The sequence below is a fragment of the Microcaecilia unicolor genome, chromosome 3 (genome assembly GCF_901765095.1).
Source record: "Microcaecilia unicolor chromosome 3, aMicUni1.1, whole genome shotgun sequence".
Lineage (NCBI taxonomy): Eukaryota > Metazoa > Chordata > Amphibia > Gymnophiona > Siphonopidae > Microcaecilia > Microcaecilia unicolor.
In genome coordinates, this window is record NC_044033.1 from 134,498,792 (window position 1) to 134,642,970 (window position 144,179).

Consider the following 144,179-nt stretch of genomic DNA (forward strand, 5'->3'; position numbering starts at 1 on the left):
ACGTTATGTTTTAAGTTGTTATAAAGAACTACTACTACTACTACTACTTAACATTTCTAGAGCGCTACTAGGGTTACGCAGCGCTGTACAGTTTAACAAAGAAGGACAGTCCCTGCTCAAAGGAGCTTACAATCTAAAGGACAAAATGTCAAGTTGGGGCAGTCAAGATTTCCTGAATAGAGGTGTAGTGGTTAGGTGCCGAAGGCGACATTGAAGAGGTGGGCTTTAAGCAAGGATTTGAAGATGGGCAGGGAGGGGGCCTGGCGTATGGGCTCAGGGAGTTTATTCCAAGCATGGGGTGAGGCGAGGCAGAAAGGGCGGAGCCTGAGTTGGCGGTGGTGGAGAAGGGTACTGAGAGGAGGGATTTGTTTTGAGAGCGGAGGTTACGGGTAGGAATGTAAGGGGAGATGAGGGTAGAGAGGTAAGGCGGGGCTGCAGATCGAGTGCATTTGTAGGTTAGTAGGAGAAGCTTGAACTGTATGCGGTACCTGATCGGAAGCCAGTGAAGTGACTTGAGGAGAGGGGTGATATGAGTATATCGGTCCAGGAGGAAGATAAGACGTGCAGCCGAGTTCTGAACGGACTGGGGGAATAGATGGCTAAGTGGGAGGCCAGTGAGGAGTAGGTTGCAGTAGTCAAGGCGAGAGGTAATGAGAGAGTGGACGAGAGTTCGGGTGGTGTGCTCAGAGAGGAAAGGGCGAATTTTGCTAATGTTATAGAGGAAGAAGCGACAGGTCTTGGCTATCTGCTGGATATGCGCAGAGAAGGAGAGGGAGGAGTCGAAGATGACTCCGAGGTTGCGGGCAGATGAGAAGGGGACGATGAGGGTGTTATCAACTGAGATAGAGAGTGGAGGGAGAGGGGAAGTGGGTTTGGGTGGGAAGACAATAAGCTCGGTCTTGGCCATGTTCAGTTTCAGGTGGCAGTTGGACATCCAGGCAGCAATGTCGGATAAGCAAGCCGATACTTTGGCCTGGGTTTCAGCAGTGATGTCTGGTGTGGAGAGATAAAGCTGGGTGTCGTCAGCATAAAGATGATATTGGAAACCATGAGATGAGATCAGGGAGCCCAGGGAAGAGGTGTAGATTGAAAAAAAAGAAGGGGTCCAAGGACAGATCCCTGAGGAACTCCAACAGAGAGTGGGATGGGGGTGGAGGAAGAACCATGAGAGTGTACTCTGAAGGTATGGTGGGAGAGATAAGAGGAGAACCAGGAGAGGACAGAGCCCTGGAACCCAAATGAGGACAGTGTGGCAAGAAGTAAATTGTGATTGACAGTGTCAAAAGCGGCGGATAGGTCGAGGATGAGGAGGATGGAGTAGTGACCTTTGGATTTGGCAAGGAACAGGTCATTACAGACTTTAGATAGTGCCATTTCTGTCGAGTGTAGGGGGCGAAAGCCGGATTGAAGCGGATCGAGCATGGCATGAGAGGAGAGAAAATCAAGGCAACGGCTGTGAACAGCGCGTTCAAGTATCTTGGAGAGGAAGGGTAGGAGGGAAATGGGGCGGTAGTTGGAGGGACAGGTAGGGTCAAGTGATGATTTGAGGAGTGGTGTGACTACAGCATGCTTGAATGTGTCAGGGACAGTTGCAGTGGAGAGAGAAAGATTGAGGATATGACAGATGGGGGGGGGGGGGGTGACGGTAGGAGAGATGGTGTTAAGTAAGTTGGTGGGGATGGGGTCAGAGGCACAGATGGTGCATTTCGAGGAGGAAAGAAGATGGGCGGTTTCCTCTTCGGTGATATCAGGAAAAGAGGAGGAGGAGGCCTGGGTTGGTTGGTTGAGGGAGTGGGTTATAGGGTGAGGAGGAGGAGATGGTTTGGTGGTGAATTTGAGGTTGTTCTTCTGCACCTTGTCGCGGAAGTAGTCAGCCAGTGATTGAGGAGAGTGGGGGGTGGGAGTGGAGGGCACTTTGAGGAGGGAAGGGTGGCGAAGAGACGACGAGGATTAGAGCTGAGGGAATTAGTCAATTGGGTGTAATAGTCCTGTTTGGCGAGGAATAGGGAGGACTGGAAGGAGGATAGCATGAATTTGTAATGGATGAAATCAGTATGGGTGCGAGATTTCCTCCAGAGGCGTTCAGCCAATCGGGCACAGGAGCGAAGGTATCGGGTGCAAGGGGTCAGCCAGGGCTGGGGATTAGTACGCCTTGTGGGACGGGAGATGGATGGTGCAAGGGTGTCCAGAGCAGAGGAGAGAGTGGCATTGTAAGTGGAGCCAGCCTTGTCGACAGACTCGGAGGACATGATGGAAGGGAGGAGATACTAGGGGATAAGGTGGGAGGGTCGACAGCCTGGAGATTCCTGGAAGTAGTGGTTAGTGTTGGGCGGGACTGCGGGGGAGGGTGATGAAGTGTGAAGGTGAACAGGTGATGGTCAGAGAGAGGAAGAGCTGAAAGAACTGACCTTTCTTTCCCTAGTTAACACAGATAAGGAAATGCCCAAGTGATGTAACCAGCTGTTTTCAAATGTTGTTGTTGACTGGGCTCTGATTGGTCCAGGAGCTTTTTTTTTTCATTTTAATTGTACTGGCTATTGCTTCAGTTTGAGAGAGAGAGAGAGAGATCTTTGCTGATGCCCTGTAAAAAAAAAAAAAAAAAAAAAAAAAGTTATATTTGATAACTGGTGAACAGCTATGTGTGTACTGATCTCCCCAGGTACTTTCTAGGAAGTAAACAAATGTTTAGTTCCTGGTGTTTGTGTATTGGGTCTGTGATTGCTTTCTGGGAACTGTGGGACCACTGGGAGTGTGGTCATAGTAACCTAGAAATCACTGGGGATAATTTGAGAGCGGGAGACTTGCCCAGAGGTGGTTGGGACCCAGTCGGTGGGAGAAAGGTGCTAGTGTAGAGCACAAGCAGCAGGTGCAGGCGGACCTGAGCTGTGCTGGGGATAGACCCTCTAAGTGGCTGCGGGGTAATTCAAGACAACAGTAAAGGGGAAGCAAGAGGCAAACCCCTGAAGGCTGTAATGCCGGTACTTAATAGAGTAGTGCCAGAGAGAAGCAAAAAGGAGCCAGATATGTGACAAAGGCTAAAAGAGGCAGGCTGGGAGAAAAGTCTGGCCAATACTGGAGAAAGTGATTAATTTGGTACCTCAGAATTCTGGAAGGATTTAAGGCAGGAATATAATGCTGCCACTGAGAGGCTGGTGAAGAGCAGCACAGTGGAGTTCTCAAGGAGTGGCTGTCCGCTGAGTTTTGTGGTTCAGTTTTACCCTGTGCATAGGAGCCAGGATACAAGTGCACTGTATCCAGTCCATGTCTAGAGATTGGGAAAGTAATTCCTGGCCAGAAGAAAGTGGAGTCTCCACAGGGAAAGTGAGAAGCCTGAAGACAGTAGAAGGAATGGGGTACAGAGATGAGGAAATGGAAACCCATCCCTCAACTCTACAAAGCCGCTATCCAGTACACTCTCTGCCTCAAGGGGATTATAACTTGAGTGAAAGTTGACCCACCAAATCCTTTCCCTTAGGGATATGGACCGTGCCTTGAGTAAGGGTGACCCAGTGTATAGGAAGGTCACTCAGGATGAAGCTTAAAACCAGGAGTGGAGTGCCACAGATATGGAAGAATACCAGCCTATTACAAAGAAGGAAGACTCAAGGAATGCTAAATGGTCCAATAGCAACACGGATAAGGCAGACGCCTGTGCTTGGAGAAATACAGTCTTCTGGTGCTAACAACCAGTGTAAAGAGGATGAACCTTGTTGGCCGCTGAATGAGATGGTGGTGCAGCCTACGGATGGAGATCCAGCCCAGCAGTCTCCTACCGGACTGTGTCCCTGTGATAGGGATTTGTGACCACTGGCGTGACGGCAATGGTTGCAGTGTTTACTTTTCCTTTTACATGTGTGGGTGCAGAACGCATGGTGAGACTGGGCTGGTGGCGTGATTGTGGCCCTGAGGTGGTCCCAGGGATTTCTAGTGGGTGCCCTAGTACATGTGAGCTCAACCCCTAGGTAAGGTGACCCTGGTGGTAGCAGGCGCTCAAGCCCAGTATGGCTAAGGTGAGAGGGAGGGTATGTGAGCGAGGGCCATAGGGCTAGACATCCCCAGAAACTGTCTCACTCTGAGGTTGCAGTTCAACTGCTGCATGGCAGGGGGTACTAAGCCTGCCATGCCAGAGATTGAACTGCAGAGGCAATTGAGCAGAATGTTGGTCTGGCTGGTGAGGAGGGCGGGGCTTGACAGGGATCAAAAGGTAAAAGCCCTCCTGCAGCTGAGAACAGACAGGCCCCAACACAGAGTAGCAGAGACAAGCCCCGATACAGAGAGAGGACCTTGATATAAAGGCCCAGGGAAGGTAGTGTGGTCCAGCAAATGTGTTGTTTGAATGCTTCTAGTTGCTGTGACCTGGCAAGTTATTGAGGATTTTGAGCTGTGTGTTGAAGTCTGGCTAGGACCAGACCTGGAATACTGAGAGAGAATAAGAGACTTTAATTTGCCTGTGAAGCAACATATCCAAATGTAAATAAATAAAACACTTATTTGCTGATTGATATCCCTCGTCTGGTGGACATATTCCCAGAGACCCCTATATCGCTTGTCCGGGGTCTCACACGCGCCTTAGTAAAAGGATCTAAATTTGCTTTTGACACAAAGTTATTCAAAGTTGTTAAATTGAAAGAGGATTGTGAGTGGAGGAGTGGCCTAATAGTTAGGGTGGTGGACTCCAGTCCTGGGGAACTGAGTTCGATTCCCACTTCAGGCACAGGCAGCTCCCTTGTGACTCTGGGCAAGTCACTTAACCCTCCATTGCCCCAGGTACAAATAAGTACCTGTATATGTAAGCCACATTGAGCCTGCCATGAGTGGGAAAGCGCGGGGTACAAATGTAACAAAAAAAAAAAAAATTGCAAGAGGACCTTATGAGACTGGGGATCCAAATGGCAAATGATGTTTAATGTGAGCAAGTGGATTTTGTTTGTTCACTTTCACCGTGGATTGTGGACTGCACCACATAGCTCATTGCACCTCATTTTGAGAGCCTCAGATGCTTAATCTATGCATGTCAATTTGTTGACCCCTGAGGAAGGCTTTATAGCCGAAACATGGACCGTGTAGGGTCCCAATAAGCTGTGATTTTGGTGCTCTTACCGCCGTGGTTTCAGTACTGTTTTTTTGGACTTGGTTTTCTTCCAACCTTGCGTACTTTGCTTCTTTTGGCTTGTTTGTGGAAGACGTGGACCTCCTTTTCTTTGTGCAACAAGAATTGCAACCAGTTTCAGCTTTATCTGCACTGGTCTCAACATCCAGAGGTGCCCGGTTCAAATCCCACTGCTGCTCCTTGTGATCTTGGGTAAGTTAATTAACCCTTCATTGCCTCAGGTACAAACTTAGATTATGCGCCCTCCAAAGACAGGGAACTATCCAGTGTACCTAAATGTAACTCACCTTGAGCTACTACTGAAAAAGATGCAAGCAAAATCCAAATAAATAAAAGGGCTGTGATAATGAATTTTGGAATGGAAATAAAGACACAAGCCATATCTGCTTTTTATGCCTTAGCTTAGCTTACCCTAAAGAACACACAGAGAAAAATCAAACTAAAATCAACACGATAGACCAGGCCAGAAGCCCTAGGCAAACATTAGCCCCCCCCCCCCTTCATAATATAAATACATTTTAGGATCCCACAAATTGGGTCCCATGGGTTCTGACTGCAGAGAAAAATTAATAAAATGCAGGAAGCAGCAGATAAAGAAACTGTGCTGACTGGAGAATGCACAGGGGATAGAGAGACCAACTAGACTTCTGCAGATAGTAGTGGCTTTGGTCCCTACATCTATCAGCAACTGAATTACCAAGGCACAATATGACTTAGGAAAGACTGTACTAGCATATTTGAGAGGCCTTACTAAATATTTACTATCGTAATTTAAAAAGTTACTAAAAATGCATTTATTTATATGGGCCTTTATGGGTATTTAAGGCATCTTAGTAGTTACTTCTAAATCTATTTTATAGATACTAGTGTAACCATCTCTCGGCACCGCCCTCGCGCCTCTGATAGGTCCGCTGCCCTCGACGTCATCACGTTTTGACGTCGAGGGCGGCGGACCTATCAGACGCACGAGGGCGGAGCCGAGATGGTTACAGAGCGACGAACCTAACGGTCCCTTATGAACCCTTCACTTCATTGAAGCCACAGTCAGCTTCACAACGTTGCAGGTGGGTGTGGCTGGAGGGGAGGGAAAGAGAGGGGGCAACTACCCTGGAACTGGGTGGGTGGGAGGGCGGACCCTGGAACTTGGAGGGGGGCCAGGCGGACCCAGAAACTGGGATGGAGGGAGGGGGTGACCCTGAAACTGGGAGGGAGGGGGAGGGGGGGAATGACCCTGGAACTGGGTGGGAGGGCGGGCCCTGGAACTTGGAGGGGGGGGGGGGGGGTGGGCGGACCCTGAAACTGGGAGGGAGGGAGGGAGGGGGCCCCTGGCACAAACTCTCATTCTCACACACACACTCTCTCACTCTGTCACACACACATTCACTCTGTTACACACACTCACACACTCAATCTCTCTGTATCACACACTCACTCTCACACACATTCTGTAAAACACACACACTCTGAGGAAAACCTTGCTAGCGCCCGTTTCATTCGTGTCAGAAACGGGCCTTTTTTCCTAGTAAATAAATAAATTTAGGCCCTAAACACATCTTAGTATGCGCTTATGTATTAATACTTAGACTAGTGGTAACCAAACTTGTCCAGCAGACCCTGAGACAGCTAGATGTTTTCCATATCCATGATGAAATTGAGTTAATAACTTCACACATTCACTGTGGGTATCTTGAAAACTAATTGGCCTAGGCTCTCGCAGGATAGGCTTGCAAACCACTGCAGGGGATCAGTGTTTAGACTCTGACTTATTTGATATTGAGAGTTCTAGCTTTATCACTGTATAAACTCTTGCTAAACAAATGAAAGAATTGTTTAAGAAAACCAAAGTGTTATAGATGGAGAGATATACATTTTAAAGGAAGGCTTGAGAAGCACTCTTTGGCACAGTCTTTTCCTCTATTTACCAAAGAGAAAGGAGCCCACCACAGTGTAATACCCAATAAAAATAAATTCCAAAATAGTGATCTTATTTCAAATCAATTCGACAACCTTTATTAATGAAAAAAATACATTTAAAATATGCCTTTAAAGAAAAATGGAGTTTAAAAAATCTGCTTCTAGACACTGGTATCAGAAACCCATCTCCTGCATTATACAACTTGCCATTTCAAAAAGTTTAAATTAGCATCCTCAATTTAACAGTAATTTCAAAGACAGTTTTACATCTATTAGTTTACATTTAGAATGTATTGTAAATCTTTTGTACTTGCATCCCTTGCCCAGAATCTTACAAATGTGAAAGTTAAATTAAAAAAAATAAGTCACAATTGTGGACCTTGCAATTCATACCTTCCTACAGACTTGCACCCTTACACTTTCACAGTTGCCAATATTAAGTCTTTCCAAAAGAGAACAGAAAAGAATAAACTGCTTTATAAACTCCTGATAATGTACAGGTATTATTGCTACTATAACATACCACAAAGCAGAGGTCTACATACACTATGTTAACTAAAATGCCAAAGGATTTAAGATTTGTGCCAAACCTCACAATTACCATTTAGCGTAACATATTTTTCAACAATTTGCATCTGCCCACAGATAGATACCCTACTCTTCACTGATTAAATATATTTATGTCATGTCACGTAAATACACTCCTCTGTTGTGTTAGCATCCAAAGGGGGGGGGGGGGGGGGGTCGTCAGTTTTTGCGCAACTACAAAGGATAATTGAATATGCTGGAAGAAGACTGAAGTTATCTGAAAGCTCTTCTATACCTAAATATGGGCAGCAACTTGTCTATTGCTTAATTAAAAATGTTGCCTCATATGTCCTTTAAGGAAAAACAAATGCTGAATAGTTCTAGCCCCTTAGGGATATTTAAGAATAATTCAGGATTATCCAAGAGACCGTGCTACATACTTAAAAAAAAAACCCCTTACTTTTCCAATATTAGATTTCATTCTTTACAACTGTGTGCAAGACATTCTTGGCATAGACTCAAACAGAAAAATCGTGCAGCTAAAATGATTTCTAAATGTCTAACTCGTGTTGTGCTAATTATATTATATCCTAGAGCTGGGTGACCAAATAATAGCCAACAGCATGAGAGCTCCACTGTAAAATTCAGTGAAGTGCTATCTCACACACAGTCTAGAAAGTTATATTTTGTAGGGTGCAAAGTTTTTGTTTTTTTTATGATTGGCTTAAAAGAATCAAATTTTTCTTGCAAGCTTTTATACCTTTTGTCAGGCTGCCTAACTGGCCTACTTTCTGAAGTAGCTCTTCATACTTCTATATATTTCCTTACTACTGCTTCATATCTGAGGAATATATTTTAGTATAATGGAAAAACAGTTAATGACCCATGAAATATCATTTTACATACTTATATGTCCTTCCCATTTCTCCTTCAAGAAACGTCACCAGGAAAATAGTAATTTGCCAATAAACTAGCCAACAAGAATTTTAAATAAATATAATCAAGCAACATTAAAAAAAAAAAAATACTCACTGCACACATGGAACGTGATGCTCTCATTTAACAATTACACCAAGATTTAACTGTAATGTAGTTCAACTTTTAAACTACGAGAAAACTGAATATGCAGTGCCAATAGATGTACTTTTGTATATGGATTTTTACTCTTATGTGGGATATTAGAATTCATAGAGTACATTTGTTACAATACTGAGTTTCACATCTTTTAACTAGAAAAAAAGATCCTTTACCCGTCTCTTTAAAGTTAAATGTATGTGACATCATCATAAAGGGTATCAAATTACTAGATTTGTTTTCTTTTTACAGTGTACACGCATTAGATATCATGGAGTTTTCTCCTGTCCGTTGATCAGGTGGTACTCTTGTATAGTTCCTTTCTTCACCTTTTTTTCGGTGGATTAGCTGTGCGAGGTGGTGTTACAGGACGTCCAGAATTCAGTCCACCATACTGGTATTTTGCTTTCTTTTCTGATGGCTTTAATATCTTTAAAAAAACAAAACAAAACATATCTTGTCAGATGTGAAGACTATTAAAAAAAAAGTAAATCTTGCTTCTTCCCATACATGTCAAGTTATCTTATAACCATGTATTAATTTTACCTTTGAAAGCGATTTTCTTGTTAACTATCACAGCATGCCTTAATCACACATACTGGGGACCTAGAGAGACCTTAGACCCATCATGCCCTTCATTTGTCACCCTTATTAGTTAATGTGCTTTGCTTAGTTTTTTCCCCACTCTGTTTCAAGCACATCATGACTCAAGATACCTATATTAAAACAATAACCTGCCACACAGCATTAACAGATAGCCTCTCGAAGGCACAGCAGGGTCTAGAGTTTAGCCTTAGGAAGAAAAAAAAAATCAAACATTAATAACTAGTTTCCATAGTATACAACCCTTTTCTCCATAGTTTTAAACTGAAACTTTCTCTAGAGTTAGAAACTTAACAGTCATGAGCATTAAAAAGGATAGTAGCAAGGCTCAAACTTTACCTTAAAAGAAAGTTATTTTCAGTTCTTTGACTGCTGGAGAGATAGCACTGTTACTGACCTGAATTAGGTGTTAATTAAGATGTGAGGAAGTAGTAAAGTTGCAAAGGTTACTAAGGGCAATCTGATTATTGGGTTAGCTTCAAATGGTCTGTTTGAAGCAGCCCCCTTAGAATCAAAACTATATAGAGAGGAAAGCTCCCACTTAACTTTCTTTCTGAGAAGTTTTGAGAAAAAAAGGACATTTCTCTAGGTAAGTGAACATTATTTTGATCTGTGCTTTGGTAACTTAAAGATTGTAGGTTATTGATAAAGACCGCTAGAATACAAAAAAAAAAAAAAAAAAACCTTAGCAAACTTTTTAACTAGTCTCCATATCCTTTTCCCTATAGTTTTAGAACTTGAACTTTCTGCCACACAGCATTAACAGATAGCCTCAAGAAGGCACAGCAGGGCGTAGTTCAATCTTTATTCTCATCCCTTCCCCAACTGTTCTAAGATGAAAGGAGGCAAAAACGAAATAAATTACACATTATACCATACAATCTTAAGGCTCATCCAATAACCCTAGTACCTTACAAAATTTTAATTTAACAACTCTATAATACTAAGATGCAGACAACAGTCTAGCACTGAGAGAGGTGCTATCCACATGTTTATCTCCCAGTTGATGAAAGGTTATATGTGTGTGCTCGATGCAAAGAACTCCTAGCTCTCAGAGAATGAGTCTGTTATCTTGAGGCTAGACTAGCAGACTGGAGGAGCTGAAGAAGATAAAGAAGGACATAGAGGAAGCCTACAGGGATGTGGTAGGGAAGTCCTACTTCCACTCTAGCAGCCCCTGTGCTGCCTTGGAGGAGGGAGGTCTCCTAAGAGCATCACCCTGGTGAAGCTCAAAGTAATCTTGTATTCGGGACCAGCCCACCAGCGAATGCAATATCCTTTTGCACCAAAGATGTGTCTCCAGGAACTTCTGTCCAGGAGGTAAGGGTTAGGATGGTTGTTGTAGTTGGTGATTCGATTATTAGGCATGTAGATAGCTGGGTGGCTGGTGGACTTGAGGATCGCCTGGTCACTTGCCTGCCTTGTGCAAAGGTGGTGGACCTCATGCGCCACCTAGATAGGATTTTAGAGAGTGCTGGGGAGGAGCTGGCTGTCTTGGTACACTTAGGTACCAGTGACATAGGAAAATGTGGCAAGGAGGTTCTGGAAGCCAAATTTAGGCTCTTAGGTAGAAAGCTAAAATCCAGATCCTCCAGGGTAGCATCTTCAGAAATGTTTCCCGTTCAACACGCAGGACCCAAGAGGCAGGCAGAGCTTCGAAGTTTCAATGCATGGCTGAGACGATGGTGCATGAATGAGGGATTTAGATTTGTTAGGAACTGGGTAACATTCTGGGGTAGGGGGAGCCTGTTCTGAAAGGATGGGTTCTAACTTAACCGGGATGGAACCAGACTGCTGGCATCAACATTTAAAAACGAGATAGAGCAGCTTTTAAATTAGAAATTGGGGGAAGGCAGATAGTCACTCAAAACTGGATGGTTTGGAGCAAGGTATCTTTAAAAGATGTCACCAAAATAGGGAAGATAGGGCATCCCAATAGTGAGGTTGCAATTGAAGGCATAGTAGACCAGGCGTCTTTAAATAAAGAGCAGACAGATTCAAATTACCACTGTCAACTGCACAGCAAGTCGTGAATAGGAACAACAAACATTGTTTGAAATGTTTATATGCAAATGCCAGAAACATAAGAAATAAGATGCATAAGAATATATATTGCACTAAATGAAAAGATAGATATAACAGGCATCTGAGACCTGGTGGAAGGAAGATAACCAGTGGGACACTGTCATACCAGGGTACAAATTATATCGCAGTGATAGGGTGGATCGAACTGGTGTAGGGGTAGCATATGTTAAAGAGGGCCTTGAATCAAATAGACTAAAAATTCTGAAGGACACACACACATCTTAGAATCTTTATGGATAGAAATTCCATGTGTAAAGAGGAAAAGTATAGTGATAGGAGTATGCTACCGTCCACCTGGCCAGGATGAACAGACTGAAGTAGAAACGGTAATCAGAAATCAGGGAAGCTAAAAAACTGAGCAACACAATAATAATAGGTGATTTCAATTACCCTGATTTTGACTGGGTAAATGTAACATCAGTGCATGCTAGGCAGATAAAATTCCTTGATGAAATCAATGACTGCTTTATGGAGTAGCTGGTTCAGGAACCAACAAAGGGGGGAGGGGAATTCTAGACCTCATCTTTAGTGGAGTGCATGATCTGTTGCAGGAGGTAATGGTGCTAGGGCCGCTTGACAACAGTGATCATAATATGATCAGATTTGATATCAGCTCTGGAGTAAGTACACACAGGAAATCCAATACGTTTTAACTTTCAGAAAGGAAACTATAATAAAATGACCAGACCAGACATATTAGATGTATTAAAAAGGAGGAAGGAAGGGTAAACAACAGCTGGCATGGTTAAAAAGTGAGGTGAAGGAAGCTATTAGAGCTAAAAGAAAATCCTTCAGAAAATGGAAGGATCTGAATGAAAATAATAGGAAACAGCATAAGGAATGGAAGTCAAATGCAAAGTGCTGATAAAGGCAAAGAGAGACTTTGAAAAGAAGGTTGCATTGGAAGCAAAAACATTGAATAACTTTTTAAGGTATATTAGAAACAAGAAGCCGGCAAAAGAAATCAGTTGGACCACTAGATTACTCAAGGATAAAAGGGGCAATCAGGGAAGACAAGGCCTTAGCAGAGAGATTAAATGAATTCTTTACTTTGGTCTTCATCGAGGAAGATGTGGGAGAGATGCCGATGCCAGAAACGGTACTCGATGATGAGTCTGAGAAACTGAAACAAATCTCTATAAACATGGAAGATGTACTAGAGCAATTTGACAAACTGAAGAGTAGCAAATCACCTGGACTGGATGGTATACATCCCAGAGTATTGATAGAATTGAAAAATGAACTTGCAGAGGTATTGTTAGAAACATAGTTGATGAAGGCAGATGAAGACCTGTACAATCCATCCAGTCTGCCCAATAAGATAAACTCATTATACATGGTATGTGATACTTCATATGTATACCTGATTTGTCCTTGCCATTTTCAGGGCATGGACCACAGAAGCCTGTCCAGCAGTGTCCTCCAACTTTTGAAGCTGTCCAGCCACGATCAGAGCACAGACTGTAAAAAGTTTGCCCAGTAACTAGCTTTGCTTCCCAATTACCAGTGTTGCTTCCTAATCTCCGCTAAGCTTCTTTGGATCCTTTTCTTTTAAACAGGATTCATGTTTATCCCACAAATTTTTGAATTCCATTACTGTTTTCATCTCCACCACCTCCTGCGGGAGGGCATACCGCCCTCTCTGTGAAAAAAATACTTCTCGACATTATTCCTGAGTCTGCCCCATTTCAACCTCAATTCATCATGCCCTCTGATTCTAGCGCCTTCCCGTCTCTGGAAAAGGTTTGTTTGCAGATCAATACCTTTCAAATATTTGAACGTCTGTATCATATCACTCCCGTTTCTCCTTTCTTCCAGTGTATACATATGTGCAGGTCAGCAAGTCTCTCCTCGTATGTTTTACAATGCCAATCCCATACCATTTCCATCACTTTTCTTTGAATTGCTTCAAGTTTTTTTTTTACATTAAAGTCTTTTTATATTTTACATAGTAATATGTAGTTTATCTTTAAAATCAAGCATGGTGCTGGAAGATTGGAGGGTGGCCAATGAAAAGGGGTCCAGAGGTGATCTGGGAAATTAGCTTAGTGAGCCTGACCTCGGTACTGGGTAAAATTGTCAAAAATATTATAAAGAACAAAATTACAGAGCATATTCAAAAGCACTGACTAATGAGAAAAAGCCAACATGGATTTAGTGAAGGGAAATCTTGCCTCACCAACCTACTACATTTCTTTTTCGCAGTGAACATTTGGATAAAGGTGAACCAACTGACAGTGTGTATCTGGATTTTCAAAAGGCATTTGACAAAGTACCTCATGAATGACTCCTGAGGAAATTAGAAGTCATGGGATAGGAGGCAGTGTTCTATTGTGGATTAAGAACTGGTAAGACGGGGGTGGGGGGCGGGGCGGGGGAAGAGTAGAGCTAAATGGTCAGTATTCTCAAAGGAGAAGGGTAGATAGAGTGGTTCCATTAAAAGACAGAAAAAGCTGTGAAACTAAAAACTACCTCTCAAAAATAAGCTTCGCCTACCAACAGTACCCCACAAAAGGCATACATTATTGTGTTGTCAGACACATTAACACACATAATGAGGAAGGAAAAAGCCTCAGAATCCTGTCTATAGCAAAACTGTTAGTTCAAACTACCAAGGGTAAAAACTTTACAGGCAAAAAACCTCACATCATTTTAATATAAATTTTTGTTCATTTCTTTTTTTTTTTTTTAATTTGTAGAAGTCTTTATTAGGTTCTGAGAGACATTACAAAGGCAAATTAAGTCCCATCCATCAACATAGACACATATGTGTTGAATTGCTTTCCAGAAAGCCCGAGCCTTAACACATGACCACCAGAGATGACCCATAGTACCCTTCTGCCCACACACCCTCCAACACAATGGGGATACCTTCGGAAACATGTGATGAAGGCGCGCTGGTGTCAAATACCACCTGTATAAAACTTTTACAGCATTTTCTTTAAAAGGAACAGAGATAGAAATCCTTGATAAAGCATATTCCATAAAATACCAATCATCATCATCACAATGTCAATCCCAGTTCCCGATGCCAGCGTAATCGATGCTCAACAGGAGGCTGCACCCGCCTATGCTAAGTATATAAACAAGTGATAAGACCCCTTGTTCCTTTAGAGTCCTCACACAAATCTTTCAAAAAGGAGCCCTCTTGAATTACTTTGGCCTTTATTTCAACAGCAGAAAGAAAATGTTTTACTTGAGTATATGCAAAAATATCCTTAGGAGAAATTGCATAAGTTTCAGCCAAAGTATTGAGTGAAAAAAAGGCTTCATCAAAAAAATTGACCCCAGATCTCTAGACCCGCAGAAAACCAATTCGAGAATGGCCCAGGCTCAAGATCAGGTGGAAAAAGGGGGTTATTTGTTACTGGAGTAAGTTTGGAAAGGCCAAGTCAGGCTTGACAAATAAACTATCCCAATAATAAAAAGTTGTCAAAAATCGAGGGACAAACATCCCTACCCAATGAACGATATCTCAGAGGAAGCCACATTGATGAACGCAAAGGGCATGAGTCCTGCTCCAACCCAATCCACCGCTTCTGTGGGCTCGCATGAAACCATTCAATAGCAGCCTGAGCCTGAACAGCTTTGTAATACCAATACGTTCTGAACACCCAAACCACCCTTTTTCTGATCCCGATACAGCAGTGTTCTAGAGAGACGTGGCCATTTATTAGACCAAATGAAGCGAAAAAAGCGATAGTTACGAGACAAATGGAGAGGGAGAACCTGGAAGAGATACATCAAACGTGGCAACACATTCATTTTCAGAGTAGCAATCCGTCCAAACCATGATAACTCAATGGAACCCCAAGCCTCCAGATCTTTGTATAGTTCCCGCAACAGGGGAGGGTAATTAGACGAAAATAAATCTGAAAAGTTCTTGGTAAGAAGAATCCCCAAATACTTAATACCTCAGGTTACCCACCGAAAAGGAAAAGCTTGTTGTAAAGATTGTAAAATCGGACTAGAGATACCAATACCTATAGCTTCCGATTTAGTCATATTGAGCTTAAATCCCGAAATGGAGGAGTACTCCACTAAAAGCTTAGTTAAGTTAAGCATGGAGAGTACCGGTTTGGTTAAGGAAAGCAAGATGTCATCAGCAAACATTGCCAACTTGTATTCCTGACCACCTACCATAATGCCTGAGATATTAGGATTAGAGCGAATGGCAATAGCAAGGGGTTCCATAACCAAGGCAAATAACATTGGCGAGAGAGAACATCTTTGGCGTGTCCCCCTAGACAAAGGGAACTTAGGAGAATTGTCACCATTAATTCGCACACAAGCTCTAGGAGATTTGTAAAGAGCTTGAGTCCAATTCCTAAATCCCAACCCAAATCCCAATCGCTCCATAACACTGATCATGAAAGGCCAATGAACACGATCAAATGCCTTCTCGGAATCTAACCCCAGAACACACAAGGGGGTTTTTGACTTTGTAGCTACGTACAGCAGGTTAACCATTCAGCGAACATTATCTTTACCTTGTCTTTGGGGAACGAATCAGACTTGATCAGGATGATTAGATCAGGAAGAACTTTTGCTAATCGATTTGCTAGGACCTTAACGATAATTTTAACATCAGAGTTACGAATGGAGATAAGATGAACTGTGCCTCCTATCGTCCTATCTTTGCCTGGCTTTGGAATCACTGCTATTCAGGCTTCCATCATAAAACCTCTCTATCCCGGACACTATTAAGAATCTCGACCAAGAGGGGAGCAAGCGCCCCCCTAAAAGTCCTATAAAATTCATTTGGTAAGCCATCCAAGCCAGGAGCCTTCCCGGTGGGCAAATCCTTAATAACTTTAACAACTTCATTCACTTAGATGATGCCATGTAACAGACGTTCCTCCTCAGTCAAAGAAGGAAGGTTCTGGGATGATAAAAAGGCCCCAATAGCATCCAGGTGAATCGTGGAATCGGCCAAGTATAAAGGCTGGTAGAAGGACTGGAAACGTTGATGAATCAAAGAAGACTTAGCACTGTATTCTTACCGTCTCCAATCCGAAGAATACTACGATCAAATCTTTGCTGCTTCAATTTAAGGGCCAATGAACGACCAGACTTATTATGATTAAGGTACTGAAGTTGCTGTTGTCGGCCTCGGATAAAATGCAATTGGTCCGAGCAAATATTATCTAATGTTAACCGGAGAGCTTGGATCTGCCTCAGAATAGAGATTGAATGAGAAGACTTATGAAGATCCTCCAACTGAGACAATTGTGAGATACATTCTGCAACTTCTTTTCGCCTGGCCTGAGCCTAAGTGCGTGCCTGTTTTAAGAAAAAAACCCTCGTTACAGCCTTTAAGGAATCCCAAACAATCCCCAGAGAAGGGCCAGAGTTCAAATTAATGTCAAGGTATTCCCTCAAGAGCGTTCGATAGTTGGCTAAAATCTTATCCTCATTCAGCAAAGAGACATTTAAAGTCCACCTACTATCCTTGTCTTCCTCACAAAAGGATGAAAGCTGAACCCAGGTCAGAGAATGGTCCGAAATAGTAATGGGGCCAATACCTGAGAGGCAACCCCCCTGAATCAAAGAGATACCAAATAGCAAATGGTCAATACGGGAGTAAATCATGAGAGTGGGAATAAAAGGAATAATTCCCTTCCTTTGGATGATGTAGCCGCCACACATCGCACACAGCTAAAGTTCGGGCTAGGTCAACCAGCGCTTTGGAGTTTTTAACATCGATTTCCAACACTGCACCAGACCTATCCAAGGCTGGGTCAAAAGATGCATTAAGGTCGCCTCCTAATACCAGTTTACCATAGGGATCAGATTGGACAATTTTGCCAAGCCTGACAAAACGTTTTCCATGAGATTCGTTGGGTGCATAAACAGCAACCAGGGTAAAAGCTAAAATTATTCAGTAATACATGTAAGAGCAAAAATCTACCAACAGGGTCACGCCTGGTTTTCAACACCTGAACCTGCAGCAAGGAAGAATGAAGCAAGATTGCAACCCCCCGTTTCTTCAAAGCATCAACAGCAGAAGCGCAATAGACATGTGGGTAATGATGATGAGTCAAATATTTTTCATGTTCCCTCTTTAGATGAGTCTCTTGTAGAAATACAACATGAGGTTTATTGAACAATAATTCCTTAAGTAGCTTTTGACGCTTTTGAGGAGAGTTCAGACCCTTAACATTATATGTCAAGAACTTTAGATCCACATTCATTTAAATTTCAATATGCAGTCTTGTTAACTCTGGTAGAACATGGAAACCAAGCAGACCAGCACATGTTGGAAGGAGAAGGGGGAAAGACAAAAAAAAAATAAAAAAGGACCCCCCACACACCCCCTCTCCCCAAGCTCTTTCACACAACTCCACACTAACACTCTACCCACTTCTAAGCCGCCCATCCACCACTCACATTCTCCGTCAGATCCCCCCATCAACCCCTACCACCACCCAACCCCTCTTCCTATCACACACCAAACTATGGCCTCAAGGGAGACCGAAATGGGTAAAAAACAGAAAGGAAAAGATATCACAGCACCCAACCAGCCTACCCAAAATCCCCCCCCCCACCACAAGAATCCTCCCCCCTTACTACAAACTACAAACCCCCCAACCTTCATGCATTATCTAACAGCAGCCATTAATAATAGCAATTCAACCCTTATTAGAACATACACATAAGCAAGCGCAAATTGTTAGGCAGTCCCATCAGAGAGTCAAACATTATGCAAAGAAATCCTCAACTTAGGTACAACCCGCTTCCATTTTTGCAAACGATCCTTTGTAGAGGTGGCTATTTCCACTGGCAGGACAGGTGACTGGGACAATCCTGCCTCATGCAAAGCCTTCCATGCCTCCGCAAGATGGCGGACACAATGCGTTTTCCCCTCTAGCGTGAAAAACAGGGCAAACGGAAAAGCCCATCTGTAGGAAATCTTCCCCTTGGTTAGAACTTCCAGAGCCAGCTTCATAAGGCACCTTTGGGACAGCGTAAAAGGTGATAAGCCCTGGAAAATCTGAACTTCAGCGTCATAGTCCACATATGGCATTTGACGGGCCTTTTTTAGCAAACGCTCTCGTGCAGCCGAGGAAACAAATTTAAAGATAGGAGGGTGCGGGAGCTCTCAGTTCAGGCAGCCATTCAGCACCGTGACGTCACTTCCCTTCCAATTTTTGTTAATTTCTAAAGTTCTTGGAATAGTCAATTCATCAAACTTTAGTGCAATACCCATCTAGTAAGTACAAAAACAAAGAAACTTGTAAATAGCAGAGATTGACTCAGTTCTACTGTTGGTGGTCAACATTTCGCTGAACGCTGATCAGGGTATACTGGATCTTATATTGCAGTGGGCACAATACATGCTCACAGGCCTCTGGTGATAGATTTGTGTATTTTAGGAAGGATGTAAATAGTTGGAATTGTAGGAGTTTGAGAGGCGAATTTTAAAAGTACTTAGATGTAACAAAGGTACGTGGAGGGGCATAATCGACCGCGAATGCCCATCTCCATGGCCATCTACCTCCGAGAACGGGTACGTGAAGGGGTGGGACAAACCGTATTTTCGAAAAAAAAATGGGCGTCCATCTTTTTTCCGATAATACGGTTTTTGTGCCAGCCAAATGCATCGGATTTGTGCGGATTTGAGCTGGGCGGAATCGTTTTTCAGTGATAATGGAAACCAAAGGCGCCCAGCTCAAACACAAACAAATCCAAGACATTGGGTCATGGGAGGGGTCAGTATTCGTAGTGCACTGGTCCCCCTCACATGCCAGGACACCAACCGGGCACCCTAGGGGGCACTTGTAACAATTAAAACAACAAAGTTAACTACCTCTGAAGTCCATAGCGCCCTTCCCTTGGGTGCTAAGCCCCCCCCCAAATCCCCCGCAAAACCCACTCCCCACAACTCTACACCATTACCATAAAACTTATGGCTGAAGGGGGGCACCTAGATGTGGGTACAGTGGGTTTTGGGGGCGGTTTGGAGCGCTCCCATTTACCACCACAAGTGTGACAGGTAGGGGGGGATGGGCCTGGGTCCACCTGCCTGAAGTCCACTGCACCCACTAACAACTGCTCCAGGGACCTGCATACTGCTGTGATGGAGCTGGGTATGACATTTGAGGATGGCATACAGGCTGGAAAAAAAAAAAACATTTTTAAAGTTTTTTTTTGGGTGGGAGGGGGTTAGTGACCACTGGGAGAGTCAGGGGTGGTCATCCCCTATTCCCTCCAGTGGTCATCTGGTCATTTTGGGCACTTTTTTGGGACTTGTTCGTGAAAAAAAAAAGGGTCCAAAAAAAGTGACCCAAATTCGCACTAAAAACGCCTTTCTTTTTTCGATTATCGGCCGAGGACGCCCATCTCTCCTCGGCCGATAAACACGCCCCAGTCCCGCCTTCATCACGCCTCCGACACCTTTGGCCGTTTCCGCGACAGATTGCAGTTGAAGACGCCCAAAATCGGCTTTCGATTATACCGATTTGGGCACCCACGGGAGAAAGACGCCCATCTCCCGATTTGGGTCGAAATATGGGCGTCTTTCTCTTTCGAAAATAAGGCGGATAGTAACCTAAAAATCTAAGTGCTTTGAAAATGAGCCCCTTAGTAATCAAAAAATCTTTTTCTTTCAAGGTAAGAGCCTTCAAAATCCATATTTATCATCTCTGAAATCTCTCTTTGTAAATCATTTGTTGGATCCTTATCAAGAGGAGAATAAAAATGTCTATCATGTATTTGCAGCTCAACCTCTGCCACCCTCTTATCAGCTGGTTTGATGACAATTTCTTTGTTTCTTTATTTGTAGTAAGGGAGGTAATGGCCTCATTCTCCTCTTTACTTAGGGACCCTTTTACAAAGCAACGCTAAAATGTGTCCTGCATTATTTTTAACTCGTGTACTGAAGCCACTTTTAGCGTGCAAATAAAAAGGTCGCAATTTCTATTTTTCCCTTAATGGCTACAGGCTAATTTCCCACACAAAACCAGTCATAGAGGAGCTCCACAGCCCCTGCTACCCTGGAGGATCCAGTGGCAGACCTGAAGACAAATTGCTCGTCCAGAGCCACCAGTGGAGATCCTGCTGCACTTCCGCTGGCAAAAGCAATTTGAGTCCCCAAGGAGTCCATCTGATGAAACCACCTGAATACTCTTCCCTGTAGTGTGTTGAAAGTGACTCTCAGATATTCCAAGGTCTGTGTCAGCACCAAACGGCTCTTGAGTAGAGCAGATTGATCACCCAACCTAAGGATTCCAAGAACTGAACTACCTGTGCCGTCACCTGACAATTCTCCTGATATGATTTTGCATGAATCAATTGTTCAGGTAAGGATGCACTACAATGCCCTTTTTGCGAACAGCCGCCGCCACTATGACCATAATTTTGGTCAACATCCTTAGAGATATCGCAAGCCTGAACGGCATCGCACAAAACTGAAAATGCTGACCCAACACTGCGAAGCAGAAGTGCTAGTGTGTTTGCCAAACAGGAATGTGCAGATAGGCCTCCATCAAGTCTAGGGCTGTGAGGAATTCTCCAGAGTATACGGCCACAACTGACCGTAGGGTTTCCATGCAGAAAGGAGAAACCCAAAGGGCATGGTTGACCCACTTGAGATCCAGAATGGGACAATAAAAGCCTTTCTTCTTTGGAACTACAAAATATCTGCCTTCACCCCGCTCCATGTCCGGAACTGGGCAAACTGCCCGTAAAGTGACCAACCTGGCCAGAGTTTCCCTGACTGCCTGAACCTTTACCTGAGACCGACAGGGGGATTCCAGAAAAACATCCAGCGGAGCATGAGTGAATTCAAGAGCGTACCTATCATGAATGATTTTGAGGATCCATCAGTTCAAAGTAATTTGGGCCCACCGCCAGCAAAACTTTTTCAATTGCTCCTTCAACTACCACTGGAGGATGGACCTGAACAACTTCATTGAGCTGTACGACCGGGAGCCTGGGAGGAGGAAGTTCCATCCCTGCCTCCTCGCCGGCCCCCACAAAAGGGCTGCATACGTTGGTAATAACGGGGACCTTTGGAAGGAAGTTCCTCTGCCCGGCTGAAAGCTCCTGGAATCACGCCCTCGACTTCTAGGAGCAGAATAGCCCCGGCCAATGGGCTTCGGCCGATCCTCCAGAAGCCGAGGCACTTTAGTGTCTCCTAAATCAGCTTGTCCAATTCCACTCCGAACATTGCCCCCCAAAAGGGAAACTCACTCAGCTTGGACTTAAAAGTCACATCCGCTGACCAACCCCAAAGCCAAAGAGTCTAGCGAGCCACCAATCCTAATGCCATGGACTTTGCAGACACCTGAAGCAAGTCATAAAGAGCATCAGACAAAAAGGATGAGCCCTTCTCAATCTTAGCCACTTCTTGATCGACCAAGGAAAAATCGTCCGAATCTCTAACACCCACTCAGACTACCGGAAGAACGCCTGTGCTACCAGTGCCCCAGAGATGGCCGCCTGCACTGCCAAGGCCGAAACGTCAAAGGAATGCTTCAAAAGCGTCTCCAAATGATGGTCTTGCCGCTAACAGCCCAGCACCATATATTTTTTTGGTCATTGCAGACACTACCGCGTTCACGACTGGTGCTGAGCCAGTCTTTTATCCAGCTCCAGCACCAGATAAGCCAAACCATGGAGCGAGCCAACTGGAAAGGGGCGTCCGGGACATCCCACTGCGCATGAACAATATTCCTTATGTCTTGATGCATAGGGAAAGAACTGACTTACAGACTCCTTTCACCAAGGGATCTACCTTGTACTGTACTGCAGCCTCCTGCACTTCCTCAAAATTTAAAGTGAATGACACTAGAGCAATAGTTCCTGTAAATCCTCCTTGTGGAGATCCTTGCTACTGCGGTCCTCCCCTGGAGGCAACTACTCTGTGGAAGTAAAGGCTTCTTACTCACCCTTGTACTCACAGGTCTTCCACTAAGCCACCTCTCTCCTCTTCAATCTGTTCAAAATTCTGCTGCACAACTAATATTTCGCCAAAGTCGTTATGCCCATATCAGCCCTCTCCTGAAGTCACTTCACTGGCTCCCTATCTGTTTCCATATAAAATTCAAGCTCCTCTTATTGACTTATAAGTGCATTCACTCTGCAGCCCCTCACTACCTCTCCACTCTCATCTCTCCCTACACTCCCTCCCAGAAACTCCATTCACTAGGCAAATCTCTCCTAATTGCACCCTTCTCCTCCATCGCTAACTCCAGACTCCGTTCCTTTTGTCTCGCCACACCTTATGCCTGGAATGGGCTTCCTGAGCCATTACGACTAGCTCCATCCCTGGCCGCCTTCAAATCCCGGCTTAAGGCCTACCTGTTTGATGCTGCTTTTGACTCCTAACTTGTCACTTACTCGTAACCTTTATCTTGTCCTCCTCTCTTCAATAGTCCCTTTTCCTATGTGTCCTTCTGTCTGTCTTACCCTTATTGGTCCTGTCTGTCTGTCCTGATTTAGATTGTAAGCTCTTTTGAGCAGGGACTGTCTTTTCTTCATGTTCATTTGTGAAGCGCTGCGTACGACTGGTAGCGCTATAGAAATGATTTATGATTTATAGTAGTAGTATTCCTCTGCCTCCAAATCTCCAAGAGATTCTAACTCCGTGCCCAAAGCCACTTCCTGATCTTCTGAAAAAAACCCTGGGCCATTTGGAGCCAACAAGGGACCCCTGGAAATGCTCAGAAGCCACAGTAGGCTGAGGAGCTGATTGCCTGAATAAATTTGCGTTGTACATCGATAGTACAAAATCAGAGGGAACCCCCCACCCCTGCACTCCCACAGGCTCAGCTGTTACCTGGGACTCCTGTAAGACCCGTGTCACGGGCTGCCCTGAATCAGCCTGCTTTTCCAAAATGGCTCAGCCTCATTTTGCTGCTTATTCCTAGTTCTGAAAAAGTCCCCGTTCTGACAGAAGAAACTGATCCCGGCGCACCCACATCAATCGAAGCTGCCTAGACCTCAAACTTTGCGACTTGATGAAAATTTTACACACATTGGAAGTAATGATTCCATGCTGCTGACACACAGTGCATCTGTGGAGCTTCTCTTCTTAACTGCTCCAATTGAATGGCTTTGGCCCAAAACTTAAAGGGGAAACAGCCACACTAAAGAAAACAGGGAGAGAATAGCAAGTGGCAATGAGGTGGTATTTTTTTTTCAATTAAATAAAATCTAATGCACTTCCTCTGTTCAGATGCTTTTTTTTGTGTGTCAACTGAAGACAACGTGGCTGTTTCCCTGAAAGCTCTACAGAATCCTTTAAACCACGATCGTCTGAGCCCTTACAGTGCCCAGGGAAATTGTTGGGAGGAGGTACCCAACCATCCAAGTGTACACCCCAGAGGCACCAGAAACCCCACAGGTCTCAGCCTCAGCCAGCAAACAAACCCCAGCAGTGTACAAAGAAAGAAGAAAAAAAATCTTTTTTTTTTAAACAGAGAATTAGGTAAAGAATGAGACTGAAGGGCTCACTACGTCTTCACCTGCTGGAGACTGAGAATACTGAGACTTGCTAGGGCTGAACTGGGCTCTTACTGGCTCTCTCAAGAAACATTGTTCTCAATCTCCACCTGCTGGAAGGTGTGCACAACCAAACAGTCCTGCTAGGACGGTCTGGAGGGACGCTAAGGAAGATGGTCTTTTTAAAATGTAGCACAAAACTACAGAGATGCCAAATTTCTCCAGGTTCAATATTGCTATTTAACCTCTTCATGACAAATGACAAACAAAATCTGCAGAGGCAATTTCTATTTGGCCTAAATAACCAAATCATCACAGAGTGTGTCCAGTGTGAATAACTGCCACGCTATACATTTGTAATACAGTACTATGTATGAAATAAATAACTATTACTGGATTCTGTAACCTGATATTTAAAAGTATTCATTTCTAAGAAATTCAGATCATAATATGTACTCTACCTGAAAGGAACACATCAACGTTTCATCAACGCTCATCATGCCACCAGCATTATCAAACTCTCCACAATAATTAGGAGCTGAAAAAAGGGTGACCAGCTGTCGCTTTGCAAAAAATTCATATCCATCTTCAACAACCTGTATAAACAAAGTATACCCATATGAGCTCACTTTAAATACATAGCATTCTTGAGACTGTTCCTATCCTAAGAAAGGTTAAGAAGGTTAAGAAGACAGAAAGCAATTTGCTCTTAAATAATTCTTATTCTCATAGCAATGAAGCCCCCCTAAAACCATGGGTGCTGGAAACTAGAAAGAATGACAAGACACATTAGGCAGGAAGCTGCATTAGATGGAATTTTGACTCAGTATGGCAATTTTTTTTAAACATGGGATTTACCTCAAAGGCCTTTCCACTTTATATAAGTCTGCTCTTGTGACCAATTTTGTTAAACCAGTTCAGCAAGAGCTGGTCCAGAAAACAGTTATTGAGAATCTGTTTAAGTAGCTTTGTTAAAACTGTTTAATTTAACTCAGTTTATTTTTAAAATGTTTTATTTATTGCCTTTAACAGGGACAAAAACAAACATTGCAGGTTACAAGTATAATGTTCTGTGACTCTTCAGTGCATAAAATAGCTGACCACATTCAATAACTGTTATACAGAGAATACTTAGCCAACTCTATGCACCTCCTTTCCCATTACTGCCCCAGACTTGCTCCTCTCCCAATGTACCCTTATACCACTCTATCAGATATGCAAAATGGGAAATCTCCTATTACTTCGTCATAGACAGTGAACACCATTCTCTATATTGTTCCTAGGCTTTTACAGATGTTTCCCAGATGATTCCAGCACAAGGCTGTTGGTTTTGTCATTACATGTAATCCAATTTATTCAGCACTTGCTGAGTTACTGGAACTTCAGGTTGTAGTCAAGGCTATTGTGGATACAGTGGCTATACTTGCAACTAATTTATGCTCAGGTTAATGTCCCCACAGCCATATGTAGTAAGAATAGTTTAATTTAAGTTCAATCCTCTTGTGCATTATATCCCCTGCTAAAGTCACAATATCCTTCCAGTCTAAAAAGTGTTCTTGCTGTCCTAGCTTCTGGCACCCGTTATGCTTCAAAAAATCTTTTACTTGATTATATTAGAATTTGTCATCATCAGCTAGGCCATATTCTTCCACTAAATCCTCAAAAATACAATCTCCCCATCATCTATATATTGTCCCAATATTTAAAGTCCTCATCATACCCAACCCTTGTAAACTGCATTCTGTCTTCTAGGTGGGAAGTCAGATAAATTAATGAAGTCTGTTTATAATATTTGCAGCTGGGCAGTAAAGTGTTTATCTGGTACCAAACTTCCAGAGTTAATTTTGGTATAAGACTTGACTCCTATTCCCTGTATCGCTGGACAGCCAAGGTAAATCTCCTAATAACACTCCCTCATGATTGTTCTAAAGGAACCTAATTTTTGCCTTGGTGCCCTCCAATCAAGTAAGGTCCTCAATTGTGTTGCTTGGTAATATAATATTAGGACCACCATTCTTCATGAATCCACAATAGTACCTCCCTGCTAGCCCTAGGTTGCCTCTTTGAAATATACTGAAAGACTCTGCAATGTAATTTATGAAAAAAATGATTTTGGCAGCTTTATCAGAAAGTAAGGCAATTAAAACAGAAATGTGAGGAGTAGCATCACCTTTACAGAGTTTACTCTACCTAGCCATGAAAGCTGCAGCTCTTCCAAATTCTCAAACTCTACCAAGCTAGTTTTCAATACGGGTGGAAAGTTCTTTTTACATACAGCTTCCATAGGTACCCAGATTCTTAGAGATGGCAAGAGGCCACAACGTTCTCCTAGCCAAGGCTCTCTAATCTCTGCTGTCTTGCAAGGCATCACCTTCTGAACCAGATTTGAGCAGGTCGTTGCTCAAGTAGAGAGGGACTCCCAATTCCCATTGTTCAATAATTAGACTGAACTAAGCACGTACCCAGTCCTCAAAAGCAAGAACCCCTTGTGATTCTACCAGAAGGGAAAGTGGAATAACAAGGAGAGGAGAGAAATTTGCGTCTCTAGAGCATCACCCACAATATACTCCAAGGTCTGTAAGCAACGAGGATACAATCAAGTGGTGTTGAATCTCCTGAGAACTAGGGGCCCCCCCCCCCCCCCCCCCCACCATAGGAAGCAATCATAAGAATAACCTTGGGCAGTCATAGATCTAAGGTAACTCGATTCTACATGACCATCACCAGAGGTGGTGCTGCTGAGGAGAAATCACCCTTGTATCAGAAATTATGGGCACCCTGAAAAGCAAAGTTACTCACCTGTAACAGATGTTCTCTGAGAACAACAGGCCAAATATTCTCACATGTGGATGATGTCATCTGAAGAAGCCCAGTACGGATGCTAACTAGTAAGTTGAAAAATTTTCTAGCAGCATCTCACTGCTAATGCGCTGGTGCCTTCCCGCCTGATGAGCGAGTTCGGGTTCCTCAGTCATTGTAAAAAGCTACAGAATTCAACTCCCAGGTTAGGTGCAAGGGTTATGTGAGAATACGTGGCCTGCTAACCTTGGAGAAAAACTGCTACAGGTGAGTAACTTTGCTATTTCTGAGGATAAGCTGCCTTTGGTACGTGGGAATCCATAGCTACCAGGTTCACCGCAAACAATAATACCAGAATAGTGACAAACTGTTGAGGCCTGTACTCAATCAACCTGAAGAGAAAAAAAAAGTGTGTGTGTGTGTGGGGGTAGTTGGATTCTAGACACCGAACAAATTCTGCAGGACTGTCTGACCAAGTTGTGGAGGTGCAACCTGGAAGAGAAAAAAACTGGGGGGGGGGGGGGGGGGGGGGGGGGGAGTTGAATTGTAGACACCGAACAAATTCTGCAGGACTGTCAGACCAAACCGGCTGTCACATTGGGTGCCCTGCTCAAGGTATTAATGACAGGTGAATGTGCGGGCAGATGACCATGTCACAGCTCTACAAATCTCCTCTATGGAGGCCGACTTCAAGTGGGTTACCAATGTAGCCATGGCTCTTGACATTGTAAGCCTTGACATGACCCTCTAGAGTCAGCCCAGCCTGGGCACAAGTAAAGGAGATGAAATCTGTTAGCCAATTAGCAGATGGCGATGGCTACTCCCATTCTGTTTGGTCCAAAGAAACAAAAAGCTGTGTGGACTGTATATGGGCTTTCTTCTGCTCCAGATAGAAGGCTATGGATCCTTTGCAGTCTATGGTATGCAGTACACTCTTGCCAGGATGGGCATATGGGCTTTCAGAAAAATATTGGCAGGATGACTATTAAGATAGAACTCCAACACTATCTTAGGAAGGAATGTAGGGTGCGTCCAGAGAATTACTCTACTGTAGTAAAATTTAGTGTATGGTGGGTCAGCTACTAGGACTTGAAGCTCACTGAATCTGCGAGCTGAAGACACTGCCACCAGAAACACAACTTTCCAGGTCAAATACTTCAGATGACAGGAATGAAATGGCTCAAAAGAAGCTTTCATCAGCTGGGTGAGGACAATGTTGAGATCCCATGACACAGATGGAGGTTTGACTGGGGGCTCTGTCAATACAAAACCTCTCATGAAGTGAACTAGAGGCTGTACAGAGATGGGCTTACCTCCTACATGGTGATAAAGCACTAATCGCACTGATATGAACCCTTACAGAGCTGGTTTAAGACTCAAAGAGTTGGAGGTAGAATTCAAACAGTTTTTGTGTAGGACAAGTGAGGGGATCTAAGCTCTCACTCTCACAAGCCAGCTACATTCAGGAGACATCCTCTGGGTTCCAAATTCTATGCTCTCAATATCAAAGCTGTGAGGACCAGGAATTGAACGTTGGGATACAGAAGATAACCCTTGTTCTCTGTGATGAGGGTCGGAGAGCAGTCCGATCTCCACGTATCTTCGAAGGAAAACAGAAGAGGGAACCAGATCTGTCCTGGTCAGTAAGGCATATAATTAGGATTATAGTTCCTTGGTCCTGCTTGAATTTCAGCAAAGTCTTCTCAATAAGTGGTATTGGAGGATATGAATACAAGAGACCCTGCTCTAATGCAGGAGAAAGGCATCTGACACTGGTCTGCCGTGTGATCTGAGCCTGAACCCAAACAGAGGAACTCTGTTGAGATGAGCAACAAAAAGATCCACTGAGGAGGTGGACCCACTCTATGAAAATCTTGTAGGCTACCTACTACTCATCATTTCTATAGCGCTACTAGATGTACACAGTGCTGTATACATTATATGCAGGTTCTCTGTTCCTAGTGGGCTCACAATCTAAGTTTGTATACCTGGGGAAATGGAGGGTTAAGTGACTTGCCCAGGTCACAAGGAGATACAGTGGGAACTGAACCCAGTTTCCCAGGATCTCTGCTGAACTAACCATTAGGCTACTCCTCCTTGTCCATATTGAGAGACCACTCACAAGGTTACAAAACTCTGTTCAGTCTGTCTTCCAGGCAGTTGTCCTTTCCTGGAAGGTATGTGGCTTGGCGGTCCATCCCTGCTACCTGACACAAGGGGTAAGATCCCATACCCCCTCCCCCCCCCCGTTTGTTTACATAAAACATTGTAATCTGCTTGTCCATTTGGATGAGAATTTGGTTTTGCAGTCAATCTCTGAAAGCCTTTAGAACATTCAAAATGGCTCTCAGCTCTAGGAAATTGATATGAAGGTTTGTTTCCTAAGCAAACCAAATCCTTTGGGTATGACACACATCTACATTTGCTCTGCATTCCAGGCTGGATGCATTTGTTGTAAGCACTTTCCGAGGAGGTAGAATTTGGAATGGCAGTCCAATTGTCCACCAGAAAGAGCATGAGTCAACACTGGAAAAATTTGGATGACATTTACTAGGTTCATAGCAGCCTGAGACCACTGGGAAGCCAGGGTCCGCTGGGCTTCTCTCAAGTGCAGACGTGCCATGCACTGTTGAGGCCATGTGGCCCATCAATCTCAACATTTGCCAAGCTGTAACTTACTTGCTTGCTGGCTTGGATCTGCAAGGTGGGCATTGATAAGGTCTCCGCTCTAGCTTGTGGAAGCAAAGCCCGAGCCTGCAATGAATCTAGCAGGGCTTCTAAATACTCCAAATCACTGGACCGAGATAAGGTGACACTTAGGATAGTTTTAACAAAACCTAGCAACACCAACACTCAAATAGTTAAGGTGCATTGACTCAGAGGCCCCCTCCTGCGATGTGCACTTAAGTAACCAATCATCCAGATAGGGAAACATTCACTCAGCCTGCGTACAAATGCTGCTACTACTGCTAGACATTTGGTGAATAATCTGAAAGCTGACACGAGGCCAAATGGCAGGATGGTACCAATGTTTTCCTGTGTGAAATCTAAGATACTTCCTGCGACGAAGTCTCTAAATGTGGTTGTAGGCGTCTTTAGGTCCAGAGAACATAGCCAGTCGTGTACCTGGATCATGGGGAGAAGAGTGCCCCATGGACATCATTCTTAACTTTTTCCTTGACCAGGAATTGTTCAGGGCCCTTAGGTCTAGGATGGGACAAAATCCCCCCATCTTTTTGGGCACAAGAAGTACCTGGAATAGAATCCCTTCCTTTCTTCCCCTGGTGGCACAGGTTCAACTGCACTGGCCTTGAGGAGGGAGGAGAGTTCTTCTGAGAGTACCTCTTTGTGCTGAGCAGATAGAAATAACACTCTTGGTGGGCAAATTGGAGGAGATTTGTCGTCAATCGAGAGCTCAGCACTATCTGAAGAACCCACTGGTCTGAGGTTATAAGGGGCCACCTTTCATGAAAAAAAAAAAAAATTCAGCCTCCCTCCTACCAGAAGGCTGTACAAGGTGAACTTAATGGCGGGCTCTGTCTCCTCGAGCCAGTCAAAAGCTAGTCCTAACTTTTGACTGGGGTGCAGGTTGGAACTTCAGATGATGTTGCTGGCGGGCCCTGGGCCTACTGTTGAGGTTGGGAGGAAGGAGTGAACCCACACCTTTGGAGTAGCAGGCTCCCCTTCTGGGTCCACCAAAATATCTCCAAGTAGTGGAGGATGCAGAAGGAGCCGACCGGGAGAGCAACTTAATGATATCAGTATGTTTTCTTATCAGCGACCTCCTCCACTTTGTCCCCCAAAAAGGTTGTGTCCCCAGGCTGGTACATCGCTAACCTCTCCTCAACTACAGGTTCAAGGTCAGAGACACAAAACCATGCAAGTCCATGCACCCCACACCTTATGCAGAGTCTGGATGCAATATCAAAGGTGCCCCTGGCCAGATACTTCTGGCAGTCGTTCTGTTTATTGGTGAGCTAGTGAAGCTCTGCAGCCTGCTCCTGTAAGAGTGTCTGTGAAGTCAAGTACACTTTGCAGTACACTTTGCAGTAAGCTCTTCAAGTAGATGCTAGTATAGAGCAGGTAGGACTACATGTGGGAAATGAGCATCAAGGCCTGATAAATTCCCTACCAAAAGAATCCATGGTTCAGGCATCTCTGCCTGGGGGTGCCGAGGCATGAGTCCTGGAACTCCTGGCTCTTTTGAGGGCGGATTCGACCACAATAGAATGATGCGTCAAGTGGGCATTTTCGAATTTGGGAGCCTTCTGGATTCTATACCTAGAATCCAACTTCTTTGGCACAACATACACAGAGAGAGGGGTCTCCCAATTCTTCATCTGTGCATCCCTCAAAACACCGTGAAGAGGCACACATCACAGCATCTCGAGGTGGAGAATCAGTCTAGAAACAGGAAAAAAAACAAAAACACAATTCTGCTCTTGGCCCATCCTCCACCTAACATTAAATGGAATGGCTTGCTCTATTTCCTTAGCAAAACCAGTGAAGAAAAGACCTCTCCTCCAATAAGTATTCTGGATCCTCCTCAGCCAGCCGTGAACAGTTCAAATCAGACTCAACAAAATATTCATCAAGAGAAGTCCGAGTGCGCCCCTGCCTTGGTCTACTGGAAGACTGTACAAGCCTATATGCTGGGTGCCGAGGCAGATGTCCACTCTTCGACTCTGGGATAGCTTCCTCTCCCAATGTCCAGCCGCAATGAATGGGCTGATGCTAACGCCCATTGAGGCATTGGTGTCGGGAGCCACTCCATAGATGAGTCATGGGCCTCCAAGTCAGTCTGGGATGCTGCTGCAGTGGGTGCAAGCACCTTCGATGCCTGAGCACTTTGCAACAGTAACATGCCCGCATCTGTTCACCAAGAACAGGTATTAGTAAGGCTGGGGCCAGTGTCAGTATGGAGACAGCCTGCAGAGACTGTGGTGCTGAATCGCAAGCAGGGTTCCGGCTGCATGTGACTTGGGGCTTCAGCACCGCAATGACAGCGGGAGAGCAGTCCTCCCCAGTGCCAATGCCAGTACCAGCGATGCCAATGTCCCGAATCTCCTGGCATAATGCCTCGAAGACTGATGCCAATGCAGCTTGGATTTTGCCCGATGGATGACAGCACAGCCCCTCAGTGCCGAAGAGGACAAATGTCAAATTCAAATTTATCCTCTGTATTGGATCTGATGATTGGTGCCTGAGCCTGCTATCAGTGCCTAGTCGAGAGAAGTGGAGATGATCTTAAGAACATAAGCGTTTGGCATACTAGGACAGACCAAAGGTCCATCAAGTCCAGTATCCTGTTTCCAACAGTTGCCAACCCAGGTCACAAATACCTGGCAAGATTCCAAAACAGTGCTCATCCTAGAAATAAGCAGTGGATTTTCTCTAGCAACAAATTCCAGAGTTTAATTACACGTTGAGTAAAGAAATATTTTCTCCAATTTGTTTTAAAATTACTACTTTGTAGCTTCATTGCATACCCCCTAGTCCTAGCATTTTTGGAAACAGTAAACAAGGGATTCATGTCTATCAGTTCCACTCCACTCATTATTTTATAGACCCCTATCATACCTCCCCCTCAGGCATCTTTTCGCCAAGCTGAAGAGCCATAGCCACTTTAGCCTTTCCTCATAGGGAAGTTTTCCCATTCCCTTTATCATTTTTGTCACCCATCTCTGTACCTTTTTTAATTCCACTATATCTTTCTTGAGATATGGTGACCAGAACTGCACACAGTACTCGAGGTGCATTCACACCATGAAGTGATATAAAGGCATTTAACGTCCTCATTTTTGTTTTCCATTCCTTTCCTAATAATATCTAACATTCTATTTGCTTTCTTAGCCACCGCTCCACACTGAGCAGAGGGTTTCAACGATTATACCTAGATCCCTTTTCCTGATCTGTCCTAATGGAGAACCTTGCAAAACATAGCTATAGTCCAGGTTCCGCTTTCCCACGTGCATCACTTTGCACTTGCTCACAGTAAACATCATCTGCCATTTGGATGCCCAGTCTGGTAAGGTCCTCTTATAATTTTTCACAATCCTCTTGCGATTTAACAACTTTGAATAACTTTGTGTCATCAGCAAATTTAATTACCTCACTAGTTACTCCCATCTCTACATCATTTATAAATATGTTAAAAAGCAGTGGTCCCAGTACAGACCCCTGCAGAACCCCACTATCTACCTTTCTCCATTGGGAACACTGACCATTTAGCCTTACTCTCTGTTTTCTATCTTTTAACCAGTTTTTAATCCACGATAGAACACTACCTCCTATCCCATGACTTTCCAATTTCCTCTGGAGACTCTCATGAGGTACTTTGTCAAATACATTTTGAAAACCCTGATACACAATATCGATTGGTTCACCTTTATACATGTTTGTTCACCCCTTCAAAGAAATGTATAAATTGGTGAGGCAAGATTTCCCTTCACTAAATCCATGTTGGCTTGTTTTTATAATTCATGCTTATGCATATGCTCTGTAATTTGTTCTTTAAATAGTCTCCACCATTTTCCTTGGCACCGACATCAGGCTCACCTGTCTATAATTTCCCGGATCACCTCTAGAATCCTTTTAAAAATCGGTGTGGCCACCCTCCAATCTTTCCGGTACCATGCTTAATTATGCTGCATATTACTAATAATAGTTCTGCAAGTTCATTTTTCAATTCTATCAGTACTCTGGGATGTATACCATCTAGTCCTGGCGATTTGCTACTCTTCAATTTGTCAAATTGTCCAATCACATCTTCCATGTTTACAGAGATTTGATTCAGCTTCTCCAACTCATCAGCATTGAATACCATTTCTGGCACCGGTATCTCTCCCACATCTTCCTTGGTGAAGATCATAGTAACACAGTAGATAACGGCATACAAAGACCTGTATGGTCCATCCAGTCTGCCCAACAAGATAAACTCATATGTGCTACTTTATATGTATACATGACCTTGATTTATCCTTGCCATTTTCGGGGCATAGACTGTAGAAGTCTGAATTCATTTAATCTCTCTGCTATGGCTTTGTCTTCCCTGAGTGTTCCTTTTACCCCTTTGTCATCTAGCAGTCCCACTGATTCTTTTGACGGCTTTTTGCTTCTTATATACCTAAAAAAGATTTTACTATGTGTTTTTTGTCTCCAACGCAATCTTTTCAAAGTCTCCTCTGACTTCCTGATGCATTCCTGGTAGCCACTAAGGTTGCTTCCGATGTCGACGTCAATGGACCAAACTTAGATGAGCCCAAACATTTCTCCTGTTGGACCACATGGTGCTGTGCTCTTTTCTACATTTTTAACAAGAGTGCAGTTAGAAAAGTCATGCTCAGGCCCAAGGCACTCTAAGCACCAATTGTGAGGGTCCGTGACAGAAATCAATCAGCCCGACTACACTGGGTGCACTTGTGAAGCCACTGGAAAGACCCACAGCCAAATCAACGAGCTGAACTGTGAGACTAAAAAGAGGCTTGTCTCAAATTGAGGCTGGTGCTTGGTCTAATCGGGCTTTAGATCTGCAAACTGAAAGGAAACCTTAAAGGAAAAGAAAAATAAGCAAAATATCTGGCTCAGAAAACAGAAAACTGGTAATAAGCATTGAGCGGGAGCTCACACGAATGTGACCTCCATGGTCTGTGGAGAAAACAAAGCATGAAAGTCCTGCACTCACGTGTCGGGCAGGAAAACACTTGTGCATGCACGGTGGGACGCTGCCAGAAGTCTCTTAAGAGATACTATGCTGGCAGCATCTGCACCGGGATCCGTCAGATGACATCACTCATGTGTAAGGATACATTAGTCTGCTTGTCCTTGGAGAAAGCGAATGCTACATACCTGTAGAAGGTATTCTCCGAGGACAGCAGGGCTGATTGTTCTCACTGATGGGTGACGTCCACGGCCAGCCCCCTCCAATCGGAACACTTTCTAGCAAAGTCCTTTGCTAGTCCTCGCGCGCCGATGCGCACCGCGCATGCGCGGCCGTTCTTCCCGCCTGAACCGGCTCATGCCGGCCAGTCTCATATGTAGCAAGACAAAGAGAAGGGAAGACACAACTCCAAAGGGGAGGCGGGGCGGGTTTGTGAGAACAATCAGCCTGCTGTCCTCGGAGAATACCTTCTACAGGTATGTAGCATTCGGCTTTCTCCGAGGACAAGCAGGCTGCTTGTTCTCACTGATGGGGTTATCCCTTACCCCCAGGCTCACTCAAAACAACAACCATGGTCAATTGGGCCTCGCAACGGCGAAGACATGACTGAGATTGACCTAAAAAATTTACCACCTAACTGAGAGTGCAGCCTGGAACAGAACAAACATGGGCCTAGGGGGGTGGAGTTGGATTCTAAACCCCGAACAGATTCTGAAGCACTGACTGACCAAACGACTGTCGCGTCGGGTATCCTGCTGCAGGCAGTAATGAGATGTGAATGTGTGGACAGATGACCACGTCGCAGCTTTGCAAATCTCTTCAATAGTGGCTGACTTCAAGTGGGCTACCGACGCTGCCAGGCTCTAAATTATGAGCCGTGACATGACCCTCAAGAGCCAGCCCAGCCTGGGCGTAAGTGAAGGAAATGCAATCTGCTAGCCAATTGGATATGGTGCGTTTTCCCACAGCCACCTCCCCTCCTGTTGGATCAAAGAAACAAACAATTGGGCGGACTGTCTGTTGGGCTTGTGTCCGCTCCAGGTTAGAAGGCCAATGCTCTCTTGCCGTCCAATGTGTGCAGCTGACGTTCAGCAGGGCAGGAATGAGGACGGGGAAAGAATGTTGGCAAGACAATTGACTGGTTCAGATGGAACTCCGACACAACCTTGGCAAGAACTTAGGGTGAGTGCGGAGGACTACTCTGTTATGATGAAATTTGGTGTAAGGGGCCTGGGCTACCAGGGCCTGAAGCTCACTGACTCTACGAGCTGAAGTAACTGCCACCAAGAAAATGACCTTCCAAGTCAAGTACTTCAGATGGCAGGAGTTCAGTGGCTCAAAAGGAGGTTTCATCAGCTGGGTGAGAACGACATTAAGATCCCATGACACTGTAGGAGGCTTGACAGGGGGCTTTGACAAAAGCAAAACCTCTCATGAAGCGAACAACTAAAGGCTGTCCTGAGATCGGCTTACCTTCCACACAGTAATGGTATGCACTGATTGCGCTAAGGTGAATCCTTACAGAGTTGGTCTCTGAGACCAGACTCAGACAAGTGCAGAAGGTATTCAAGCAGGGTCTGTGTAGGACAAGAGCGAGGATCTAGGGCCTTGCTGTCACACCAGACAGCAAACCTCCTCCACAGAAAGAAGTAACTCCTCTTAGTGGAATCTTTCCTGGAAGCAAGCAAGATACGGGAGACACCTCTGACAGACCCAAAGAGGCAAAGTCTACGCTCTCAACATCCAGGCCGTGAGAGCCAGGGACCGGAGGTTGGGATGCAGAAGCGCCCCTTCATCCTGTGATGAGGGTCGGAAAACACTCCAATCTCCACGGTTCTTCGGAGGACAACTCCAGAAGAAGAGGGAACCAGATCTGACGTGGCCAAAAAGGAGCAATCAGAATCATGGTGCCTCGGTCTTGCTTGAGTTTCAACAAAGTCTTCCCCACCAGAGGTATAGGAGGATAAGCATACAGCAGACCCTCCCCCCAGTCCAGGAGGAAGGCATCCGATGCCAGTCTGCCGTGGGCCTGAAGCCTGGAACAGAACTGAGGGACTTTGTGGTTGGCTCGAGATGCGAAGAGATCCACCAAGGGGGTGCCCCACACCTGGAAGATCTGTCGCACTACCGGGATTGAGCGACCACTCGTGAGGTTGCATAATCCTGCTCAACCTGTCGGCCAGACTGTTGTTTACGCCTGCCAGATATGTGGCTTGGAGCACCATGCCGTGACGGCGAGCCCAGAGCCACATGCTGACGGCTTCCTGACACAGGGGGCGAGATCCGGTGCCCCCCTGCTTGTTGACGTAATACATGGCAACCTGGTTGTCTGTCTGAATTTGGATAATTTGGTGGGACAGCCGATCTCTGAAAGCCTTCAGAGCGTTCCAGATCGCTCGTAACTCCAGAAGATTGATCTGCAGATCGCGTTCCTGGAGGGACCAGCTTCCTTGGGTGTGAAGCCCATCGACATGAGCTCCCCACCCCAGGAGAGACGCATCCGTGGTCAGCATTTTTTGTGGCTGAGGAATTTGGAAAGGACGTCCCAGAGTCAAATTGGACCAAATCGTCCACCAATACAGGGATTTGAGAAAACTCGTGGACAGGTGGATCACGTCTTCTAGATCCCCAGCAGCCTGAAACCACTGGGAAGCTAGGGTCCATTGAGCAGATCTCATGTGAAGGCGGGCCATGGGAGTCACATGAACTGTGGAGGCCATGTGGCCCAGCAATCTCAACATCTGCCGAGCTGTGACCTGCTGGGACGCTCGCACCCGCGAGACGAGGGACAACAAGTTGTTGGCTCTCGTCGCTGGGAGATAGGCGCGAGCCGTCCGAGAATCCAGCAGAGCTCCTATGAATTCGAGTTTCTGCACTGGGAGAAGATGGGACTTTGGATAATTTATCACAAACCCCAGTAGCTCCAGGAGGCGAATAGTCATCTGCATGGACTGCAGGGCTCCTGCCTCGGATGTGTTCTTCACCAGCCAATCGTCGAGATATGGGAACATGTGTACCCCCAAGTCTGCGAAGTGCCGCTGCTACTACAGCCAAGCACTTCGTGAACACTCTGGGCGCAGAGGCGAGCCCAAAGGGTAGCACACAGTACTGGAAGTGACGTGTGCCCAGCTGAAATCGCAGATACTGTCTGTGAGCTGGCAGTATCGGGATGTGCGTGTAGGCGTCCTTCAAGTCCAGAGAGCATAGCCAACGTTTTCCTGAATCATGGGAAGAAGGGTGCCCAGGGAAAGCATCCTGAACTTTTCTTTGACCAGATATTTGTTCAGGGCCCTTAGGTCTAGGATGGGACGCATCCCCCCTGTTTTCTTTTCCACAAGGAAGTACCTGGAATAGAATCCCAGCCCTTCTTGCCCGGATGGCACGGGCTCGACCGCATTGGCGCTGAGAAGGGCGGAGAGTTCCTCTGCAAGTACCTGCTTGTGTTGGAAGCTGTAAGATTAAGCTCCCGGTGGGCAATTTGGAGGTTTTGAGGCCAAATTGAGGGTGTATCCTTGCCGGACTATTTGGAGAACCCACTGATCGGAGGTTATGAGAGGCCACCTTAGGTGAAAAGCTTTCAACCTCCCTCCGACTGGCAGGTTGCCCGGCACTGACACTTGGATGCCGGCTATGCTCTGCTGGAGCCAGTCAAAAGCTCGTCCCTTGCTTTTGCTGGGGAGCCGAGGGGCCTTGCTGAGGCGCACGCTGCTGACGAGAGTGAGCGTGCTGGGGCTTAGCCTGGGCCGCAGGCTGTCGAGAAGGAGGATTGTACCTACGCTTGCCAGAAGAGTAGGGAACAGTCTTCCTTCCCCCCAAAAATCTTCTACCTGTAGAGGTAGAGGCTGAAGGCTGCCGGCGGGAGAACTTGTCGAATGCGGTGTCCCGCTGGTGGAGCTGCTCTACCACCTGCTCGACTTTTTCTCCAAAATATTATCCGCACGGCAAGGCGATGTCCGCAATCCGCTGCTGGATTCTATTCTCCAGGTCGGAGGCATGCAGCCATGAGAGTCTGCGCATCACCACACCTTGAGCAGCGGCCCTGGACGCAACATCAAAGGTGTCATACACCCCTCTGGCCAGGAATTTTCTGCACGCCTTCAGCTGCCTGACCACCTCCTGAAATGGCTTGGCTTGCTCAGGGGGGAGCTTGTCCACCAAGCCCGCCAACTGCCGCACATTGTTCCGCATGTGTATGCTCGTGTAGAGCTGGTAGGACTGAATCTTGGCCACGAGCATAGAAGAATGGTAGGCCTTCCTCCCAAAGGAGTCCAAGGTTCTAGAGTCCTTGCCCGGGGGCGCCGAAGCATGCTCCCTAGAACTCTTGGCCTTCTTTAGGGCCAAATCCACAACTCCAGAGTCATGAGGCAACTGAGGGCGCATCAGCTCTGGGTCCCCATGGATCCGGTACTGGGACTCGATCTTCTTGGGAATGTGGGGATTACTAGAGGCTTGGTCCAGTTCGCCAGCAATGTCTTTTGAGGACATGATGCATGGGTACTGTGGACGCTTCCTTAGGTGGAGAAGGATAGTCCAGGAGCTCAAACATTTCAGCCCTGGGCTCGTCCTCCACAACCACCGGGAAGGGGATGGCCGTAGACATCTCCCGGACCAAGGAAGCGAAAGACAGGCTCTCAGGAGGAGGAAAGCTGCCTTTCAGGAGAGGGAGTGGGATCAGAAGGAAGACCCTCAGACTCCTCGTCAGAGAAATATCTGATGTCCTCTTCCTCTTCCCACGAGGCCTCACCATCGGTGTCAGACACAAGTTCACGGACCTGTGTCTGCAACCGTGCCCGGCTCGACTCTGTGGAACCACGGCCATGGTGGGAGCGTTGAGAGGTAGACTCCCTCGCCCGCACCGGCGAAGCTCCCTCCGCCGACGTGGTCGGGGAGCCTTCCTGGGAGGCTACCGCACTCGGTACCGCAAGCGGCACCGATGTCGGAGACCTCACCCCGGACAATGGGCCAGCCGGCGCCTCGCTCGACAGTACCGGTGGCGCAAGCACCCCCGGTACCGGAGGGGTAGGGCGCAACAGCTCTCCCAGGATCTCTGGGAGAACGGCCCGGAGGCTCTCGTGCAGAGCGGCTGTAGAAAAAGACATGGAAGCCGATGCAGGAGTCGATGTCAGAACCTGTATCGGGCGTGGAGGCAGTTCCGGGCTGTCCAAAGGGGAGCGCATCGATACCTCTTGAACAGAGGGCGAGCGGTCCTCTCGGTGCCGATGCTTACTGGGTGCCGACTCCCTCGGCGACCCAGAGCTCTCGGTGCCAACACGGGAAGGGGACCGGTGACGATGCTTCTTCGATTTTTTGGAACGAAGCACGTCACCGGAGCTTCCCTGCACCGACGAGGAGGACGTAGAATCCAGCCGTCTCTTCCTCGGGGCCGAGGCCGAAGAAGGTCGGTCTCGGGGGGGGGGCTGTACCGCAGGAGCCCTCAGGGTAGGGGGAGACCCACCCGAAGGCTCACCGCCACCAGCAGGGGAATGGACAGCCCTCACCTGCACTCCAGACGAAGCACCACCGTCCGACGACATCAGCAGACGAGGAGGTCTCGATACCACCGACGCCGACGCAGCCCTCCGATGTCGCCCCGATGCAGAGGGTCGATGCCTCGATGCACTCGATGCAATCGGGGGTGAGGATGAAGGTCCGGGCGCCGACGACGTCGAAGCAGTCGATACTCCCGATGCCGACGAAGAGCCGAGAACAAACGTTCCACTGGGCTAATCTCGCTACCTGAGTCCGCTTTTGCAAAAGAGAACACAGACTACAGGCCTGAGGGCGGTGCCCAGCCCCAGACACTGAAGACACGACGCGTGCCTGTCAGTGAGCGAGATTACCCGGGCGCACTGCGTGCACTTCTTGAAGCCGCTGGAAGACTTCGATGTCATGGGCGGAAAAATCGCGCCGGCGAGATCAAAACTCGAATGGCGAAAATGGCACCACAAAAACAGGGGGAAGAAAAACTTCGACCGAGGCCTAAATAGGGCCTACCCCGACGACGAAAGAAAACTTACCGGGGCAAAACTAGAAGTACGGGAAGGGAGAAAACCATAAAGGTCTCCTTCCGACACCTTTTTTTTTTTTTTTTTTGTAGAACGAAGTCGAAAAAAACGTACGCGCGAGGTCAACTTTGGGGGCGGTGAACGGCGAACACGACCGTACCGAGCGCGGACAAAGAAGACTGGCCGGTACGAACCGGTTTGGGCGGGAAGACGGCCGCGCATGCGCGTGTGCGCATCGGCGCGCGAGGACTAGCAAAGGACTTTGCTAGAAAGTGTTCCGATTGGAGGGGCTGCCGTGGACGTCACCCATCAGTGAGAACAAGCAGCCTGCTTGTCCTCGGAGAAATTTCTATTACAATAAATTAAAAAATTACTACTGATTTAAGACCACTTGCCAACATACTTTGAAATACTGGGATATACATGATAATTAAGTGTTTGGTTTTTTTTTGTTTTTTTTTGAAGCAGCACAAGCATCAAATTCAAAATATGGTAACAAGGTTATGCTGGCCACATTTCTATTTTGGTAAAGTCCTACTTCCAGCAAGTTCAGCAATATGAATATACACCAGTATGAGTGAGATGGAAGAATCCTGTAGGGTTAAGATGGTAAGGAGCTATAGATTCAGAAAGTAGAACCACAGAATTTCTTACCTGATGAGCTCGACAAATCAAGTCTAGATCATGTCTATTCAGGAACTTGCTGACAACATCAGCACCAAAAGTGAAAGAGACTCCACGATCATTCTCACCCCATCCTTGCACATCTTTATCTGGATCAGACCACAGTAAATCACAAAGTAACCCTGTAAAGAGAAGAAGTTTCATAGAACTTTAATTTCATTTCATTCTTTTCTCCTCTGACATGGTAATTTCACATACCTTGCCTACTATGGTAAATAGGAAAATTCATAACAAAAAAAATTAAAATTAATTCTGCATTCACTTTTCACTACTTGTCCATTTTGAATGCTCGTATATATATAAAAAAAAATACTAATGCTAGTATAGATCATTTCCCTCTTTTTCATGCTTCATTCTGGTGCCATATACTCAGTACCTACACGATCTCTTTCATTTTCTCCCTAATGCTAAGTTCTCAAACAGTTTTTGTTTCCCTCCTGATGCCCTTTTAAAAATTGTAAAAACATTAAGATGATCTAAGGTGAGCACTTATATAAAGAAAATATTTCAAAGTTATTTAGCACCCTTTTGAAGAAATGTATCCAAGGCAGTGTACAGCAAGAATATAAGCCAAACATACCCAAAAGACAAACAGCAGTAAACAAATCCAAACAACACATTATGGCAGAGCTGGAATAAACCCCAGGAACCAGATCACGACAACAAAAAAAAAAATTGGACTTGACACCTAAGGTTTGCAGGCAGCAAAATCCCCATTAAAAATACCTCTTCTTTCTTTTCTTCCTGGCAGGCAATGAGAAGCTGCTTTCTGGCCAATGAAACGCTCCTTTCTGGGAATGAAAGCGGCATCTCATTGGCTGGTATGGCAAGTAGCTCTTATTGGTTGGGAAAGCCTTCATACAGAGACCCACGTTTAAGAACATAAAAAGAGCCATACTGGGTCAGACCAATGTCCATCTAGCCCAGTAAATCCAGGTCAAAGTACCTGGCAGAAACAACTATTAGTAGAACCATTCTATTCTACCAATCTCAGGGCAAGCAGTGGCTTCCCCCATGTCCATCTCAACAACAATGGACTTTTTCTCGAGGAACTTGTCCAGACTTTTTAAAAACCCAGATACACTAACCGCCATTACTACATCCTCTGGCAAGGCGTTCCAAAGATTAAGCTTAACTATTCAAGTGAAAAAATAATTCCTCCTTTTAAAAAGTAATTCTATGCAATTTTCATTGAGTGTCTCCTACAGGGATGATGTACAGAGGTCCCACCGCCAGTCACATGGCCTCTGTACTACCTTGGAGGAGGGAGGACCGCCAGATGGTGACGTAGGAAGTTCTCCTGTACCCAAGACCTGCCCACCAGAGGATGTACTATCCTCTTGCACCGAGGATGTGTCTCCCAGTGCTGCACGGGAGGGAAAGGATAGGGACAGCTGTTGTAATAGGTGAGTCAATCATTAGGCATATAGATAGCTGGGTGGCTGGTGGACATGAGGATCGCCTGGTGACTTGCCTGCCTGGTGCGAAGGTGGCGGACCTCATGCGTCACCTAGACGGAATTTTTGATAGTGCTGGGTATGAGCCAGCTGTCTTGGTACATGTAGGTACCAATGACGTAGGAAAATGTGGGAGAGGTTCTGGAAGCCACATTTTGGCTCTTAGGTAGAAAGCTCAAACCCAGATCCTCTAGGGTAGCACTGGTAAGGAGCTATAGATTCAGCTATAGATTCAGAAATGCTACCCGTTCCACACGCAGGGCCCAAGACACAGGCAGAGCTCCGGAGTCTCAATGTGTGGATGACACGATGGTGCAAGGAGGAGGGTTTTAGGTTTGTTAGGAACTGGGCAACACTCTGGGGAAGGGGGAGCCTATTCTGAAAGGATGGGCTCCACCTTGACTGGGATGGGTCCAGGCTGCTGGCATCGGCATTTAAAAAAAGAAATTGAGCAACTTTTAAACTAGAAAACGAGGGGAAGGCCGACAGTCGCACAACAGCGTATGGTTTGGAATGAGGTATCTTGTAAAGATATTGCCCAAATAGGGAGGATAGGGGTCCCTGATTGTGAGGTTGCAAAGGCAACCGTAATAGATTCGTCTGTAAACAGAAATAATAAAAATCAGGCAGAAGATAGTAAATCATACTGTCAAGTAATCAACATAATGTGACTAGGAATAACTTTAAGTGTCTTTATGCAAACGCTAGGAGCCTAAGACATAAGATGAGAGAATTGTATCGCAGTGATAGAGTGGACCGGATTGGGGGAGGAGTAGCATTGTATATTAACGAGGGCATTGAATCAAATATACTGAAAATTTTACAGGAAACAACCTTTTGGAATCATTATGGATCGAAATTCCATGTGTCAAGGGGAAAAGGACGGTGGTAGGAGCCCGACCAGGATGAGTAGACGGACACAGTCATGTTTAAAGGAAATTAGGGACGCTAATAAAATGGGTAACACGATAATAATGGGCGATTTCAATTACCCCAATATAGACTGGGTTAATGTAGCATCGGGGCACGCCAAGGAGGTAAAATTCCTCGATGAAATCAAGGGCTGCTTCATGAAGCAGCTGGTACAGGAGCAGACGAGAGAAGATAAAATTCTAGATCTAGTCATTTGCGGAGCACATGATCTGGTACGGGAGGTAACGGTTGCGGGGGCTGCTTGATAACAGTGATTATATTATGATCAGCTTTGAATCTGCTTTCAAAAAAGTAGACAACGGAAGTCAAATATGTTGGTGTTTAACTTTAGAAAAGGGAGCTATGATAAATGAGATTGGTAAAAAAAGAACTTAAGAGGAGCGAAGGATAGGGTAAAAAAACCTACAACAGGCGTGGATGCTGTTCAAAACACCATCCTGGTGGCCCAGGCCAAATATATTCCATGTATCAGTAACGGAGGGCAGAAGACAAACGACAACCGGCGTGGTTAAAAGAGAGGTGAAGGAGGCTATTGGAACAAAAGAGAATCCTTCAGAAATGGAAGAAAGAACAGACTGAAGATAATAAAAAGTGGCATAAGGAATGTCAAATCAGATGCAAAGCGCTGATGAGAAAGGCTAAGGACTTTGAAAGGAAAATAGCGGGTAGAGGCAAAAAACACATATTAAACTTTTTTTCAGGTATATAAAAAGCAGAAACCCCGGCAAAAGAATCAGTTGGGCCACTGGATGACCGGGAAGTAAAAGGGGCACTCAGGGAAGATAAAGAAATAGCGGAAAGATTAAATGAGTTCTTTGCCTCGGTCTTCACCAAGGAAGATTTGGTTGGGATACCGGTGCCAGACAGGGTATTCGAGGCTGATGAGTCGGAGAAACTTAATGAAATCTCTGTAAACCTGGAGGATGTAATGGGGCAGTTCTGCAAACTAAAGAGTAGGAAATCTCCTGGGCCGGATGGCATTCATCCCAGGGTAGTGATGGAACTAAAAAAATGAGCTTACATAGTAACATAGTAGATGACGGCAGAAAAAGACCTGCATGGTCCATCCAGTCTGCCCAAGACAAACTCATATGTGTATACCTTACCTTGAATTTGTACCTGTCCTTTTCAGGGCACAGACCATATAAGTCTGCCCAGCAGTATTTCCCGCCTCCCAACCACCAGTCCCGCCACCCATCACCGGCTCTGGTACAGACTGTATAAGTCTGCCCTCCCCTATCCTCGCCTCCCAACCACCACCCCCCTCTTCCCCCCAACTGCTCCGTCACCCAATTTCAGCTAAGCTTCTGAGGATCCATTCCTTCTGCACAGGATTCCTCTAATGCATATCCCACGCATGTTTGAACTCCGTTACCGTTTTCATCTCCACCACCTCCCGCGGGAGGGCATTCCAAGCGTCCACCACCCTTTCCGTGAAAAAATACTTCCTGATATCTTTCTTAAGTCTGCCCCCCTTCAATCTCATTTCATGTCCTCTCGTTCTACCGCCTTCCCATCTCCGGAAAAGATTTGTTTGCGGATTAATACCTTTCAAATATTTGAATGTCTGTATCATATCACCCCTGTTCCTCCTTTCCTCCAGGGTGTACATGTTCAGGTCAGCAAGCCTCTCTTCATACGTCTTGGAACGTAAATCCCATACCATCCTCGTAGCTTTTCTTTGCACCGCTTCATTTTTTTTAACATCCTTCGCAAGATACGGCCTCCAAAACTGAACACAATACTCCAGGTGGGCCTCACCAACGTCTTATTACAGGGAAATTAAAACCTCCTTTCTTCTGCTGGTCACTCCTCTCTCTAAACAGCCTATCAATCTTCTAGCTACTGCCACCGCCTTGTCGCACTGTTTCGTCGCCTTCAGGTCCTCAGATACTATCACCCCAAGATCCCTCTCCCCGTCCGTACCTATCAGACTCTCCCCGCCTAACACATACGTCTCCCTTGGATTTCTACTCCCCAAGTGCATCACTTTGCATTTCTTCGCATTGAATTGTAATTGCCAAACGTCTAGGACCATTCTTCTAGCTTCTTCAGATCTTTTTTCATGTTTTCCACACCCTCCGGGGTGTCCACTCTGTTGGAAATCTTGGTGTCATCCGCAAAAAGGCAAACTTTACCTTGTAACCCTTCGGCAATGTCACTCACAAATATATTGAACAGAATCGGCCCCAGCACCGATCCCTGAGGCACTCCACTACTCACCTTTCCCTCCTCCGAGCGAACTCCATTCACCACCACCCTCTGGCGTCTGTCCGTCAACCAGTTCCTAATCCAGTTCACCACTTCGGGTCCTATCTTCAGGCCGTCTAGTTTATTTAAGAGCCTCCTGTGAGGAACCGTGTCGAAAGCCTTGCTGAAATCTAAGTAGATGACGTCCATAGCACGTCCTTGATTTAATTCTCCTGTCACCCAGTCAAAGAATTCAATGAGATTCGTTTGGCACGATTTCCCTTTGGTGAAACCATGTTGTCTCGGATCTTGCAACTTATGGTTTCCAGGAAATTCCTTCAGCATGGCTTCCATTACTTTTCCAATAACCGAAGTGAGGCTTACCGGCCTGTAGTTTCCAGCTTCTTCCCTATCACCACTTTTGTGAAGAGGGACCACTTCCGCCGTTCTCCAATCCCTCGGAACCTCTCCTGTCTTTAAGAGGACCCGCCAGAACCTCTCTGAGCTCCCTCAGTATTCTGGGGTGGATCCCGTCTGGCCCCATGGCTTTGTCCACCTTTAGCTTTCCAAGTTGTTGATACACATTCTCTTCTGTGAACGGTGCTCTATCCACCTCATTTTCAGGTGTACTTTTGCCAGTCCCTCTCGGTCCTTCCCCAGGGTTTTCTTCAGTGAAAACAGAACAAAAGTATCTATTTAGCAAATTGGCTTTTTCTTCATCATTTTCTACATAGCGTTTTGTTGTATCTTTTAGTCTCACAATTCCCTTTATAGTCTTTCTCCTTTCACTAATATACCTGAAGAAGTTTTTGTCTCCTCTCCTTACATTTCTAGCCATTTGTTCTTCTGCTTGCGCCTTCGCCAGACGTACCTCTCTCTTGGCTTCTTTCAGTTTCATCCGGTATTCCTCCCGTGTTCCTCCTCTTGAGATTTTCTATATTTCTGGAACGCTAACTCTTTAATCTTTATTTTCTCAGCCACTGCTTTTGAGAACCATATCGGTTTCCTTTTTTCTCTTGCTTTTATTTACTCTCCTTACATAAAGGTCTGTGGCCCTGTTTATTACTTCTTTTAGCCTGGACCACTGTCCTTCCACTTCTCGTATGTCCTCCCAGCCCATCAGCTCCTTCCTCAGGTATTCTCCCATTTTGTTAAAGTCAGCTCGCTTGAAATCCAGGACTTTGAGTTTAGAGTGGCCGCCATCCACATGAGCCGTTACATCAAAACAAACCGTTTGATGGTCACTGTTTCCCAGGTGCACAGCCACTTGGACATTTGACACACTATCCCCATTCGTGAGCACCAGATCCAACGTGGCTCCCTCCCTCGTGGGTTCGTTCACCATTTGTCTGAGCAGAGCACTTTGGAAAGCATCCACAATCTCTCTACTTCTTTCCGATTTTGCAGACGGAACCTTCCAATCTACATCCGGCAGATTAAAATCTCCCAACAACAGCACCTCTCTTTTCTTCCCCAACTTTTGAATATCAGCGATCAGATTTTTATCTAGTTCTTCCAATTGTGTCGGGGGTCTATAGACAACACCCACGTGGACCAAGGTTCTATCCTCTCTTTATAAGGTGATCCATATCGCTTCTTCCTTTCCCCAGTTCCCTGTCATTTCAGTCGCCTGCGATATCATTTCTCACATACAGAGCTACTCCTCCACCTATATGTCCCTCTCTATCCTTCCTAAAAGATTATAGCCTGGTATGTTTACATCCCATTCATGGGAACCATTGAGCCATGTCTCTGTGACTGCAACTATGTCCAAGTCAGCCTCCAAAATCAGGGCTTGAAGGTCATGAATTTTATTGCTTAGACTGCGAGCATTTGTGGTCATTGCTTTCCATGTACATTTCCTAGTATGTGTTTTGGTTTAGTGATTTGTGAGGGTGTTTTCTCTTTGGGTACCTTCTCATATTTTTTGTTCCCCCTTCCTTGCTTTTTCTTTTTTTCCGCTTCAGTTTTATTTTCAGGAACATCACAGTGCTGTAGTGGAGCAAAAGAATTTTGTAGTGGTAACACTTGTGCGGGTGGATGCTTCTGTGTCACATGATGAAGTCTGCCTGAGCCTACTGTGAACCATCTGTTCTTATGTGGTTTTATTCTTTGAGGCAGTGGTGAGAAGTTATGATTCTGCACAGTCCTATAAGTTGCTTTAATTGCATTTAATTCTTGCATTACTTTACAGAGCTCTTGTTTTAAAGTAGATAGCTGAAGACAGATAGGACAAGCTTTAAGTCTCCAGATGATTGGCCTTGAAACTAAAGCATCACAATTATTGCAGAGAATAAAAGTCATCCTGATTGGTTGAATGGGTATGAACAGGTGTACTATGTTGGAGTAACAGCCTACAAGACTGCCTGTGTATGATTGAGTAAAGTTAATGAGGTTTGGTTTGTCTATAAATGAGTGGCAAACCCTGGGGTGGGTGGGTTGTGGGGTGGGAGGGTGGGATTATAAGTTCCAAAGTGTCAGCTAAGTGCTGTTATCAAGGGAATGCTCTAGTTGAATGGACCCAAATGGTCCAGTCTGAGCAAGAATTTTCAATTGCTTTAACTTTTAAAAACTGCCCTAGATATTGCTAACTTTCCTTTTAACTAAGTCTAAATATTCCCAATAATTATAGCAGTTCCTCTCTATTAGAGTTTGGCAGGAACAGAAAGAAAGCCAGAAGAGAGAGAGGTTTCACAGTGCTAATTAAAATTATTAAGCAATAAGCATTAAAATTTAAAGAGATTATCAGGTAGCTCACCTAAAAACCAGCTAGTTGAGAAGATTTGGGATTTAGAGGTCAGAATTAAACCCTTCCTTTGCAGGAGTTTTTGGTTCAGTTCCAGCACCTAAAAACCAGCTAGTTGAGAAGATTTGGGATTTAGAGGTCAGAATTAAACCTTCCTTTGCAGGAGTTTTTGGTTCAGTTCCAGCACCTGCTTAAGGAGCTACTGTTGTGATATGTAATTTAACCTTAAAATCGAGCGTCGTAAAGGAAGGTTGGCAGGTCGCTAATGTAACGCCGATTTTTAAGAAAGGTTCCAGGGGAGATCCGGGGAATTATAGACCGGTGAGTCTGACGTCGGTGCCGGCCAAAATGATAGAGACTATCATTAAGAACAAGATAACAGAGCACAATCTAAAGCATGGACTGATGAGGACAAAGTCAGCATGGATTTAGTGAAGGGAAGTCTTGCCTCACCAATCTACTGCATTCTTTGAAGGGGTAAACAAACATGTCGAGAAAGGTGAGCCAGTGGATATTGTGTATCTGGATTTTCAGAAAGCGTTTTGACAAAATCCCTCATGAAAGGCTCCAGAGGAAGTTAGAGAGTCATGGGATCGGAGGTAGTGTATTATTATGATTAAAAACTGGTTTGAAAGATAGGAAAACAGAGAGTAGGGTTAAAGGTCACTATTCACAATGGAGAAGGGTAGTTCGTGGGGTCCCTCAGGGATCTGTGCTGGGACCGTTGCTTTTTAACATTTTCATAAATGACCTGGAGGTGGGGGTAACTAGCGAAGTTATCAAATTGCTGATGTCACAAAGTTGTTTAAGGTCGTCAAATTGCGGGGAAGATTGTGAAAAGTTGCAAGAAGATATTGCGAGACTAGGAGACTGGGCGTCTAAATGGCAGATGGTGTTCAATGTGAGCAAGTGCAAAGTGATGCATGTGGGAAAGAGGAATCCAAACTATAGCTACGTCATGCAAGGTCAGCGTTAGGAGTGATGGAACGAGAAACGGACCTTGGAGTCATCATTGATGATACGTTGAAATCTTCTGCTCAGTGTGCTGCTGCGGCTAAGAAAGCAAATAGAATGTTAGGTATTATTAGGAAAGGGATGGAAAACAAAATGAGGATATTATATGCCACTGTATCGGTCCATGGTGCGGACCGCACCTAGAGTATTGTGTTCAATTCTGGTCGCCGCACCTCAAAAAAGATATAGTGGAATTGGAAAAGGTGCAGAGAACAGCGACAAAGATGATTAAGGGGATGGGAGACTTTCCTATGAGGAAGGCTAAAGCAGCTGGGGCTCTTCAGCTTGGAGAAAAGGCGGCTGAGGGTTGATATGATAAGAGATACAAAATAATGAGTGGCGTGGAAAAGATAGATATGGAGTGTCTGTTTACGCTTTTAAAAAAATACTAGGACAAGGGGGCATGCGATGAAGCTGGAGTGCAGTAAGTTTAAAACAAGTAAGAGAAAATTTTTCTTTACTCAGCGCGTAATTCGACTCTGGAATTCGTTTCCGGAGAATGTGGTTAAGGCGGTTAGCTTAGCAGAGTTTAAGAAAGGTTTGGGCGGCTTCCTGAAGGAAAAGGCCATAGAATGTTATTAAAGGAACATGGGGAAAAATCCACTATTCCTGGGACAAGCAGTACAAAATGCTTTGCTCCGTGGATCTTGTCGGGTGATTGTGACTTGGATTGGCCACTGTCAGAGACAGGGTGCTGGGCTAGATGGACCTTTGGTCTGTCCTAGTGTGGCGATGCTTATGTCTTTGTATTTTTTGAACGAGTTAAAAAAAAAAAATCGATTCAATTCCACCACCTCAGGAATTTGCAGACCTCAATCATATCCCCCTCTGCCGTCTCTTTTCCAAGCTGAAGCCTTTCCTCATATGGAAGCAGTTCCATCCTCTCTATTATTTTGGTCGCTCTTCTTTGAACCTTTTTTTAAATTCCACTATAACTATTTTGAGATACGGTGACCAGAATTGAATGCAATACTCAAGCTGAGGCTGCACCATGGAGCAACAGAGGCATTATAATATCTTTGGTCTTTTTTGCATCCCTCTCCTAATAATTCCTAGCATCCTGTTTGCTTTTTGGCCGCTGCCGCACACTGGGCAGATTTCAGCCTATTGTCTACAATGACATCTAGGTCTTTTTCTTGAGTGCCGACTCCTAAAGTGGACCTTAGTATCAGATAACTATGATTCTGATTATTCTTTCCAATGTGCATCACTTTGCATTTGTCCACAATAAAGTTCATCTGACATTTGAATGTCCCATATTCCAGTTTCCTAAGGCCTTCCTGAAATTTTTCACAATCTGCATGCATTTTGACAACTCTGAATAGTTTCGTGTCATCTGCAAATTTAATCAACTCATTTGTCGTTCCGATTTCCATATTTATAAATATGTTAAAAAGCACTGGTCCCAGTACATATCTCTGTGGAACTCCACTATTCATCCTCCTCCTCTGAGAAAAATGACCATTTAACCTTACCCTCTTTTTTCCGTCCAATAACCAATTCCTAATCCACACCAGAACCTTGCCTCCTTTCCCATGACTCCTTAATTTTCTAGGAGTTTCTCATGAGGTTCTTTGTCAAAAGCTTTCTGAAAATCTAGATATACTACATCAACCAGCTCACCTTTATCAATATATTTATTCACAACTTCAAAGAAATGAAGCAAATTGGTGAGGCAAGACCTCCCTTGGCTGAATCCATTAAACCATGTTTGTCTATGTGTTCTTTATAATTGTTTCCAATATTTTGCTCAGGCTTATCAGCGTCACATTAGCCACCCTCCAGTCGTCAGTACTATGGACAATTTTAACAGGTTAAAGATCACTAGCAGCATATCAGCAATTTCATGTTTGAGTTCTTTCACCTGGGGAATATACCATCCAGTCCAAGTGATTTGATTACTTTAACTTGTCAATTTGGCTCAATACATCCTCCAAGAAATCCTGAGATTTCTTTCAATTCCTCTGCATCGTCATCCCTGAAAACCCTTTCCAGTATAGGTAGATCTCTTACATCTTCTTCTGTAAAAATGTGGACCGGGAGAGAGCAAACGGAGCAGTGGGCTGTACAGCAGTGGAGGGTTTTTTTTTTCTTTTAAATCTTCCCTTCCCTCATGAGGTGATTGAGCAGCTGCGGCAGCAGACCATCGTGGCACTAAAGTGAGCGGCCGTGCAGGGAGTAACAGCAGAAGAGATCGGAGGTGCTGAAGAGGAGCAGTGGGACAAAAACAGCCTGCACAGGAAGTCTCCAACCTCTTGTAAGGTTGGAGGCTTTTTTTTTTTTGGGGGGGGGGGGGGGGTCACACTACTGTGTGAGATTTGATGTGATGTGGGGTGAGACAAGAGAGCCCACTGTGTGGGATTGGAGGAGTGAGGGATCAGGAAAGACTACAGTGCGGAATGTGATGTGAGGTGATGGTGGGAGGCCACGAGAAAGCCCACTGTGTGGGCTGGGAGGCTGGAGGAAAAGGAGACACATATGTAGACAGCTGTATGTTACAGATGTAGATTGCCGGACTCAGAGGTGGGTCGGGGGGGCAGCTGGAGAGAGAGATGTGCAGGACCTGCCAGGAAAGGGGACAAGAGAGAGAGAGAGAGATCAGAGTAGGGGAGGGCAGAGAGACTGAACTGGTATCTGGAACAGAGGAAGAGATGGTGGAGAGAAAGAGAGAGAGAGTGTGTTAGGCCAGACCACAAGATGGATGGCAGAGATGGAGAGAGAAAAAATGTCAAACAGACAGGAGACCCTGGAATGGCAGGAAAAACAAAGAAAAGTAGAAGACAGGCCAAACTGAATGGAAAAATAAAATGTTCAGACTACAAAGGTAGAAAAAAATATTTTATATAGCAATTGGACCATGCCAGCTTTGTGAAATGTACATCTCTGATATCTCATTTATTTCTCTAGTATTACTGGAGGGAGGAGTGAAAACTGGTGTCAGTGTGCTGGGGTGCATGAGCTGGGGAGATATGTGCAGGTGGAGATGATATAAAGATGAAGTGAAGTATCAAGAACTCAGCTGGTGGGGGGGGGGGGGGGGCAGAGATACAGCTACAGATGTGTGCTGACTCTTTACAAGTCTGACTCCTAGATTTTTGGACTGGCTCCTAGATGCTAAGAATCTTTGTCAAACCCTGCATTATGGCATACTATGCTACTTACAATATCAACACGATATACATTAAAACATCAAAATGGATAGCATAGGGTGCAAACAGAAATGGAATATACAGAAAGAAAATACAAGCGTTAAGACAGAAATAAGTGACTAACTTAAGGGAAACTTCCACGTAAATTCAGAAAAGGCTCAGGAAAATGATTTCAGCTAGAGTAAGAGTGGTTATACAAGTCCTGCTACAGTACTTGCTGCTGGTGTTAGTCCTAATTAGTTGCTTCTTCCATTGAAGGTTTAGGAGGAGAGACAAACTCACCTGCTTCCTTAAGAAGAAATAATCTTCACTAAGCAAAGCCTTCCTCAGAGAACCTTCCAGAGAGTGGGAGCTACTCCGGAGGTGGCTTGCTGCCAGTTACATCATGTGATTTCCTTTGGAGTGAGAATACATAATGATATTCCTTGGGAGGACCTTAAGTCACCTTTGAGGTATGTAGAGGAAGATCCTATTCCTTAAGTATTCTGGCCCATTTCCTTTAAGGGCCTTGAAGATCAGAGTTTTAAATGGTGTAATCTGATCATGTTGCTTATAGCCTTTTATTAGTCTCGCTTGAAGCATTGGATCTTGTGCAAACTGTTTGTAGTCACACAAATGTAAATACATTACAGTAATCCAGCCTTGATGTTATCATGAGGTGAACCACTGTGACAAGACTTGTCTTCTTAACGTATGGAGAGAGACCATGTACCTTAATGTAGATGGATAGAGACAGCTCCTGACGATTGCTTGGTGATTGCTTGGACTTGGAGGATCAGTGTTGAGTTTAGCTGTACCCAAAGGGGGAGATCGCAGTTCCCAAAAGGGATTCTGATGTCAGGTATGTAACAATGTGAAAAGTCCAGTAGAGGACCAAGGAGAAGTGGAGAGTTTGTGTCAGTCATATGAAGAACTGTTAGGTTCTTCTGATGAGAGCCGTAACCTAGGAGTGAATGACCTATGAATATCATCTGTTCTCTGTAACTTCTAAAACTTAATGTACTCTATACAGTACCTTGGCCCCAATACTCAAAACTCTGGAACTATTCCAAACAGCGTCATAAAAATACTGCCGGAACAGTGTAGATCAATGCTCAACGCTTATGAGATACAAATACAGGTGCACTCATAGCGTTCAGCACTAGGGAGTTCAGTGGGAGAATTGTGCCTGGTGCATGTGCCGAACAGTTCCGCAGTAACCTCGGCTCCTGTGCGCATGCACCTGGTAAAACTTGAACGTGAAGCACACATTATCGTCCATTTTCTGTGGCCTAAATATAAGCTTTTTTTTTTTTTTTTTAGCTTGGACGCTTATATTTAGACACAGGAAACAGAAACCAATGTGTGTTTTCACTTTGCATGTTTTATTTTTATGTTTCAACATTTTTATTGATGACAAATCCAAGCTAATACAACCAGAACTATACTTTTACAAATATTCAAGTATGAAAGTGTACTCCATAGAGTCAAGTGTACCATCTGTCATCCAATTTTTCCCAAACATATTCCCCTCCCCCACCCTCTAGTTATTTATGGTATAACATTTTATTGATGACACATTAACCCATACATATGTCAGCAAGAATTGTCTAGAGTAACCTAAAGTCCAACATGTAAACAAAATTCCAAATTTATGGAAGGAATATCTATTGTCATCAGGCTTTTAAACATAGAAACCTTCCTGCCCATTCCTCCCCTACCCCCTCCCCTCTGATAATACGTGTCAACAGTTTATTAATAAACATTCAAAATACTCTACATTCACCGAACAAGAAAAGGCAGATTTGATACCACCAGTGCTTCTTATTAAACTCCTTCCAATATCATATTAACACAATTCCCCCCATCCCTCCCACCTGCCCTCCCCCTTTCTCCTCCCCTGCCCCCACCCCCACCCTTTTATAATTACTTGAGTGAGTTAACAGTTTAAGATGTAGCTTCGCCCCTTCAAGGGAAGGGTAAACCCATAAGGGTTCCCATTTGTTCCTAAACCTGGCCCCTGGAGTGCTATCCATGTGCTTTACCTCGCATCTATCAATCTTCATTTGGCATATCATTTGCGTTCTCCACCACTGCAAGGTGGGGCCTGAAGAGGAGAGCCAAAACTTTAAAATCATCGCTATTCCAAAATATATAGCAGTCTCTATAAACCCCTTAAATCCTGCTTGGGGGGCAGTCGTATTTATAACGATTAAAAAGAAGCAATGGGTCCAGTACCAAAGAGCACCCCCACATGTCCTCCACCGACCCCAGTAGGCTCTTCCAAAAGCAACTCTTGCAGCTGAACAGCACCAGAACACGTGCCCCAAAGAGGCCCCGGCTCCCCCACATTTTGCGCAAGATCCCTCTTCCGTTATTTTCGCCCAAAAAGCCCTGTGTGGAGATATGTATAACCGAAGAAGGAAGTGGTAAAGTTTTTCCTTTTGGGGGATTGATAACCTTTGAACATATTTTCCTAATACTATCTTTATACATGTCCGCTGAAAGTTTACATCCAAGATCCCTGGACCATTTACCCACTAATCTGTCATACTCGATTTCTTCCATAGTGTCCTTCAGTTGCTGATGATGGAACTTCAGCGGTACCGACTGTTGTGAACCCAATGAAAAAGTCTCTGACAGGATATCCACAACATCTTCTGATAAATCTGTCCACGTCAGAGACGTAATGTAACGCCGTAACTGGTAGTAAGCAAAATACTGCCCCACTGGTATACCATAGAGCTGGACCAGTTCCTCGAAAGATTTAATGTGTCCTTCCTCATCTAGTACCTGTACCAAATAGACAATGCCCTTCTTAGCCCAAAAATGAAACACACTAGGTCCCTGGCCTGGAGGAAAGGCTGGATTATTACATATTGGGAGCCAGGGAGAGCAGCCCGCTGAGAGACGACGACGACACAGCCACCTCCAAGCCTCTCTCATGCTGGCCAACAACGGATGCCGTAGGGCGTGTCTAGGTAAACTAGCTCCCGAGTGGAGCAAGCAGCTAAAATGGACCCCCCGGGAACAGTGATGTTTCTATGGGCGTTAGGGAGAATTCAGAGGGAGAATTCAGATGTACCCCTAAACCAATCATTGATGTGCCTCATCATACAAGCCACAGTGAGTGCCCTTATACTCAGTAAGCCCATCCCCCCGCTTTCCCTCGGAGCCACCATCACCGTCATGGGAAGTCTAGGGCGTTTCCCGTTCCAGAAAAAGGATTGGATTGACTGATCCAGCGTCCTCTCATCTTTACGGGATAAAAATAAAGGTAATTGCTGGAACACATAGAGCCATTTAGGTACCAAAATCATATTAACTAACGCAATCCGAGCCCATACAGTTAAAGGGAGGGCCTGCCAGATTCCCAGCTTTTTCTTGGTCTTTTCCAACAACAGTTGAACGTTAACTGTGTATAGATCGTCTTGGTCTTTTGTCAAAAACACCCCAAATATTTTAAGGCTGAATCCTCCCATCGCAAAGGAAACTTCCCCCTCCACAACTTCTGTGGATCTCCCTTCATTGATATGGCGCAGGACTTCTGCAAGTTTAACGAGAAACCCGACAATCTACCAAACTGATCTATGAGATCTAAAGCCTGTGGGAGAGAATGCTCCGGATCCTCAAGAAGAAACCTTGATGTCATCCGCGTACGCCAACGCTGTCCTCGCTTCCCCACCAACTGTTATTCTCTTTATACCCGGGGATTGATTTAACAAACGGATCAGTGGCTCCAGGGAGATGTCAAAAAGGAAGGGGGACAAGGGGCATCCCTGTCTAGTCCCTCTCCCTACCTCAAACTGTTCTGACCTACCTCCATTAACCACAATCTGCACCCCCATCCCTGTGTATAATGCCCTCACAGCCCTTACAAACCCCCTCAGCAACCCAGTCCATCTGAGCACCTGAAACAGGGACCCCCAATTCACTTGGTCAAAGGCTTTTGCTGCATCGAGGCTCACCAGCATGGCAGAAGTATCACTATTCCATTGCAGTAATCTAACTGGCTTAGTACCATTGATTGTATTAGGTTGCGAAATACATCTCATGGGAAGAAATGTTTTATACGTTTACTAGTAAAAAAGGCCCGTTTCTGATTTAAAGGAAACGGGCGATAGCAAGGTTTTCCTCGGAGTGTGTATGTTTGAGATAAGAGTGTGTGTGAGAGTGACTGTGTGAGAGAGAGTGAATGTGTGAGTGTGTGTGTGTGACACAGAGAGAGAGAGACTGTGTGCGAGTGTGTGTGTGAGAATGAGAGTATGTGCCAGGTGTCCCCCCCTCCCTCCCAGTTGCAGGGTCGTCCCCTCCCCGGGTCTGTCTCGCAGTTGCAGGGGGTTCTCCCCTTCCCCCCCTCCCCAGTTGCAGGATCCCCCCTCCTTCCTTCTGAGTTGCAGGGTATGTTTGTCTCCCCCATCCTTTTGTCCTCCAAGTTTTAAGGCACTGTCTATCCAGTTGAAAGAGCTTTAGACTTGTTTCAGATGGAACATTTTAAAAACGACAATGTCAAGCAGCTGCAAGTTTTTGCTTGTTTTTCAGTGTATAGCAATGGCGGCTGCGTAGGGGAGTGGAAACAGAGATTAACCAATGGGCTTCATTGCTTACCATAGACTTGCTTTGCTGACTTCCACTCCTGTCTATTGAACTTGCTGCAGCATCTCATAGGTTTGCAACCTTTGTTTTGAGTGAACGGGGATGACGGCTGCGCTGTAGTTGGAGCCGCTCCTCTTTGCCTCCTCTGTCTTGCGAGTCGCCAGTGGACCCCGACCCCCATCCTGAGCCCTCACCCGCCTCCTGCAGATTTGACACTCGCCGCAGGCGCTCGCTCGCCATGTCATTGCCCTCCCTCTTCGTCCTCTCCGATTGAGGGCGGTTAGTGTGTGCGGGTGGTTCGGGAGGCAGTGTGCAGCGATTCCTAGGCAGGGGGACCCTGCCCGGGTCGCTGTTTGCTGCTGGCTGGGTCGCGGTTTCCCTGGGTCGCTGTTTTCTGCTGGCTGGGGTGGCGGTTTGTTGCTGGGCGTCGGGCTGGACTCGGAGGCGCAGCCAATCAGTGGCACTTCTTTCATGAACTCACTTTTATCTACTCCACTCCATTAAGTAGACCACCTCTGGCCGGATGCCACGGTTCCAGGCAGCCTCAGAATGTTGGAGGTGAGAATTATACAGGAAGTTTCCACATTGCATTGAACATTTTCTTTGTAGTTGAATTTACTCATCTTCGTCACCCTTCTCTGTATCTTTTCTAATTATGCTATACCTTGGCTTCCTTGCCTCTACTCGATGCCCGGCATCGGAATCCTTAGTGTCATTGAGGACGACGTTGAACCCTTGCATGTCTTTGGTGTTGGGTTCAAGGCTGCTCGACCTGGACATGTGCTATTCAAGCAGAGGCAGGCAGAGACCTCCTCACTGCTGGCACATCCTCAGTGTACACTGCAGCTCTGTACAGACCGATGCCTCCAATGTAGACATTGATGGACTGGACTTAGAGGTGCCAAACGTCTCTCGCACGGGGCCTCATGACTCTTTTGGGTCCTTTTTTGCATTTGAGAACGGAGTTTACAATTAGAGGCCTTATGGCTGTGTCAAGGCACAGCAAGAACCAATTATGAGGGTCAGTCATCACTGGGAGGTTTTAGTAATATCAGTGGACAAATAGCTGAAACAAAATCAGAACTGCTCAATGATTTATTTATTTTAAAAAAAGAAAAGAAAGTGAAGTCCTGACTCTGCATCACCTACTGAAAATGTTTTAATATTGTACTGGACAGTGTTGGCAGCACTGTGGAGCAAGTGGCGACATGCATTATGTCTAGTGGACCTGCCCTAAAGTACAGCCTTTTTGGGGCACCGTTCTGCAGATCCTTAGGCAAACCCTTAATATAATTTATCCTGTAAAAGCAGAGTACCGTTTACTACATTTTAAGCCTTTTGGGGCTTTTGAGAAAATTAGTCTATTTACAGCTAGCAAGATTGTTTCAGCGGTGGTGTGGAAACAGCCCTGCACGCCGACTATGGACATGGTACTTCGCAAGATGAACTACATACATCAGATGACTAAGTTGACAGCAATTCAAAATGGCCAAGTGATTGCTTTCCATAAAATCTGGGACATCTACCACAACTGGAGGACACATGCTATAGCAAAGCCCGCCCATGCAGATTAACCATATGATCTTTATTTCTTTTTGAGCATAGTGTGGCATCAATTAGGCATTGAGAATTAATGGTGGCTTTGTTGAACCTGGCTGTTCTTGGAAGGAGGGAGGGATGAGGAGGACTAATATATGTTGATACTTGGATTTCACATTTTGCTGTTTGTAATGTTCTTGTTTCAAAATAAAAGCTTTTAATTCCTCTCCCCCAAAAAAGTGAAGTCCTGGTCAGAAAGCTCAAGCCTAAGCAGGCCGTTGAGCCATGGAACAAGAAAGGAAACCTAAAAGAACTAAAGGGGCCAAAAAGAAAAAAGAAAAGGAAATGGTCCCACGCTACTCACGCAAAAAAAAGTAAAAAAGGCAGGGAAAACCACAACAGGAAAAAATAGCCATGCCGAGAGCATTGAAAACCATCCCCTAAGCTCCACGGAAAGATGACTGCTGGTCCCATGAGTCTAAGGTAGGCAGGAAGGCACGTATGCACGCGTGATCAGGGCTGCCGAAAGCTTCTAGAAGCTTTAGAAAGACGGCAGCGCCCACACCAGGGCTCCAGTTGGTGACATCACCCAATCTGTAGCAAATAATGTCTTGCTTGTCCTTGGAGAACACTGGTATTCTCTCCCTCCATCTGCTGATTGGGAGCACAACCTATTTGTCTAGACTGATCTAAGCAGGAACATGGTAAAATTATGGCTTACCTGATAATTTTCTTTCCTTTAGTCGCAGCAGATGAATCCAGGAACTCGTGGGTTGTATCCGCCTACCAGCAGGTGGAGACAGAGAACACTGAAGAGAAAGAAGTGACACTGGACGTCCAGCTCCCTCTCACTTCAGTATATGTCGCATCCCCAAGCAGAGGAGAAAAAAACATACTAACCAAAAATTCCTCCTCACAACAAAGCGGAAACAGCTGAATCCAACAACAGATAAAATAGGACTCAAAAACACTAAACAAACGAGCCCAAAGTGAACAATTAGCAAAGAGTTGTGTCTTGATTCTAGTCTTCTTATCAATATCTTCACTTCTCCTGTTCTCTTTTTTTTTTTCCTCAATTGATGCAGCACTAGCTGAAATTCAAAGAGAAAAATGCACAGAAAAACAACAGGGAAGGGGATCCTGGAGTCATTTGCTGCAACTAAAGGAAAGAAAATTACCAGGTAAGCCATAATTTTACCTTCCTTAGCCTCAGCAGCAGATGAATCCAGGAACTGGTGGGATGTAACAAAGCAATCCTCTAAACAGGGTGGGAAGCCGCTGCTCCCCGAGAGAGAACCGTCGCCCCAAAGTGAGCATTACCCCGCACTGCTACATCAAACCTGTAGTGTTTGACAAAAGAATGTCGAGAAGCCCAAGTGGCCACCCGACAGATCTACTCCAAAGAAAGGCTACTCGTTTCGGCCCAGGAAGTAGCCTGCGCTTGAGTAGAATGTGAACGCAAAGCTTCTGCAGGAAATGCACCCTTCACTAGGTAAGCTGAAGAAATGGCTTCCTTCAGCCATCAAGCGATGGTCACCTTGGACGCAGTGTAACCGTGCCTGGGACCAGACAACAGCACAAAAAGGTGGTCAGAACAACGAAATTCATTAGTGACCTGAAGGTACAGAAGAAGAGCATGATGAACATCCAAAAGGCGAAGAAATGGAAAGTTCTCTGGAAAATCCAACTTCCTAAAAGGAAGAAAAAGTGGCTGATTCAAATGAAAGGCAAACACAACCTTAGGCAAAAAAGAGGGAACCGTCCTCTCCTCAGAGTAACACCAGACTCCGAAAACTGAAGGAAGGGCTCCTGACACGACAGGGCCTGAAGTTCAGAAACTTGGCGCGCCGAGGTAATAGCCACCAAAAAGAGTCTTCAGAGTGAGATCTTTATCAGCCACTAAACGCAAGGGTTCAAAAGGTGCGCCCTGCAACGCACTAAGGACCAAATTCAGCTTCTAAGGACACGGGCGCCGCAACAGAGGTCGAAGATGAAGAGCGCCTTTTACAGACTGCACCACATCCAAATGAGCCGCCAAGGAAGAGCCAGTCACTCAACCATGGAAGCAGGCTAGAGCAGCAACCTGAACTCTGAGAGAGTTAACAGACAACCCCCCTTGTGCAGACAGTCCTGAAGAAAGGCCAAGATCTGCAACACCGAGGCTTTAAAGGGGAACCAAGCACGCTCCCCACACCACGCCTCAAAGGTGCGCCAGACTCTGGTGTAAGCTGTAGTTGCAGAACGCTTCCGCACTCGAAGCAATGTGGCAATGACCGAATCATCATAACCTTTCTTCCTCAGCTTCGCTCTTTCAAGAGCCAAGCCGTAACACCAAAGCAGGAGACTTCCTCCATGCATACAGGGCCTTGGGGCCTTGGTGAAGAAGGCCGGGAATGTCCGGGAATCGAAGAGGAGGTTCCACGAGGAGCTGAATCAAATCCACATACCACAGACGGCGTGGCCAATCCTGAGCTACTACGATCACATGACCCTGATGAAGTCTGACATGATACAGAAGACATCCGATTAAGGGCCATGGAGGAAAGACGTAGAGCAGGTCTAACTTCGGCCAAGGTTGTAACAGAGCGTCCAGTCCTGCAGTCATGCTCTTTTCTTCTGCTGAAGAACTTGCTGACCTTGGTGTTTAGACTGGTGGCCATCAGATCCATTGTTGGAGTGCCCCAATGTCGACAGATCAGCTGGAACGCCTCCGTCGCCAATTCCCATTCCGCCGAGTCAAGGAGATGACTGAGAAAACCAGCTCAGACACTGAACTGGACTGCAATGTGAGCTGCTGAGAGACAGATGCAGAGAAAATGAGTTTCTGCCCAATGTAGCAGGAAGGACGCCTCTGAGGCCAACCCTACAATATGAGTGTCACCCTGGCGGTTGATATAAGCCACCACTGATGTGTCTTTCGAAAGAACACGAACCGCCTGACCTGCCAGATCTTGAAAGCTCTTGAGGGCCAGCATCACCGCTCTCAGCTCCAAGCGGTTGATGGGCCACTTCAACTCCGTCTCCGACCAACGACCCTGCGCCACTCGGTGGAGACAATGTGCACCCCACCCCGAGAGGCTGGCATCCGAGACAAGCATCACCCACTGTGCGGACTCCAATGGCATTCCCTTTTGGAGATTGTTGGGACAAAGCCACCAGGACATGCTCTCCCTCGTGACAGGAAGCCACGAGGTGATGGAGGTAATCCTGGGACACCAGAGACCAATGACGCAAGAGGGCACGCTGGAGGGGACGCATATGAGCTCTCGCCCACAGAACCACTTTCAGAGATGCAATCATTGACCCAAGCACCTGCACATAATCCCAGACGCAATGGTGGGGAGACTGCAACAGACCGTGAATCTGAATGCTTTCTGGCAAGAAGACGCGTCCCTGAGCCTATCGAAAATAACCCCTAGAAACTCCAAAGTCTGAGAGGGCACTAGCCGGCTTTCGGGAAGAGTGACAACCCAACTGAGGGAGTGCAGGAACTCCAAAACTAACGAGCTGGACGCCCGACTCTCGGGTTCCAAATCTGCTCGAATTAACCAATCATCGAGATATGGTCCATGTGGAAATGACATACCTGGAAGCAGTCGTTCACCTTGCGCACGTCTTCAGTGCTCTCTATCTCCACCTGCTGGTAGGCGGATACAACCCAACAGATCCTGGATTCATCTGCTGCTGAGGCTAAGGAATTTATGAACTTCTCCACCAAGAATTTGTGTGAGCCCTTTCTCAGCCCAGCTGTGCTAACTGCCTCAACTACGTTCTCTCAGGCTTCCTACTACTACTTATTTCTATAGCGCTACTAGATGTACGCAGGACTGTACACTGAACATGTAAGAGATAATCCCTGCTCAACAGAGCTTACAATCTAATCAAGACAGACAAACAGGACAAATAAGGGAATTACTTAAGGTGGGAATGATAAAACAGACATGGGTACTGAACAAGCGAATAGGAGTTAGAAGTTAAAAGTACCGTCAAAAAAGTGGGCTTTTAGCTTAGATTTGAAGATGGCCAGAGCTAAAGTTTGATGTACTGGTTCAGAAAGTATATTCCAGGTGAAGCAAAGTAAAAGGAACAGAGTCTGGAATTCGCAGTGGAGGAGAAGGGTACAGATTTATTTGATGAACTGAGTTCCCGGGGAGGAGTGTAGGGAGAGATAAGTGGAGAGGTATTGAAAAGCTGCAGAAACGTATAGCGAGCCAATGAAGTGACCTGAGGAGAGGGCTAATATGAGCATAGCAACACTGGAGTAATACAGTCGTGTAGCAGAGTTTTGAACAGATTGAAGGGGCAAGAGATGGCTTAGTGGGAGACCTGTGAGAAGCAAGAGGTGATCAGAGTGTAGATAAGGGTTTTGGTAGTGTGCTCATAAAGGAAGGGACGAATTCTGGTGATGTTATAGAGCAAGAAATGACAGGTTTTAGCAGTTTGTTGGATATGTGCAGAGAGGGAGAGGGAGAGAGAGAGAGAGAGGAGTAAAAGATGACTCCAAGGTTATGAGCTGAAGAGACAGGGAGGATGAGAGTGTTATCCACAGAGACAGAGAATGGAAGAAGGGAGAGATGGGTTTAGGGGGAAGGACAGGAAGCTCAGTCTTGGCCATGTTTAGTTTCAGATACCAGTGAGACATCCAGGCCGCAATGTCAGATAGGCAGGCTGAGACTTTGGCCTGGATTCCTGCTGAAATTCCTGGTGTAGCGAGGTAGAGTCGTCAGCATAAAGGTGATACTGAAAACCACGGGAGGAGATCAGAGCACCAAGTGAAAAAGTATAGATGGAGAAAAGAAGAGGTCCCATGACAGATCCCCTGAGGTACACCAACTGATAGTGGGACATGATTGTTGCAGTTGTCCGGGTCTTGCCCTGTCTCAACTGGCTAAGACCCAGACAACTGCCTCAAATAAATCCTCCAGCAACAAATTCCACAGTTTGTGTGTGGACTAAAAAAAAACCACACTAAATTTCTCCCATTTTTATTGTTACCTATCGCTGTCATACAATGGCCCCCTAGTCTTAGTATTATCTAAAAGAGTAAACAACCATTCGCTATTTTCCTGTATTATAAACTCATGAGTTTATAGACTTCTGCATTACCCTATCAGCTATCCCTTTTTTTTAAAGCAAAATAAAAACAGTTTAGAGCTCTTCCTTTCTAGTGTCATTCCATCTTCTTAACATGCAACTACCAAACTTACGATACTAAAGGTGCAGTTACATCATGAATCCAATTTGTAATGTTAATATAACATTCTCGGTACGCATATTTAGCCTTGAACCAAATATGATCAAACACATCAATAATGTCTTAATAGCTCACCTGTGTCTGGTACATCTGTTGGTCTCATTATTCTACGAATCTGTTCCATTGACTGCAGATCTGGTGACAAACCTGTAGTAGTCATAACAAACAAAATATAGTAACATAGTAGATGACGGCAGAAAAAGACCTGCACGGTCCATCCAGTCTGCCCAACAAGATAACTCATATGTGCTACTTTTTGTGTATACCCTACTTTGATTTGTACCTGTGCTCTTCAGGGCACAGACCGTATAAGTCTGCCCAGCACTATCCCCGCCTCCCAACCACCAGCCCCGCCTCCCAACCACCGGCTCTGGCACAGACCGTATAAGTCTGCCCAGCACTATCCTCGCCTCCCAACCACCGGCTCTGGCACAGACCGTACAAGTCTGCCCAGCACTATCCCCACCTCCCAACCACCAGTCCCGCTTCCCACCACCGGCTCTGGCACAGACCGTACAAATCTGCCCAGCACTATCCCCGCCTCCCAACCACCAGCCCCGCCTCCCGATCTTGACTAAGCTTCTGAGGATCCATTCCTTCGGCACAGGATTCCTTTATGCTTATCCCACGCATGTTTGAATTCCGTTACCGTTTTCATTTCCACCACCTCCCGCGGGAGGGCATTCCAAGCATCCACTACTCTCTCCGTGAAAAAATACTTCCTGACATTTTTCTTGAGTCTGCCCCCCTTCAATCTCATTTCATGTCCTTTCGTTCTACCATCTTCCCATCTCCGGAAAAGGTTAGTTTGCGGATTAATACCTTTCAAATATTTGAACGTCTGTATCATATCAACCCTGTTTCTCCTTTCCTCCAGAGTATACATGTTTAGTATATTAACTCTAATTTCTTAATATAGGAGACTCTCAAAATCATAAAACAGGAATATTCTAGTATCGTTACTGCAGGATCATAGAGCGTACAGCTTTTGTGGTGTACACTTTTCAATCTTAGTGCACGTTCAATTAAAGAATCCAAAATAAAACAAAACCCCCTTACAGTCCACAATTTTCACACATTTCCTCAACAATTTTCCTTAACAAAGACAAATTGATCAATGTACTTTTTTAAATTTATGAAAACCTTTACCGAGTCAAATAGTGAGCTATACAATGCCAAAAAGACAACCAATCCAAAGAACAAAGAATTTAAACGGGCTAACAGTTACAAAGCCAAGCAAATACAGTTCCAAAATAACCATTTCAACATCAATGCTTCCATTTTGTATACATTTTCTTTTTAAAAGGATAAGAACAAAAACATGAAAAATAAGAACTTGCTCCCAATATGTAATTCAGTCATCAGTATTCTCCAAAAAAGATTCATCCCTCTTCAATGTCCCACCCTCCACTGACCCTATCAAAATGACAATAAAAGCCAAATGTAAATATTCAGTAAAAGCTGTTAATCCAACAAATTAGAGGTATTATCATCATCAAAACTGAATTACAGAATATTGCATAAAACGTACTGAAAACTGATCAACAAATTTTATGCAATATTCTGTAATTCCTTGTCATATAAACTTTTCTCTCGTTCTCCTAATTTTCAGGAGTTTCTGAACAAAGCCCTGGGGTAAGTTATATAAAACAAACTAATCTACGCACAGTGCAAGAATTTCACACTATAAATGACTACATCAGAGAGCACTTCTATAGATGGTAGTCACCTACCTCCATGACAACAGAAGATTTTCTCATCCACAATGGCTGCAATAGGCAGACAATTAAAACAGTCTGTGAAAGTCTTCCATAGCTTTATGTTAAACCGTCGCTTGCCTGTAAAAGAAACCAATGCAAAGAGCTCCTAAACTGAACTATAACGTGGAAAAGGGATCATATACTTTCAATCATATATAGTAACATTAGAAAGGTATTACCACTACACAAAATATCTGGAGTTGATGGGGCAATGAAATGAAAACCAGTCCACAAGTATTTTTGGCTGAGGAATGTAAGTTTTGAAGAACTATTTGTATACATTTTACTGGGTGAAGACGTTTCTTCACAGAGAAAGCGAAAAGTTGCTTATTTTTAACAGGTGCTCTCCCAAGGAAAGCAGAACCAGTCTTTTCAAGTGGGCAAGTCAAGGTTCAAGCATTATTTACAAAAGCTAGAAATTTTTTTTGAATGGTCTACCGTGCATGCGTGGGAGCTTCCACATTTGCATTATTGCACAGGTTCACCCTAGCTCCATACAAAGTTGTTAGAAGCCAACATCTACAAAGGCAGGTTGGTTTTGTGAGGACTTATATCCTGCTGTCTTGGGAGAACACCTATGACAAGTAACGTGACATTTGTTCTTGCCTGTTAATGTCTTTTCCTTGAGTCCTGCTAGACCAGTCGAAACCTATAGGTTGTGTCCCATTATCAGCAGATGGAAGCAGAGATGAACATTCAGATGACATCAGTATTACAGATGGTGCACCCAGGAAACATTCAAGTGTTCTAGTGCCAAATCCATTCAACAAACAGACCAAAACAAGAGGGGGGGGGGGGGGGGGGGGGGAATCAAGAGAACCAAGCTGAACCCAGAAGAGAGGCCCCACAGGGCTACCTTTGCAAAACTGACTATAAACTGTCAGGCAGCAGACCTAGGAACTAGGAGTCTACCTAATCCCTTAGTCTTCCAAGGCAGTTGCCGGACTAGTCTAGTAGGAATCAAAGAAAGGAAATTAACAAAAAAGAACAAATTTCACCTTCCTTATCATCCTATTAGGCCAGTCCACATCTATGTGATGTACCAGGGATTTATCCTATAGGGCAGGAGGAAGACAACATGATTCCAGACTTATCCTACCAAAAGCACTATCCTGCCTAGCCCAAACATCAAAAGAATAAAAGGAGCACAATGCTGTGGCCCTGCAAATGTTTTCCTGAGGTAATGGCTCTTGCTTCAGCCCAAGATGCAGCCAGACCCCAAGGAACCTCTTTTCTCCAAGGAATGTGGGCTGACAATGGTTGACCTAATCAAGCATATAATCAAAGAATTTGAGGCTGCACATCACTTGTGGAAAGAGGACAAAAAGAAGACCCAACATCCAAAAAGGATACGACCTCTAAGTAGCAGACAGGCACTCTGCAAACATCCAGCTTATGGGATGTCCATGAGGGTCCCAAAACCAAGGATCTCCAAAAGACAGGGAGAGAAACTCAATATTCCCTTTAAGCTGCTCAGCCACCCAGTCATGAATCTTTTTTTCAGACTGCTTTGTAGCAAATTCATATTGTCTTCTGCCCCTCCCTGCCCATGATCCAGCATCTCTCACACCACTCCCCTCCCCAGTCTACTTAACTTGCATAGGTGAGGGGAAGGGACAAGGTGTGTGTGTGTGGGGGTCCATTTGCCCGTCAAAGATTTTCTAGCAGCTGTTGCCTGCCGCATGCTGCCCTCAGATTCAGCACCTTCATCCCTCCTTCCCTACCACAGCTCCTCCTGCTCCTGCCCATTAACTGGCAGGCTGAGAAGATAAAAAGCAGGAAGTGACAGGAGTAGCAGGCAGACTAAAATAAGAACACGTATGGCCGGGCTCACATTGGAACCTCTTCCATCCCTGAGAGCAGTAGAACTTTGACATGTCCCACCCCCAAAAGAAGTGTACCTTAGAAGGGTGGTACATGTCAGAAGGTTCTACTGTTCTCAGGGTCAGAAGAGGTTCCATGGGTCCGGCTGTGCTCACTCATTTTAAATCATCTCCTATCCATCATGCTATTTTGTCTTTTCAGCTTACCTGATAAAGGTAAGGCGCAGGAGAAACTGTGGCAGGAAGGGAGAAAGGCTCTGGACAATGCAGGGAGAACAGACTGGAGCTGGAGGGAAAAGAAGAGAGGTGGCATGATGGACAATATTAGAGATGGAGGAGATGGATGATGTCAGGGGGCAGGAGGAGAAGGGAGATATCGGACTACATGGAGGAGAGGGAAGAGAGGCTGGATGTGGAAGGCTGCGTAACAGCGCTGCGTAACCCTAGTAGCGCTATAGAAATGCTAAGTAGTAGTAGTAGGCAGGGAACTGAGAGGGGAGAGGTTGGACATGTGGGAGAACAGGTAGACAGAGCGGACATATGTAGACTGGGGCGGGGGAAGAGAGATACAATGAGGGCTGGGGCGAGGTGGGGGGGAGAGAGATATAATGATGGCTGGTGCTGGTAGATGGTTGGGTAGGAGAAAGGGGCATCATGTTAGAAGAATGGTCTAATGATGCAGTGGCTAGTGGGTGGACCAGGCAGACAGGCGTGTCCAGGATACAGGACATGGGGTGAGGGAACTAGAGAGACAAATGGGATATTGGACATAGTGAGGGGAGGAGAGATGAATGGGGAATTGGTGTGTGAAGTGGGATTGAAGGAAAGAGATGGAAATCTGTAAGCAGCTGTAGGTAAAAAAGATGAAGGTAAAGGACTAGTTGGCAAGCAGCAGTAAAATCTGGATAGAGAAGCAGAAAAATGAGTGGAATAAAGTCGAAAGGAAGAGAGTGTTAGAGATGGAGGTAGGGAAGGAAGTGGAGAGAGAAAATGGCCAATGACAGGTGACACTGGAAAGAACGTTAAGAGAAGACAAAAGAAAATCAGAAAGCACACCGCCTGAGACAATTAGAAAAATAAAATAGTGAGGCAGCAAAAATAGAACAAGAAAAGCGGAGATACTTACGGTATTCTCAGAGGACAGCAGGATTTACATTCTCACAAGCGGGTAGACGATCCGTGTCGCCAGAGATTCAGCAAATTACCCAGCACAGAAAAAATTGAAGAGCTTTCTGGGGCGTGTGCCGTCTCCCACCGCAGATGCACGGAGCGCCTTTCCACCGCAGCACATCCGCTTCTCTACAGTTTAATACAACAACATAAAAATGAAACAAATTACGAAGAAAACAACTCCAAGGGGAGATGGGCGGGATTGTGAGAATGTTAAGCCTGCTGTCCTCTGAGAATACCTGATACAGGTAAGTATCTTCACTTTCTCCGATTTCTCCGAGGACAAGCAGACTTACCATTCTCACAAGTGGGGAATCCCTAGCATCCAGGCTCACCCAACACAACAGTGGTCAATTGGGCCTTGCAATGGCGAGGACTTAACGTAGATCAACCTGAAACTATATACATCTAAATGAGAGTGCAACCTGGAAAAGAACAAAACGGGCCTATGAGGGTGGAGTTGGATTCTAGACCCCAAACAGATTCTGCAATACTGACTGCCCAAATCGACTGTCGCATCGGGTATCCTGCTCAAGGCAGTAATGAGATGTGAATGTGTGGACTGAAGACGTCGCAGCCTTGCAAATCTCTTCAATGGAGGCTGACTTTAAGTGGGCCACTGACACAGCCATGGTTCTAACATTATGAGCCGTGACATTACCATCTAAAGTCAGCCCAGCTTGGGCATAAGCGAAAGAAATGCAATCTGCTAGCCAATTGGAAATGGTGCGTTTAACGATGGCAACTCCTCTCCTGTTGGGATCAAAAGAAACAAAAAAACTGGGCGAACTGTCTGAAGGGCTTCATCTGCTCCATGTAAAAGGCCAACGCTCTCTTGCAGTCCAAGGTGTACAAGCTGCTTTCGCAAAGGTGGACATGATAACAGGGAAAAAATGTTGGCAAGACAACTGACTGGTTCAGAAGGAACTCCGACACCACCTTTAGCAGGAACGTAGGATGCGTGCAAAGGACTACTTGAGTACCTCGTGGAGTGGAGCTGTCACTGCCTCCTTAGGTGCAGAGGTGTAGTCCAGGACCTTGAGCATCTTGGGCTCATCTTCCACTTCTACGGGGAATGGGATGGCCTCCGCCGTTTCCCGTACTAAAGAGGTGAAGGAGAGACTCTCGCCAAGATGGCATGAGGCTTTGGGGAAAATGTTGGCACAGTGATGGTAAGCACTAATCACACTGAAATGAACCCTTTTAGAGTTGGTTTTCAAAACAGACTCATTAAAGTGGAAGAGGTATTCAAGCAGTTTTTGTGTAGGACAAGTGAGGGGATCTAAGGTCTTGCCCTCACATCAGCCAGCAAACCTCCTCCACTTAAAAGAGCAACACATTACAGTATAGCCAGCAAGACACAGGAGACAACCTCCAGCACCCCAAGGTTTCAAATTCTACGCGCTCAACATCCAAGCTGTGAAGGCCAAGGACTGGAGGTTGGGATGCAGAAGAGACCCCTCATTCTGCGTGATGAGGGTTGGAAAACAGTCCTATCTCCACGGATCTTCAGAGGATAACTCCAAAAGAAGAAAGACCCATATGGAACCATATCTGTCTTGGTCAATAGGGCACAATTAGGATCACAGTTCATCGATCCTGCTTGAGTTTCAGCAAAGTCTTTTCTATGAGGGTATTGGAGGTTACACATACAGGAGACCTTCCCCCCAATGCAGGAGAAAGGCATCTGATGCTTGTCTGCCATGTGATCTGAGCCTGGAGGAGGACTGGGTTGCTGAGATGTGTGGCAAAAAGGTCTACCGAGGGGGTGTCCCACGCTCGGAAGATCTTGCAGGCTACACCTATATTAAGAGACCACTCATCAAGAAACTACAAAAAATAAAAAGGAAACAGAGGAAAAAAGGAACTACTAGCGAAATACTGAAAATAAGTAAAAAAAAAAAAAAAAAAAAAAGTAAGAGCCCCATTGGAAGAAACTACGAAGTCCGGAAAGAATACGCACACTGAGAATACCGTGATGCGTCCTCCCAGCTCTGCGTAAAAATGAAGACTGAGGGACCCAAGCTTGCACATCGGGTGTGAAAGCACCAGGACATGTGCGGTGGGATGCTGCTAGAAATTTCTACAACTCACTAGTCAGCATCTGCACCAGGCTCCATCAAATCATGTCACCCAGATGTGAGAATACAACAGACTGCTTGCCTTGGGGAAGATGCAATTAATTAAATTACTAGAGTGAAATCGTGCATATATACTACACCTGTTAGGACTGCTTCTCCCATAGAAATATATTGTAGCATCTTTGGAAGGGGTTTCATTTATCCTCTGCCTTCCACCACATGCAGAAACTTCAGTGATACAGCACAGGTACCTCCTCCAGATCACCTCCTCCCTTCCTGTGACTAGAGCTACCTTTCAGTCCTCCGCCCCAACTCCCTTCCCACCAGCTGAATTCTACTTATAGTCTCTGCTGCTAGTTACAATGGAAGCAGACAGGGCAGACTCATTCACATGGAGAGTAGGGGGGTGGTGTGCTCCCCCCACAGCAACACTTGAAGACATACCAGATCCAAACAAACCAAGGATGTAGAGCTCTTCTGGTCCTTAAGAGTAGAAATAGACGCAAAAAGCCCCCGCATCACAAGTCATCTCTTCTCAAGGGCTAGATTGCAAGCCAGAAGAGATCTGGATTCTCTATCGCCACCAGTCTCTGCCTCAGGACTCCTCTACCCCTCAGCAGAAGCATCAGTGGATCCACCAGTAGCTGAATCAGATCAACATTCATACAGTCAATCTGTTCTGAATAGCAGCCCTAAGAATGGAATGCTGGTTTATTCTCAGGACAATACCAATCAGAGGAAGAAAGATATACAAAGGTTCCTATCTGGGCCAAGGCTGTACCAGCGTGTCGAGGCTTGCTAAGCCAGCCACGCTTATGTGGATGAAAAAAAACATGCATACTTGGGAGTGCTGCAAGGCCAGCACATCAAACTACAGGAAGCCCCAACAGGCAACCAGGAGCAGAATTATTGATGCACTCTGTTTCTATTTCCCCAGATCCAGCGCATTTCGACCAGGGAAGCCAACCTGTACCTTCTCTTTTGTGGAAATGTGAACAGCCAAGAGGGCCACCAGATGCGCTTCTGCCTATCTACAGATGTCCTCTGATTCCAGAGTTATCAATGTACCTATAGTTCCTCCCACTTGCTGATGTAAGGCATGGCTGTGGCACTGTCTGACATCACCCAGACCTCCCTCCATTGAACCAGAGGGAGGAATTTCAACTGTGCAAGATGAATGGCCCTTATTTCCAGCACACTGATAGGCCAAGAGCTCTCCTGCTGGAACCAGGGTCCCAATGCAGCTGGCCCAAGCAGTGGACTCTCCAACCAATAACGCTAGCATCTATGATCACTATAAACCACTAAACTCAGGAGGATCCACGGGAATCCCCTTGAGCAAGTTTTGGGGAAAGTCCCACCAATCCAGACTCCAGTGAACTGGGTCAGCCAGAGGAAGCTGAACCTCAAATTCCTGCAAACTGTAGGCCTAGTGGGAGATCAAGACTACCTGAAGGGGTCTCATATAGGCCCGGTATTATCACCAGGGTCATTCTCATGGAGCTGAAAACATATAAGTAATCCCAGGCAAATGGAACCTCTTGGGCACAATGTCTGCAGTTTTACTCCTACAATTTGAATATGTGGTCTTCTGTGAGAAACACTGTCCCTTTAATGGTGTTGAATAGGATTCCCAGGCTCTTGGCATAACTGACAATTCAACCCAGGTGTTCAAAGAGTTGGATTAACTGAGCTGTGGCCTTCCTTAATTCAGACTACTACTACTACTTAACATTTCTAATCAGCCCTTACCAGCCAATCATCCAAAATCAGTCACTGGATCTCCTGCTTGTATAGCTGGGCTACTGCTGCTGCCACTACCGTTATCACTTTAGAGAAGTCTCATGGTGACAACCCAAAAGGGGGAGCCCTTAACTGGAAATGGCTGCCCAGGACATGGAACTGAAGGAAACGCTTGTAGCAGATCCAAGAATGTTATTTAATTTATAGCCCGCTCAATCTACCATGCCTGGTGGGACACAGAGGTAATCACAATCTGAAAGGTCTCCATCCTGAATTGAGGAACTTGGGAGAGAGGCATTGACCTACTCGGGGTTGAGTAAAGGTCTGAAGGAACCCCCTTATTGGGGACCATGAAATAGATGAAACAACATCCCCATCTTTCCAGACTGGAATGGTTTACATTGTAGATTCCACTGCCTGCCTAAGATAGACCCATAGGAGGACACCATAAAGGCATCGGAAACCAGCCTGGTGAACTCCAGGGCACTGAATGGAAAGACCATCTCCAACATACATTGGTCATAAATGATGAGGGCCCACTTGTTGAAACCATGAAAGCCTGCTACTAACCTGCACTAACGAGGAGTCCAACAAACCTTCACTGTGGGCCTTTGGTGGCTCCATGGTACCTACATCTCTGGGTCTCCTGGATCTACAAAAAGAAGACACTTCAGAAACCTCGGATGGGCTGGAAGAGTTGCTGGAGGTACACCTACTTGACCGAAAATGGCAGTCTACTTCCAAAAGACCAGTCTGTGCCATTTGCTTGTTTTCCAGGAGCCTCTGTGATTTGGCTTTTCCCAGATCTCTAACCAGTTTCTCTAGGTCCTTACCTATTAACAGAAGACCCTGAAAGGGATATTTGTTCAAATGCACTGTGGAGGCCGCATCCATGGCCCTGAGACGCAGCCACAACCACCTGCTAGCTACCATCACCGAGGCTACAGAACAGAATGAGATGCGATGTGTACAGGCAGCCACCCTAGTCTCCAAGCATGCCTTTTCAAGGAACTCTGGAAGTTGCTGCAACCACCATGTGACCCACACCAGACAGTCTCCGTATATTGCTTGTACTTCCGTAGCTATCAAGGAATACACCTGCATGAGCAGCTGCACCACTTCTTCTCATGGGCTTCCTTGGAGCCCCCATCAACGAGTATTTATGGTTTTCTTCGTAATGTGACCAGCATGCCCACTTTGGACAGGAGGAAAAGCTTACTGAGGTCCTCCTGAAGCCTCTGGGACCTCCTCCCATCCAACTCTGAAGACTCCCTGGGTGCCACTCCTGATGAGACAGGGAATGGTCCATCACATTTGGGCAAAAAGGGAGCCAGTGGCAGTACTGATCTGCTAACTGCCCCTCCCCAATGGGCCCCTCCCCAACTGCCCCTCCCTGTTGCTCAGTATCTGTACAGAGTGAATATTTCATTTTATCTTATTGTTCACCTTTATTTTATTTTTTACAACTTTATTCGCCTAACAAGGCAATCCAAAACCAATCCAATTAAAGCCTTTTTTTTGTTGTTGATGCTGCAGGGAGGAGCCCAAAGGCCCACACCTTTGGAGGATAGGGGAAATTATTCCACGGCATCCTGCTGCGAAGGGCCCCAGAGGGACTCAACCCAGAAACCTCACCAAGCTAAAGTCCGTGAACTATAGGTTGGTGATGCAAAGAGACATAAGTACATAAGCACTGCCACGCTGGGAAAAGACCAAAGGTCCATCAAGCCCAGCACTCCGTCTCCGACAGCGGCCAATCCACGCCCCAAGAACCTGGCAAAATCCCAAAATTTAATAACGATCAATGGACTTTTCCTTCAGGAATCTGTCCAGACCCCCTTTAAACTCAGCAAGGCCAGCTGCCGTCACTACCTTCTCCGGCAATGAGTTCCAGAGTCTAACCAAGCGCTGAGTAAAGAAAAACTTTCTCCAATTTGTTTTAAACCTACCACATTCTAATTTCATCTTGTGTCCCCTAGTTCTATTATTGTTAGAAAGCGTAAACAAACGCTACACATCTGTCTGCTCTACCCCACTCAAAATTTTGTAGACCTCTATCATATCCACCCCTCAGCCGCCTTTTCTCCAGGCTAAAGAGTCTTAGCCTTCTTAACCTCGCCTCATAAGGTAGTCGTCCCATCCATTTTATCATTTTCGTCACCCTTTTCTGCACCTTCTCCAATTCCTTTATATCTTTTTTGAGATGAGGCGGCCAGAACTGAACACAATACTCCAGTTGCAGTCGCACCATGGAGCGATATAACCGCATTATAACATCCTCATGCTTGTTTTCCATCCCTTTTCTAATAATACTCAACATTCTGTTCGCCTTCTTGGCTGCCGCAGCACACTGAGCGGAAGATTTCAACGTCCTATCCACAATGACTCCCAGATCCCTTTCTCGGTCTGTAACTCCTAAAGCGGAACCTTGCATGACATAGCCGTAATTTGGGTTCCTCCTTCTCACGTGCATCACTTTGCACTTGTCAACGTTGAACTTCATCTGCCATTTGGACGCCCAATCCTCCAGTCTCACGAGGTCCTCTTGTAATCTTTCACACTCCTCCAGCGACGAGACGACCCTGGATAACTTTGTGTCATATGTGAATTTAATTACCTCACTAGTTCTCCCATCTCAAGGTCATTTATAAATATGTTAAAAAGCAGCGGTCCCAGTACAGACCCCTGAGGGACCCCACTAACTACCCTTCTCCATCGAGAATACTGACCATTCAACCCTCTCTGCTTCCTATCATTTAACCAGCTCTTAATCCATAATAATACACTGCCTCCGATCCCATGACTTTCCAGTTTCCTTTGGAGCCTTTCATGAGGCACTTTGTCAAACGCCTTCTGAAAATCTAGATATACAATATCCACCAGCTCCCCTTTGTCCACGTTTGTTCACCCCCTCAAAAAAATGAAGTAGATTTGTGAGGCAAGACTTCCCTTCACTAAATCCGTGCTGACTTTGTCTCAGTAGCCCATGCTTTTGTATGTGCACCGTAATTTTAAAAATAGCCTCCACCATTTTTCACGGCACCGACGTCAGACTCACCAGTCTATAATTTCCCAGATCTCCTCTGGAACCCTTTTTAAAAATCGGCGTTACATTGGCCACTCTCCAATCTTCCGGTACCACACCTGATTTTAGGGATAAATTGCATATTACTAACAGTAGCTCCACAAGTTCATTTTTCAGCTCTATTAATACTCTGGGATTATTAGCGGGGGAATCCTTGGCTGCGAGAACTGAGATAAGTACTTCTTCAAACATTAATCTACCTATGCAAATGTTTGCTTCCTTAGAAAAACCATCTGAAGTAACTCTCGATTCATTGTGGGCCTTGATTGCCTCATTTGGTAAGGCGTTACGTCCTCAAATTAATCAGCTAGAATTGAAAATTCAAACTCTAACGGAAGATATGAGTAAAATAAAAACTGAAGTTAAATTGTTGGATGAGAGAATAAAGAATATCGACCAAAGGGGAAAAAAAAACTCTAGATATTCAAGCGATGACGGTTAAAGATTTGATGAATTTACGTAGGAAAATTGAAGTAATAGAAAATAATCAAAGAAGTAAAAATCTTAGGTTTACTAATTTTCCAAGAATAAAAACAATGTCACCAAAAGAAATGTTATTAAAATATATTAAAGATATACTTCAAATTCCAGCAGAAGCAATACCACCTTTTCTACAAATATATTATCTGCCGGTGAAAACACCAGAAGATCAGATTTCAGAATCACCTTTGGATGTGTCTGCATTGTTAGAGTCTTCGGACTCCGAAAAAGTTATTTCCTCTACTTTAATTGCCACGGTGGTTCTGGCACCCGATAAGGAGTGGGTGATGAGACTTTTCTTCAAAAATAGAAATAAAGACTTTTATGGACTAAAAGTAAGAATATTTCCAGATGTGACAAGAGAGACCCAAAAAAGAAGGCGTCAATTTCTTCTAAGTAGACCTGGAGTACAGCAGGTGGGTGCATCCTTTTTTTTGCATTACCCATGCAAATGCATAGTTAGATATCAATCTATTAAATGTTTTCTTCGAACCTAAACATCTCATTGAATTCTTAGCAACCAAGAGAATTGAAAGAGACTCAAGTGTCCTGAGAGAGAAATACTCCTTGCTGCTCTACAGTGCTTGCTCTTTTTTCTTGGTTAATACCGTGTTTCCCCAAAAATAAGACACTGTCTTATATTAATTTTTGCCCCCCAAAATGCACTAGGTCTTATTTTCAGGGGCTGTCTTATTTTTCGGGGAAACATCGGGGTTGGCCCGCCCGCCCTCTGTCGCTCCCGGAACTAACCTTAAACGCCTCCTTTCACCTTTGCAGCAAGCAGCAGCAGGGCAGGCCACTCCTTCCTTCCATGTCCCGGCGTCGCCTGATGTAACGTCCGCGAGGGCGGGGCACAGAAGGAAGGAGAGGTCTGCCCTGCTGCTGCTTGCTGCGAAGGTGAAAGGAGGCATTTAAGGTTAGTTCCGGAAGCGACGGAGGGCGGGTGGAGGGGGGCCGGCGACCTCGGGTGGGGGGGGCCGCCCGGGGGCGGCCTTGTCCGGCTCTCGGCGGCCCTGCTTTCAAACAAAAATTTGCTAGGTCTTACTTTCGGGGGAGGCCTTATATCTAGCAATTCAGGAAAACCTCTACTAGGTCTTATTTTCGGGGGATGTCTTACTTTCGGGGAAACAGGGTATTATTTGGACTACTCCTTCAAGTCGTAAATCTTGAATCGTATTTGTGGATTTTAGTGGTTTAAATATAAATTGAGGGAAGGATTACGGTCCATTCCCTCTTTTTCCTTATTCTTTCTTTTTTGTTAACCGTTTTCTTAATTTAACCACTTTCTGGACAAGCGTGTATTGCTTGGTATGTAATATCAAAAATTATAAATAAATAAATTTAAAAAAAAATACTCTGGGATGAATACCATCTGGTCCCGGTGATTTGCTACTTTTTAGTTTGCAGAACTGCCCCATTACATCCTCCAAGTTTACAGAGAAGTCATTTAGTCTTTCTGACTCATCCGCTTCAAATACCTTCTCCGGCACCGGTATCCCTCCCAAATCCTCCTCGGTGAAGACCGAAGCAAAGAAGTCATTTAATTTCTCCACTACAGCTTTGTCTTCCCTGATCGCCCCTTTAACACCACAGTCGTCCAGCGGCCCTACCGATTCTTTAGCCGGCTTTCTGCTTTTAATATACCTAAAAAATATTTTTGCTATGTGTTTTCGCTTCTAACGCTAACTTTTTTTTCAAAGTCCTTCTTAGCCCTCCTTATCTTCTTTTTGCATTTGGCTTGACATTCCTTATGCTTTACCTTATTGTCTTCAGTCGGTTCCCTTCTCCATTTTCTGAAGGATTGTTTTTTGGCTCAAATAGCTTCCTTTACCTTACCGTTTAGTCACATCGGCTGACTAAGCACCTCGTGCAAGGACTATGGACCGAGTCACAGGAGCAAGGACCTTAGGCTCAATTATAGGACTGCAGCTTGGAGGTTGCACTCTGGGAAACTAGGTTAAGGACCTGCTGTACCAGACCAGACACCTTACCATCTCCTGGAGGAAGAGAAATAATGGAGAGTTCCAGAGTCCACTGGAAGAATTCAATATGTCTACCTGGTAGGAAGCGGTCACAACCCATTTGTGTGGACTGATCCAGCAGGGATAATAAGGAAAGGCATTTGACAAATAAAGATATTTACTTATATTACATGCAAAATTATATAACATCTATAAAACCTGTAGATGTAATCAGCTTGACTAGTACTGTTTCTTACATTCATCATAGAAGCCATAGATCCGATTGATACTAGCGCACTCATGGTTTCCTCGTAATAGGAAAAAGTTCTCTGGATACTTTATTTTATATGCCAGCAAGAGGCAGATCGTTTCCAAAGACTGCTTGCCCCTGTCCACGTAGTCTCCCAAGAAAAGATAATTTGCTTCAGGTGGGAAGCCTCCATACTCAAACAATCTCAGCAAATCTGTGTACTGACCATGTATATCACCTAAAAAGGCAGAAACAAAAACAGCAGTGTTAGATGACATATATATTTTTCCATTAAGATTTGCATTTCTTACAGGACAGTATTCTCGTCACGTTCTTTAGAAGCATTATTTTCCAAACCAGATTGCTTGATGAACCCTGGACCCAGTGAATGCCGAGTAACAATCAAACCAAATTTTATCAGATTGCAAGGATCTAGACTATACACAGATGAAATTAATCTCTGAATAGTGATAACAGGCAAACAATTTTTAAAAAGTGGTTTCATCAGACATTTTATCTCATAGTAGATGACAGCAGAAAAAGACCTGCACGGTCCATCCAGTCTGCCCAACAAGATAAACTCATATGTGCTACTTTTTGTGTATACCCTACCTTGATTTGTACCTGGCCTCTTCAGGGCACAGACCATATAAGTCTGCCCAGCACTATCCCCACCGCCCAACCACCAGCCCAGCATTATCCCCGCCTCCCAACCACCAGCCCCGGCACAGACCGTATAAGTCTGCCCAGCACTATCCCCGCCTCCCAACCACCAGTCCCGCCTCCCACCACCAGTTCTGGCACAGACCGTATAAGTCTGCCCAGCACTATCCCCACCTCCCAAACACCAGCCCTGCCACCCAATCTCGGCTAAGCTCCTGAGGATCCATTCCTTCTGAACAGGATTGTTCCATGGAGATAATCAAATGTGGGAGATGAATGAGTAGGATCATGCATTTGATACTGTCTCTCTGTGGTACAACTAAAGTGGTTTACGTATAAAGGTATTCTCTGTACCTAGTAGGCTCACAATCTACATTTTTTGTGCCTGATGCAATGAAGGGTTAAGAGACTTGCCCAGGATCACAAGAAGCTGCGGTGGGAATTACATCCAGTTTCCCTAGTTCTTAGCCCACTACACTAATCTGGTTACTCCTCTACTAAGTCATAAAAAATGTTTATGGCAGCCACCAAATAACTTGTGCAACCCTGGGTCCAACATAATCATTTTATCCTATCTGAAATTTATACTGACAATAAAATCTGATCTAATTAAACAAAAAATTCCAGCTAATTTACATAGTAATACTTTAATGTGCATTATGTTAACATAAACCTGCACATATCTTGACAGTATATCTACTATTAATATATCCTATATATCTTTTGACAGGTGGTATAATGTGCATTCATTTTAGCTTTATTGATCTACTAAAACACTTTTACCTGACTGTAGCTATTAACACGGATGTATTGTCAACTACAATTATCTGTGTTTTACATTTCACATGCATTTATCTTTCTCTAATATTTAAAAATCTTCTCTCTGGTATTTACATACATTTTTGACAGCTGATGCACCAGAAGGTAAAATTATGTCTTACCTGATAATTTTATTTTCTTTAACGCAGCAGATGAATCCAGGAACTAGTGGGTTAAGTCCACCTACCAGCAGGTTGAAATAGAGATAAACTAAAGGCAGTGATGTCAGATGGCCAGTTCCTTTCTCAGTCAGTATGTCATTCGTAAGCATTTGCCAAGGCCAAAAATATGAAACCAACAACAACCAGAAACCATCCTCACTATGAAAAACAGAGAACCAAATAAGAACTTTGAAATAACTGCAACTTGATCCAGAAATCGGAATCTTCCGTGCTCCCATATCTGTTTGAACTCTGCAAAAGAGAACCCAGAAGAAAAAATAGCCACACTGCGCAGAAAATGAAAAAAAAACGTTGGCTGAACTAGGGAGGGATCCTGGAGTCATCTGCTGCGTTAAAGGAAAGAAAATTATCAGGTAAGACAATTTTCTTTCCTTGTCACTTGCAGCAGATGAATCCAGGTACTAGTGGGATGTACCAAAACATTCCTTAAGTAGGGTGGGAAGCCGACGCTCCCCGCACCAACACTGCAGCCCCAAAACTCGCATCCTTCCGAGCAGACATGTCTAGCCTGTAATGCTTCGCAAAAGTATGATGGGATGCCCAAGTAGCCGCCCGACAAATCTCTTACAGAAATAAGGCCGATGCCTCCGCCCAAGAAGCCGCCTGTGTCCGAGTAGAATGCTCCTTCAGGGCCACTGGAGACACCCGCCCTTGTAGCAGACACTCCGCTCCAATGGCTTCCCTAATCCAGCGAGTAATAGAAGCCTTAGAAGTCGCCTCACCTCTTTTCGATCCCAACAAGAGAACAAAGAGATGATCCGAGCATCGAAACTCAGAGATCTGCAAGTACCGAAACAAGGCTCTCCGCACGTCCAGGAAACGTAGCGAGGCAAACTCCCCCAGATAATCCTCTCTTCGAAAAGATTGAAGATAAACCGCCTGATTGACATGAAAAGCCGAAACCACTTTAGGTAGACATGACGGCACCGTCCGGATTGACACCCCTGCTTCAGAAAACTGCAAAAAAGAAGACAAAGCTTGAATTTCAGAAATCCTCCTAGCCGAAGCAATGGTCACCAAAAACACTGTCTTAAGTGTTAGATCCTTCTCAGAAACCTTATTCAACAGCTCAAACGGTGGGGCCTGGAGGACTCTTAGTACCACATTCAAATGCCACGCCGGGCACGGCTGCCGCAGAGGAGACCAAAGCCGAAGAGCCCCGCGTAGGAAACGGACATCAGAGTGAGCTGCTAAAGAGGAACCGTCCAGTTTGCTCCTAAAACAAGCTAGCGCAGCCACCTGCACTCGAAGGGAATTATATGCCAATCCCTTTTGAAGACCATCCTGAAGGAGCTCTAGAATACCCGGAATGTCCGCCCGAAAAGGCAATTCAGCACGCAAAGCACACCACGCTGAGAAAGCTTTCCACACTCGCGCGTACGCTGCTGAAGTAGACTGCTTCCGTGCCCCCAAAAGAGTGGCAATGACTGGTCCTGAAAACCCCTTCTTCCTCAGCTACCGCCTCTCAATAGTAAGACCAAAAGCGGAAGAGATTTTCCATCAGAGTCACCGAAGTCGCAATGGTGGCTCTAAGAGTGCTCGAATGAGATCCGCATACCAAGGCCTTCGGAGCCAGTCTGAGGCCACTAGAACGACCAGCCCCCAATGACGTCCTATGCGGCAAAGAACTTTCCCTATCAGAGGCCATGGAGGAAAAACATACAGTAGCTGTTGTTCCGGCCATGGCTGCAGAAGAGCGTCCAATCCTGCAGATCCTGGATGCCGTTTGCGGCTGAAGAACTGGGGAACTTTGGCATTGCAAGATCCATTACTGGTCTTCCCCAGCGTTGACAGATCAGCCGAAAAGCCGAGTCCGACAGCGTCCATTCCAGTGCATCCAAAAGAGTCCGGCTGAGAAAATCCGCTTGAACATTGTCTTGACCCGCAATGTACGCTGCCGACAGACTCTGAACATGCGCTTCCGTCCGTACTAGAAGACGAGACGCTTCCACTGCCATGGGAAGACTGCGAGTGCCCCCCTGCCGATTGATGTAGGCCACCGTCGTGGTGTTGTCCGAGAATACACGAACCGCCTGCCCCTGCAGAAGGTTCTGAAAACTCTGCAGCACATTCATGACTGCTCGCAACTACAGACGATTTATTGGCCAAGTCGCTTCGAGAGGGGCCCACGATCCCTGGGCTACTCGATGAAGACAATGGGCTCCCCAGCCCGCAAGTCTGGCATCCGTCACAACTACCATCTAATTGGGAGACGCCAGAGAAACACTCTTCTGCAAATTGTCTGACCGGAGCCACCACGCGAGACTGTCCCTGGCCCAGCTCGACCAAGAAAGGCATCGTTGATAATCCAGCAACATCTGCGACCATCTGCTCAAAAGGAAATTCTGAAGCGGTCGCATGTGAGCTCTTGCCCATGGAATGACCTCCAAGGTCGCCATCATGGAACCGAGGAGCTGAACATAATCCCACACTCGGGGAGCTCGACGACTCAATAAGGTCCATACCGGAGAAAGCAATTTGATCCTTAGCCCCTCGGGGAGAAACACCTTCCCCCACTTCGTATCGAATTGCACTCCAAGATACTCCAGACTCTGAGTAGGAACCAGATGACTCTTGTCCATATTGACCACCCAACCTAAGGATTGCAACACCACAATCACTCGGTCGGTGACCACTCAACTCTCCTCTGCTGTCGTTGCCCGAATCAGCCAGTCATCGAGATATGGATGCACTCAAATCCCCTCCTTCCGCAGGAACGCCGCCGCCGCCGCCACCACCACCACCACCATGACCTTGGAAAAAGTGTGTGGGGCAGTGGCCATTCCGAAAGGAAGGGCCCGAAACTGGAAGTGCTGACCCAGCACCACAAATCTGAGAAATCTCTGATGGGGCTGCCAAATGGAAATGTGCAGGTAAGCTTCCCTCAAATCGAGAGCTGTCAAAAACTCGCCTGGTTGAACAGCAGCAATAACTGCCCTTAATGTCTCCATGCGGAAGTGACGAACCCGCAAAAACTGGTTTACTTTTCTGAGATTGAGAATAGGCCGAAAAGCCCCTCCCTTCTTTGGAACCACAAAGAAGATGGAGTACCAACCTGTGCGCCTTTCGAGAGGAGGAACAGGCACGATAGCCCCTATCCTTTAGCAGGTCTCACAAACACTGCAGAACTGCTGTCCTCTTGGCCCACGATACACAGCAGAACTCCAGAAAAGAGTCTGTGACGGGAGAGAAGAATTCTAGCTTGTAACCTAACCTTCTCGCACCACATCGAGGACCCACTGGTCCGAAGTAATTATGTCCCACTCTGGAAGAAACAGAGAAAGCCGACCACCAATCTGCTCTCCGCCCGAGTGGACCTGCACCCCATCATTGGGAAGCCCGAGGAGCCCCCTGACAAGAAGGGGGTAAAGCCGGATGCTTCTCGTTGCAAAAGGAAGAACGCTGCCCAAAACGAGGACGCTGAAAGGCTGCATTGGACCGCCCCGGGTGATATCGTCACATCTCTCTGAAACGTGATCTCGAGGCTCCCTGCCTGGAAGTAGACTTGGGTCTATCCTCCGGAAGACGCTGAGATCTGGAATCCCCCAAATCTTTAGCAATCTTTTCTAGGTCTTCCCCAAAAGACAATTTCATGAGCCGTTGCTTAGAGGCCATATCTGTGGCCCAATGACGGAGCCACAGAAGACGCCGAGAGTAAACGGTCAAGGCCATGCTTCTGGCCGAAGCACGGACCAAATCATACAAGGCATCTGCCAAGTACGCCAGCCCAATATCCATCAGCGACATCTGAGCAGTTCCCAGCATATCAGACTCTGAAATCGAATCCATGACACAATGTAGCCAACTGAGACAAGCTCTAGCCGCATAAGAACTACAAACAGAAGCTTGAAGTGTCAAAGCGGCCACCTTAAAGGCACGTTTTAAAGAGGCCTCTAGCCGTCTGTCTTGCAAATCCTTAAGTGCCACACCACCTTCCACTGAAGAGTAGTCTTCTTAGTGACCGCCGTCACCAGGGCATCCACCCTAGGTACAGCAAACTGCTCTAAATACAGCCTAGCCATATCCCTGGCTGCTTTCAGCCCCCCATTCGGATCCGCCCACTGGGCCGAAATCAACTCTTCAATAGCTTCATGTACCGGAAAGGCCTTAGAAGGTCGTCTGGTACTATCCATCTTGGGGTTGACCGCCTGAGAAGCCGCAACCTCAGGGTCCTCTATATTCAGGGCTTCCAGCGCCTGAGAGATAAAGGAGGACAACTCCTACTTATGGAAAATCCTCACGGCGGAAGAGTCCTCCGGTTGGTCAGTGAGGACACCGTCCTCCACATCCTCTACCCCCGTCCGGTGCGAGAGAGTCATCATGGAGGAAGCTGCAGGTGACCGTATGCAGGATCCCTCCTCAAACCCCAAAGAAAGCCTAGGCCTAGGCTTTTTAAGGGAGGAGAAACCCTCTGGGGAAAAACCCAAAATCTCTTGGTTACCCCCAGACCCCCTGAGAGAATCAAAGGCCGAAACTGTCGCAGCCGCGTGAGGGGGGACAAGGCCCTTTTCAACAAAAACACCTGATGGAGTAGCAAAATAAACTCTGAAAACCCCTCCCCCGCAACGGAGGTCGTAGCCATGGCACCTGCACCACCACCCTCAGTGCCTGATGCCCCCCCGCCCCCCCTGACTCCCCTACCAGTGGAGAAGCTTTGCCCAAAACCGCTACCAGAGCCGGCTCCACGATTGATCGCAAAATGGTGCGAGAATTGTCAGGCTCTGGGCGGGAAAGCACGCTCGGGGGGGTGGGGGGGGCAGCCACCACTCCATCGAGTCACACCAAATCAACGCATCAGGAAAAGCATTTTACCGCCTCCATTGCCATTGCCCACCCCCAAACAGGAAAGCACAGGAACTGACAGCTGAGCCGAAGGAAAAAAAAAACCCTCCGACTCCACTTCGAGGCAGGCTCAGACAATCAGGCAACAGAAAACAGGCAGACAGCAGTTACACAAACCTGCTCTCAGCAAACACACACTTCACTGCGCGTCCGTGTTTCTCTTTTAAATAAATTCTATGGTTCTCTCTCTCTTTTTTTATTTTATTTTATTTTTTTTAAGTGAGGAGGCAGAAACAAACATGGAAGGAAAGGAACAGCAAAAGCCTGTTCAGAGGGAATGTGAGGTGCAGCAGGGACCCAGGAACTGCGTATGCTGCCAAAGGGGACACCACCAGTCCACCACCCCCGGCTCAAACTGGCCACCGGCCCAGAAGCACCCTCACAGGCCTTGGGCCCAGGAGCTGGAGACAAAGCCGTCCACCACCTGCTGAGATAAGAGACATACTAACTGAGGAAGGAGCTGGCATCACTGCCTTTAGCTTGTTTATCTCTATCTCCACCTGCTGGTAGGCGGACTTAACCCACTAGTTCCTGGATTCATCTGCTGCGACAAGGAAATAGTTTCTGCTTCTTTTTTTTTTTTTAAACACCTTCTTCACTAGTGAAAGCAATAAAAAAAGGTTTACCTCAGAGGCAGAAAAGGAGGGGGAAAAAACAAAGTTTCCCTTTTTTTTTTTTTTAAACAACCTTCTTCACTAGTGACAGGAATAAATAAATAAATATACCTACCAACACAGAAGAGAAGAACCCCACATGGGAGACAAGTTACTCCATGCTACAATCAACCATCACCCTGCTAGAAAGACAGCCAAGGGAGGTAGGGGAGGGGAGGGAACCAGAGTCACTGGATAGCACCCTAGCTAGCAGATGAGGAACTCAGGACCACTGAGTATCATCTAAAACTAGCCCCAACACGGCTACCAGCACACCCCTGGCTCCACTATCACCAGAAGAATCTGGGACAGGAGCTACCAGCCAACAATCCATAGCAGATGCACGATCCGTCCACCATCCGCTAGGAGACAGAGAAAATACTGAACATTCCAGGCTGCACGATACCCTTAAGGTAAAATTAGTTCTTACCTGATAATTTTCTTTCCATTAGTCCCAACAGATCAATCCAGAGACTTGTGGGTTATGTCCCTCAACCAGCAGATGGAGATAGAGAAAACTCCAAGTTTACTATATGTGGTCATGTGCAGCCCTCCACAACTCAGTATGACGACACCAAAGCAGATCATCATCCTTATATAAACACAAATCACACTCTCCCGCCTCTCCCCTTGTCCTTCATGTTAAAGAACGGAATCACGCAACTGCCACCGCAGTGCTCCACAGCTGACTCGCTGAACTGACGAAGTGTAGACTTATCAATGAACTTAAATTCCAACAGACCAAAACAGGTGCAACCGAACCGAACTTTGAAACTAACAACTGGAACCACTAAACCTCAGAAATAGCAGAATCAGAGAGGGCCTCTGGATTGATCTGTTGGGAGTAATGGAAAGAAAATTATCAGGTAAGAACTAATTTTACCTTCCATTTCATCCCACAGATCAATCCAGAGACTTGTGAGATGTACCAAAGCAATCCTTCAAGTAGGGTGGGACACATCAGCCCCATAGGCCAACACAGATGCCCCAAATGCCGCATCCTGTCGCGCCGCCACATCTAGACGATAATGCTTCGCAAAAGTGTGTACAGAGGCCCAAGTAGCCGCTTTGCAAATCTCTTCCAGAAGAACCAAACGACACTCCGCCCAGGATGTAGACTGAGCCCTCGTAGAATGAGTGCTCACCGGAACAGGAGGCACCTTGCCCAAGCCAACACAGGCCGAGACTATCGCCTGCCTTAACCACCGAGCTATCGTGGCCTTGGATGCCATGTTTCCTTTATTAGCTCCAGCAAATAACACAAACAAATGATCCAAACGGCGAAAAGAATTTGTGACCTCCAAATACCTCACAAACACTCACCTCACATCCAAACAATGTAGAGCTCGGAATTCCTTCGGGTAATCCGCCTCCCGAAACGCTGGCATCACCAGACTGGTTCATATGAAAATGTGATACCACCTTAGGCAGAAAGGACGGCACCGTCCTGATACATACCCCGGCCTCTGTGAACCGGAGAAAAGGGTCCCTGCAAGACAAAGCTTGCAGCTCCGACACCCGTCTCGCCGAGGCCATTGCCACTAGAAAAACAGCCTTCAATGTAAGATCCTTCAAAGATACCTTCCGCAAGGGTTCGAATGGAGAACGCTGCATCGCCCGCAGCACCAAATTAAGACCACTCCGGCAGCACCGGAACCCTCAGAGGGCGGACATGGTTAACGCCACGAAGAAAACGCACCACATCCGAATGCGAAACCAACGGGCGACCCTGCAGAAGGCCTCTGAAACATGCTAAAGCCGCTACTTGAACTTTCAAGGAACTCAAGGACAGGGCCTTATCTAACCCATCCTGCAACAAAGCCAGAATATAATGCACAGAAGCAGACTCCGCCGCAATCCCAGCGGAAGCAAACCAAGAGACAAAGGTGCGCCAGATCCGCGCATAAGATGCTGAAGTAGAGTGCTTTCGGGCCAGCAGCATCGTACCTATGACTTTCTCTGAATACCCCTTCCGTCTGAGATGTGCCTTCTCAAGAGCCATGCCGTAAGCCAAAAGCGACTGGGATTCTCCATGCAAACTGGGCCCTGAACCAGGAGATCATGTCGAACCATCAGACGTAGAGGCTTGTTGATCAGGAGATGGACCAGGTCCGCATACCATGGCCGCCTGGGCCAATCCGGAGCCACCAGTATCACCGGCCCCGGATGCTGAGCAATGCGGCCTAACACTCAACCTATCATGGGCCACGGCGGAAAAACATACAGAACCACCTCCGGCCAGGATTGAATGAGCGCGTCAATACCCTCGGCCCCGAACTCTCTGCCCCTGCTGAAGAAGCGGGAGGCCTTGGCATTTGCGCTTGTGGCCATCAGATGAAATGCTGGAACACCCCAGCGTTCGGAAATCTGGTCGAACGCCAACTGGGAAAGCTCCCACTCCCCCGGATCCAGCTGATTCCGGCTGAGGTAGTCCGCTTGAACATTTAGGACTCCTGCAATGTGTGCCGCCGAGAGAAGACTTGAGATGCCTTTCTGCCCATGAGCAAAGCAGCGCCGCCTCCTTGGCAAGCTGGACACTCTTGGTCCCCCCCCCCCCCATCTGTTGACGTACACCACCGCTGTCGCGTTGTCTGACAGGACTCGAACCGCCTGCACCCGCAGAAGAGCCAGAAACTCTTGCAACGCCAGCCAAATCGCCCACAGTTCCAAGAGATTTATCGGCCACGCTGCCTCCAACCGAGACCAAATGCCTTGAGCCAATTTGCCCAATGTGCTCCCCAACCCGAAAGGCTGGCATCCATGGTCACTACCACCCAATCTGGAGTTGCTAGAGGCAAATCCCTCTGAAGACTCTGATCTGAAAGCCACCAGCGCATGGTGCGCCCGCGGAGTCCACACAAGGCGCATCGAATAAGCCTCGGACAGGGGTGAGCAACGACTGAGCAGCGACCACTGTAGAGGGCGCATGTGCCCCCTGGCTCATGGCACTACATCCAGAGTCGCCGCCATGGACCCTAACACTTGCACATAACTCCAAAAAGTAGGGGCTGGTTCCCGCAATAGGGACAACAGTTGTTCCTGAAGGCGAAGCCTGCGCTGCTCCGGCAGAAAAACTCTGCCCAGCCGCGTGTCGAACCGGACCCCGAGACGGAGTGAAGTGACACTTCCGAGTGTTGACAACCCACCCCAGTCGCAGAACCTGAAGCACCCTGGCTGTAGCTCGAACACTTTCCTCGTGTGAGGGAGCACGGATGAGCCAATCGTGTAAATATGGGTGCACTTGAATGCCCTGAGATCGCAAGTGGGCGGCGAAGACCACCATCACCTTGGAAAAGGTCCACGGCGCCGTTGCCAAACCGAAGGGCATGGCCTGAAACTTAAAGTGTTGACCCAGCACCGCGAAGCGAAGGAAACGCTGATGTGGCGGCCAAATGGGAATATGCAAATAAGCCTTTTTGAGGTCGAGAGCAGTCAGAAACTCCCCCCGGCTGTACCACCGCCACCACTGAGCGTAGGATCTCCATCTGAAAATGCCAGATCCTCAGGGCCTTGTTTACCGCCTTGAGATCAAGCACCGGGCGGGCCCTTTTTTGGCACTATGAAGTAAATGGAGTAACAACCCTTTCCCCGCTCAGCGACAGGAACCGGAAGCACCACTTCCAACCTCAACAGCTCTGCCAGTGTTCCCCGGACCGCTGTCCGCTTGGCTACCGCCTTGCAAGGGGACTCCATGAAAAAATCTGATACGGGACGTGCGAACTCGAGCCTGTAACCGTCCCGCATGATATCGAGCACCCATTCGTCTGAACCCACGCTTCCCAAAAAAGGGACAGGCGCCCCCCGATGGGAGGAAACAGATGGGCCAGGGCCCCATCATTGCGTACCTCTGGCGCCCTGCTGCACTCTGGATCCTGAGGACGAAGGTCGGCGGTCCCCCTGAAAGGACTGGTGCTGCTTCTGCTGAAAGCGAGGCCTTTGAAAGGTGCCAGACCATCCCGGCCTATACCATTGGCCTCTCTAAAACGGGGACATGCCGAGCAAAAACTCGCCGCCTTCTCCTCTGGCAGCCGTTCACCCTTATGTCACCCAGCTCCTTAACAATCGCTGCGAGTTCCTCTCCAAAGAGGAGCTTGCCACTGAAAGGAAGACAAGCCAAACGAGACTTAGAGGCGATATCTGCCACCCAGTGCCGTAACCAGACCCAGCGGCAGGCAGTTACTGCCAGTGACACCCCCTTGGCTGATGCCCGAAGCAAATCATACAGCAAATCCGCCAGATATGCCAGCCCGGACTCCAAAACCAGCAGGAAGTCAATTAGCACTTCTGCCGAAGCCGCCTTCTGGACCCAAGAAAGACAAGCTCTTGCTGCATAAGAGCCACACACTGAGGCCTGCAGGCATAATGCCGTCACCTCAAACACCGATTTAAGCGATGATTCCAGCTTCCGGTCGTGGGGATCCCTAAGGGCACTACCGCCCTCCACGAGCAAGATGGTCTTTTTTGTGACTGCTGAAATCACAGAATCCACAGCCGGCAACTTAAAGGACATTAAGTCCTCCGGGCGCAAAGGGTAAAGCCTGATGCTACCCTAAGGCCAACATCAGGCGAATCCTACTGTACTGCAATCAGCACCTTCATAGCCTCATGAACATGAAAGGCTCTAGAGGGACCCTTAGTCCCTGTCATAATGGAGGGAGCCGCGCTAGTTGTGGGAACTGCGTCTGGAGGAGAGATATTTAATACCTCCAAGGCCTGCACAATAAACGAGGGGAGCTCTTCCTTCCGGAACAGCCTTACTGCTGTGGGGTCATCCCCTTCCCCAGACGGCAACTCTTCCTCCTCCAGGTCCTCCGAGGGAGCGTGCAGGGAGTCCCCTGAACCAAGCCCTTCCTCATTAACAGATGGGCCCGACACCTCCTCTGCACCGGAGACTACCAAACGAGGCCTTTTAAACTGGTGAGCAGAAGTAACCTGCCTGGATCCCTGAACACCCGGCTGCACGTCTGCTGCCCCAAAGCCTGCGATGCCCCTCATCTGAAAGGCTCTGTGCATCAGCCACACGAACTCCGGGGAAAAGGCATCGCAGCCTCGTCCATCCCTGAGAGCGGGAAAGCGAGCACCGGCCCCCCTGCTACTTCTGTCTGCGGGGTGCCGACCACACCGCCCGCTTCTGCCCGCGCCACGTGTGGCAAATCAAAAATGGCGCCCGTGGGAGCGAACGACGCACTCACCATCGTTCGCACCAAAACCGCTTCGGGCCCAACCTCTCCGTCTCTCGCCTCTGAACGAGCGGAGGACACCGGGGGATCCAACAGCAGCCCACCCCGTGCACTGGAAACCCCCTCTTTGGCTGTCTGCTCCTTCAGACGTGCCTCGCACGCTCCCGATGCTGCTCATCGGTTCCCACACCGCGAGCAGCGCTTAGCCGATTCAGACGGAGCTGACATCCCTGCCGCTCTGTCTCACCCAGCCTTCCCCCGCACTGTCAAAACAGCAGGACAAGCGTCCAATTTTGGTCTGAGGGAAAACCCTGACGGCCCAAGGCTTTTTTTTTTTTTTTTTTTTACCTTGAGAAGAGGCAGGAGAGCAAACGGGAGCTGGACCCTGCACGGATGAAATTGGGGAGGCTGATAGGGGAGGCAAGCAGGCAGGGACCTGGCACCACCAGGTATAGCCAGAGCTAACAGTAGCTCCCTCAACCCCACAACAGGCTCAACAAAACCTGAGGGAATGGGAATGGAGCCAGATCAACAGAGAGCTGCACTGGTTATGACCCTCCACCTGCTAGATAGAGAGAATACTGAGTTATGGAGGGCTGCACATGACCACATATAGTAAACTCGGAGTTCTCTCTATCACCATCTGCTGGTTGAGGGACATAACCCACAAGTCTCTGGATTGATCTGTGGGACGAAATGGAAGGGGCGGTTTACTTGGAACTGTTTTCTTTGTCTCCTTCCGCTGGTAGATGGTCACAACCCATTAGTCTGGACTGGTCTGGTATAGATGACAAGGAGCAGCCAATAAAAGGTCAAAAGGTTCAAAGACCCAAGAAGACAAAATATCCCAAAAAAGGGGAGGTCACCAAACGGGGAAAAGTCTGATGAGCTGAGGAGATAAGAAACTCAACCTCTGTGCTCCGTGGAAAATGCTATAGACCGCTGGTCCCACTCTTGAGTATCAGGCAGGAAGGCAACTATGCATGTGCTGTGGGGGCACTGCCTCAAAGTTTTAAAGTGACAGTGTACTACAGCAGTGTCCGCACCAGGCTCCATGGATGAAGTCACTCACATGTGACAATATCAAACCTGCTTGTCCTTGGAGAACACACAGCATGAATGCTAAGGAATTTGCATTTTCAGTTTAAAAAGTAAAGTAACATTTGAGACCCAGTTTTATGCTAAACTATAAAGTAGTTTTGCTCAACAAAGAAGAACAAAGATGCACTTGTATTAGCTACCAGATCAATTCTACAACAGTATGTGTTGCATAAAACTGATGGATGCTGATCAGTTCCTATTTCCACCTTAATTAGCATCATTTACTTACTCATCAATGCAAAGGCAGGAATAACCTTGCAGATTCAGTAATAGGTATAAGTATATATTTTTTTCCTCTACACCAACTACAAAGAATACATAATTTTACCTACCACAAATTTTCAGAGGTGCCTCCAGTTCCAAGAGGATGGGCTGACTAAGGAAAATTTCTCGAGATTTTATGCACAAGCCCCGAACCTCCGCTTCCGTCATCTGTACAATCTTCCCAGGACGACATCCTCGCACTGAAATAGAGTTGCAGATTTATTTTCTGAACAGAAAGCAAAAATACATAATTTAAAAGATGCACATTAACACACTGCAAGTGTAAGTTTGTTCTTCATGAATCATGGCACAAAGCTTCCACAAATGGAACCTTGCCCTGTTCTGCATACCAATTTTCAATCAACTTTATCAGTTTTATACTAATGCTCTGTGTGCTATGCTGTCAGAAGGTCTCCCACTTTTAACTTACAAAACCAAACTGACAGAAATCACCAACGAAATCAAGCTCGGCCTGAATATCATGGATTCATGGGCAAATGCATTTCAGCTAAAACTCAAAGAAAAAACTCATTGTCTCATCCTCTCATCCCAACACAGCGCGGACATCCCCACAAGTATCAAAACCCCAGATCACACCCTTCCTATCTCAGACAGCTTGAAAATCCTCGGCGTTACAATGGACCGTAACTTAACACTAGAGCCAAGTGGCATCCACAACAAAGAAAATGTTCCACTCAATGTGGAAACTCAAACGCGTGAAGCAATTCTTCCTGAGGGAAACATTTTGCAACCTGATACAATCAATGGTACTAAGCCACTTAGATTACTGCAATGGAATTTATGTGGGATGTAAAGAATAAACCTTAAAGAAACTTCAGACCGCTCAAAACACGGCAGCTAGGCTTATATTTGGTAAAACGCGATTTGAAAGTGCAAAACCCCTCTGGCTCCTAAAGAATGCATCGCTTTCAAAATCTGCACCATGGTTCACAAAATCATCTACGGAGAAGCCCCGAGTTACATGACAGACTCGATCGACTTACCAATTAGAAATACATCCGAATCAACATGATCTTATCTAAATCTGCACTACCCAAGCTGCAAAGGACTTAAATACAAAACAACTTACGCATCTAGTTTTTCCTACATAAGCACACAACTGTGGAACGCACTACCAAAAGCCTTGAAAACGACGTACGACCACCTAAACTTCCGGAAATCACTAAAAACCAACCTGTTTAAAAAGGCATACCCTACCGATCCAACTTAAATGCAGACAACATTCCCAGACAACTTGGATACACATCTGAGGTATGTGAAAATCAGAGCCCAAAGAAACCCAAGGAACACTGATCACACCTTTGGAGATGCAGATCAAATAGGGATAGTAAACCTCTCGAACCATCAATTATCACAACATGAAGTCTCTGTACTCTCCAAAGGACTTTCATTATGTCCATCCAGCAAGCTGGACGAAATCCAATTATACTCAGACCTGGAAAAATTCTTTAGAAAAATGCGCCTGAAGGTACATTTTCACAACAAAGGGACCCCCAACAGACTGGAATACAGTTTTAAACAAAAGAACACTTATTTCACCCCACAGGATGGACAAAACTACAAACTGGACAACTACATAGAAAGCATCAGGCATAGAGTAAAATCACAGCTTTCCAACAAACAAAAGAGAATTCTGTATAATCTTACTCCACCAGAAAGAGCAGCCATAAGAACTCTGCAAACTAACCAACACATCACCATCAAACCCGCAAAGGTGGCTCAGTGGTAATTATGGACACAAAAAAGAAGGGCACAGACAGCTCTTAGACAAAACATACTATAGGAAACTAAGTGAGGATCCCAAACAGGATTATACAAAACAGCTGAAAGACCTGATCAGAACATTTCCTAAACAAGTACAGCCACATCTGAAGAAACTGATACCAAAGCAGCCTACTGTGGGCACATTCTACAAGCTACCCAAAATCCACAAGCCTGGAAACCCTGGCACACTCACGGAGGAAATATCTGGAATCATAGAGGGAATTCTGAAACCTCTTGTGCACAAAACAAACAGCTTCATACAAGACACCACAGACTTTCTGAATAAATTGAAAAATATCAAGCAATTACCACCAAGCACCCTTCTGGTCACGATGGATGTAGAATCACTATACAGCAACATTCCCCATGCACATGGCATAGCTGCATGTGAGAAACTCCTAAAAACATCCACACTGGACCATCAATACTCACCAGAAACCATTACAAAACTAATCAGATTTATTTTAACTCACAACGATTTACGCTTCAACAATGAATGATATCCATCTACAAATAATAGGCACCGCAATGGGCACCAGGACAGCACCCCAATATGCCAATCTTTTTATGGCTGAGCTGGAAGAGACATTTCTGATTACATACCAGACCAAACCCCTAAAATACTACCGGTACATCGATGACATTTTTATGATTTGGACTGAGGGGGAAGAAATTCAAACAATTTTACAATTCCTTCAATACATACCATCCCACAATCAGATTCAAAATTGACTATATACAAACATCCTTATAAAAGAAAGCCACAGACAAATGCAGCTACCTCCACAACGCCAGCTTCCACCCTTCACATACAAAAAGATCCATTATTTACAGCCAAGCCACAAGATATCACCGTATCTGCTCTGACCCAGAGGACAGAGACAGACACCTTGAAACCCTGACTGCATCCTTCGAACAGAAAGGCTACAACCCCAAAATAATCTCCAAGCAATATTGCCTCCTCCCTCAAAACAACCAGGGAAAATCTGCTACAGTACAAAGAAAAAAAAAGCCACAGAATCCCCCTTATAGTGATATACAACCCAGAGCTGGAAAAATTAAGAAAAATCATAAAAGATCTGCAGCCTCTACTCCAGGAGGATGAATTACTGAAAGAGATATTCCCATCTCCACCAGTGTGGGCCTTCCAACATCCACCCAACTTAAAACACAAGCTAATTAGAAATAAGCTCCCAACACAGACTCAAAAAGAAAGGAATGGCACACATCCTTTGAATATATCCAGCTGCAAACTATGCCAAAATATTTCACAGGACCCCACGGTCATTAACAAAGGAAAAATATTCAACATTAAGGAATCTTTCACGTGCTCATCTTCCAATGTGGTATACATCTTTCGGTGTAAAAAATGCAATGAACGCTGCTACATTGGAGAAATAAGTCAGATGCTAAAGAAGAGATTTAATTTACATAGACATCATATGAAAAATGCCAGTACCAATAAAGATGTCACACCTGTGGTACAGCACTTTACAAAACCAGAACACTGTACCAGGGATTTTATGGTAAGGATCCTGAAAGGGAACTTTAAAACAATACAGGAACGTATGACCTTTGAAGTCAGAATGATTAAATATTTTGACACCCATCAGACAGGACTTAACAAATATCTGGGTTTTCTATCCCATTATAAAGCATACAATTGTATTGCTTTGAAAATTGTATTGCTCTGGCACCCTCCTGTCTCCATGCATATCTCCCTGTCTCTCACCTATCCACCCCCATCCTGTTAGACTGTACTGAAATGCTTTGATGTTTCACTCATATATACTGTCATCTACCAACATTTGCTTATTTCCGATCTGACGACGAAGGGCAGCCTTCGAAAGCTAATCAAAAAATGTATTAAGTTATGTCCAATAAAAAAGGTACCATATTTTAATTTCCATGTTTTATATCTATTGATGATTACCTTTCAAAGTAGACTAACACGGCTACCATATCTCTCAACTTAAATGCCTAATCTCTGCAACACAACCAAACTAAAGCACATAATGGACATAACACAACTCTTACGTTCTCCGATTCCCTAATGTGGCTGTGCCACATGAACTTAGTCTTACTACTACATCATCACCTGTATTTGTTCACACCGGAGCCTGCAAAGGTCTATCCGGTACTATGTAAGCCACATTGAGACTACAAATAGGTGGGGGAAAATGTGGGATACAAATGTAATAAATAAATAAATAAATATGACACCTGCAAATAATTGAAACAGCAAATCTAGAATATCAGGTTTCACAATATGCTATTCCACAACGGTTAAACCATTTTCTTGGTCATGTAAGATGAGCAGATAGTGGTAACAGGGCTGCAAACTCTGCACTAGGTATTGAGGCCGACACTGCTGGTTATTCCCTCACATAGCCCTGCAATCCAGAGCATCTCAATTCCCAGCAGCACCTGTCACACATGGGGCAGAACATTCCTGCCTTGAAGCTCTGCCAGTGGCCTGCTATATCACTGGTTTCTCTGCGGCACAGCTCCCTCCATGCCTGAGTGGAGAAAGCAGCTGTTGCTGTTTTTGACAGACCTTTAACTGCAGCCTACTATGCACCAAAGCCTCTCTATGTTCTTCTCTTCTCCCTCACCTCCAACAACTTTAAAAGCTTTAATAATGTCTCTTACACTAATAGTTTCCCTTTCTACCTCTGAGAGTTTTCCCTTTGTAGCGAGAAAGGGAGAGGTTCAATAGAAGAAAGGGCTACCAAAGGACCAGCCTCAACACCAGAGGAAACAGCTATACCCTAACTCCCTATCAAGAGTAGTTGTCCAGGAAGAAGGAACAGCTTAAAAGCTCAGCTCCCCAATTCAGGCCCCAACTGTCCATTCTGCCCCCACACAACCAGGGACAAGAGAACCTGCAAGTAGCTGCCACTGGAGTAGAAAATTCAGTCATGCCAGTCCATCATGTGTTCAACATCTGCTGGAGACAGAAAATTCTAAAAAGAATCCAGCTGCATCACCCCAGTGAATGGTTTGGTCTACAGTCTCTATCTGCTGGCAGGGAGGTACAACATATAAACTGGTCTGACTGGATATGGCAGAAAAGAAGAATGCAGCCTTAACGGTTAACTTGAATCTTACTAGACCAGTCCCAACACTTGAGTTTATGCCACTCTACCAGCCAATGGAGACAAAGAAAACCACTCTTCCAGTGACACCATTAGTATAAATGAGCGCTGTAGCCCTGGAACATGCCAGTACACCAATGACAAAGTTAGCAGGAAAACCATCGCTAGAGGCAAAGGCGAAATTCAGCTTGTCTGCTAAATTCATTTAATCCTGCTACACCAGTCCAGGCAAGTGGGCTTTGTTCCCCAACCAGCAGACAGACCCAGAGAACAGTGACTTTCAGCGACATCAGCTCTATGAAGATTGGTGCAGACCTGAGTCTTCCCAGTATACTTTTCACAAAGCAGAGCTAAACAATGAACCATCGAACAGCAAACCAACCGACACTCAACTGTCACGATATTGAGCAGCTATGTACATATATAGCGCCAGGGAGCCCAGTGCCCATCAAATGTCCTCATTCAGCAGAAAGAAAACACTTAAAGCAGTCTGTAGTGCTCATGGATGGGAGCTGGATTGGTCTAGTAGAACTAAAAAAAAAGAAAATGAAAGACCAAATTTCACCTTACTTATCCTAACAGACCAGTCAAGTGGGATATACCAAAAAGTGTTAAGGGTCACAGATTAGATATACTGCCTTTCTGTGGTACAACCAAAATGGCTTATATTTATTATATATAGGTACTTACCTATGAATTACTGACAATTCAGAAGACAACATGGCCCATTCTAGTACCGCTCTCCTTCCACACCCGGATATTCAATCTTTAATGCTTAATAAAAGGAGTGCCTAATACTTACTTTCTTTCTGTTGTTCTTCAAGTTCTGAAGTCGGTTCCAACCAACATAATGACTTTCTTGAAAAGTTCAAATATTTATTATCACAAAATCCATCATATATTCTTGATTTGTACAAACATTCTTAAGGGTGAAAACTCTGAAAATGTAACAGGGTGTTCCTAGCCACCTCTTTTCGAAAAACAGTAGTATGTAATTGACCATGTTCAGCAATTATCCTCACACCTAAAAAATAATCAATCATTTCTCTGCACCATGTGGGAGATTTTGCAGGTGAATGTTGTTTTACAGGAACGCCTCCTCATAGCTTATCGGAGGGGCAGAACTATTGGGGAAATGTTTACATATGAGCGGGTTATTTGCAGTGAGATGAGAATTTAATTGGCCATGTCCAATGTGGTAATTCTCAATGGTGTACATTAACTGGCAAATGACGGGTACTACACGCAACATTGCTGCTAGAACCAATACAAATTGAAACAGCAGAAATGTTGTTTATTTGATACAGTGCCCTTGTCAATTACGTTATATAGGCAAATCTAAAAGATCAGAGATTGAATAAGCATAAGTCCAGGATAAATAATGTCACTTTAACAGCTCCTATTGTTAACCATTGGCAAGAAAAACTTCACTGAGTGCACTGACATCAAGTGGTGTGTCATTGATCAGGTACAAATGGGTAAGGAGGTAGATTATTATGTTGGGGACTGTATCCCCAGGAGGTCAGAACTTGGAAATAGATTGCACTGCAGCCATGTAAATTGATTGAATGTCACCATTATGTTGTAGCATTTTCATTGGTGCAAAACGGGTCATGTGATTTAGACTTTGCTGAACATTGGTGCACTGGTAACAGAATGAGGCAGGCACTGATGCAGTATGTGCAAGCTTTCAAGTATAAGGTATGTGAAGTTTATTACATTTATTCAATTTTAAGGTTACACATTCATTGTTCTGACAGACAATTTTAATTTTTAGTTTTGGCAGACCACACCCTGAGGCAGAAATTTGCGAAACATGCCGCTTGTTGGTAGAGGCGTATTGATAAAGGATTACAATTTAAAAGAGTTTTTAAAATGTCTTTATAATATTGAAGTACGTTAGTACAAGTCAAGAATATATGATGGATTTTGTGACAATAAATATTTGACTTTTTCAAGAAAGTCATTATGATGGTTGGAACTGACTTTGGAACTTGAAGAACAACAGAGAGAAGTAACTATTAGGTACAGCTGGGTTTGTTTGATAATTTAGTATCCCCGCTGAAGCTTTTGGGCTTATATCCTGCCAACAAAACAGAAAGTATGAACTTCTTGTTCAGTAGATAAACCATTCTGATAGCCACTATGACAAGAGGGCTTTAGACGCTGCTTCTCCTTTGTCCAGTCCTCTGTGCAATAGAGAAAGATGGTGCGACTTACAAAATGAATGTCACTTTCAGGAAATGGAGCAAGACTCCCTAAACATCAAGTGTGTGTACAGTTTCCCAGTCACGTCTGCCCTTTCTCTAAAAAGCTAGGAGAACAATCACCTGGTTAAGATGAAAGTGAGACATGATCTTTGGTAAAAAGGAAGGAAATATGTGCAATGACACCACATTCTCCATGAAAATGAGACAGGGATCTTTGTTATTGTTTTTACGACTTTTTTTGTAACCCACTCAGATGGCTGGATGGGCAGACCATAAATGTATTAAACAAACAAAAATGTCTGCAACTCCAAGATGCATCTGGCTAAACAGATGGCCACCAAAAAGACCACTTTCAGAGACAAATCTTTGAACCATTCAAGCATGCTATGCTCAAACAACAGACAAGGCTTCCAGAACCACAGACAAATCTGACTGGGATAATACTGGGCGGGATGGAGGACAAATTTGCTTAGCTCTCCCTCAAAAACCATACAATGTCCTGGTGTGCCGCCAGAGAAAACTTTATCCACCCTGCCCAAAATGATAAAGGGGATAGAACTCCTCTCATATAAGGAAAGGCTAAAGAGGTTAGGGCTCTTCACCTTGGAAAACAAAGAGCAGAGGGGAGATATGATTGAGGTCTACAAAATCCTGAGTGGTGTAGAATGAGTAAAAGTGAATCGATATATTTTCAAAAAGTACAAAGACTAGGGGACACTCAATGAAATTATATGAAAATACTTTTACGACAAACAGGAGGAAATATTTTTTCACTCAAAAATAGTTAAGTTCTGGAACTCGTTGCCAGAGGATGTGGTAACAACAGTGCATATCTGGCTTTAAAAAAAGGTTTGGACAAGTTCCTGGAAGAAATGTCCACAGGATGCTATTGAGATAGACATGGGTAAGCCACTGCTTGCCCTGGGATTGGTAGCCTGGAATCTTGCTACTATGTGGGTTTTTGCATATAAAGAATCAAACGGAGAAAAGAAACACTTTACAATAAAGTAATGACAAAAAAATACAGGAGTGCACAATACGTGGCAACAATATTGAAATACTCACTAGGCAAGCACTATAAATTTGTTAAACAATGAAAACCATATAGATCAATCTATTGTATATGCAAAGAGGCATCATGCGTGAATGTAAAATAAGCTATTGGATCTCCTATAGTGCATAGCTATTCCAGATTCGAAGCTCACCAGCTTGTATCAATCATCTGCCTCAAATGCCTTCTTTTGTATTTATATATAAAACACCAATTCTGAACAAAAAATTTTAGAACACAAATCAGCGACCAAGTCACTTATCTGAAAATGCAGATTATAGCGCTGTTGAAAGTTAATCCACACACCCGACTCCCACAAGCATCTAAATGGCGTTTCGGTCTAAACGACCTGCTTCCAGGGTAGTCAAGAAAAAAAAAAAAAATCGCTGAGCACTGAAATGTAAACACAATTGTTGCCACTGAAAAACTATATATTCAAGAAACCTATTATGCACACAATTTACAGCGCAAAACCATCCTCAAAAAGGCTTACAAAATACTTTGTCAAGGAATGTGTTAATGGCACGGTGCCATTATTAAGGACATCAAAGCTCTACAAGAAAACCAACAACATGTCCCTCATGGCTTACAACACCACGCATTAACGTGATGTGGTGTGTACACAACATTAACAATGCACTGCCAGTGCTTACACATTGAAGATTAAAAGTCAAAACAATATTCCTGAATGAACATAAAAAGGAAAAAAAACAACAACAAGGAAAGGCACGGGTCAAAGCACAACGAAACAATCATGCATCAAAGAACCTATTGAGACCTCCTAGAGCCAGGGTAGCCAAAAAATGGATCCAACAACGTTCTTTGTATCACAAGCGGGCATCCAGATCTCTCCAACAGAGGCACTTTAAAAGTTGTTCCAACACTACAAAATTTAGCTGTTCAAAAGTATGGCCCAAAGTCAAACAGTGGTCCACTAAGGAGGCAACAACATCCCGACATTTCAGGCGACTTTTGTGTTTTATTAACCTTGCTTTAATTGAATGCAGGGTTTTACCCATGTACACCAGACTGCATGGGCACCAAATGGTATAAACCACTGTTGTGAAGTTGAGGACACCTACTAATTGTAATTCCACAATATGATTAATCAATGTTACAGTAGTGCCTGAAAAAGAGATACAACATACTCTACAATGAGTGCATGGGAAATGATCACAGAAACAATAACAGGAGGAAACAGTTTCACTGGTCAAAAAAAAAAAAAAGGGAAGCAAAAGATCTTTCAAATATTTCAAAATTAGATCTCACATCCTCACTACTGAAGAACATGGAAGCAGACAGGTAACTCGATCAGAAGGATCCACCGAAGAGGGTAACAAGTGATCTAATGCAGCCCAACAGGCTCACTTATAGGTTCTTTTGATCACTGATCTGGGGTACCCACTTTGTAAAAATCTATCAAACAGAAACACAGCTTGAGGCTTAAATTCTGTGGTGGAGCAACAGATCCATTTCAGCCTTAAAAATTGGCCCACCAGAATACTTATGTGTAACTTACGCAGATGACAGCTCTGAAAATGTAAGAGAGTATTCCTAACTGTGGGCTTGCAGAAAACTGTGAACTTGAAACTTGTACCATTTCTTGAAATCCATAGATCCAAAAAGGAGAATCGATGAGTATCATACTGGTAGGTAAATTTCAAATTGCTATCACAGCCATTAAGACAGGTGAAGGCGGCTTCAAGACTACGAACATCACCTACTCAAAGCAAAAAAAAAAAATATCATCAACAAAACATTTCCAAAATAAAACTGAAGAACGAAAGGGGGTAGTAGAAATAAACTTAAAATCACCAACAAAGATTGACAACATCTGGGCAACTGTAGCACCCATTGTGGTATCTTTTATATGAAAAAAAAATATTTACCCTGGAACATTCAAAAAAAAAAAATATTTGTAAAAATCAAATGTATCAAATTCACAAGAACATCAGTGTGGGGTGGAGGGGGTGACATACCTGTCTTTGAACTTCCAAAGCCTCCTGTATCATCCCAAGACTCGCTTCCTGGGGTATATTCATGTAGACAGCACCAATATCCGCTGTTACCAAGAGGAATTCATGATCCCAGATATCACAATCCTCTAGCTGGAGCATAAAATCAGTGGAATCCTTAACATAAGATGGAGCCATACTAACCAATGGCCTTAAAAAGGTATCCACATAGATGAAGGTTACAATAATGAACCCTTTTAAGAGATCAATGGCCGACCTGGTGGACTATGAAGCTCCTTGTGGATTTTGGGTAATGTATAAAGCACCGGCATCATGGATGAGGCACTACAAGAAATTGACTCTCCTGAGTGGTCAGATATTGTCTCTCCACACCTTCTCTGATCAGGGAATCCACCTCCCGCTTCACCTCTGGCACTGGATCTACTTCTACTGTTGAAAAATCACCAGTCGAAACTATTTCTCAAATATACATTTCCTTGTCCATCATCACCACCACCGAGCCACCTTTATCAGCTGGCTTGATGATTATTGAAGAATGACTCCTAAGTTCTTGAATAGCCTTCTGTTCTTGTTGGGTAAGATTGTGATGACAAAATTGTGGAAAGGCATCACTATTTAGGTCATTATGAAACAGCTTCTGAAACACCTCTATAGTGGGGTCAATGGTAACCATTTAGAACAGGATTTTAACATGTGACACTTCCAAAGAGGGATCTGAAGGGTATTCAGAAAAGAACACCTCAGTCTCAGCAAAAATAAATAAATCCTGTAAATTATCCTGTACAGAGAATAAATCCAAACGCAGTGTGGGCACAAGATAAACCTTTACTCAAAAGACTCACCTAGGCTGTACTCAGTGAGAGATGAAATACTGATCACTGTTTGTCCTGTCTGTTCTGAGACCGAGTGAACGGTTGAGAATCTTTCAGTGCATTGTGAGTGGTGATGTGGGCAGCAGGAGAATGAAATCAGCTTCTGTACTTGCCCCTCAGACAGGGTCGAGACTCTAAAAAAATCCAAGGGGAAGCAGGATCTGCATTATAAGACTGGTGGCAATTGTCTTCTTCGCCAGAGTTACTTGAACTTTGATCAAAGCTAACCTTCTTCAACTTAGGATGGGCCACCTTGGAACGATTCCACATACAGACTTTCTCCTGTGGATAATCACATAAATTTCGTTAATTTCATCTTCTTCACTGACTTCCTGAAGTCCCAGAGCTCGCCATTCAATTCCTCAATCTTGGCAGGAACTTCATTAGGAACAAGGAAGATGTGTAGCCAGTAGTTGGTCTATCTCCAATTAATCAAAATCATTAAGTCTGTGAAGCACTTGTTTAGAATCCTATACCAATTCTGAACAAATACAGTTTCTTCTTGGTAAAAGCAGGGCTCTTTCAACTTTTACAGTGCCCCCCATGGGGGAGATCTGGGTGCCCGTTTGCAAAACAAAAAAAATGTTACAGTATACCTTTTTTTTTTTTTTTAACCCTGGCTCCAGGAGGTCTCAATAGGTCCCTTGATTAATGATTTATTTTGGTCTGCTTTGCCCTGTTGCCCCCCCCCCCCTTTTTTTTTCCTTCTTTTACGTTCCTTCAGGAATATTTACGCTTTGGCTTTTAATCTTCAGTGTATCAATAGAAATCAAACAAAATAAAACATGGAAAAGAAAATAAGATGATACCTTTTTTATTGGACATAACTTAATACATTTCTTGATTAGCTTTCGAAGGTCGCCCTTCTTCCTCAGATCGGAAATAAGCAAATGTGCTAGCTGACAGTGTATATAAGTGAAAACATTCAAGCATTACTATGACAGTCTGACAGGGTGGGAGGATGGGGGTGGGTCGGAGGTATGCATGGGAACATCAAAGCATATCATTGATATTCTAACAGGATGGGTGTGGATAGGTGAGGGGAGGGTGATCAACAGAGACATACAGCTTTATGGTTTATAATGGGCTAGGAACCCCAGATCCTTGTTAAGTCCTTTCTGTTGGGTGTTAAAATATTCAATCATTCTGACTTCAAAGGTCTTACGTTCTTGTATGGTTTTAAAGTTACCTTTCAGGATTCTCACTGTGAAGTCACTGGTACAGTGTCCTGGGGTCCTGTAAAATGTTGACCAACAGGCGTGGGAACCCTACTGGCACCAGTATTGTTCATGTGATGTCTATGTAAATTGAATCTTGTCTTAAGCATCTGGCCTATTTCTCCAATATAGCATCCTTCGTTACATTTTTTACACTGAATGATATATATATACCACATTGGAAGATGAGCAAGTGAAAGATCCCTTTATGTTGAATATCTTTCCTTTGTGGATGACTTTGGGGTCCTGTGAAATATTTTGGCATAGTTTGCAACTGGATAAATTACAGGGAAGTGTGCCCTTCTGTTCCTTTTCAGTCTGTGATGGAAGTTTACTTCTGATTAGCTTGTGTTTTAAGTTGGGTGGCTGTCGGAAGGCCAGTACTGGTGGGGATGGGAATATCTCTTTCAGTAATTCATCCTCTTGGAGTATAGGTTGTAGATCTCTTATGATTTTCCAGCTCTAGATTGTATGTCACTACAAGGGGGATTCTGTCTGTGGATTTTTTTCTCCTTGTACTGTAGCAGATTCTCCCTGGGTGTTTTGAGGGAGGAGGCAATATTCTTGGAGATTATTTTGGGGTTGTAGCCTCTCTGTTTGAAGGATGCAGTCAGGCCTTTAAGGTGTCTGTCTCTGTCCCCTGGGTCAGAGCAGATACGGTGGTATCTTGTGGCTTGGCTGTAAATGATGGATCTTTTTGTATGTGAAGGATGGAAGCTGCAGTTGTGGAGGTAGCTGCATCTGTCTGTGGGTTTCTTGTACATAGATGTTTGTATACAGCCATCACTGATGTGTGTAAGCACTGGCAGTGCATTGTTGATGTTGAGTTCACTCCACATGACTAACTGTAATACATTATGTCATCACGTTTTAAGCCACAAGGGAAGCATTGGTCATCTTTTAGAGCTTTAGTGTCCTTAAAAATGACACCGTGCCATTAACACATTTCTTGACTAAGTATTTTGTAAGCCTTTTTGAAGATGGTTTTGCAATGTAAATTGTGTGCATAATAGTTTTTTTGAATACATAGTTTTTCAGTGGCAACAGTTGTGTTTACATTTCAGTGCTCAGCGATTCTTTTTCTTGACTACCCTGGAAGCAGGTCGTTCACACCGAAACACCATTTAGATGCCTTTGGGAGTCGGGTGTGTGGATTAACTTTCTACAGCTTTGTGACCTGCATTTTCAGGTAAGTGAATTGGTTGCCGATTTATTTTCATTCAGAATTGGTGTTGTATACATAAAAACAAACAAAAAAGGCATTTGAGGCAGATGATTAATACAAGCTGGTGAGCTTCAAATCTAGATGCGCTATAGGAACTCCACTAGCTTATTTTAGATTCACATATGATGCCTCTGACTTCAAAACTGCATGTACAATAGGTTGCTCTATAAGGCTTTAATTGATTTATATTGGTTTGTCTACTGAGTATTTCAATATTGTTGCCACGTATTGTGCACTCCTGTATTTTTTGTCACTATTTGGGTTTCTGCCAGATTCTTATGTCCTGGATTGGCCACTGTTGGAAGCTGGATACTGGGCTAAATGAACCATTAGTCTGACCCAGTATGGCTGTTCTTATGCCTAGGAACCAAGTGGTAACTGCACACAAAGAGTGGAGGAGTGGCCTAGTGGTTAGAGCACTGGTCTTGCAATCCAGAGGTGGCCGGTTCAAATCCCACTGCTGCTCCTTGTGATCTTGGGCAAGTCACTTAACCCTCCATTGCCTCAGGTACAAACTGATTGTTAGCCCTCCTGGGACAGAGAAATATCCAGAGTACCTGAATGTAACTCACCTTGAGCTACTACTGAAAAAGGTGTGAGCAAAATCTAAAAAAAAAAAAAAAAAGTCCCCCACGAAAAATGCAACAAACCAATAAGTGGGAAATGAGGGAGAGCTGGACAAACCACGGCTCAACAAGTGAAGTTTATTCCATAAACACAATATGCCTGCCTCAGGAGTCTGATGGTACAGAAATGAGAATTAGATTTTGCAAGCAAACTGAGAATTATGAAGTGGTCTTTAAAAAGAACATGCATGTGTAAATGATGCACTATCGAAAAAAGTGTGGTAGTTCACGCCTAATACCGGTAATGCAGGAGTGCGAGTGCACCAAAGTATATGGCGTGAACTACCACACTTTTTTCAGCCTCCCCCAAACTGGTAAGTCGTTTGGGGCAGTCACTTTTACTTCAGCTATGCTCTGCTGGAGCCAATCAAAAGCTCGCACCTTGCTGTTGACAAGAATGGATGAGCATGGCGAGGAGTGTCCCTACTCCTCTACGGACCCCTCTTCAACTTGCACAAAAACGTCCTGGAGGAGGAGGTAGTTGCAAAAGGCATAAGTACATAAGTATTGCCATACTGGGACAGACCAAAGGTTCATCAAGCCCAGCATCCTGTTTCCAACAGTCACAAACAACTGGCAAGATACCAAAAAAATACATAACATTTTATGCTGCTTATCCCAGAAATAAGCAGTGGATTTTCCCCAAGTCCATTTTAATAATGGTTTATGGACTTTTCCTTTAGGAGGCCGTCCAAACTTTTTAAACCCCGCTAAGCTAACCGCCTTTACCACATTCTCTGGCAACTAATTCCAGAGTTTAATTACACGTGGAGTGAAGAAACTTTTCTCCAATTCGTTTTAAATTTACTACTTTGCAGCTTCATTGCATGAAGGCGTCCAGTGAAAGAGTATCGATGGTAGAGTACTTCTTGATGGGTAAGCAACCTCCACCACCTTCTTTCCAAAAAGGTTATACCCCCAGCATGGGACAACCTCCACTGGACTGCCATATTGAAAGTGTCATAGGCCAAAAACTTTCTACATGCCTTCTGTTGCTTGACCAACTGGCAAAGTGATTCGGTCTGCCAAATCAGACATACTGAAAGTACAGGCTCATGTAGAGCTGGAACGATTGAATAAGAGAGATGAGCAAAGGAGCACGATATCTCTTCCACTCCAAAGAACATAGGGTTGTAGCTTCCTGTCAGGCTGGATCAAAGCAAAGTCCCTAGAACTCCATTTTGCCTGGCACAGATGTCAGGCTCACCGGTCTATAATTTCCTAGATCACATCTAGAACCTTTTTTAAAAATCAGCGTTACATTGGCCACCCTCCAATCTCCCAGTACCATGCTTAATTTTAAAGCTAAATTACATATTTATTGCATTTTTTACCCCCACCTTTTCCCACAGGATGCAGGCTCAAAGTGGCTTACAAGAGATGGAAAGGCTAACGCCAAACCACAGAAAATACAAATACAATAAACAGATAAATAGAGAGGAGAAAAGAAAAAAATGACAGATAAAGGAGTCCAAAATGGTCCTTTCATTTGATGTTGTGAAGGTGTTGACTTGCTGAGACCGAGTATGGTAGCGATTCAGCTCACTTCAACCGTCCACACACTCTCAATCTTCGTCAAAAACAGATGACTGGAAAGCGGACACCGCCGAACTAGACAGGTAATGCAGGCGAAAGCCAACGGCTGGAATCGGGGTTTCAGAAGGAAGCAAGATCCCCACGATGAGCAAAAGTCTCTAAAAATCCTCCCCAACGCAAAGCAGCTGGCGACACTCAGCAGAAGGCAACTGACAATGCAGGCAAGCATGGATCGGCAGTTGAGCTGAGCAGCAAACAGCGCAGGCAGAGTACACCATAAGATGGTCCAGAGTGCAGAAGACACCAGTGGCCCGGAGGAAAGGCTGGAGGAGAACTGGGTCAAATTGACAGGGACGAGCCGATCACCTGCTAAGCAAGCACCCTGCATAGTGACAACAGTTCTACAAGTCCATTCTTCTATTCTATCAGTACTCCGGGATGAATACCATGTGGTCCAGGAGATTTGCTACTTTTCAATTTGTCAAATTGTGCCATTACATCTTCCCGGTTTACAGAGATTTCATTCAGTTGCTCTGACTCGTCAGCTTTGAATAGCACTTCTGGCACCGGTATCTCTCTCAAACCTTCCTCGGTGAATACCAAAGCAAAGAATTCATTTAATCTCTCTGCTATGGCTTTGTCTTCCCTGATTGCCCCTTTTACCCCTCCATCATCTAGTGGTCCAACCAATTCTTTTGCCGGCTTCTTGCTTTTAATATACCTAAAAAAAATTTTTTACCATGTTTTTGCCTCCAAAGCAATCTTTTTTTCAAAGTCCCTCTTTGCCTTTCTTATCAGTGCTTTGTATTTGACTTGACATTTCTTATGCTGTTTCTTACTATTTTCAGTCAGTTCCTTCTTCCATTTTCTGAAGGATTTTCTTTTAGCTCTAATAGCTTCCTTCACCTCACTTTTTAACCATGCCGGCTATCGTTGGACTTCCGTCCTCCTTTTTTTAATACACGGAATATATTTGGCCTGGGCTTCCAGGATGGTATTTTTGAATAGCATCCACGCCTAATGTAAAGTTTTGACCCTCGCAGCTGCTCCTCAGTTTTTTTTCACTGTTCTTCACATTTAATCAGCCTCCTTTTTGAAAGTTAAAAGTTAAACTATTGGATTTCCTCTGTGCACTTACTCCAAAGCTAATATAAAATCTGATCATATTATGATCACTGTTATCGAGCGGCCCCATCTCCATTACCTCCCACACCAGATCATGCGCTCCACACTAAGGACTAGGTGTAGAATTTTCCTTCTCTTGTCAGCTCCTGTACCTGCTGCTCCATAAAGCTGTCCTTGATTTCATCAAGGAATTTTACCTCCCTAGCATGCCCCGATGTTATATTTACCCGGTCAATATCGGGGTAATTGAAATCACCCATTATTGTGTTGCCCAGTTTGTTAGCCTCCCTAATTTCCGGTAACATTTCTACATCCGTCTGTTCATCCTGGCCAGGCGGAGAGTAGTACACTGCTATAACTATCCTTTTCCCCTTTACACGTGGAATTTCAATCCATAGGGATTCCAAGATGTGTTTTGTTTCAATCTATTTGATTCAAGGCTCTTCTTAACATACAATGCTACCCCTCCAACAATTTGATCCACCCTATCACTATGATACAATTTGTACCCTGGTATGACAGTGTCCCACTGGTTATCCTCCTTCCACCAGGTCTCAGAGATGCCCACTATATATAATTTTTCATTTAGTGCAATATATTCTATAGACATTTCAAACTATGTTTGTTCCTATTTACATCAATATATTTTATAGACATTTCAAACTATGTTTGTACCTATTTACATCATGCTCAGTACTTGACAGCATTAATTTGCAATCTTTTGTATGATTTTTATTTTTATTTAAGGACACCTGATCTACTATGGTCTCTTTTGCAACCTCACTATCGGGATACCCTATCTTCCCTGTTTTGGTGATATCTTTAGAAACAGAATATAATAAAATATAGAAAAGAAAATAAGCTGACACCTTTTTTATTGGACTAACTACATTTTTTTGATTAGCTTTTGAAATTAGCACTTCGTCAGATCAGAAATAAGCAAATGTTGATAAATAACAGTAAGTGAAACATCAAAGCATTTCAATGACAGTCTTAACAGAATGAAAGTGGGGTGGGTTAGGTGAGGGCCGGGTGGATGAGGGACAGGGAGATATGAATGGTGGTAAGAGGGTGCCAAAGCAGTAGAATTTTATGGTTTATAATGGGCTAGAAAACCCAGATCTTTGTAAAGTCCTGTCTGGTGGGTGTCAAAATATTTAACCATTCTGACTTCAAAGGTGTTACGTTCCTGTATTGTTTTAAAGTTACCATTTAGTATTCTCACCATGAAATCATTGGTACAATGTTCTGGTTTTGTAAAGTGCTGTCCCACAGAGGTGACATCCTGGTTGGTACTGGCAGTTTTCATATGATGTCTGTGTAAATTAAATCTCTTTTTTAGCATCTGGCTTGTTTTTCCAATATAGCACCCTTCGTCACATTTTTTACACTGAATGATGTATACCACACTGGAAGATGAGCATGTGAAGGATTCCTTTATGTTGAATATTTTTCCTTTGTGAATGACTATGGGGTCCTGCGAAATGTTTTGGCATAGTTTGCAGCTGGATATATTGTAAGGATGTGTGCCACTCTTCTTTTTGAGCCTCTGTTGGGAGCTTACTTCTCACAAATTAATTCTAACAACTATTTCCGCTTTAACAATGATATCTATCTACAAACCATGGGCACTGCGATGGGCACCAGGACAGCATCCCAATATACCAACCTCTTTATGGCTGAACTGTAAGAGATGTTTCTAAATACATTATCAGACAACACCACTAAAGTAGTACTGGTACATCAATGACATTTTTATGATTTGGACTGAAGGGGAAGAAACTCTAAAATAATTTTACAGTTCTTTCCATACCATCCTACAATCAGATTCAAAATTGACTACTCCCCAAAGTCAATTTTTTGGACACAACAGTTTCAATCAGCAATGGCTATATACAAACATCCATATACAAGAAACCCACAGACAAATGCAGCTACCTCCACAACTCCAGCTTCCACCCTTCACATAGAAAAAAATCCATTATTCACAGGCAAGCCACAAGATAATACCGTATCTGCTCTGACCCAGAGGACAAAGATAGACACCTCATAATCCTGACTGCATCCTTCAAACAAAAAGGCTACAACCCCAAAATAATCTGCAAGAATATTGCTTCCTCCCTCAAAACACCCAGGGAAAATCTGCTACAGAACAAGGAAAAGAAAGCCACAGACAGAATCCCCCTTGTAGTGATATACAATCCAGAGCTGGAAAAATTGAAAACAAATCATAAAAGATCTACAACCACTACTCCAGGAGGATGAATTACTGAAAGATATATTTCCCATCCCCACCATTGCTGGCCTTCCGACAGCCACCCTACTTAAAACACAAGCCAGTGAGAAGTAAGCTCCCAACAGAGGCTCAAAAGAAGAGAGTGGCACACATCCTTGCAATATATCCAGCTGTAAACTATGCCAAAATATTTCACAGGACCCCACAGTCAGTCACAAAGGACAAATATTCAACATAAAGGAATCCTTCACATGCTTATCTTTCAATGTGGTATGTATTAAGTTAGTTCAATAAAAAAAGGTATCATCTTATTTTCTTTTCTATGTTTTATTTTATTCTATTTCTATTGATTACCTTTAAAAGTGGACTAACATGGCTACCACAACTTTCTACTCAAGATGGGCGATATCTTTGAAAGATACCTTATTCCGAACCATACGCTTTTAAGCGACTGTCGGCCTTCCCCCAGGTTCTAGTTTAAAAGCTGCTCTATCTCCTTTTTAAATGCCGATGCCAGCAGCCTGGTCCCACCCTGGTTAAGGTAGAACCCATCCTTTCGGAAGAGCTTCAGTCTGTCCCAGTATGGCAATACTTATATTCTTATGACACTAGCATGGCTTAGGGCCAGATGCACTAAACTTAACTAGCCATTAACGAGCAAGTAGTAAACCGTAGCATGCACTAAATGCTTCTCTGAGCCATTTTCCAATCACAGTCAGTACCAGCTAATGAAAACAGAATGCAGATGAGCAAAATCAATATATATAAATGGCGAGTGTCGTACTCACTCGCAAATGCGCAGTAGAGACCCTCTCTGCCCAGCCCCCGCGTCAATACGTGATGACGGGGGCGGAACAGAGAGGGTCTCTACTGCGCATTTGCGAGGGACACCGCCGTCGCTAATGCTCCCCCCACCCGGAGTTGCCACCGCCACCCACCTTCCACCCGGTCGGGCCCTCGCTCCGCTATTGAAACAGCGAGGGCACGCAGCACACAGCTCCGCTGAGCTGCTGTCGGTCTTCCTTCTTCTTCTCTGCCTGTGTCCCGCCCTTGACGACGTTACGTCACACGAGGGCGGGACACAGGCAGAGAAGAAGAAGGAAGAGCTGTGTGCTGCGTGCCCTCGCTGTTTCAATAGCGGAGCGAGGGCCCGACCGGGTGGAAGGTGGGTGGCGACGGCGACAACTCCGGGGGGGAGGGCGAACTCGGCGGCGGGGGGGGGGGGGGGCTTTCAACCCCCCCTTCCTATACTAGCCCGTTTTTACGGGCTCAACGGCTAGTAGTAGCATAATGTGTAGAAATCGTATTGTAATGAGATGCACTACCATTTTCCGATTCCCTTACCGTGGAAACCCTAACGAGAGGTCTGCACCTCTCGTTGGGGCTGCTGTGAGGGAATTGGAAGGAAAAAAAAAGTACTCGTCAGGGACGTCCTTCTAAAGTGCCTAACATAGACGTCCTTCACTGAAAAACAAAAAAGGACGTCCCTGACGAGCACTTGGACGTTTGCAGCTTAAATGAAGGCTACTACTCTGCCTTCTCACTCCAAAACACTCACGGGAAGCAGCGCTCAGACGGGGCTACGAGGATGCGCTCTCTTCCTGTGCTGCTTATTTGTCTTGTCCCCTGGAAATCTGGGTAGTTTGGAGGGTTTGTGTGCCTCGGATTCTGCTGTCCCCACACAGGGTGGTACTGCGAGGGAATCGAAAGGAAAAAAAAAAACATCCAAGTGCTCGTCAGGGACGTCTAACATGAGCTGGACATCTTCCTGCAGCTTTTTGTGATGGGCATCCTTCTTGGACGTGTTTTTCCTACCTGCAATTAGGAAGAACTCTGAAGAAAAAGGGAACTGTTGAGAGAACTGTGCTTGTGGTTAGTTCAGGCAGGTAAGAAAAACAGGGAGGTCCTTTTTTTTTTTTTTTCCTTCAGAGTCCTTCCTAATTGCAGGTAGGACAAACACATCCAAGAAGGATGCCCATCACAAAAGCTGCAGGAAGACATCCAGCTTGTGTTAGACATCCCTGACTAGCACTTGAATGTTTTTTTTCTTCACAGTTGTCCTTCCTAATTGCCTGATGCAAGCCTGTCTTTAACATGCAAAGCAGTAAACAATGGAAATGTTACACAAGTGAAGAGCAGTAGCACTTAAATTAACTGGGGCTCTTTTCAGCACTCTTTCTCTTCTGAGGTTAAGGCTACTGACAAGTTTCCTGCTTGTCAGGGACGTCCTTTTTTTTGTGTGAAGGGCGTCCATAAAGGACGTCCTTGGCATGCGCAGAGCAGCCAGCATAACGCTTGGCTGCTCTGCACATGCTTGACCGGCCGACTGTTTACTGATGGAATAGAGAATGCAAGTGAGCTACAACGAGCAGCTCATTTGCATTCCTTTTCCTTGATGCATGCCCATTCCTTACCGATTCGCTAAGGGAATCGGTAAGGGAAGGGCTTTAACGAGTCTTTACTGCATCTCCCCCTTAGTAAAAGCAGCAATTAGTATCAAAAGATGCTTTAAATAATATTTATTTTTCTGTTGAATTTAGTGCATGGAAAAGACACTAGAAGATTTGACAGCACTGGAAATGGAAGTCCTCTCTTCACACTGTACAAAGAACAACCAGTGACTTACACAAGCTCCTCCATGATGTTCTACCAGCGTGTCCCCGACACTACAGGGTGTAAATAAGAGGAATGACAGCATATGCACTGTTAATTCAGAGTTCTCCCAAAAGCATTAAACCAACATGGAGCAATATGCTCAGATAGGAATCCAATATGGAAATACACTTTCTTTAGTAAATATATCCCCCGAGACTTTGAATAAGAACACAACTCCAGAGACAAAAGATTCAGTACTATTTTTAAAACACTGTTTTGTAAACAGTTGGTACTATTAACCATCACAACTGTTCATACTATTTGCTCTCAATATCAAAATTTAGCCAACACATTATTTTTTTTCAATTTTGGATCAAAATAAAACAGTGGAAAGCTTTAAACCTTTTAATCTTAGTTTATTAAAGTATGAAATTATTAAATAAAAAAAACTCTGACATGTAAATAACGGTTCTATCCAAGTATATTTACTGCAATTTCAGCAACGACCAACGTCTGTATAATTTACATCCAATTTACTGAAACCGGTCTGTTTTCAGATTTGGATTCAATAGCTACAGCTAGAATTTGAATCTAGGTCTCTAAAAAGGAGACTAGAAAATGTCACATACAAATTTCTGAAAGCAACCATATCTTAAAAAGAAATGTTATTTTTGTCTTTTATACAAATATGCCCCAAAACTGTAAACGTCTTTTTATTGGACTAACTCTGTACAAATACCAATTATTCCCCTTATCAGGGCAATCAAAATACTTGTCTTTGATAATCATAACTGAATTTTCACCTGCTAACAATAAAGTAGTTGTTGCATGAGTGTTTACATTTGATTTTTTTTTTAAGTGTGCCCCAAAATACTGTCTACAAGTATACAAGACTGAGGAAATCAATTAGGGCTTCTTTACCAAGCTGCGGTAAATGGGGTCCTGCAGTAGCATCAGTGCATGCATTTGCCGCACGTTGAGGCTCCTTTTACCGCAGCAAGTAAAAGGCAGAAAAATAGGAAATGGCTGTGCAGTAAGTACACACTTGCTGTGCGGACATTTACTGGGGAAACCCTTACCACCTCCTATTTAGTAGGTGGTAAGTACATCTGTGCTAACCCGTGTAGTAACAGCCTGGATTAGTGGTTTTCTAAGGACTAGATCGTATATTGTATATATGTCCAATCAGCTTTCAGTCTCTTGGATCTCTGAATGTGGGGTACCATAGGGTTCACCAGTATCACCCCATATTGTTTAATGTGATGATGGTTCCACGCGTGAAAAAAAATTTGAACAAATGGGATTTAACCCATTCATATATGCTGATGTCACCACATATGTACCTTTTAACAACAATATCACGATCTTGGAAAAGGTTAAAAAAAGGTCTGGACTTCATGGAAAATTGGGCCACATCCTTCAAATTCAAATTAAACAGGGATAAAACCAAACTCCTGGTTCTATCTAGTACGCACGATTCCACTCCTTAGCAAAACCTCAAATATCAGCAATCACATCAGTTTCAAAATTCTATGGAATCTGAGAAGGATCAGAGACTATTTTTCCAATCATTTCGCTTTATAGTACAATCACTGATACTATCCTGACTAGACTGCTACAGACCAATGCTACACTGGCTCCCTATCAAGGCCACATTATTTTTCAAAACTATTACACTTATCTTCAAAATACTGTTTGACATCTCCTGACTACACACTAGACCTGATAAAACTATCCCCAAGAAATTCAAGTCCAGGAACCAGAGGCTACTCACTACTTCACTTACCCAACTGTTCAAACATAATCTACAAGTCTATCTATCCTGCTAGATTTATCTACCTAGGCTCTAAATGGTGGAATACCAAAGATCACAAGAAGCATCAGACAAGAACTAAAGACCTACCTTTTCAAAAAATTCTATAGGTCATTAGATGCGATATGATTGTTCCTTATCACTTTGTAAACATCATATATCACTGTAATTTCGCTTAAATGTTAATTGTAAGCCACACTGAACCAAAACTTGTTTTGGGATAATAGTAGGATACAAGAATGAATGAATTAATAAAGTAACCAGCCTGCGAGCGGCACTGCTCAATTACAGCTGGGTAAGCACTCAGTGCTAAAAATAAAAATAATTTCCCTTCACACCGGAAATGGCATGTGGTAGGCGGGCGCTACTGTCAGCTCCTGTGGTACTGCCATATTGGCGTAGGCCAAAGCCGCTGTAGCTCTATCGCAGCATTGTAAAATGGTCCCTTAGTGTCTTGGAAAATACCAATTTTGAATTTAAGAAATGAATAACTATATACACTATGTTCCATATATGTTACCATGTATGTATGCACCACGTATGTTACCATGTATGTATGCTCCTTAATGCAAAACCATTTGTAATCCTGTTACCCGGAAATGGCAACCGCCATTACGGCAAATGTAAGCCACATTGAGCCTGCAAATAGGTGGGAAAATGTGGGATACAAATGCTACACATAAATGGAACACCACCAATAAAAATCTTTGGCTACCACACTTAAATGAGTAATTCAATAAGTTTAACAGACAATCCAAGGATTTGTTATCTATTCTGCTGTTTCTGGAGATATATTTTCAAAACACTTAGGGCCAGATGCACTAAACGACCCTTTAACGAACTAGTTTTAAACATTGGCATGCACTAAAGGCCATTTTCCGACGGCGGTAGAGCTAACGAAAACGGAATGCAGATGAGCAAATTGTGCAGAAACCCTATTGTAATGAGGTGCACTAACCTTTTCCCAATTGCCTTCACGGTGAAAATCGCCGGAAAATTTAACGAGAGGTTGTACCTCTCATTGGGGCTGCGCTAGATCGAAAAATTGTCAAAAACGTATGTCATATACGCTGCCCACCTCCCCGTTTTTCAATCAGCCAATATCCAAGAGTGCAGTTGAAAGCGTCCATCAGAAAAATAGCCTTCCATTTTGGGTTTTCAATCAGCTGATATCGGAGAGTGCAGTTGAAAGCGTGCATCACAAAAACAGCCTTCCATTTTGGCCAAATAATAAAAGCTTCCTTTTTGGCCGTGCTTCACTCAGCTGAGAGACCTGGAAGTCTCTGAGCCAATCACAGCGCGCCAAACATGTGCATCCTTCATTTTTTCTAAAACGGTAATGACTTTTACGTTTTCAGTTGTTTTACGTTTTGTTGATGCATCTTGCCCTTAGACTTACAAAGTTACATAGAGGCATATTTTCAAAGCACTTAGCCTTCCAAAGTTCCATAGGTTTCTATGGAACTTTGGAAGGCTAAATGCTTTGAAAATATGCCTCATAGTAACCTATGGAATTTTATAAGTCTAAGTGCTTTGAAAATTACCCCATGGTCAGGTACGTTTTACATCATGCAGTCCAATAGGTGCCTTTGAAGAGCTCAGAAGTATTCAGAAATATTCTGAACTCTTAAAAGGCACCTATTTAACTGCATGATGTAAAACTCAGACCTGATCATGGGGCTCATTTTCAAAGCACTTTGAAAATACATCTTCACATACAGCAAAATAGATAAACAAGTATGTAGTAGAATTCTGAAAGTCATATTTTTAACAGTTATTACTCACAGCTAAACTGGAATGTATTCCCTAAAGGGGATACCAAACTTCAAAGCACATGTATAGTTTTCAAGTACATAAGCTATGGTATATATAAGGTCATGAATATTCTCTAGAAATAATAGAAAGAACAGGTCTGTATGCGTCAAAGGACTACAATCCTCCATGACTATCAGTGGCTTTTAGATACACAGAAATAAAAGATCAGCAATTATAGGTGGCATTTTTTTACTGGACTACAGCAATACCTTCCTGACTAGCTTCTCAGAGCTACACTTACTTTGGATAACAGTATAATGAGTCAGAAATATAACCCATAATTTACTTGTATACTGGAGTAGAAAACATTCTCTGCATTACTAACTCACTTTTTTTTTCTTTTACTAGAAGATGAAAGGAAGTTAGATCTGGAAAGGTAATCAAAACGTATTTTCCAATGCAAAATTGTAAAACTTTTTTTTTAATTACATATCTGCTTTCCATCGCGTATCACACCCATAACATTATACATATAACTACACGGTGATGCAGTAGATGTGGCAATTAAGAATGCTACTCATTTACACATCCTATAACAGAAAAAGGCATTGTACTGTCAAAGTCAACTATGCAACAGAAATATACAGATGTTCCTTGAAGCTGATATTTTACATAAAATTACCCTAAAAGTGATACATTCAGGAACTGTACTAAAGCATAAGATTTCAACTTGATGTTACATTTTTATTTAAAACAAATGTAGGCTAATAAACTTCCATAGAAAAACATTCTACAGTCTGACTCCTCTCTAAAACAACCATATATAGTAGTTTGTTCGTAGGAGCATTTATTTGGGTATACTTATGCCTTTCCAAAAGGAGAGTGCTCAAAGCAGGGTACAAACTAAAACAAATCACTACACAACTGATCTAAGATTCACATTTGCAAAGGGGGGGGGGGGGGGGGGACGACGACAGTCAATTTTACTTGAAACCTAGCTATGCAATTTACGCCTACACCCGAAATTTTTTTTTTTTTAAAAGTGTCCACGGTAAAGAATAAACGTATTAAACGGTACAGAAATCAGACTGCAAGTATCAAAGCCAAAAAAAAACCCCTGTATAGCAATAAACTGTATTAAGAAATAGGAATATATGACTGATCTAAAAAAAATAAAATTTAAATTAGGAGGCCCGGCCCACAAAAATAATATCATAAAGCCTTTGTCACCAATGAAAGGTTAATAAAACCGACAGTGGTCACTTTCCACAGGACAGCCATGTTCTTTTCACGGCCAGCACTAGTACAAGAATGGCAAGAATATATGACAAAACACAGGGCTCCGTCTTCGTATTTTAATGGAGTTTCCGCCATTACAATGGAAATTACCCCCCCCCCCCCCCCCCACACACACACACACACACACACACACACACACACACACACATACATACAAAAGGTACAAGAGGAGACTAGTCGTGAATCTAATATCATCATCCCCAAAACTCAAGTGGCTCACGAAATGGGCATTAAAACACCCTCCCTCCCCTCCCCCCTTCTGCAAGTTCTGCTGTTTTCCTATATGGGACAGTAGAGAATCACATAGGACCTTCGTGTCCCTACCACTCCCACCCCCAATACTTGAAGAAACAGCAGCGTCTCTAATCTGTCGGGAGTGCATTTCCATTCATTGCCCCCCCCCCCCCCCCTCCAATCCCACCCAAACAACCAAAAAAAATAAAGGCGCCATTATCCAAAACGCAGGGCCCCGGCCCTCGCGTCGCCTCCCAGTTCTCTGCCGGGCTTGCGCTGTACTTGGTTTCCCTTCTTCGTCGCCTCCTCGCCCTGCCGGGATTTCCCTAGCCATTACTCTCAGAGAGAGAGAGAGAAAAAGGCACCATCTTCCCTACAAACAACCCCATTAAACTTACCCCTGACATCACCACTCACCTTCTAGCAACCTGGTAATAAGGCTGTCAACGTTCAGCTCTCCATCCGCCATTTTGCACCGAATAAAACACCGACAGGCTTATATAAAAATAAAAAACATAAAATAAAATCTCCAGCTGCGAAGAAAGAGAGGAGGCGGCCCAAACGCCTACGCCGCAACCAGCCGGCGAGCAATCCCCTCCTCTCTCCCCCGCCTTCCCCCTGCCACACAGCGGCGCACCAAAAATAATCCACTCCAATGCCACCTCCTCCTCCTCTCAGTCCGTGCCTGGCAGCGAAACCGCCTCAGCCGGCCGCCACTGCAGGCACACAGCGCCTGCGCACAACTCTTCCATGACACGCAAATAGTGTCCAACCCCAGTCATCATACTCCAAGTAACCCTACACTCGTAATTTCCTTCTGACACGACTACTGCACAACCCAAACCTGCTAACACGTCAAATAACCTTGCACTAATCCCCTCCTTACACAACTACTGCGCAACCCGGTCCCGAGCCCACTCATGCTTCAAATCAGGGGCGACTGACAGTGATAGCCCCCTGGGGCAATTAGGATCATTGGGCCCCATCTCATCACACTCAGATCACTGGTTCTGCTTCTGCATCTGTTCTTTTTGTTACTATGTGCTTACTCCATGAATGCACATGCCCGAATGGGCCCCTGATACAAAGGCTATGCTATGCACATTTTATTTATTTTTATTTATTTAGATTTTGCTCACACAGTTTTTCAGTAGTAGCTCAAGGTGAGTTATATTCAGGTACACTGGATATTTCTCTGTCCCAGGAGGGCTCACAATCTAAGTTTGTATCTGAGGCAATGGAGGGTTGAGTGACTTGCGCAAGATCACAAAGAGCTGCAGCAGTGGGATTTGAACTGGCCACCTCTGGATTTCAAGATGGGTGCTCTAACCACTAGGCCACTCCTCCACTCAAAACTTCTCAAAACTAACATATTCTAATTAATGAATGAATTCAAAATAAAATACTTTTTTTCTTTGTTGTCTAGACAGTTTCTCTTTTCTGCTTTCTTGTGTGTCTTCTGCTCGCTTTCCAGGCTGCTGTCCATTTGTCTTTTCTCCTCCAGTCTTCTGTCTTGTTCCCTTCCCTCACTACACCTGTCTCTGACATATTGATCTTTCCTTTTTAGCTCTTTCCTCCCTTTCTGTCCACTCAAATTTCACCCTCTCTCACCCTTCTTCTTTTTACTTTTCACCTACCTATCAATTTTCCATCTCTTTCTTTCTCCTCCCATTTCCCATCTCAGTCCTTCCCCAGCCTTCTATTTTACCCTTTCCATCTTTCATCTACTTCCCATTACCAATTTCTACCCTCTGTATTTATTATCCTCTCTCATTCATCTCCTTGCCACCCCTACCCCATTAGCCACTCCCACATGGTTCCACGAGTCCCAGTGTCTCCCTCATTTTCCCTCCCTCCACTCTTGTGCCATAAGAGTAGTATATCAAAACTTACTAAACTTGAAATTAAACTTATAGCCCAGCACCAGCTTCATCTTCTCATCCTCCTAGCCTGACTTCTCTCTGTCCCTTCCACTCCACCCCCAGCATCTTCCTGTCCCTTCTCTCTTGCTCCCTTTCCCCATGATCCAGCATTTCTCCATCTCTTTCCTTCCCTCTCAGTATCTAGCATCTCTCCTTCACTCCTTTTTGCCCCTGGATCCAACATTGCTCTTTCTACACTCATACAGGTGCTCCTCCTTCCCTTGTGCAGGACCTCCCCTCTACGCCACCTTCATGTCCAACATTTCTCCCATTGTTCATTTCTCCTTCACTTCCTTCTGTCGCTGGATCCAACATCTTTCTCTTTCTCTTCTCCCTTCAACTCATGAAGGTCCTCCCCCCTAGGTCCCCCCCCCCCCATGTCCATTAACTCTTCTTCTCTCTTCCCTACTCCTTCTCTCCCATTGCTCATCATCTCTATCTATCCTTCTCTTCTTGCACCCCAAGTTCAACATTTCTCCCTCCCTCATATTGTCTACAAGTTCTTTCTCTCGCTCTCTCTTTCACCCTCCCTTCCATCCCCAGATCCAGAATTGCTCCCCCGTCCTCCTCCATCATTCCTTCCCTCCCTCCCATTGTCCACCGGTTCTCTATCTCCCTCTTCCCAACCCCACCTGGCATCTCTCTCCCTTTCCCCAGCCTACTTTAACACGCTTCTGCCTTCAGGTCACTAATAGCAATTCCAACATGCAGCTTGCTACTGACCCCAATGCCTTCCCTCTGCTGCATCAGAGGGGATGGGATGTGGAAGAGGGAAGGCTTCCAGGTCAGCCGGAGGCAGCTCATGAAAATCACTACCGTTGCCCCTAGCAAGGCCTGTTAATCACTTTCTTGCTGTTAATAGACATGGGAAGGCAAGAGGAGAGAAAGCAATTCCAAGGTGCCCTCCGCTGGGTGGGCTTCAGCCCAAAGTGGGTGGGCCCAGGCCCACCCATGGCTATTGGCTATGCCTCTGACTCTGTGCTTTTTGCCTTAAACCTCCTTGCATGCAAGCACTCTGCATGTCTCGGCTGGTCCTGCCTCCCTCTGATGCACACTTGGGGGCAGGACCAGTTGAGTCATACAGAGTGCCTGTGCAGCAGACTCTGCAACTGGTTTTCCTTTTCTGTCTGGGGATGACTCAGCTGGGATGCTGACAGATACCATGAGCAGGGGAGCAGATGCTGAATCACATGGGGAAGAGACACTGGGCCCGCTACAGCTCTGGGCCCTTGGATACTGCCGGTTGCCTGAATGGTCAGTCCACCCCTGCTTCAAATAACTCTGCACTGATTCCCTCCTCATGCAACTACCGCTCACATTTCAAATAATCCTACACTAATTCCCTCATCACCAGGTCCAGCTCAACTATTAGGCAGATTAAGCAACAGCCTAGGGCAGCAGCAGAGGTGGGGGGCAGGAGGGTGGAATCAGCAGGAGCAGTTTCAGTCAAAGCAAAATAGCTCCTGACAGCTACACAAGCTCAAAGAACCATCAGCGCATACTTCTTACCTGCAGGAAAAATGTGCAATTTTCAAGTAGCCCTTTTGCCCTAGGAACTGGTTTGTAAGTGTAACCCTGGTCTCAGCACACACACAGTCCGGGCACCAGCTAGCTCATCGTGGGTCAGCAGCCAAGACCAGGGCCACAAAAATAAAATTAAATTAAATCAACCATCAAGGTCTTAGTCCTTCTGAATCACTGAGCTGGGCATAGGTCGGGCTGGATAGAGATCTGGAAGGCCATAGGGTATTAGGCCGGGTTTCTACTCTTTATTGTCTGTTCATTAGTTTGGGAGCAAGTAAGTTTCATGCTCACACAAAGAAAAGACTCCAGTCCAGGTTTTTATTAAAACAAAAAAAAGAACTTTACTGGAAATTCTGCAACAAGCAGTTCAAATCCTTGCAGAATAAAACAAGTTAATTTGTAATCTGACTTGATATCCAGTACAAGTAAGTCAGAGCCAAACTTTACGGATATGGTGTAAATCCTCCAGTCTAAATTTTGTAAAATCCTACAGTATGTACATATTTACAGTTCCTCCTGTCCAATACCCATCCTTTCTGGGTGAAACAATGTAAGGCTGTACCTGCAGCACTGGTGTGGTAAGCAATCTCCACTGTGGATCAGACCTCCCTGACCCGCCCAACCCCCCTCCCGCCGCCAACCTGCCGACACCGTCGCCTGCCTTTGCTGGCGGGGGGCCCTAACCTCCACCAGCCGAGGTCCTCTTCTTCTCGCAAAAGGCTTCCTTCTGTTTCTGAAATCCTGCAAAGTTAGGCGACGGCAGGTTGGTGGCGGGAGGGGGGTCTAGAGGGTCGGCGGCAGGGGGGCAAAGTCGGCAATGGCGGGGGGTGGGTCGGCGGCGCCGGGGGGGGCTAAAATGTGCCCCCTCACCTCAGGCTCTGGACCCCCCTCCCGCCGAAGTTTGGCTACGCCCCTGGGTACGACACATTGTCAAAAGTAAAATTATTATATGCGGTATGGTCAAAGGGGTTGGTTACCACAAGAAATTTAGTCTTATCTCTATTTAACTTAAACTTAACTTTGGAAGCCCAGGATACCAACAAATCCAGACCAAGCCTAATCTTAGGGACAATTTCTGGAAGACCAGTCTTGAAAGGGATATAGAGTGTGACATTGTCCGCGTAAATAAAAGTGCAGAACCCCATTTGCCTCTAGCCTTTCACCTGATGGAGCCATCATATCATTGAATAGGATTGGAGAAAGTGACGAGCCCTGTGGCACCCTACAGTCAGAAGACCAGGAAGGTAAGAGGGAACCTGACAACTTCACCTGATACGATCTAGATTTTAGGAAGTCACGGAACCATTGGTGGACTTTCCCATACAATCCAAACTGATCCAACAGGCCTAAAAGCAACTCATGATCAACAAGGTCAAAGGCACTTGACATATCAAATTGTATCACTAAAAACTTAAAGCCTGACTGACTGCTTTCCTAAAATCAGATTTTACTGTAGGTAGGTCAAGACCGTCTGACTTGAATTTATGCAAGAGAGAGAAAGAAGAAACGTGATTCATAAACTGAGTACCACCTATTCCTTTCTTTACCTTAGTCAACAACGGGATAGAAGTGACAGGCTTGTAATTAGTAACATCTCCCAATGAAGCCAAGGTGCTTTTAGGGGTTGCGGTAAGTATTATGGAACCTTTCCGCTGAGAAAAAGCCTCTTGAGTCAGCATAAATGAGATATGAGCTTGAAGAAGGTCAATGAATTCTGTTGGTGCAGTTCTCGGATAAGCATCCAGAAGGCAATGTGAGAAAGGATTTGACAGTCTCATTAGTGGGTAACAGAAAGGAGGACCTCAGTCCATCAGCCGCATTATCAGCATTCGGACTAGGCTGCTTGAAGAAAGATTGAACGTCAGTGGCCTTAAGTTGCAACACAGCCCCTCTAATGTCAGTTACTTTTTGCTTGAAATGGGTAGCTAATTGATTGGCAGAGGGAATGGCTACAGCTACTGATGTTAAGTTTTCAGTTGATACAAGCTTATTAATAAGGTTAAAGAGTTTGTGGGTGTTTAAGTGGTTGTGACCAATTTGCTCTTCATAGTAGAGGGTTTTAGCTTCTACAGTCTTTTTCTTATAATCTCTGATAGCTTTCCTCCAAAACATTTTATTCTCATCAGATTTATGTCTGAACCAAATCCTCTCTAATTTTCTACACTGCCTCTTCAGGAGGAGAATATCCCGATTGTATCAGGGAGACACCCTATGGGTGAGTTTGGGTAAAACTTTGATGGGAGCTATACTATCTAGGGTGGAACTACATAACTCATCTCACTTACACAAGAAATCCTTGCTGTCTGCGTCTGGAAATTGTGAACTATCGAAGATTCCAGACCAGAATTTTACAGGATCAATTCTGCCTTTTGATTTAAAAGAAGGAGAAGTGACAGTGGACTGAAAAGATCTAGTAACTTCCCTCCAGTAAAGAGTGAATTCTAGAGTCTTATGGTCTGACCAAGGGACATGACACCAGGGTAGGTTTCCCAAATAGAAATTTTCCATATGCATAGTTCTATAAGCCAGCAGATGACTCCTAATGTGGGAGGATTGGGAATGTGGCAGAAGAAATCACCAGGAAGTAAGACAATCAAGCAAGCTCCTTGTCTTGCTAATAAAACATTAGCATATGTAATACAAATATTTGAGAGGAATTCACTTAACTCTCCATTGCCCCAGGTAAAAAAAAAAAAAAGAAGTACTTGAATGTGTAAACTGCTTTGATTGTAACCACATAAAGAGGGTATATCAAATTCCATCCCCTAGGGTTCTTAAAATTCTTACACTGTCCCTACTCCACACAACAACTGTACTACAACCCGGCTAACATTTCAAATAACTCAACACCAGGCTTGTCCAACCCATGGATCGCCAACCTCATTTTCCTGGCCTGCAGAAGCTCTATGAAGTCCTCTGATGGGATCCTTGATTCCTCACCACGACTGGTCTAACCGGGAGATTGAGCCGCCTCATGGTTAAACTAGTCGCAGCAGGGAAGCAGAGGACTTCACGGAGCTTCTGCAGACCACATGCAGAAGGGAAGCAGAGATCCCAAGAAATTCATACATTTGTGGCAGGGAAGCAAGGATCCATCGAATTAATCAGCAGTCAGGTGAGGGGAAAGAGACAGGGTGAAGGCGGGGTGGGGGTACATATAAAAGAGACAGAATGAGTGAAGGATGAGGGAGCAAGGAGAGAGAGAAAGAAAGAGAAAATCAGACTGACACTGGGAAAAAGGCAAATGGGGAGACAGAAGTGTTTAAAATGCATGTACCATGTGCAGGCAAAAAAAAAAAAAAGAAGTAGGGATGGGGAGGGGTGGGGTCTGAGGAATTGAAGAAAGCATGGAGTCGAATTCTGAAACTGTCATTTTATTCATTACTGAGATAGTGGCGAACATTGGCGTAGCCACGGAAGGCCTTGGGGGCCTGCCCCCCCCTTTGGGCTCAGGCCTCCTCCAAACCTGCATTGCACCTGTTAAATAGCTGATAGGAATGCCAACGCCCTGCCAGACAAAGGGATTCCCTGCCATGCTGCTCCCATCCTTCTGGTGCTGCTGCAGTAACCTGAAAGTCGGCGGGGTGCCTCTAGTCTCTGACACTGGGACTCCTCGTACATGCTCACTTTGACCAAGAACTGAGCATGCTCGGGTAGTCCTGGAATTTGCGGCTGGAGGCACCCCACTGACTTCCAGGTTACTGCACGGGTGCTAGGAGGAGGGGAGCAGCTCGGCAGGGAATTTCTTTGGCTGGCAGAACTTTGGCATCCCCGCCAGCAAAGGTACTAATTCTAACACACCGGGAGGAGGGGGGATAGAGGAGAAGGGTAGTTAGTGGGGTTCCCCAGGGGTCTGTGCTGGCACCGCTGCTTTTTAACATATTTATAAATGACCTAGAGATGGGAGTAACTAGTGAGGTAATTAAATTTGCTGATGACACAAAGTTATTCAAAGTCGTTAAATTACGGGAGGATTGTGAAAAATTACAATAGGGACTTATGAGACTGGGAGACTGGCGGGCTCATTTTCAAAGCACTTAGCCTCCCAAAGTTCCATAGAAACCTATATATGGAACTTAGCCTCCCAAAGTGCTTTGAAAATATCATGTTGGGCGTCTAAATGGCAGATGGCGTTTAATGTGAGCAAGTGTAAAGTGATGCATGTAGGAAAGAGGAACCCGAATTATAGCTACATCATGCAAGGTTTCATGTTAGGAGTCACGGACCAAGAAAGGGGTCTAGGTGCGTTGATGATACGTTGAAACCAGGGGCATAGCCACGGGTGGGCCTGGGTGGGCCCAGGCCCACCCAGTTTTGGTTCAGGCCCACCCACCAGTGGAGGCAGCGGAGCGGAGGGAGCAGGCTGAGCTCTGATCCCGCATCTGCCTCCCCAGCCCGCCACTGCCCCGCCCCCCGCCATACCTTTAAATATTACAGTTTTGCTGGAGTCGCGGGCAGCCGGCATTGAAGACATCGGCAGGCTTACGCCGGTTCCAGCAGCCTTCCCTCTTCCCTTGTTGCAAGTCGGATGATGGCTCCGCTCTCTTCTGACGTATTTCCTGTATCTACGAGGGCGGAGCCATCATCCAACTTGCAACGAGGGAAGAGGGAAGGCTGCTGGAACCGGCGTAAGCCTGCCGATATCTTCAATGCCGGCTGCCCGCGACTCCAGCAAAACTGTAATATTTAAAGGTACGGCGGGGGGGGGGGGGCAGGAAGGAAACAGGGCAGACGGAAGAGGAGGGTTGCTGCACATGGTGGAAGAAGGGGAGAGGAGGGTTGCTGGATAGAGGGAAGGGGAGAGGAGGGTTGCTGGACATGGTGGAAGAAGGGGAGAGGAGGGTTGCTGGATATGGTGGAAGAAGGGGAGAGGAGGGTTGCTGGATGGAGGGAAGGGGAGAGGAGGGTTGCTGGACATGGTGGAAGAAGGGGAGAGGAGGGTTGCTGGATATGGTGGAAGAAGGGGAGAGGAGGGTTGCTGGATGGAGGGAAGGGGAGAGGAGGGCTGCTGGACATGGTGGAAGAAGGGGAGAAGAGGGTTGCTGGACATGGTGGAAGAAGGGGAGAGGAGGGTTGCTGGATGGAGGGAAGGGGAGAGGAGGGTTGCTGCACATGGTGGAAGAAGGGGAGAGGAGGGTTGCTGGATGGAGGGATGGGAAGAGGAGGGTTGCTGGACATGGTGGAAGAAGGGGGGAGGAGGGTTGCTGGATATGGTGGAAGAAGGGGAGAGGAAGGTTGCTGGATGGAGGGAAGGGGAGAGGAGGGTTGCTGGACATGGTGGAAGAAGGGGAGAGAAGGGTTGCTGGACATGGTGGAAGAAGGGGAGAGGAGGGTTGCTGGATGGAGGGAAGGGGAGAGGAGGGTTGCTGGACATGGATGGAGGGAAGGACAGGGGAGAGGAGGGTTGCTGGACATGGATGGAAGAGAGGGAAGGGAGAGAGAAGAAATGCTGGACATGGATGGAGGGGATAAAAGAATGAGGAAGAAGATGAGATGAGGGAAAAGGAAGAGAGGAGAAAAACTGCACATGGATGAAGAAAATAGGCAGAAGCTGGATCCACTAGACAGTCAAGTCTGCAGAGGACCCAGCTTTTACTTATGGATATAGAGCAAGAAATGAAGAAGAAAGGAGGAAAGTAAAGAAATAAATGGAAAGGAAGCCCTGGAAACGGAGTTAAGAGGACAGATAGCAGCAGAATCGGATACTGGGCCAGCATGATCAGAAAAACAGTCACCAGACAACAAAGGTAGAAAAAAATCATTTTATTTTCATTATAGTGTTTGGAATATGTCCACTTTGAGAATCAGGTGCTCAACATTAAAAGTTTATATTTATTTACTTATTTATGGCATTTTATCCCTCATTAAACATGAATTAAATTGGAACCTGGGATCATTTAATTTTTTTTTCCTGGAGACAGTAATGCATTGCCTCCCCCCCCCCCCCCCCCCCCCCCCAGGCTCTCTCCCCGGCTATAGCCAGCTCTGCAATTTTGAGGGGAGGTGCACAGGTGGATGGGGGGGGTGCAGAGGTGGACCGGGGAGAGAGCCTGTTGTTAAACATTTACCAGCACACCACTGTCTAGTGCCCACCCATCCAACCTGTTGGCCCACCCAAAAATTGACTTCTGGCTACACCACTGGTTGAAACCTTCTGCTCAGTGTGCTGAGGCGGCTAAGAAAGCAAATAGAATGTTAGGTATTATTAGGAAAGGAATGGAAAACAAAAATGAGGATGTTATAATGCCTTTGTATCGCTCCATGGTGCGACCGCACCTTGAATATTGTGTTCAATTCTGGTCGCCGCATCTCAAAAAAGATATAGTGGAATTAGAAAAGGTGCAGAGAAGGGTCACGAAAATGATAAAGGGGATGGGACGACTTCCCTATGAGGAAAGGCTAAAGCGGCTAGGGCTCTTCAGCTTGGAGAAAAGGCGGCTGAGGGGAGATATGATGGAGGTCTATAAAATAATGAGTGGAGTTGAACGGGTAGATGTGAAGCATCTGTTTACACTTTCTAAAACTACTAGGACTAGGGGGCATGCGATGAAGCTACAATGTAGTAAATTTAAAACGAATAGGAGAAAAGGTTTCTTCACTCAACATGTAGTTGGACTCTGGAATTCGTTGCCGGAGAGCGTGATAGAGGCGGTTAGCTTAGCAGAGTTTAAAAAAGGTTTGGACGGCTTCCTAAAGGAAAAGTCCATAGACCATTATTAAATGGACTAGGGGTGAGGGAGAGAAGAGGGAAGGGAGTATAGGGGAAGGTGACTTCCGTAATTGTACCTGGTACATGATATTAGATTAAATATATACTGTTGTGTAGATTGCAAGTACAAATGTTGGGAAGATTATTAGGGAAGGGGGGGGTGGACGGGGGAGGTGGAGGGGGAGGGGGGTTGGTGGGGATGAAAAGAAAATCTTATGGTTGGCAACAAGAGAGCAAGATATGCTTCATGATATTATGTTATTGTTATAATTTTCTGCCTGTTATGTAGAGCTTGATGTCAATAAAAGATTTAAACATAAATGGACTAGGGGAAAATCCACTATTTATGGGATAAGCAGTATAAAATGTTTTGTACTTTTTTGGGATCTTGCCAGGTATTTGTGACCTGGATTGGCCACTGTTGGAAACATGATGCTGGGCTTGATGGACCTTTGGTCTTTCCCAGTATAGCAATACTTATGTACTTATGTTCATGGTAAAAGAGGGTTAGTAGCAGTAAGCATATGGTGATACTCAGCGTGTACCCTAATATCGTAAGTACATAAGTAATGCCACACTGGGAAAAGACCAAGGGTCCATCGAGCCCAGCATCCTGTCCACGACAGCAGCCAATCCAGGCCAAGGGCACCTGGCAAGCTTCCCAAACATACAAACATTCTATACATGTTATTCCTGGAATTGTGGATTTTTCCCAAGTCCATTTAGTAGCGGTTTATGGACTTGTCCTTTAGGAAACCGTCTAACCCCTTTTTAAACTCTGCCAAGCTAACCGCCTTCACCACGTTCTCCGGCAACGAATTCCAGAGTTTAATTACGCGTTGGGTGAAGAAACATTTTCTCCAATTTGTTTTAAATTTACTACACTCTAGTTTCATCGCATGCCCCCTAGTCCTAGTATTTTTGGAAAGCGTAAACAGACGCTTCACATCCACCTGTTCCACTCCACTCATTATTTTATAAACCTCTATCATGTCTCCCCTCAGCCGTCTCTTCTCCAAGCTGAAAAGCCCTAGCCTCCTTAGCCTTTCTTCATAGGGAAGTCGTCCCATCCCTGCTATCATTATAGTCGCCCTTCGCGGCACCTTTTCCAATTCCACTATATCTTTCTTGAGATGCGGTGACCAGAATTGAACACAATACTCAAGGTGCGGTCGCACCATGGAGTGATATAACGGCATTATAACATCCCCACACCTGTTTTCTATACCTTTCCTAATAATACCCAACATTCTATTCACTTTCCTAGCCGCAGCAGCAGCACACTGAGCAGAAGGTTTCAGTGTATTATCGACGACGAACCCCAGATCCCTTTTTTGGTCCGTAACTCCTAACGTGGAACCTTGCATGACGTAGCTATAATTTGGGTTCTTTTTTCCCACATGCATCACCTTGCACTTGCTCACATTAAACGTCATCTGCCATTTAGCTGCCCAGTCTCCTAGTCTCGTAAGGTCCTTCTGTAATTTTTCACAATCCTGTCGCAAGTTAACGACTTTGGATAACTTTGTGTGATCAGCAAATTTAATTACCTCGCTACTTACTCCCATCTCTAAATCATGTATAAATATATTAAAAAGCAGTGGTCCTAGCACAGACCCCTGAGGCACCCCACTAACTACCCTTCTCCATTGTGAATACTGCCCATTTAACCCCACTCTCTGTTTCCTATCCTTCAACCAGTTTTTAATCCACAATAGGACATTTCCTCCTATCCCGTGACCATCCAATTTCCTCTGTATCCTTTCATGAGGTACCTTGTCAAACGTCTTTTGAAAATCCAGATACACAATAGCAACTGGCTCCCCTTTGTCCACATGTTTGTTTACTCCTTCAAAGAATTGAAGTAAATTGGTCAGGCAAGATTTCCCCACACAAAAGCCGTGCTGACTTGGTCTCAGTAATCCATGTCCTCGGATGTGCTCTGTAATTTTGTTTTTAATAATAGCCTCTACCATTTTCCCCGGCACCGATGTCAGACTCACCGGTCTATAATTTCACGGATCTCCCCTGGAACCTTTTTTAAAAATCGGCGTTTCATTGGCCACCCTCCAATCTTCCGGTACCACACTCGATTTTAAGGATAAGTTGCATATCACTAGCAGTAGCTCCGCAAGCTCATTTTTCAGTTCTATCAGTACTCTAGGATGAATACCATTCTGTCCAGGAGATTTGCTACTCTTCAGTTTGCTGAACTGCTCCATTACATCCTCCAGGTTTACCGTGAAGTCAGTAAGTTTCTCCAACTCGTCCGCTTGAAATACCATTTCTGACACCGGTATCCCACCCAAATCTTCCTCGGTGAAGACCGAAGCAAAGAATTAATTCAATCTCTCCGCTACGTCTTTGTCTTCCTTGATCGCCCCTTTTACATCTCGGTCATCCAGCGGCCCAACCGATTCTTTTGGCAGCTTCCTGCTTTTAATATACCGAAAAAAATTTTACTATGTTTTTTTGCCTCTAATGCTATCTTTTTTTCGTAATCCCTTTTGGCCTTCTTCATTTGCACCTTGCATTTGCTTTGACACTCTTTATGCTGCTTCTTGTTATTTCAGACGGTTCCTTCTTCCATTTTCGCTCCATATTGGTAAGCAGCCAATCCTGGAGGTCTTGGATGTGCAAAAAATGCACCAATTGGAGGCCTAGCTGTAAGAGAGGTAGGGATAGAGAAGGAGAAGAAATGGTGCTGCATTGGTAGACCAAAATAAAAGGTACATTGAAGCAGGGGAGCTTAATTTAATGAATCCCAAATAATATTTTTAATCATGGTTAACTAATTAACATGCACGTTGGTTAATAATATGTTATATTATTTTGGTGCATTATTTTGAATTTTTTGGTATGTAATTCCTGTAGTGTATTTAGTGTTCACATTACCAACCACCTATGGGGGAATCCAACACTTGTACTTACATCTGAAAAAAAGGTATTTTCAGCAAGTAGAAGAAAAAAAAAACTACTGCTGGATAAATTCATTATCAATTCACTATCTATTTAAAAAAATAGAGAATTGTTACTTAGCTGGAGGGTTACATTTCAGAGAGAGAGAGAGAGAGAGAGAGAGAGAGAGAGAGAGAGAGAGAGAGAGAGAGAGAGAGGCTAGTTGAAGGCTAGGGGTACATATATAGTATAGAGAGAGAGACAGACAGACAGACAGACTGGGTGAAGGCTGGGGGAGTAACATGAGAGAGAGAGTGAACCAATTTCTGCTTATTTCATATCTAGTCATGCTCGTTTTATGTCTCCACTCACATGAAAGAAATGAAAAATTGACGCTGAAGGTAGAGTTTTTAATGAGTCATGGATAGTCAACTATTTGTTATTGTACATTCCAAAGGTCTATTATGTCTTATTTGTCAATAAACAGTATCAAGGAATACAATGGTAAATAATATTATTTGATGAAAAGTGGCAAAATACAACACTGTTACGGGCCGAGACCGGATTGATCGAGTTAACACATTGAGACAGCATGTTGTGAGACAACAGTCATTCTTCAAGATTGCAAGACAAACATTTCAAACTGCAACTAAGGTTGGTTACTTAATATCTGAACCTTAGCTAAGAAAGGAAAGCACTTTCAGAAGCAAATTTATTAAAGATTGTTTGGAAATATTCACAACCATTGCTTTTCCTGAAAAAATATCTTTGGTAGAAAGCATCAGTCTTTTACATCAGACTGTTGCTTGAGGGGTTAATGATCTTGCTTCCAACATCCAGGGAACTCTGAATGGGAGAGGAAACATTGTAAGATTTTTAGGTTGTGCCTAGGTGAGAGTACTGATATCAGTGACACATCTCAGCTTGTCATATTTGTGAGTGGAGTGACAAGGGAGTTCGACATCCTAGAGAAGCTGCTTGACCTTTGCCCTATGTTCTGCCCCTGTTTGCATGGAGGCAGATGATAGGATATATAATAAGCCTACAGATCCCTGTAATCCTATAGTTCCCTGTACTAGGCTGTTTTAGAGCATGTGTCCAGTTCCCTGTATCTTATAGGACTCTTTCTATTGGCTTGCTGTGTTCTCTATGCATGCTGGGCAAGTCCCCCTCTCTTTCTCTCTCCATCGGGTCTGTAAGAGCTAGTCTGCAGCATATGTCCTCTGTGAACTGCAACTACCTATGCTGTATTCTGTTGTATATAGGAGCCAACTTTTCAAAATTATTGGGGGTGCTAAGCCCAGTGGAAATAACACTTCCTTGGCCACATACAAGGAATGTTCTCAATATTGGGGGTGCTCAAGCACCCACAGCACCCACAGAGTCAGCTCCTATGCTGTTGTATATATTCCTTTCAAGTTACTGTGACTTTATCAAGATTTCACCAGTGTAAAAGTATAAACAGTATTACTCTCAGCATGTTATTGAATTCCTCCCAGCTTCTCTCTTGCATGGACAGAGAGCTGGTTGAGAACCAACTTCCAGTTTGCAAGGCAAAAACTCTTGCCCAGCACATCTGAACTTTAAGTTATTTTTCCTCGTTTAATTACTGCAATAAAGAAGATTTTGGTTCAAGAGTTCTGAATCTTCTCATAGTGATGTTCTATACTCTGGTTTAAGCTGCATGCCAATTACCCAGTGAGAGGCAGAACACCCTATAAAAGGCATAACTGGGAGGGCTATATTAACTGAGGTGCAAAGAGTTTTGGGAAAATTCAACCTTTCACAGGAAAAGCTATATGTTTTTTAACCACTGATGGAGCTCCTGCTATGATAGGCAAACACAATGGTTTTGAGACTCTTTTGATACAATCTCTTTCTCATGAAGTGATTCCCTACCTCTTCATCCTCCATCAAGAGCAGTTACTGAATATGAAACACATTATAGAAAAGTTGTCACTACCATCAGTTTCACAAGATCAAGAGGTCTTAATCACAGACAATTGCAATGCTTTCTTCAGGAGCATGATGCTGATTTTGGTAAAGTGATTAACTTCAGCCAAGTTCATTGGCTTAGTAGAGCATCAGTGACTACAAGATTCTGGTCTCTGAAAAATAAAATTAAGTCTTTTATGGCAATAAAAGGGAAAGATATTTCATTTCTTGAGGATGACATATGGCTAAAGGGCTCATTTTCAAAGCACTTAGACTTACAAAATTCCATAGGTTACTATGGGGCTCATTTTCAAAGCAATGAGGGGCATGTTCGATATGACGTCTAAATCTGACTTTGGACGTTTTGCTGAAAACATCCAAAAATCAAGTAGTGAAAATGACTATTTTCAAACCACAAAACATCTATTTTTTTCTTTGAAAATGACCATTTCCTAGATGTTGTTGTGCTTAGTATGTCTATCTTTTTTGGACCGTTAAAAAAAATGTCCAAGTGAAAAATGCACAAAATCAAGCCATTGGGACTTAGGAGGAGCCAGCTTTCCTAGTAAACTGGTCATATAGGCACTCCAGCACAGCAGTGGGACACCCTAGGGGGCACTGCAATGGACTTCACATAAAAGGTCCTAGGTACACATCTCACCTTTACCCACTTCTATTGTACGGTGAGCCCTTCAAAACCCACAAAAAAACCTACTGTACCCAACTACCAACTACTACAATAGCCCTTATGGCTGGAGATGTCACCTATATGTGAGTACAGTAGGTTTGGGGTTTCTTTTGGGGGGTGGGGCTGACATTTTCCACCACAAGTGTAATAGTTAGAGTGTTTTATGGGCCTGGGTCCCTTTCTCTACAGTGCACTGCACTAACCACTAAGCTATTCCAGGAACCTGCTTGTTGCTCTAATAGGACTGACTATAACATGCGAAGCTGTCATAAAGGCTGGTATGTACTGTTTCATTTATATCTTTGCAGGGTGGGAGGGGGTCAGTGACCACTGAAGGAGTAAGGGGGGTGTCATTCTTTCATTCCTACAGTGGTGATTTGGTCATTTAGGACACTTTTTGTGTCTTATTCATTAATAAAACAGGACTAGACCAAAACATCCAATTTGTAGCCCTGCATGTTTTGGTTTTGTTCCATTATGGCAGAAAAACGTCCAAGTGTTAGGAATGCCCAAATCCCATCCTTAACATGCCCCTAGCACGCACCCTTGTGATTTGAATGCACTTCTGATGGACTTCTTTGAATAATGTCTAAAATTTGGTTTTGAAAATACCAATTTGGATGTTTTTGTGTGAAAATGCAGATTTATGCTTCTTTTTGGAAGTTTTTCTCTTTTGAAAATGAGCCCCTTGGCCTTTTTGATAGACATAACTAAGTACTTGGCTAACCTGGATGTCAAACCTCACGGAAAGGATTAGGTGGTGAATAAAATGTATGTGCCTATTTCTGTTTTCACAAGTAAATTAGAACTGTTGTAGAACCATATGGGTGAGAAAAAAAATAGTTCATTTCCCGACACTAACTACAAGAATGAAAGGTTTCTGGATTTCAGGAAGAATGCTGCCAAGATGAATATTTTTGGAAATCTTTTCTTGGTCAAAGTTGATAGTGCTCCAGATTTTCTTCAGATGGAACTTATTGATACTCAAAGTCAATCTGACTTGAAGTCATCATTCCACAATTCTAACCTGCATACTTTTTACTCTAACTATATTTCTGGTGATTTATATCCCAACCTAAGCAGACTTCACTGAAGCATATTTCACTGTTTGGTAGTACTTACAACTGTGAACAACTGAACATTTATCTGGCCTACTTAGAATTGCTAGCTCATCAGTAGGAGCAGATACTAGGACTAGGGTGCATGCGATGAAGCTACACTGTAGTAAATTTGAAACGAATCGGAGAAACTTTTTCTTCACTCAACGTGTAATTAAACTCTGGAATTTGTTGCCAGAGAATGTGATAAAGGTGGTTAGCTTAGCGGAGTTTTAAAAAGTTTTGGACGGCTTCCTAAAGGAAAAGTCCATAGACCATTATTAAATGGACTTGGGAAAATCCACTACTTCTGGGATAAGCAGTATAAAATGTTTTGTACTTTTTTGGGATCTTGCCAGGTATTTGTGACCTGGATTGGCCACTGTTGGAAACAGGATGCTGGAGTTGATGGACCTTTGGTCTTTCCCAGTATGGCAATACTTATGTACTTATGTACTTATATAGATCACTTGCGCAAGCAGAGGCTGTGCCAGATATCTCATTAACTTGGGTAAACTCATGAATAAGACACATACAAATAGTTAACAATAAATGTTACAGCTTTTGGTTTCTTTCCAAATAAAATAGATTTTTGTAAGAAAAGATGGGGAATTAAACCATTTCGACAATGGGCAGTTGAGGAATGGAATAGGCTGCCACATGGGATCTGGAAACAGACCAACACAATAATTTTTGCCAGTGCTACCATAGTGATCCCTGTTTTCAAATTACATAGTAACATAGTAAATGACAGTAGATAAAGACCTGAACGGTCCATCCAGTCTGCCCAACAAGATAAACTCATTTTACATGGTATGTAATACTTTATCTATACCAGAGTTTGATTTGTCCTTGCCATTCTCGGGGCACAGACCGTAGAAGACTGACCAGCACTGTTCTCGTACTAAAAGTTCTGAAGCTAATGTTGAAGCCCCTTAAATTTACACTCCAGACCATCCATATCTATTCAGTTACGATCAGGGCGGAAACCACAGAAGTCTACCCAGCACTGGTTTTGTTTCCCAATTACTAGTGTTGCCATCCGATGTCTGCTAAGATTGTATAGATCCATTTCTTCTAAACAGGATTCCTTTGTATTTATCCCACCCATGTTTGAATTCCATTACCGTTTTCATCTTCACCACCTCCTGCGGGAGGGCATTCCTCTATCTACCACCCTTTCCGTGAAAGGATTATTCAACCCTGCTGCGATGCGCTCCTTTTTAACACCTAGCCCACCATGGGCCAAGGTGGGAAGACATAAAAAAATAATAAATTCCAATAAATATAGTAGATGTGTTTACGACCAGGGCACTGATCCCCATTGAGCCTGGTTCCTTCCAACAGTTGAAGAACTTGGGCACTTTGGCATTCCTTTACATCGCCATGAAGTCCAAAAGCAGAGACCCCCCATTGGTCCACTATCAGCTGAAAACCTTGGCTGACTAGTTCCCATTCTCCCGTGTCCAAGGAGTGCCTGCTGAGAAATGCCGCCTTCACATTCAAGAACCCACCAATGTGAGCTGCCGACAAGCAGAGATTTTTTTCTACCCAACTCATGAGGGAGGACTCCTCCACTGCCATCTGATGGCTGCGGGTCCAATCTTGTTTGTTAATATAAGCCACCATTGCTGGAGAAAACTCAGACCAGGCCCCTGTCAGAAAGGGAGCAAAGTCACATATGGCATTCAGCGCTACCCTGAGCTCCAAGCAATTTATCAATCACTAAGAGGCATATTTTCAAAGCACTTAGCCTTCCAAAGTTCCATAGGTTTCTATGGAACTTTGGAAGGCTAAGTGCTTTGAAAATATGCCTCTAAGTCTCCTATTCCTGTGCCAGATGCAACTTGTAGTGAGCTCCCCAACCCAACTCGCTGGTGTCCACTGTCATCACTTCCCATTGTGTTATTGGAAAAGGAGCTCAGACAGTCAAATTCCCAGACAACCAACCCCCACTGTATACTCCATCTGGCAACCAACGTCCAAAGAAGATTAAGGTAGTACTTCTGTGACATCGGAGAGCAGCGGCTGAGAAGAGATTCCTGTAACAGACGCATATGAGCCCTTGCCCATGCCGCAGCTTCCATCGCCAATGTCATTAACTCCAGAATCTGGATGTAGTCCCAGACCCTAGGCCTGCCTTGACTGAGGAGAAGACAAATCTGTTGAAACAGCTTCAACCTCCTGTGCTCCTTAAGAAAGATCCTCTCCCCTGCCATGTCGAATAGAATGCCCGGTCACTCCTGCGTCTGCGATGGGAGTTAGTCTGCTATTCTCAAAATTGATCACCCAACCCAACGACTGCAGAAGATGGACAACTTTTTCCATCGCTGCCTCATTGTCCAAATAGGACGCACAAATTGAGTCAGTTGTCAAGATATAGGTGAATTCCAATTCCCTGGTGCCTAAGAAAGACACCACCATCACCATAATAGAAAGGACACCACCATCACCATAACCTTAGTAAATGGTCTTGGACAAGATGGAACCTGTATCTACACAGGTGTTATGTACAGACCTCTGGCACAAGTAGAGAAGCTGGAAAAGGATCTGATCAAAGATGTCCATAAGCACATTCATTGTATGAGGATGTGGTAACAGTGGTTAGCATATCTGGCTTTAAAAAAGGTTCGGACAAGTTTCTGGAAGAAAAATCCATAGTCTGTTATTGAGATGGAAATGGGGGAAGCCACTGTTTGCCCTGGGAATGGAAGCATGGAACGGTGCTACTGGGTTTCTGCCACCTACTTGTGACCTGGATTGGCCACTGTTGGAAGCAGGATACTGGGTTAGATGGACCATTGGTCTGACCCAATATGGCTGTTCTTATGTTTATGGAATGAAAGGGGAGACCCTGTTGCTGGGAGATTTCAACGTTCCCAATGTGGATTGGAATGCCCTATCGGCAGAATCAGAAAGAAGCAGAGAAATTGTGAATGCCTGTGAAAAGTATTTTGCTCAAACAAATGGTGACCCAACCAGGGACATAGCCACGGGTGGGCCTGGGCCCATCCATTTTCATCCCAGGCTCACCCAGCAGAAAACCGGCCACTATCAGTCCCTCCACTCCATTGTTGCAGCTTCAGCAGCGAAGTTATCCTCCCAGCTGCATACGTCAGCAGACAACGAATCTGCAGCATCCGAAGAGCCATAGCTGGGGAGATGTCATTCATCATTTAGACTGCAGTGCGAGACCAGCCATATGCCCACTAACAACTCTGCACAGCATTCCGACTCTGAGTCCCGCCCCTTAAGACACAAACATTCTGTTTCCGACACAGAGAAACAGGAAGTTTGTATCCTAAGGGGCGGGAGTCGGGACACTGCAAAGCTGTTAGCGGGCACGCAGCTGGTCCCACGCTGCAGTCTGAGGAATGGATGACATCTCCCCAGCTATGGCTCTTCGGATGCTGCAGATTCATTGTCTGCTGACATGTGCAGTTGGGAGGATAACTTCGCTGCTGAAGCTGCAACAATGGAGCAGAGGGACTGAATGTTAGACTTGAAGAAAGGAATGAGAGAGGATTCTACACACAGGGAGAGACTGGACAGAGAGAGGGCATGCTCGGGGGGGGGGGGGGTAGAATTCTGGCTACAGGGAGGGGCAGGTCACAGAGAGGGGGTGCTGGGTATGAGGGAAGGAATGGAAGATATCCTTGCCATGGGGACAGACAGGTCACAGAGAGGGGATGCTGGGCATGAGGGAAGGAATGGGGGAGATCCTGGCCACACTGGATCACGGGAGAGGGGGCAAGACGAAAGAGAGAAGTGACAGGAAGATGCTGGGAGTGGGTGAAGGGTGGAGATAAGAGAGGGAGCAGATGCTGGGCTAGAAGGGTGGAGGGAGAGAGACACTGGGAAAGGTGGAACCATGTGGGAGAGGCCAAGGGGGTGGTGTCGCGGCTCTGATGTCACTCTGGTGTAGGTGAGCTCTCGAGTTTTCCCGAGCTCCACTAGGCCCAGGAAATAACCGAGCACCCCGAATCTTCACCCGCGGCGACCGCCGTTCACCGAGGGTTGAGCCCTCAGCTGCGGGCGGCCAGCAGGACTGCTGGAACCACGGGGTGACGGCTGGCCTGGCTGGATGTGGGTACAGAGTCCTTGGTAACGTGGCTTAGCCGGGCGGCTAGCTGACAACAGGGACGTACGCTGACTTGGCAATTACTAGCAGGACGGCTAGTTGTTCTGAGGAACAGGCTCAGTCTAGGAAATGGCTAGCAGGACGGCTAGCTGGCATGAGGACCAAACACAGTCTTGGAAATAGCTAGCGACACGGCTAGCTGGCATGAGGAACAAACACAGCCTTGGAAATAGCTAGCAGGACGGCTAGCTGGCATGAGGAACAAACACAGTCTTGGAAATAGCTAGCAGGACGGCTAGCTGGCATGAGGAACAAACACAGTCTTGGAAATAGCTAGCAGGACGGCTAGCGGGCATGAGGAACAAACACAGTCTTGGAAATAGCTAGCAGGACGGCTAGCTGGCATGAGGAACAAACACAGTCTTGGAAATAGCTAGCAGGACGGCTAGCTGGCATGAGGAACAAACACAGTCTTGGAAATAGCTAGCAGGACGGCTAGCTGGCATGAGGAACAAACACAGCCTTGGAAATAGCTAGCAGGACGGCTAGCTGGCATGAGGAACAAACACAGTCTTGGAAATAGCTAGCAGGACGGCTAGCTGGCATGAGGAACAAACACAGTCTTGGAAATAGCTAGCAGGACGGCTAGCTGGCATGAGGAACAAACACAGCCTTGGAAATAGCTAGCAGGACGACTAGCAGTCACGAGGAACAAACACAGACTTGGAAATAGCTAGCAGGACGGCTAGCAGTCACGAGGAACAAACACAGACTTGGAAATCGCTTAGCAGGATGGCTTCAAACAAGAAAACGGAAGCACTGGGTCCCCTCCGTGCTTCCGTTTAAATCCCCCGCTCGTCCTGGCTGGAAAACAGCTGGGACCAATCCTCTCCGTCCCGGCCGGCAGCGGGGCCCGGATTGGTCCCTCCGTCCGATGGGCGGAGTTCCTATGAGGATGCGCCAATCCGGCGCGAGTGGGCGGAGCCTCCTCGCTGGTCCTGCTGCAACGAGGGGAACGCCGACGCCGGCGCCGCCATCTTGGCCGGCGGATTTCCTTCTCCGAGGCCGGCGTTAGTTCTTCTGGATCGCCGGCCTCGGAGCAACTCGCAGTCGCGGCGATCCCCGTGGCAGCCCTCCCCTGTCGGCCCGCATTCCCCGGGCGCCCCAACCTCCCGCTCCGGCCCGCGGGGCGCCAGGTAAGGGCCCGGAACGGGACAGTATCCTCCCCGGAAGACCCCGTCCTCCGGGGCCCGGGTTTGGACGGATATTGGGCGTGGAAGGCTTTGACCAGTTCTGGAGCATGAACATTAGCCACGGGTTCCCAGGAATTATCTTCGGGGCCAAAAGATTTCCAGGATAACAAATAATACAGTCTTCCCCGCCGCCACTTTGAGTCGAGAATCTCTCCTACCTCGTACTCCGGGTCCGGAGCCACCTGGAGATCCTTTTCCTGGGCTGGAGGCGGGTGCCACCTGGATTCCCGGAACCTCTTCAATAGCGAGATATGGAAGGCGTTATGTACTCGTAGGGTGGCGGGTAACTGCAATCGATATGTTACTGGCCCAATTCGTTCTTGGATTGCATATGGTCCCGCGTACCGCTGTCCCAGTCTTCGGGAAGATCCTCGGAGTCTCAGGTGTTTCGTGCTTAACCATACTTTCTGTCCTGGTTGGAGCACGGGGGCGGGCCGCCGATGGCGGTCAGCAAAGAGCTTGTCCTTGGTCGCGGTTTTCTGTAATTGTTCCCTAGCCATCCTCCAGACCTTTTGTAGGTCGGCTACAGCTTGGTCCCCAGCCGGGGTCATGGCGGTAGCCGGGAACGGCCCTGGAAGCCGCGGATGTCGTCCATATACCAGGAAGAACGGGGACTGTCCTGAGGATGAGTGGGCACTTTGGTTATAGGCGAACTCGGCCCATGAAAGTAGAGAAGCCCAGTTATCTTGTCGTTGGTTGACAAAGGCTCTTAAGAATCCTTTCAGGGTTTGGTTTATCCTCTCAACCATGCCATTGGTTTGAGGATGGTAAGCGGATGAAAAATGGTTCTCCACTCCCAAGGCCTTGCACAACGTTCTCCAGAAGCGGGAGGTAAATTGGGGCCCTCGGTCACTGATGATCCGAGTGGGCAGTCCATGTAGTCGAAAGATGTGGTGAATGAACGCTTGAGCTAGAGCGGCGGCCGTCGGAATGTTTGTGAAGGGAACAAAGTGAGCCATTTTAGAGAACCGATCTATCACCACCCAGATCACCGTATGACCCTGGGAACGCGGTAAGTCCGTGATAAAGTCCATGGATATCTCCGACCAGGGGCTGGTCGGTATGGGCAAAGGTTGTAGGTCTCCCACGGGGGGTCCTCCTACTGGCTTGGTTCGGGCACATACCGGGCACGAGGTAACAAACTGGAGGATATCTCGTCTCATCTGTGGCCATCGATACTGTCTCGTGATGAATCGGAGTGTCTTGTGGTACCCGAAGTGCCCGGCCCATCTAGACGAGTGTCCCCATTGCAGAACCCTCTTCCGATCCGCGGCCGCCACGAATTTCTGGACTTGGGCAACCTCCCCTGTGGCCGCACTGAGACAAGCGGGGTCTAACATAGGGTGAGTCTCCTTAGTCTCTTCTGGTACCTCAAAGGCCCGGGAGAGCGCATCTGCCGGGGTATTCTGGGAGGCCGCCCGGAACACTAGTTGAAAATGAAACCTAGCAAAGAATAATGACCACCGGGCCTGTCGGGGATTCAGCCGCTGGACCTCTTGGAGGTATAGGAGGTTCTTATGATCAGTGATGACCGTGAACCGGTGTTCCGCTCCTTCCAGTAAGTGTCTCCACTCTTGCAGTGCTAGTTTCAGGGCCAAGAGTTCTCTATCCCCAACCATATAATTCCGCTCGGCTGGAGAGAATTTACGTGAAAAGAAGGAGCACGGTTGACGCCGGCCTTCGGGGTTGATTTGAGAAATGACCGCCCCGGCCCCTAGAGCGGATGCGTCCACCTCTACCGTGAAGGGCTTCTCAGGGTCGGGTGTCAGCAGAATAGACGCGGACTCAAAAGCCTCTTTGACTTGATGGAAAGCCGCTTGCGCCTCTGGCGGCCAATCCCTGACCCTTGCGTTCTTATGGGTGAGCGCCGTCAGCGGGGTTGTCAACCTGGAATACTGGGGAATAAATTGGCGATAATAATTGGCGAAGCCCAAGAATCGTTGTAAGGCCTTCAGGCCCTTCGGTTGGGGCCACTCTCGAATGGCTTGGAGCTTGTCTGGTTCCATCTGTAACCCCCCTGGAAGCAGGATATGCTCCAAAAATGGTAAGGATCGCTGATGGAAGGCGCACTTACTCAGCTTAGCAAATAGATGGGCTTGACGTAGGCGGTACAGCACCGCGCGTACATGGCCCGGATGCTCCCTGGGGTCCTTAGAGTAAACTAGGATGTCGTCCAGATATACAATCACCGTGGAATTGAGGAATTCTTCTAGTACACAATTGATAAGACGTTGAAACACCGCAGGGGCATTACAGAGACCGAATGGCATTACCCGATATTCAAAATGTCCCTCATGGGTATTGAAGGCCGTTTTCCATTCATCCCCTGACCGGATTCGTACTAGATTGTAGGCTCCCCGCAAATCTAGCTTCGTGAAGATCTGAGCTCCTTGCAGTCTGTCCAAGAGCTCGGGAATGAGTGGCAGCGGGAACCGATCCTTCACGGTGATGGCATTTAATCCCCGATAGTCAATACAAGGTCTCAGGGTTCCATCCTTCTTGGCAACAAAAAAAAACCCCGCCCCGGCTGGGGATGTAGACGGCTGAATGAACCCTTTCCGTAGATTCTCATGGATATACTCTCGCATAGCCTTGACCTCTCCTCGGGACAGTTTGTACAGTCGGCCCCGTGGGGGTACCGTATCTGTCTTCAGATTAATAGCACAGTCAAAGGACCTATGCGGCGGTAATACCTCCGCCTCCTTGGGACTAAACACATCAGCAAAGTCTCTATAATCCATAGGCAGGGAGCCCAGTTCACTTGGTCCTTCCCCGGGCAACGTATTTAAAGCCGGACAGCTGCCAGCCCGACCTTTACAACAGGTCTCTTGACAGGAATGGCCCCAAGCTTGAATCCTTCCCCCGGTCCAGTCGATAACCGGGTTGTGGTATCGTAGCCATGGCAATCCCAGAACCACCGGGTGGATGGTCCGGGATAATACTAAGAATTCGGCTTCCTCCCGATGGTCCTCCCCCACTTGCAGTCCCAACATAGGAGTAATCTCAGTGACCGGCTGGGGAAGGGTAGTTCCCTGGATGGAGGTTATCCGCAGCATTGGTCTCCGGGGGAGCGTGGGCCAGCCCATTTGCTGCAGCAGTTCGAGCCCAATAAAATTACCCCCAGACCCCGAGTCCACCAGGGCTCGGGTCTGAACCGTGGCCTCCTGCCACCGCAAGGTCACTGGTAGGATGAGCAAGGTGTCCTGTAGGGGAGCGGAGTGCCCCAAGAACCCTCCCCTCAGGATGCCTTGGGGAGCGCATTTCCCGGCCGGATGGAACAAGTCCGGAGGAAATGCCCAGCCTGCCCACAATAGAAGCACAGTCCATTAGACTGTCGTTGCTGTCTTTCGGCGGGAGTCAACCGTTGCCGGCCCATTACCATGGGCTCCTCCCCGGGCTCCGTAGTGTCCCGGCTCGCCTGGCGAGAAGACGGCCCTTTGCTCGTCTTGGAGGCCCCTCGTACCCACTTCTGCCGCTCCATCCGGGCTCTGGCTCGCTCCTGGAATCGGGTGTCCACCCGGATACAGAGTGAGATGAGGGCATCCAACGGTCCGGGAATCTCCCGTCCCGCTAATTCATCCTTGATTCGTTCTTGT

At 45.3% G+C, this 144,179-nt stretch overlaps 1 protein-coding gene across 1 annotated transcript; it reads right to left on the reverse strand.

Moving 5' to 3' along the window:
- Positions 1-7,092: 7,092 nt before the first annotated feature.
- Positions 7,093-119,175, reverse strand: PPP1CB (protein phosphatase 1 catalytic subunit beta). Its single transcript, XM_030196381.1, has 8 exons — positions 118,894-119,175; positions 91,892-92,023; positions 78,127-78,357; positions 65,500-65,604; positions 63,842-63,913; positions 40,880-41,031; positions 24,223-24,357; positions 7,093-9,056 (listed from the first exon to the last, which is right to left on the reverse strand). The coding sequence occupies exons 1-8, from the start codon at positions 118,943-118,945 to the stop codon at positions 8,952-8,954; spliced, it is 984 nt and encodes a 327-aa protein (XP_030052241.1). The 5' UTR covers positions 118,946-119,175; the 3' UTR covers positions 7,093-8,951.
- Between the last annotated feature and the right edge of the window lie 25,004 nt (positions 119,176-144,179).

Excerpts from the sequence above, each read along its gene's own strand:
- PPP1CB (XM_030196381.1), bottom strand. The coding sequence starts at position 118,945 with ATGGCGGATGGAGAGCTGAACGTTGACAGCCTTATTACCAGGTTGCTA. Across the intron at positions 92,024-118,893 it reads TATTACCAGGTTGCTAGAAG|TGCGAGGATGTCGTCCTGGG; the intron begins GTGAGTGGTGAT and ends ACTCTATTTCAG. Across the intron at positions 41,032-63,841 it reads AACAGATGTACCAGACACAG|GGTTACTTTGTGATTTACTG; the intron begins GTGAGCTATTAA and ends TTCTCTTTACAG.